Here is a 133,640-nt window from a genome sequence, read left to right as displayed (position 1 = left end):
GGCGGAGTTGAGGAACAGTCTGGGCCAGTGACTTCTTAGCTTTAGAAAGGCGGTCCTGGTATCTACAAATCCTGGGGGGTGAAGGGTGTGTGTTGTGTTTTGATTCTGTTTTACAGGGTTTTTTTTTTCTGTATTATGCTTATGAGTCTTCCATTTCAGGATTTTGGGGATAATAGGTCTGTTTTTTGACTTTTCACCCTTGAAAGCAGTACTTTTTTTTGTCCCTAATAAAGTAAAATCTTTAGACTCTCTTAAGTTTGTTTCTATCCAGAACATGTTTGTAAAAATCTAGTCAAGACAATATAAACAAGGACTACATGGGGGGGGAAAGGGGTCCTTAGAAAGGTTCATTTATACGTTTGAAGTTTTATTTGTGGTGGTCAGCAGCATAGATAAATGAAGCAACATCTTGGTTCTCTCAAAATAATCAACATTAAAGGAAAATGGTTTTTAAAAGTAAACATTGGAGTTATATATATAGATTTATTACCATCTGTGGTTCGGTTATACAATTAATATGTGCAGTTTTACAGCCTGTTCATTAACCTTCAATAAAGCTTTATTAAAAAAATCAAATAGAGGTCTTAGGTCCCCCCACTTTTTTTGCACAAAAGTCCATCGCCCCTCATTGTACGTCAGGGAAGGGATGCCCTGCATCACTGAGAATTCAAGATAATTTCGATCCTGGTGAGCAACATCCTGTTACCATTTTCTGGACTATAAAACTTAAGTCTGAGAACAGCCTCAGGTTCCTCAACTACAGATGTGGAGTGTTAGAAACTTGAACCACAGGCATGGTCACTGGAATATCTGTGGATGTAAGTTCCTGTATCATCCTACAGTCCTGTTTCTGTACAAGTCACCTGGCCCCTCTATGTCCTCTTACTACAAGCAGTGATACCCAGAAAAGTGAACCCACACATGAAGGCACATGATTCCTTTGCAGTACTTGGGACAACTTTCCCCCACCCTAGTGTTCCACAGTATGTGGTGACACAGAGATTATGCTGTTCTCATGGCACTCTAGGAGGCCTGGGAAGGTAAATAGTATTTTGAACTCCCCCCCCCCCCCACGCTTCATCAAAACTGGGTCAGAAACTTCGTGAGGAAGAAGGGAAACAGCTAGCCCTTCATTCAGAAAGTTCAAGAGAGAGCAGGGGAAGTCTTTGGGGGACTCTCTTACCCCTGGTTTATATAATATCCTAGTTGGTTCCCTCATAGTGAATGTTAGACCTTATAGGGAAGGCTTTCCCACTGCATTCATGAGGTTATCTGGTGTGCAGTTTTCGGTGTTGAATGATGTGGGAGCTTTGGCTGAAGGATTTCCCACACTCCCCACACTCGTAAGGCTTTTCTCCTGTGTGGACTCTCCGGTGCTGGATGAGGTTGGACTTTTGGCTAAAGGATTTGTCACACTCACTGCACTTATAAGGTCTGGCTCCAGTGTGAATTCTCTGGTGTTGATTGAGAGTGGACCTGTGGCTGAAAGATTTCCCACATTCGCCACACTCATAAGGCCTTTCTCCTGTGTGAATGCGCAGGTGCTGAACAAGTTTGCATTTGTAGCTGAAGGATTTTGCACATTCATTGCACTTGTAAGGCCTGGCTCCGCTGTGAATTTTCTGGTGTTGAATGAGGTTGGAGCTTTGGCTGAAGGAATTCCCACACTCCCCACACTTGTAAGGCTTTTCTCTCGTATGAACTCGCTGATGTTTAATGAGAGTAGAGCTGTAGCTGAAGGCTTTCCCGCATTCGCCACACGCATAAGGCCTCACTCTAGTGTGAATTTGCAGGTGCTGGACAAGTCTGAATTTGAAGCTGAAGGCTTTTCCACATTCACTGCATTTATAAGGCCTTGCGCCAGTGTGAATTCTGTGGTGTTGAATGAGATTGTAGCTTTGGCTAAAGGATTTCCCACATTCATTACACTCGTAAGTCCTTGGTCCTGGGTAAGCTCTCGGGCAATTAGTAAGGGTGGAGCTTTGGTTAAAAGGTTTCTCACAGTTATCCCAGTCCTGATAACCTTCTCTGGTGTGAACTTGCTGATGCTGGAAAAGTTTGTATTCACAGCTGAACGATTTCCCATAGTTGCTGCATGTGTGAGGACTTTCTCTACCCTGAAAGGACTCCTCAAGTTCCAAGCTGCTGTGTGGATTGGCCCCTTTGAGAGTGGCCTGATGCTGGAGAAGACTCAATATGGCCAGGAAGTCCTTCCCAATTTCCCCACAGGGGAAAGGCTTCCCTGACACATGCAGTTTGTAGCTTGTCACAAGCTCCATGTCCCATCTGAATGGCTTCTCTTCATTGTGCTGGTGGTGCTGGTGAAGATCTGCACTGGACCACAGTCGTTTCCCACATGCCTCGCAGGTGTAGGATTTCTGCCCAGGATGTGATCCTTGGTCCTCAGCCATGTACAAAATGTCTCTCCCAAGCAAGACACACTTCTCACAGGGCTGAGCTCTCCAAACAGAGGAATCTGGACTTGGAGTCTTGCTCAGTGCCATCTCTTGCACAGAAACGGCCTCCTCATCCTCCATTCCATACCAACAACCTGGAAGTACAGAAATGCTGGTGTGGAATGTGTGTTATCTTTGGTGGAAGCGGTCACAAATCTCTGTAGTGCAGTTGCATAAGGCCACCGGATATGTTTTCAAAAAGAGGGTGTTGGGATCAGGTTGATAAAAGGGGCTGGAGTCCCGGAACTGTAAAGTCACAGGTGTTAGGGAGGCCTCACAAGATGGGGGGGGGGGCGGTGAGGTGTGTGAAGCACAGGAAGCAGCAGCAGGGTCTCAAATTCACTCCTCTGCCCCGGGCCTGCAGCAGGGCTGGGAGTGCTGTGTGGAAGTTTAGGCCTAGGGCCAGGAACAGATGGTTGCAAGTGACTAGACTGCTAGGCAAAGACTAAGGAGGGGTGTATCCTAATGTTGAGAAACAGGTGTGAAGGTATGAAAGGTGGAAGCAGTGCAAGGGGTTGAAAACTGAGGAAGAGGGAAGGAAAGGGAGAGAGAGATGTGGGCACTTCCATCAAGGATCCTGGACTCCTCTAAACCCCAGCTGAAAACTGGGGCTTGGATGAGGCAATGACAGACCAGTGATGCTCCAGAGCAAATTCTATGCAGTACCAAAACCAGAACATACTCTAAGCAGACCCCACGGGAATAGCCCCTCGTCCTCAATGCAACTGGTGGCCTCAGACAAGAAGAAACATGAGCTTCTAAGAAGGAGGGAGAAAACCTGGGCAGGTGCCATGGGTGTGGACAAGAGTGGCCAATGCTAATCCATCAGGCTCCTGGGGGGGTTTGCAGGCAGCTCTACAAGAGGGTTGTTGTTGAGCCCACTCCTAGTGATGGCGGTACCCATGACCCAAACGTGAGAAAAAAAGCAGAATCTGGCTGGAGGAGGGGTGGGGTTCTTACCCAATGAGATCACAAGTGCAAAGTTCTCCAGCATCACATCATGATACAGGCATCTCTGAGTCTCATCCAGGAGCCCCCACTCCTCCCACGAGAAGTATACAACCACGTCTTCAAAGGTCACACTACCCTGCCATGATTGGGGAGAGATGAAACCACAAACAGCCGTCCTCCAAAGGACCCACACTCCAGTCCCGGCACCCGCCTGCCCCACTCATCCTCCTCCCAGGCCTCCCACCTTAGAGGACATGTCCAGCCCTCTAAACAACAGGCGTGGGGGCAGACAGAATCTTAAGCTCATGGCCAGGTGGCAAGGCCTCAACAACCTCCCCAGTGCATTCACCAGGCACAACCAAAGATAGCCTGAACTACTGCTCCTCAGGCCCTAATACCAAGGAGATGGGAGCCATGAGCTCACACACCTCTTTTATAGCTTTATGGCATCATGCGTGCTTGGCAAGTCAGAGCCCACGGCCTAGGGCAGCCTCAAGTCTACTATCAAGGATACTAGAGCAACCCCACTAAAATTTAAAATCCAATATCCCTATATCCAGATATGGGGAATGAGTATTTAAATAGAACACCAGGCCAAGTATTTAACCCTTAAATTAAGCTCATCTACCAGGCTCCAGGTAAGGATGCCTCAATAAGCAGTAGCCTGTTCATGTCTTCTCTTCCCCTCGAAGTCTTCTGTCCCTTACCTCTGTTTGAGAGACCACTTGCTGCAAAAAGCAGGTCTAGACTCTCAGTACCCATCCTCTTCTGCTGGGCCTTTTAATAATCTTCTCACCATCATTTGAATTTCCCTTCCTCCATGTGACACAAAGTTCCACCTATGTGTCTAAGGCTGAACCCCACCTCAAATCTGTAGACTTTTATATCCAGCTGCCCACCTACTGCCGGCATGGAGTAGTATTTTCTGAAACCTGTCAGGCTCTCTTAATATGGTTGCTGAGACAAAAAGCCCTGGGGTCGTCCCTGTCTCCTCCTGTTGTGTCTACCTTACTCTCTTAAAACCCACCCAACACTTTCTCTTACTTCCAGGGCCACGATTTACATCTCTGCAGTAACGTAAGATCCAAGCCGTCAGAAGGAAAGAACACGTGCATCTCCTTGACTACTCACAGCTCAGCCATACTGGTAGCTGTGTCCCATGACCACCTCATTTTGCTGACTTTTGCTAGACCTGCAAACACTTCCATCCATAGCACCTCTAGTTTGATGTCATTCCACCGTCCTGGACACCCTCCCCCTTACATGTCAGGCTCCAAAAGTGCTTCATCAGTAGAGGTGTGGGGCTCAATGAGCTCCCATCTCCACTGTTCCTGACTGTCCCTCAGCCTGTGAATCCAGGCCTTTCCCTGCTTATGGTGGAGACCAGGTTTGGCCTGGGCCGCAGCGATGCAAGCAGGTGTCTTGAGGGTCTTAGGCATTTACCTGAGGTGGGTCCCTGGGTGTGGCCGCCGCCATCGGACTCTGTGGGAAGAGCAGGGCCGGGAGCAGTGCAGTGCCGCAGGGATGCCTCCTCTCGTGCCTCCCCAGTCGTCACCTTGTCCTGACCCTGTGCTCTGGAACCTCTGAACAGGAAACAGACCTGAGAGCTGCCAAAACGACTGCCACAAGGACCCCGGAAGTCCTGCCCCGACGTGATGGCACACACGGAAACGCCCGTCTCCTGGACCTTCATTGGCTCCACGCGGGCGTCACTCGGTGCACGGTCCTCTGGGCAATGCCGTTCTTTGCCCTCCACAGGCCTCTGCAAAGGGTGCCACACATCAGAAAGTCCTGGGCCACTGGGAAGTGTTGTGAGGGCACTGTGTCCTGGGGAGTTGCCTGCAACTGATCACTTTAATGTTTTAAGCACACTCCCAAAGGTTACAAATCCAAATGGACGTACCATTCCATAGAGTTACTCATAACAGTGTGTCTGACCTTGGGGGGGACAAACTGGGAAGGACGTGACCTCACCTCCTACTTTTTTGCTTTTCTCAAGGTGCAGTGCCCATTCTGTGCTTTTGTCCAACATCAGAAAGCCACTGATTCTGGTATTTGGAGGAGTATGAGGGGGACTACAATAGCCTTAAAGCCACGAAAGTGATTCAAAGCTTTCAAAACCAAATTCTCAACGCACAGTGGTCTCCAGACTTTGCAAATGCTAGGAGTTGTTAAGTTCCAAACCAAATTCCATGTCCTATTAGGGATTCACTGACACCAGCTGTGCCTCCCTAGCTTACAGAGCTTTATGCAGAACCCACCGTAAAAGGGATACTCCCTTGCAAGGACTGAGAATACACGAGTACTCACTTCCGTAGAGGTAGTTCTATCTACCTAGGAGGTTTGAACAGATGAAGATATAGATCCATTAAGGACAGTGAGAGCTACTTACTCCTGAACTGAGGTGCCACAGAGCACATACCTAGTCTTATTTTGTCACAGTGATTTGGTAATCTGCATGTATATGAATGATATGGCATCACAGATGCTAAGAGTTTCTCACTGGAAATGCCATTAAATTGAAGCGCCTGGGAAGGAGAAGCCCTCCCACAAGTGTGTGCGTGAAGAACATTCCCAAAACAATTGCATGAAGAATTTTTTTGGCTCTTAAGTTAGAAAACACTCTAAAGCTCATAACTAACTCTCCTGTGGAACAATTTAGCAGGTTTGTCATTTCCAGGTAATGAAGCCCTAGTCAAAGGGCCATCTGGAATTGATAAATGGTGTGGTATCTGTTCTGACGGCTCCACCTTCAGGCTTCCTTATTTCCCTCCGACAAGACAATAGTGAAATTATGCCTATTAATAACATTAGAACACAAGTGAAAGGAAGGGCCTTGTACATCTTTCACTTTAAATCACAGAAATGATAGCCAAGTGTAGCCCAGTTGTGAATGCAAAATAACCACAGAAAGCCTTTGAAGGGAATAAATAAAAGTTAAAAGTGCTACTCCAGTGAACGCATAAATGGTAAGAAAGCAAAAAAGCCTTACTACTGATAAGAAAGTTGTAGTGCTCTGCAAAGAAGATCAAAGTGGCCCCAAAGTTCCCTTAAGCCAAAACCCTTAACTGTCTCCAATTCTAGGAAGGCTGAGGTGAGGAGTTGGCAGAAGGACAAGCTGAAAGTCAGCAGAGAGGCTGGTTCCTGAGGTTGAAGGAAAATACAAGGTGAAGCAGCTAGTGCTGATCTGGACGATTAGTTGAGATCAGTCGCGAAGGTGGCTACAGTAAACCACAAATTTTCAAGGTAGACAAAACAGCCTTCTATTGGAAGATGCCATCTAGCACTTTCAGAGCTAGAGATGTCAAGCCTGCCTGGCTTCAGAGGAGAGGACAACTGTCTTGTTAGGGGCCCAGTGCTCATTTAAGAATTAAGCTGAGGGCGCCTGGGTGGCTCAGTTGGTTGAGCGACTGCCTTCGGCTCAGGTCGTGATCCTGGAGTCCCGGGATCGAGTCCCGCATCGGGCTCCCTGCTCGGCGGGGAGTCTGCTTCTCCCTCTGACCCTCCCCCCTCTCGTGCTCTATCTCATTCTCTCTCTCAAATAAATAAATAAAAATCTTTAAAAAAAAAAAAAAAAGAATTAAGCTGAATCCACTCTGCCTGAGGTATAAATGGAACAACAAAGCCCAGATGACAGTACAAAGCCCAGACCCGACTGCTCACTGACAATGCACCTGGTCACCCAATCACCCAAGAGCTCTGATGGAGATGCTAACGCAACATCCATTCTGTAGCCCATGGATGAAGGAATAATTTTTGACTTTCAAGTCTTTGTAAGGCGAGAGAAGGGATTTAGGACTTCCATGGAAGAAATAACAGTAGATGTGGGGTGGAAACTGCAAGACAATTAGAAGTAAAGAAGATGTGACTGAATGGCTGTAAGGTACAATCTCATGATAAAACTTGAACGGATGAGGGGCACCTGGGTGTCTCAGTCGTTAAGCGTCTGCCTTTGGCTCAGGTCCCGATCCCAGGGTCCTGGGATTAGGAGGCCTGCTTCTCCCTCTCCCCCACTCACCCTGCTTGTGTTCTGTCTCTTGCTGTGGAATCTATTCCTGGTGAAGATGCTGAAATGACCACTGACAAAGAAGGTTTTTCTGAAAGGAAGAGTCAACTGCTATGGTAAACTTCATTGTCTTATTTTAAGAAATTGCCACAGCCACCCTGAGCCACAAACAAAAAGATTAGGACTCGCCGAAAGCTCAGATGAAGGGTGTGCAAGAAAATATTTTTCTTAAGTAAGGTCTGAATATTGGTTGTTTTTTTGACCTAGTGGTTTCTGTACACTTAAAAGACTACAGTGTAAAGTGTAAACCTAGCTTATTATTATATATGTACTGGGAAACCAAAAACTTCATTTGACTTGCTTTATTGCAGTGGTCTAGAACCAAATCTATGCCTGTAGTATTTGCTGGTGATGGCTCTAAAAATGTAAGCAGCAGCACAGGCAGAAAGGAGCCTTCCCTGGAGCGTCCATTATGTGACAAAAGCAAAAACTTTTTAGAAGAGGAGTGTCCTCCCTCAGAAGACAGAAAGTTGGAACTGAGATCAAACTACACAAAGCAACGTCCAGCTTTCTCCCATTTTTTAAACCTCTTGTGCTCAGAGTGTATAGGGAAAGAGGGAAAGAGGTCCCTACCCAAGAAATGTGCTCTTTTCCCTGTCATTCATAGCATTAGATTAAAAATGCTATTTAGACAGACATTTATTATTCATCACAGTCCACATGCATTGTCTCTTCACACAACATTTTTCATCCAATGTGTTCATAAAATAAATATGTTGGGTATTAGTTTAAAATTCAAATCAGCATAGGATTTCTACTGTCAAAAAGCCAAAATCATGAAATTCTCTCTGAATTAATTGCTTACACAATGGCTCCTTTTGTATCCTACAACTGTTACTCAACACTGAATTTAAAATTATTCCCAGCAGATTAACTGGCACAGTTTATGAGACTACAAATATTTTTTAAAGTGTTACTAAATACTACACAATTGCATATTCTGGAGGGAACTTAGAGCCCAAAGACTCTATGTGGAAAAAGTTTTCCTTGCCCCCAAAGCAGAACGGAGAAACATGTTTGTCACTGCTAATGAAGTAGAAAGGGCAGAAATGTTGAGAAAGATGAAGACACAAGGGAAGGGAGGTGGTCGTGAGCCGAGAGCTCAGATTCACAAACAGGGTCAAACATACTCACCAGGATCAGGATGGTGCATACGGCCCTCGCCTCACAAGAAGAAAGCTACTGCTGAGAAGGTAATGACCCCTCTGCTTGTATCTGGAAAGAACAAAGACAAGGTGGAGTCAAGCCCACCATGAGGCTCAAGCACATTATATCAATATCCCTGATGCTGTAAAGTTTCGATGCCTCCTAAACTGCTCAATCTGTCTGCAACAGCCCAGGGAAAATGTATCCATTTCCCTCAAGTACTTAATGTTCTGCTTCTCAACAAAACTGATACGAACTCATGTAGAAATGTCTGAAGTAAAGGAGTGAGGCATCTCCAAGGACCCCAACTCTAGTCTGAGTGAGAAAGACAATATTCTGATTTAAGTTAGTGGAAACCACCTTATCAATTTAGACAGCATGCTAAGGCTGACTTTAGTGATGAAGAAAGAAAGAATACTGGGCCAGCAGACTGGGTCATTATCATTATACCTACCAGAGAATTTCTTTGTTCACATAATGAAACAAATTGTTTCAATTTAAATTACATATTATAAATTATATAACAATTCAACAATAAGTAATAAATAGAAATATTTATATTATAAATGGAAAATCAGTCTGTGTGCTTAATAAAAATTCCTAAAAATAAAAAAATGAAGCCTATATCCATAAATCAATGTTCACAGTATCTTTACTCATCATATAGCACAGTACTAGGAACAAATGTCAACGGATGAATAACTGAAAAAATTCTTCAACATCCATACAACGGAACACTCTCAAGCGTGTTACATTTAGTAGGAAAAAATTTCATCAAACTACAGAGATGGAGAATAGATTAGTTAGTGCTTTTCAGAGGACAGGGAGGGGGGTGGAGTGTAAATTGGTGTGAATACAAACAGCATGAGGAAGTTTTTGCAGTCACAAAACCAGTTTTATATCTTGACTGCATTGGTGGTGATCTGAATCTCTGTATGGGGAAAATTTTGTAACAGTACATACACATGTGCAAGTTAGAAACTGAGTTAAGATCTATAGCTACCTAAGAGGTCATCATTTTGGGAGGCTGGGTGAAGGGAACATGGGACTTCTATACTATTTATGCTGTGAATCTATACTTATTTTAAAAAGAGAAGTTAAATTTATTCATTTGAGAGAGTGAGTGCACAAGTGGGGGGGGAGGGGCAGAGTGAGAGGAAGAAGCAGACTTCCCCATGGAGCAGTGAGCCAGGTGTGGGACTCAAGCCCAGGACCCGGACATCATGACCTAAGCTGAAGGCAGACACTTAACCATCTGAGTCACCCAGATACCCCAAGAGAAGTTAATTTTATTTTTTATTTTTATTTTTTTTAAAGATTTTATTTATTTATTTGAGAGAGAGAGAACGAGAGACAGAGAGCATGAGAGGGAGGAGGGCCGAGGGAGAAGCAGACTCCCTGCTGAGCAGGGAGCCCGATGCGGGACTCGATCCCGGGACTCCAGGATCATGACCTGAGCCGAAGGCAGTCGCTTAACCGACTGAGCCACCCAGGCGCCCTGAGAAGTTAATTTTAAATCAAGAATATAACTGTTGCAAACAGATGACAACAGCCATGGAGAGGACACCGCGCCCCTCTAAAACTGAAGTGTGGTTTGCGCACAAATCAAAAAGGAAAGATTTCCAAAAGCCTTTTAGCATTATGGATGTCAGATCAGAAATTATACATTTGGGAAAAGTACTTCTGTTTCACAAATGTATTCTCCTTAAAACCAAATAGGACTACTTTGACATTGCCTGAGCACACTTCAGATCTCCCTGCCTGAGTTGCTTTGTCCTCAAATAGCCACGTGAAATGCTTGCTGCCAAGTCCTTTCATGACAGCCCTATTTAAAACAATAGCTGAAAAATGCACTCTTAGTGTACAGTTCTACATGTTTTGACAGCATAATCACAAATTCATAAATTTACAGAATAGCCCCGTCGCTCCACAAGTCCTCCCTACCCCAGCCTTACGAAACCTTACAATGTGATGTCTGTCCCTCAGGTTTTAGGCACACACTTTTCCAGACAGGTATCCCTACAAAATGTTGATGTGAGTCCTCATGGATGTTCACATGTGCTTCTGCAGCAAGCGTGTCTGCCAGTGCAACCATCTGCATGCATGCGTGCATAGTCCTGTGTCTGTGTATTTGTGCGTAAGTAGGGAAGGGGATTGGTGACTTACTCCTAAAGCTGACCCAATTGTATATCCTAAAAGATTCGGTTATTCTGACTCAAACTAGTGCAATTGCATATAAATGCATCAAGGCCCCAGGATGTCTCCCAAGTCATTCACAAGGTTCTCCTAAGAGCCTGAAGCTAAGTGGACACTTACCTGTATACCAGTATTTTGTGTGCTTTCAGGTTTTATCCTACCAGCAGTCAGCTAAGTGATAAATGCCCGTTTCTTTTTATCCTTCTTTATTATAAAGAATAACCAGGATTGCAAAACATGCTCATAGTGCTTTCTAGTATACCTAGAGTACCCTGACAGAGCATAGGATATCCAGTTTAATGTGAGTTTCAGATGAATAATTTTATAAGGTATATTGCAGGGGACATACAGTAAAAAAAATATATTGTTTATCTGAAATTCACATTTAAGTGAGCGTCCTGTATTTTTATTTTCTAAATCTGGCAACCCTAAGTATGCTGGTTGGTAAAGCACTATTTCAACTGAGTGTAATTTTAAAATGTTAAACTGGCCTTTTTAGTTTCTTATTATTGCTTAAACAATACAAACTTATTATATCACAGTTCTGGAAGTCGGAGGTCCAAAATGGGTCTCACTGATGTCAGCACAGCTAACTTCCTTTCTGGAGGCTCTAGGAAAGAATTCATTCTTTTGCCTCCTTTAGAGGCCACCCACAGACCTGGGCTCATGGCCCCCTTCCATCTCAAAGCCAGCAACGGCCAGCTGAGTTGTCCTCACGCTGCATCACTCAGGCACTTTCCATTTTCTGCCTATCATTTCCCCATCCAAGAACCCATATGATTACACTGGGCAGGCTCAGGTAATCCAGCATCGTCTCTCTACTTTTAGGTCAGTTGATTAGCACTCTTTACCTACTACTACCTTAACTCTCCTTTGCTGTGTAAGTGGGACATTATTCTACTTATCCCATTGGCTTAGAAACTACTGTAACTCCCCAAATCCAGCACAAACCTTCCCTCTCATTAACAATAACACTGGGTCATATGAGTTTAGGAATATCTGGTGCTGGGTCCACCTTAGGCCCTCCTAATATGACAGTGACTCCAAGAACTCCATCTTTTTAGGGGGTTTCTGCTTTATCCTTAACTGCATATTGATACCACTGGGCAGAGAAAGAGAAAAAAGAAACAAATCGTTTCCCCTCTTCTTCAGGATTCTATGCTCCCCCTTACTGCTTTCATTCCAACCATCCTCCTCAGATACTTTACCTTGCTGGAAGTAAATGTATTTTTTATTTATCTGTATCTTTGTGGTTGTATTAAGCTGTGAATACATTGAAAGTGTACAGTGTGGCGAGTTTTAACACAGATATATACCACCGAAACCATCGCCACAATCAAGACAGGAAACATATTCGTCGCCATCCAAAATTTTCTCATAATCCTTTCCACTACGTCCCTCACTCATTCAACCACCATTCTTAGGAAACCACTGATCTGCTTCTGTGATAACGGATTACTCTGCATTTTCAAGAATCTTAAATAAATGGAACGATGCTGTGTGTTCATTTTGTCTAAATTCTTCCACTCAGCCTAATTGTTTAGAGACTCATCCATGTTGGTGCATATATCCCTATTACATTCCTATTAAGCAGTGGATATGTGCCCCCCCAAATTCATATGTTGAACCCCTAACCTCAATGTAATGGAATTAGAAGGTAGGGTATGGGGAGGTAATTATGTTAGATAAGGCCATCTGGTTGGGACTCTCATGATGCGATTACTGCCTTTATAAGAAACACCAGAGGGGAAGATGGCAGAGTAGGAAGAGGAGGGCTCACCACCCACAGATGAACCAAGGCAACAACTACATATAACACAACTCACTCTGACAACAGCCTCAAGACCAGAACACTTATTCGGCAGCTGAAGCAAAAAGCCAAACGGAGTAGGGTAGGAGGGGGTTAGAGATGTGGTGCAGAACCAAACGCCTCGCACAGCAAACCGCAAGTGGGAGGGATATCACAGGCACATAGGTAAGAGGATCAGTCCCCACATTGGGCACTCCTGACCCTGGGGACCTGCACAGGAAGATGAGCCCCATAAAGTCTGACTTTGAAAATGAGCAGAGCTTAACTCTGAGACATCCGAAAATCAGCAGGGCTTAACATGGTAATGGGAGAGCCAGAGGCTACAGGAAATGGAGATTCTGTTCTTAAAGGGCCAGCATACCATAACACTCAGTCTGAAACCTAGCACAAAAGGCCGCAGTTTGAAAAGCACCTAGGTCACAGGTGAAGATTTACTAATTCTGGAGTATGTGCCAGAGAAGCAAGGATCTGGAGAAACCTTCTCAAGGCAAAGAAGTGCTGGCAGAAGGAAAAAAAAAAAAAAAAGAAGTGCTGGCAGAGACCATTCTTCTGGCTCTCCTTCAGCCTAGCAGGCTGGATGCTTCTGGGAGCCAGTTCTGCTTCCCCGACCCTAGCATTCCCTTGCAAACCCACCCCACCTAAGCTACCCATCCCCTCCAAAGCAGCTCCTGTCTTGCCACAGCGCATGGGCAGCCCCAGCTGGGACAGGCACCTCTTCAAAGGGACTCCTGCCCCAGGAAGGAGGAATAGGCCCCATCCACCAGCATACCAGCAGCAGCTACAGCTTGGTCTCTCAGCCAGCCACTTGCAGTAGTATGGGCTGAGGGCCAGCCCCACGCACCAGCATGCCCACAGCAGTCCCTGGCCAGTTACAGAAGAGCTCAAAAAGCACACACAGGGGGCACACCCTACAGTGACTGGTTCTGGTGACTGGGGGGACTGCACTATTGAGACCCAGAGGATGCCGTCTACATAAAAGGTCACTACTTTCAAGACCAGGACCTGTAGCTGACCTAATACATGCAAACAAACAAGGAGTCAGACAAAACGTGGAGAGAGGAATATGTTTCAAATGAAACAAGACAAAACCTCAGAAAAAAAGAACGAAATGAAACAATCTACCTGAGAAAGAGTTCAAAGTAATGGTCCTAAAGATGCTCATTGGTCTTGACAGAAAAGTGGATGAGTTCAGTGAGAACCTCAATAAAGAGATACAAAATATAGGGACACCTGGGTGGCTCAGTCGGTTAAGCATCTGCCTTGGGCTGAGGTCATGATCCCAAGGTTCTGGGATTGAGTCCCGCATCAGGCTCCTTGCTCAGAGGGGAGCCTGCTTCTCCCTCTGCCTGCTGCTTCCCCTGCTTGTACACTCTCTGACAAACGAATAAATAAGATCTTTAAAAAAAGGCGGGGGGGGGGGAGAGAGAGAGAAAAGAAAAAAGAGAGATACAGAATATAAAAAAGAACCAGAGGGGCGCCTGGGTGGCTCAGTCGTTCAGCGTCTGCCTTCGGCTCAGGTCATGATCCCAGGGTCCTGGGATCAAGCCCCGCATCGGGCTCCCTGCTCGGCGGGAAGCCTGCTTCTCCCTCTCCCACTCCCCCTGCTTGTGTTCCCTCTCTCGCTGTGTCTCTCTCTGTCAAATAAATAAATAAAATCTTTAAAAAAAAAAGAACCAGAAATGAAGAATACAGTAACTAAAATGAAAACCACACTGGAGGGAATCAACAGATCAAAGGATGCAGAAGAATGGATCAGTGATCTGGAATATATGGCAGTGGAAAGCACCCAAGTCCAACAACAAAAAGAAAAAAGTACTTTTTTAAATTGGGATAAGTTAAGGAACCTCTGAGACAACATTTACATTACAGGAGTCTCAGAAGGAGAAGAGAGAAAGAATGGTGCTGAAAATTTTCTTAACCTGGGAAAAGAAAACATCCAATCCCAGGAAGCACAGACAGCCCCAAACAAGATGAAGCCAAGCAGGTCCACATAAAGACATGTAATAATTAAAATAGAAAAAAACCTCAGTCAAGAGATGATCTTAAAAGCAGGAAAAGAAAACCTAATAGTTACACACAAGGGAGACTCCATAAGGCTATTAGCAGAATTTTTTCAACAGAAATATTTCTGGCCCAAAGGGAGGGTCATGATATATCCAAAGTACTGAAAGGAAAAAACCCTACAACCAAGAACGCTTTGCCCAGCAAGATTATCATTCAGAATTGAAGGAGAAATAAAGATTTCCCAAACAAAAGTTAAAGTTCATCACCTCTAAACTGGCTTTACAAGTAATGTTAAAGGGATTTCTTTCAGCAGAAAAGACAAAAACATAACTAGAAGAAAATTATGAAAGGAAAAAAGTTCCAGTAATAAATATAAATATATAATAAAGGTAGTGGATCAATGACTTATAAAGCTAATATGAAGGCTAAATAGCAAAAGTAGTAAAATCGATTTTACCTACAAAAATAAGTTAAGCAATACACACAAAAAAGATGTAAAATATGGCATCCTATACATAAAACATAGAGGGGGGAGTAATAAATGTAGTGCTTTTAGAATGTGTGTGAATTTAAGTGACCATCAACTTAACAGAGACTACTATATATTTGGAATGTTATATATGAACTTCCAAGGTAACCACAAACCAGAAAACCGTAGTACTAATGAAAGTCATCAAATCACAAGATAAGAGCACAGAAGAAAGGAACAGAGAAAAATTACCAAAAAAAGGGGAAAAAAATCAAAATGCAGTAAGTACATACCTACCAATAATTACTTCAAATGTAAAAGGACTAAGTGCTCCAATCAAAAGACACAGGGTGACTGAATGGATTAAAAAACAAAAACAAGGCCCATCTATATGCTGCCTACAAGAGACTCACTTCAGACCTAATGACACATACACACTGAAAGTGAAGGAATGGAAAGACATATTCCATGCAAATAGAAGTGAAACACAAGCTGGGGTAGGAATACTTATAATAAACAAAGTAGAGTTTAAAACACGGATTGTAGGGCGCCTGGGTGGCTCAGTTGGTTAAGTGACTGCCTTTGGCTCAGGTCATGATCCTGGAGTCCCGGGATCGAGTCCCACATCGGGCTCCCTGCTGAGCGGGGGGTCTGCTTCTCCCTCTGCCCTCTTCCCTCTCGTGCTCTCTGTCTCTCATTCTCTCTCTCTCAAATAAATAAATAAAATCTTTAAAAAAAAAAAAAAGAGAAAACACGGATTGTATGAAAACAAAGAAAAGCACTGCATAATTATAAAGAAATTAATCCAACAAGAGGATATAACAATTGTAAATATCTATGCAACCAACACAGGAACACCTAAAAATATGAAGCAAAGATTAGCAGACATAAAGGGAGAAACTAACAGAATACAATAATAGAAGGGGACTTCAACACTCCACTTACATCGACGGATTGATTGTCTACACAGAAAATCAGTAAGAAACGGTGGTAATAGACCACAAAGACTTAACAGACATATGCAGAATAATTTCATCCCCAAAGAGAAGAATACACATTCTTTTCAAATGCACATGCAACATTCTCCAAGACAGATCACATGTTAGGTCACAAAACAAGTCTCAGTGAATTTAAGGAAGACTGAAATCGTATCAAGTTATCTTTTCCAGCCACAACAGTATGAAACTAGAAATCAATTACAAGGAAAAAAAATGGAAAAAACACAAACACATGGAGGCTTAACAACATGCTACTACACAGGAAGTCAAAGAAATCAAAGAGGAAATTGAAAAACAACTGGAGACAAATGAAAACAAATGTAACATTTCAAAATCTTTGGGATGAAGCAAAAGCAGTTCTCAGAAGGAAGTTTATAGCAATAGAGACCTACGTCAAGAAACAAGAAAAATCTCAATCTAACCTTATACCTAAAGTAACTAGAAAAAGAACAAACAAGATCCAAAGTTACTAGAATGAAAAAACAATAAAGATCAGAATGAAAATAAATGAAATAGAGATTTAAGAACACTAAAAAAAGATCAAGGAAACTAAGAGCTGGTTCTTTGAAAAGATAACATAGATAAACCTTTTAGACAGACCCATCAAGGCAAAAAGAGGACTCAAAATCAGAAATGAAAGAGAAGTTACAACTGACATCACAGAAATATAAAGAATTCATTATATACCAACAAATTCCTAGAAAAATACAACCTTCCAAGACTGGATCACAAAGAAATAGGAAATTTGTACAGATTGTTTACTAGTCACAAAACTAAATCAGTAATCAAAAACCTCCCAAAAAGGGCGCCTGGGTTGCTCAGTCAGTTAAGCATCCAACACTTGATTTTCGCTTAGGTCACGATCTCAAGGTCATGAGATTGAGCCCCACATTGGGCTCTGTGCTGGGCGTGAAGCCTGCTAAGATTCTCTCTCTCTCTCTCTCTCTCTCTCTCTCCCTTCCTCCTCCACTCCCCCCCACCCGCCCCCAAACAACCCACAACTCCCAACAAACAGAGGTCCAGGACCCAGTGGCTTCACAGGTGAATCCTACCAAACATTTAAAGTGTTACCACCTATCCTTCTCAAACTACTACCAAAAAAAAAAAAAAAAAAAAAAGGAATGCTTCCACATTCATTCCTCAAAGTTACCCTGATACCAAAACCAGATGAAGATACTACAAAAAAAGAAAATTACAGACCAATATCCCTAATGAACACAGATGCAAAAGTCTTCTACAAATTGCTAATTTAAACTAAATTAAATTCAACATACATTAAAAAGATCATTAACACCCACTCATAATAAAAACTCTCAACAAAGTGGGTTCAGAGGGAAAATACCTCAACATAATAAAGGCCATATATGAAAAAATGACAGCTAACATCAAACTCAATGGTGAAAAGCTTCAGCTTTTCTTCTAAGATCAAGAACAAGACAAGGATGCCCACTCTAACCAGCTTAATTCAACAAAGTACTGCAAGTCCTAGCCACAGCATTCAGACAAGAAAAAGAACTAAAAGGCATCCAAGTTGGAATAAAAAAAGTAGAACTGTCACTATTTATAGATGGCATGATACTATATATAGAAAACCCTAAAGACTCCTCCAACTAATAAATGAATTCATAAAGTTGCAGGATACAAAATTAATATACAGAAATCTGTTGTGTTTCCCCTCCCTCTGCCTCTCCAGCTCATGCTATCTAAAATAGCTGAACAAATCTTAAAAAAAAAAGAGGGGGGCGCCTGGGTGGCACTATGTCATGATCTCAGGGTTGTGAGATCTAGCCCTGCATCAAGCTCCATGCTCCTTCTCCCTCTGCCCTTCCAACTCATGATCTCTCTTTAAAATAGATGAATAAATCTTTTTAAAAAAGAGAGAGAGAGATCTGTCGTGTTTCTATACACTAATAACAACCCAGCAGAAAAATAGGTTAAAAAAAATCGTAAGAATAAATAAATAAATAAATAAATTATTGGGAAAACAATTCCATTTATGACTGCATCAAAAGGAATAAAGTACCTAGTTATAAATTTAGGCAAGGAGGGGCGCCTGTGTGGCTCAGTCGTTAAGCGTCTGCCTTCGGCTCAGGTCATGATCCCGGGGTCCTGGGATCGAGCCCCGCCTCGGGCTCTCTGCTCTGCTGGAAGCCTGCTTCTCCCTCTCCCACTCCCCCTGCTTGTGTTCCCTCTCTCGCTGTGTCTCTCTCTGTCAAATAAATAAATAAAATCTTAAAAAAAAAAAATTTAGGCAAGGAGGTGAAAGACTCATATTCTGAAAACTGTAAGGCACTGATGAAAGAATCTGAAGACAATACAAATAAATGGAAAGATATACCATATACCATGTTCACAGATATACCATATACCCCTTCACGGAATGGAAGAATTAATATTGTTACAATGTCCATACTACCCAAAGCAATCTACAGATTCAATGCAACCCCTATCAAAATATCAAGAGTATTTTTCACAGAAGTAGAACAAAGAATCCTAAAACTTGTATGGAACCACAAAAGACCACAAATAGCCAAAGCAAGCTTGAGAAAAAACAACAACACTGGAAGGATCACAACCAGATTTCAAATGATACTACAAAGCCACAGTAATCCAAACAGTATGGTACTGGCAAAAAAGACACACATAACTCAAGGGAACAGAATAGAGCCCAGAAATAAACCCATGCTTATATGGTCAAAAATCCATGACAAAGGAGGCAAGAATATACAATGGGGAAAAAGAGTCTCTTCAATAAATGGTGTTGGGAAAATTGGCCAACTACATACAAAAGAATGAACCTGGGCCACTTTCTTACACCATACACAAAAATAAGCTCAAAATGGATTAAAGACCTAGAGGTAAGTCCTGAAACCATATAACTAAAAGACATACGCAGTAATTTCTTTGACATCAGCCTTAGCAACATTTTTCTAGATATATCTCCTCAAAAAAGGGAAATAACAAAAATGAACAATTGGGACTACATCAAACTAAAAAACTTGCACACAGCAAACCAAACATCAACAAAACAAAGAGGCAACCTACTGAATTAGAAAAGATATTTGCTAATGATATATCCAATAAGGGGTTAATATCCAAAATATATAAAGAACTCACACACCTCAACACCAAAACCCCCCAAATAATCCAATTAAAAATTGGTAGAAGGCCTGAATGCACATTTTTCCAAAGAAACATACAGATGGCCAACACATATGAAAAGATGCTCAACATCACTAATCTTCAGGGAAATGCAAATCAAATCCACAATGATTTATCATCTCACACCAGTCAAAATGGCTAGTATCAGAAAGACAACTCTTGTGCATTGTGTGTGTTTCGGGGTGGCAGGGGGGATGTAAAGTGGTGCAGCCACTCGGAAAACCGTATGGAGGATCCTTAGAAAACTAAAAATAGAAATATATATGATCCAGTAATTCCAATTCTGGGTATCTGCCTGAAGAAAATAAAAACACTAATTCAAAAAGATATACGCATCCCTGTTTACCACAGCATTATTTGCAATAGATAAAATACTGACCCAACCTAAGTGTCCACTGATAGATAAATGAATAAAGATGTGGGGTGTGTGTGTGTATATGCATGCAAGGAAATATTATTCAGCCATTTAAAAAAATTAAATCAGGGGGCGCTTGGCTGGTTCAGTTGGTAGAGCATGTGACTCAATCTCCAGGTTGTGGGTTCAAGTCCACACTGTGCATGGAGATTATTTAAAAAAACAAAAAAACAAAAAAAAAGACAAGAGAAGACATCTTGCCATTCACAACAATATGGATGGACCTAAGGGGTATTATACTAAGTGAAATAAGTCAGAGAAAGACAAATACCATATGATTTCGGTTATGTGTGCAATCTACAAAACAAAACAATCAAACAACAGCACTAACAGAAGCGGACTTCTAAATACAGAGAACTGGTGGTCGCCAAAGGGGAGGAGTGTGGGGAGATGGGCAAAATAGGTGAGAGAGATTAAGAGGTACAAAATTCCAGCTCTAAAACAAGTCACAAGGATGAGAAGTACAGCACAGAGAATCACTGATAATACTGTAATAGCTTTGTTTAGTGATAGATGGTAAAGTATACTTATGATGAGCATTTTGTAATGTGTGTGTGTGTATAAAGATTTTATTTATTTGAGAGAAAGAGAGAGAGAGAGAGAGAAAGCACGAGCAAGGGGAGGGGCAGAGGGAGCCAAGCAGACTCCCTGCTGAGCAGGGAGCCCTACAGGGGTTCGATTCCAGGACCTTGAGATCATGACCTGAGCCGAAGGCCGACTCTTAACAGACTGAGCCACTCAGGCGCCCCTTTTGTAATGTAATAGTCAAATCATTATGTTGTACACCTGAAACTAATATTAATGTCAACTATACTTCAATTAAAAAAAGGGGGGGGACATCAGAGAACTTGCACTTCCTGTCTTTCCATCATGTGAAGACACAAAAAAGCCATCTGCAAACCAAGAAGAGTCCTCACCAGGAACCAAAGCAGTAAGCTCCTTGATCTGGACTGCCTTCCCAGCTTCCAGAACTGTGAACAATAAATTTCTGTTCTTCAAGCCACTCAGTCTATGGTATTTTGTTACAGCTGACTAAGACAATTCTTATTTATTTCTGAGTGGTATTCCATTATATGGAGGTACTATAATTTGTTTATTCATTCAACTGTTTTTGATGGACTTTGGGTTTTCCCCCCTTTACAATTAAAAATAAAGCTGCTTTAGGGCACCTGGGTGGCTCAGTCAGTTAAGCGACTGCCTTCGGCTCAGGTCACGATCCTGGAGTCCCGGGATCGAGTCCCACATCGGGCTCCCTGCTCGGCGGGGAGTCTGCTTCTCCCTCTGACCCTCCCCCCTCTCATGTGCTCTCTCTCATTCCCTCTCTCTCAAATAAATAAATAAAAAATCTTTAAAAAAAATAAAAAATAAAAAATAAAGCTGCTTTAAACATTTGTTCACAGGTCTTTGCATTAACATATGCTTTTATTTCCGTTGGATAAATACCTAGGAATGGGATGGCTGGGTTGTATAAAAGCTGTATGTTTAATTTTAAAGACACTGCCAAATTGCCTTCCAAAGTGCTTGTACAATTTCCATTCCTACCATCAGTGGATGAGAGTTCCAAATGCTCTACATGCTTGACAACACCTGGTACGGTCAGAGTTTTTAATTTTAATGATTTTAAAAGTGCACAGTGGTTAAGTCATTATGGGTTTAAGTTTTCATTTTCCTAATGACTCTTTCCAGCATCTTTTTATGTAATTTTTTGCCATAAGTTCCTTTGGAACTATCTGTTCACATTTTTGGCCTTTTTTTTTTAATTGTTTGTAACTATTGAGTTATAAATGTTCTTTATATATTTTAGCTCCTTGTCCTCTGTTGGATATGTTTTGCAAATAAAGTCCCTCTCTTCTCCTTCTGGGCCTGCCATAATGCATATATTGGTCAGCCTGCTGGTATCCCATAAGTCCCTTAAGAGTGACTCCTCTGACTTGACAATTTCAAATGACCTGTCTTCAAGTTTATAGATTCTTTATTCTACCTGATCGAGTCTGCTACTGAACCCCTCTAATAAATTTTCCAGTTAATTGTTGTATTGTTCAGCTCTAGAATTTCTGGTTGGTTCTCTTTTACAGTTTCTATATGTTGATATTCTCACATTGTCCATGAATTGTTTTCTGATATTGTTGTCTGTGTTCTCTTAAGTCACTGAGCATCTTTAGCACAGTTGTTTTAAAATTCTGTCAAGTAATTCAGAGGCCTACATTTTTATAGGGCCAGTTTCCAGACAATTTATTTTGTTCTTCTGACTGGGCCAAGTTTCCTTATTCCTTTGTATGCTCTGCCATCTTTTGCAAAATTTGGGCATCTGAAAAAACAGCCAACAGTTCCAGTCATTAAGAACTGGGCCTGTGCAGGTGAAGACCTTCACTAATCTCCCTAGCTTAGAGGTTCTGGCGTCACTCAAATCTCTTCTGAGAATGCATATTCCCAATGCTTGTGTGTGTTAACTACAGCATATAGGATTGCCTTTAAATATCTTAGTTTCCCAGAGAGGCTCTTCCTTGCTTCTGTTTAGAAGCCACAGCCACTTCCTGCCCCACAGGAAGGCACAGGCATCTCCCTGGGTCTCCCCATGTTACCTACTGCATGGTATCCAGAGAGGTTCTTATAAAGCCAATCAAGACCCAATTGATCCTCCTCTGATGATCCTCACTGTCAGAGGCAGCTCTGAAGCCTGCTATGTAGTCCTCCCTGCTTAAGTCTGTTTCTTGCTGGGGCGCCTGGGTGGCTCAGTTGTTAAATGTCTGCCTTAGGGGGGCGCCTGGGTGGCTCAGTCGTTAAGCGTCTGCCTTCGGCTCAGGTCATGATCCCAGGGTCCTGGGATCGAGCCCCACGTCGGGCTCCCTGCTCGGCGGAAAGCCTGCTTCTCCCTCTCCCACTCCCCCTGCTCGTGTTCCCTCTCTCGCTGTATCTCTCTCTGTCAAATAAATAAATAAAATCTTTAAAAAAAAAAAAAAAGTGTCTGCCTTCGGCTCAGGTCATGATCCCAGGGTCCTGGGATTGAGCCCCACGTCGGGCTCCCTGCTCCACGGAAAGTCTGGTTCTCCCTCTCCCACTCCCCCTGCTTGTGTTCCCTCTCTTGCTGTGTCTGTTTTAAAAAAAAAAAAAAAAAAAAGTCTGTTTCTTGCTCCAACCGTCACAGCCCAGAATGACCTGCAGATTTCAGATACCCATGGCCTCATTCCATTTCTGTGCTGCACTTGCTGATCATTCTGCAGTCAGAACTCTCCTCTTTTGACTTAACCCTCATTCAAAGCCCAGCCCCACTAGCCACCCATCTGAGTCCCAGTGGTTCTCACGGATTTGCCCCTCTAACCTTATCCTCCAGACTGAATGAAATATCCCAGGCCCCACCAAGGTTGCCACAAAATCCACGAAGTCCTTTGAATGGAATAAATACTAGCTCCAAGGACTGAGTATTAATGTGCCAACTCCTATGCCTCTGTACCATCTCATGTCCACTCTTCTACTGGTACCCTTCATTAGTTCTGAGTCTACCCTGTCCTTGACATTTTCTCCCTTCGTGCCATTTACTTCTCTAACTTAATTAAGTATGTGAAACTCAATGCCATCAACCAGATATCCAAGCAAGAGGCCCAGTTCCCAGCCACCACCTTTCCTTCCCTAGTCTGGAAATGGTTTTACCGTCATTACCTAGAGACTGCCCCTCCCAAATGTAACTCACCTACCCGGACATATACAGTAGCCACAATATGTTGGATGTCTCCATCCTGAACTCCCCCCCAGAATTCCAGAGACGCGTGTCCAGCTGCCTACCTGGTGCCTTCACTCAGTGGTCTCTGAAACACCTCAGATCTTAAAAGAGCCAACAGAAAGTTCCTGATATCCCCAGTTAAAATTACTCTATGGTGAACTTCCCCTTATCAGTTGAAATTTTCATCCTTCCTGCTGCTTAGATCAAAACCTTAGGGTCATCTCTGAATCCTGTGCTTCACTTTCTCACTGTTCTAGAAAAAAATGTTTATGTCCCCCCAGAATTCATATTTTGACACTCTACCCCCCACAAACTGATGGTATTAGGTGCTGGGGCCTTTGGGTGGAAATTAGGAAGGAGGCCCTTACTAGACACAGAACCTGACCATGCAGGCATCTTGATCTTGGACTTCTCGCTTCCAGAACTGTGAGAAATAAATTTCTGTGGTTTATAAGTCACCGAGTTTGTGGTATTTTCTAATATAGCGATACAAGCAGACCAATCATATGACTTCCCTTGCACATTAGGAAATCTAGTTGACTCTTAATAAAAACAGATCCAGAATCCAGCCACTTCTAAGCCACCACTCTGTCCCATGAACCCTCAACTGGCCCACTGCAGTGGACTCCACCCTGGTTTACCTTCCTCTTCCCTCACCCTCACAATCTGTTCTCTACGGTGCAGCCAGATTAAAGCCTGTTGAGAGCTGGCTAAGGTCATCCCCCTCCTCTAATCCAAAGTTCCCACCACCTCCAGTACAGATAACCAACTTCTCAGGCAGCCATTCCAGTCCTGAATCCCATCTTACTGCTCCCACCTGAAGGAAAGGGAATCTATGGTTTCCTTAATGCTCCCAGCTCACCTCTCCAAACATTTTTACACCCCTGTATTGAGATAACCTTTTCACACCTGTTTACATCAGCTGCCAAAAATGGAAATACCTCCATATAATTCCTCCTACAGACCCAGGGCGAAGGCTAGGGGTTTCTCCAGGGTTCCTAGACCCAAGGTCTGGAAGAATGGCATGTAGAGTCCCGGGACACTACAACGGAGAATATATGAGTGGGAGTAGGAGCCAGTGAGGGACTAGGACACCCTACACATTCCTGCGTAGGTTCCGTAAGTGTGTCTGTAGCCATGTTTTAACGGGCGGGTTATAGATGAATACAATGTAGGGTTTCAACGGGCTCAGGCTCCTCTGTGTACCTATGCCTGGCCGGTAAGCCATGAATTTATAACTGGATGTCTACCTTTTATGCCTCAGTGTTTCATCTTACTAGCTCTGGGTCCTCGAAGATTCAACCTCCTAATGTCTCCACGTCTCCATGACCCTCCTTCAGTCTGTTTTTCCAATCAACCACCTTTGGGAAGCTTTTAAAACCCTAATGTAACTCGTGTCGCTCCTTTCTTTAAAATTATCCACAGCTTCCAGAGTCCTGAGAATGCAGGCAAAACCCTCGGCCTGCTATTCCAGGTGCGACTCCGCCTCAAACACTGTTCCCCGCAGGCACAACAGCCCCCAGCTCTCCCGAATACTCCCAGCTCGGTGGCACCTCCACGCCTTTGCACAGGTCGGTTCCTCTGCCGGTAACACTACCCCACACCGACTCACAACAGTAAAACTGAACACGCCCCCACACCGAATCACGTCGGTAAACAGGGAAGCTGAGATGTCAGGTTTATTCAGGGCCATTGTCAGAAACGGGACCCCACCTACCAGTGCCTCGTTATCCTAGACAGTAAGACCCGGGACGTGAGCACGTGAGCAGGCGCCCCTCAAGCGGAGCTTTAGGATCTGGGTGGCGGCGAGGGGCGGAAAACGCAGTATTTACCTGAGCCGGGTCCCTCAGCGTGGCTGCCGCCATCCGGGCCTGTGGGCGGAGCGGGGCCGGGAGCGGGCAGAAGGTTCTTACACCGGCCCCGGTGCGGGGCACCCCGGGCGGCGTCGCCTAGCTTCAGACCCGCCTCTGTATGGCTGGGTCAACGACTCCTCTGAGTCCTTCTCCTGCAAGTCACCTCGCGCACACCCTGCGCTCCGGAACTTCTGCCCGGATGAACACAGGGGAGAAGCCAAAATGACCGCCCGGAGGAGGACGCCGGAAGTCCCGCCCCGCGCTCGGCGTCACACACGGAAGGCCCCTGTTCTGAACCTTTATTGGCTCAGCGAGGCGGCCGTTAGGCGCGGAGCCTACAGGTTAATGTAGTTCGCGTGGATTCAGATGCGGCGGGTAAGGGCGCTGGGCAGCCGACCCACAATTTTAGACCCGCAAGCTGCGCTGGGAGATGGTGTCCACAAGTCCAAGAGGTTAAAAGGGTCTTTGTCCCTTCTTAAAGAAGCAGAACTCAAGTTTTGGGGGTAGTGTTGTGTGTTGCCTGTAGCTATTCACCCAATCGTGTGCGGACGTGTTATTTCGGACTCCGTGAAGTTCAGCTTGCTCCCAGAGGCTAAACATATTTCAGATGCTCCCAAAGGCTACAGACCCAAATACACTTATCATCGTGGTCATGCAGGCTCAAAATGTGTCCACTGGTAGCAGAAGCTAACACGTCACGTTGCATTTCAAATCCATACGCTATGAAGTGTTAGAGTTGGTTTTATCAGTCGCTCTATGTTTGATCAGGGACGAGAGAATAAACAGATCGGGTCATGACAGGAAATATTGTAGAGGGATGTTGGATACAATGAAGCAGGAATTCAAAGGTGAGCTCTGTAATGACCACAGAAAGTATCTCCCTTGACTGCATAGTAAATTACTGTGTTCAACTCAGCAACACGTTTATCTATTTAATATCTTCTCCGATTGCCTGATAGTCACTTCCTTTTGGAAATCTGACATCAGTTCAACAACATGACTGTGAGAGACGTGCTATTTTGTTTTGTTTTTTAAAGATTTTTATTTATTTATTCATGAGAGACAGACAGAGAGAGAGGCAGAGGGAGAAGCAGGCTCCCAAGGAGCAGAGAGCCCGATGCGGGACGACCCTGGGATCATGACCTGAGCCGAAGGCAGACGCTTAACCATCTGAGCCACCCAGGCGCCCGAGAGATGTGCTATTTTGATACTGGACAGTGGGTTCGGTGTTTACAGGTGTTAGCATGTATGAAAAGGGTGCTCTGATTTCCAAAATGCTGAGGGTAACTTAAATCTACGACCTCATCTCATTACTGGAAAGTGGTTATCATTTCCCCGTGATTACAGGGAGTATTCTGCATGAGGAATTGGCATTATCTGAGAAAAAACAGCTGTAAAATGCAAATTACACAGCTATTAATAATGGCTATATAATGATTCAGAGATTGTGTCAGAAATGTCTTAGTGGAAATACCAGTGGATGGTAAAAATGTGAAGATCTTAAGAGAAATTGTTGTTTGTTTTTTTTTTTAAGAGAAATTGTATCAGTGGTGTCTGAGAAAAGATAGTTAAGCTGAGCATGTGACTAAAATAATCATTCTGAAGACTTTGTCTCCCAAATTTGATTCTTATTCATTCTTGAAATTGAGTGATACCAGCATTCAGGGAAAGCTAACGGGGACGTTAGGAATAGGTAGAATTGTAAAAATATAAAGGGAAGCTAAAGTGTCCTGTTTATTCACTGTTCTAACAAATAATCAATGAGTGTTTGGCTTCAAGAACTTATTGTAGATGCATAGGAGACATTTGGACACAAAGGGACAAAAGACTCCTGCCCTCCTGGGGGCTATATTATATACAAGGAGGTCACAGAAATCATGAAAGAAGAAATGCTAAATCATACAGCATCTTGGAATGTGCTAGGCACAATGGAAGAACATAAGGTGAATGTGCTTAGAAGAGGGAGGCCTCTTTGCTAATAGGGTCATTAAGCAAAAACTTGAAGGATATGAGGGATAACTATGTGAGTATTTTTGGAATAAGTTCTAGGCAAAATGTGCAGGTGGCTAGATAGCTTTGGTAGGTGGAGCCTTCACAGGGCTCCTCAGCAGTTGAGGACTCCAGCCAGTTGGCCATTAGCCGACTTGCTCACTGCAGGGGATGTATGTGAGAAACTTTGGCTCTGCCTCTAGGAGTCTGCAATTTTTCACTGTGGTAGACTACAAGGCCTGGAACTAGGCAGCCTCGTTTTTCATCGAATCCTGGTTTTCAAGTTTGATTCCTAGACCTTTACCATTCATGTCACCTGGTGATTTGTTAGAAATGCTCATTCTCCTCTGGTAAGTGCTGTGAATTGTGCAAGACTGTTGAATCTCAGATCTGTACCTCTGAAACAAATAATGCAATATATGTTAAGGAAAAAAAAAAGAAGAAGAAGAAGAAGGTAGCGGGAGGGGAAGAATGAAGCGGGGGAAATCGGAGGGGGAGACGAACCATGAGAGACGATGGACTCTGAAAAACAAACTGAGGGTTTTAGAGGGGAGGGGGTGGGAGGATGGGTTAGCCTGGTGGTGGGTATTGAGGAGGGCACATTCTGCATGGAGCACTGGGTGTTATGCACAAACAATGAATCATGGAACACTACATCTAAAACGAATGATGTAATGTATGGTGATTAACATAACAATAAAAAATTTTTTAAAAAAGAAATGCTCATTCTCATTTCAGAAACTAGCCTAGTGAAACAGAGATTCTGTGGTCAAGGCCTAGAATCTGTGTTTTAACAATTTTCCAGGTGATTCTGATATAACATTCCATTGTTCTGTTGTGGTTTCTGTAGACCAGGTCACAGTGTTTCTCACAAAAGGAGTCACCTCTAAATCTGCAGGATTTCTGAACTGATATTAAAAAAGAAGGGATCAGTATATACAATTATAAAATAGAACGTGAAAGGTGCCTGGGTGGCTCAGTCATTTGAGTGTCCAACCTTTGGTTTTGGCTCAGGTCATGATCTCAGGGTCATGAGATCGAGCCACCTGTCACATTCCATGCTCAGAGAGGAGTCTGCTCAAGATTCTCTCTCCCTCTCCCTCTGTCCTTCACCTACTCTCTCTCTCAAAAATAAATAAAATCTTTGGGGCGCCTGGGTGGCTCAGTCGTTAAGCGTCTGCCTTCGGCTCAGGTCATGGTCCCAGGGTCCTGGGATCGAGTCCCATATCGGGCTCCCTGCTCATCGGGAAGCCTGCTTCTCCCTCTCCCACTCCCCCTGCTTGTGTTCCCTCTCTTGCTGTCTCTCTGTCAAATGAATAACTGCAATCTTTAAAAAAAGAAGAACATGTTAAGTAATAGGTTGTATCTGCCTGACTATATAAAAAAGTGAGATTTCTTACTGACTTCACAATCTCTTTATTGGATTGCCTGTGATGCACATCACATCTGTTTTAATGCTTATTAATAATAAAACTGTTTTGTTTTCTTTCCTTCTACTTGTGTGCAAAGGTTTTCTGGGTTAGCAGGATATTTTGTTTATGTTTCCCCAAGAGATCCTCCTACCTCAGAACTCCAAAATGCTGGGCGCCTGGGTGGCTCAGTTGGTTGAGCGACTGCCTTCGGCTCAGGTCATGATCCTGGAGTCCTGGGATCGAGTCCCACATCAGGCTCCCCTCAGCAGGGAGTCTGCTTCTCCCTCTGACCCTCCCCCCTCTCATGTGCTCTCTCTCTCTCTCTCATTCTCTCTCTCAAATAAATAAATAAAATCTTTAAAAAAAAATTATAAAAAAGAACTCCAAAATGCTGAAGGTACAACACCAAAAGTGAACTCTATGAACTTTGGGTGATAATGATGTGTCAATTTAGGTAATGAACCACTCTAATATAGGGAGGCTGTGCATCTGGGGACAGGCAGGCAGTATATAGGAACTCCCTGTAATTTCTGCTCTACTTTCTATGAACCTAAAACTGCTCTAAGTTTTTTTCAAAAATTAAAATTTATTAGTGAAAAACACTTAATGTTTTAGAAACCCATCTTTGAGTAATTATTATTTTAATATTTTTTATTATGATAAAATATACATAATGAAAAATTTACCATTTTAACCATTTTAATTGTACAATTCAGTGGCAGTAAGTACATTCACACTATAGTGCAACTGTCAAGACTATCCATCTCCAGAATTCTTACATCACTCAATGAGGTCCTTCTGTTCTCATGGAGCTTAGGGCCTGGCTTGGTGGCACATGGAAACGTCCTGGTTCTCCAAGTGTGAAACCTCTCCAAAAGGACCAAAAGACTGTCCTCTTGGGTCTTTATGAAGGCTTTATTACAAAGTCATGATTGCCTAAGTCACGGGCCATTGGATGATGCAACCTCCAGCTTCTCTCCTTCCCTGAAGGTAGGGTGTTGGGAATAGGGACTGAAAGTTCTAATCCTTTATCACATGATTGCTCCTCCTGGCACCTTGCCTCTGAACCTTGGGTGGGTTTGAAAAGGAAAAATCACCTTCATTAATAACAAGACACTCATTTTACCTTTATAGCTCTGAAGCATTTTCAGGAATTATGGATGAAGACCAATATATCTAAGAAATGATATAATATATAACAATATAACATTCCTTAAAAATCACTGTATCACACCAGCAATGAACAAATGGAATTGGATATTTACATTATTAGTACCGTCAAAATAAATTACTTAGGCATCAATCTAACAAAACATGTACAAGATATATATAGGGAAAATTATAAAATTCTGATTAAAGATATCAAAGAAGAACTAAATAAATGGATGTACCATGTTCATGAACAGGAAGACTCAATATTGTCTAAATGTCAGTTTTCTTCAAATTTGCCTATGTATTCAACACAATCTTAAAAATCCCAGCAAATTATTTTGTGGATATTGACAAACTGATTCTAAAGTTTGTATGGACAGGCAAAAGAGCCAAAAGAGCTAACTAATTCAATATTGAAGAAGAAGAACAGAGTCGAAGACTGACACTACCCAACTTCAAGATTACTGTAAAGCTACAGTGATGAAGACAGTGTGTTACTGGCTAAAGGGTAAAAAGATTAATGGAACAGAATAGTGAGCTCAGAAATAGACCCACAAACTCAACTGATCTTTGACAATGTAACAAAAGCAATGCAATGGAGCACAAATAATATTTTCAACAAATATGCTGGAACAACTGGACATCTACATACAAAAAAAAAAAAAAAGAATCTAGACATAGCCTTTATTCCCTTACAAAAATGAACTCAAAGTGCATGATAGACCTAAATGCACAGCAAAAAAACTTATAAAATTCCTAGAAGATAACATAGGAGAAAACTTAGATAATTTTGGGTATGATGCTAACTTTTTCAATACAAAACCAAAGGCACAATTCATTACAGAAATAAGTGGGGGCGCCTGGGTGGCTCAGTCATTAAGCGTCTGCCTTCGGCTCAGGTCATGATCCCAGGGTCCTGGGATCAAGCCCCACATCGGGCTCCCTCCTCCGCGGGAGGCCTGCTTCTCCCTCTCCCACTCCCCCTGCTTGTGTTCCTTCTCTCACTGTGACTCTCTGTCAAGTAAATAAATAAAATCTTCAAAAAAAAAAAAAGAAGTGATAAAGCTGGACTTCATTAAAATTCAGAACTTCTGCTCAGCAAAAGACAATGTCAATAGAATAAGAAGAAAAGTCACAAATGAGAAGAAAACATTTACAAAAGACAAATCTGATGAAAGGTTGTTATCAAAAATGTACAAAGAACTCTTAAAACCCAACAGTAACAAAACACTTTTATAAAAAATGGGCAAAAAATACAAAAAAAAAAAAAAAAGGACTAAAGACCTTAACAGACACCTCACCAAATAAGATACACATATCACCACTGAACATATGAAATTATGTTCAACATCATATGTTATTAAGAAATTACAAATTCAAATGAGATACTACTACATACCTAACAGAATCACCAATATCCAAAACACTGACAATATCAAATGCTGGTGAGAAGGTGAACAACAGGAATTCTCATTCATTTCTGGTAGGAATGCACACTTGCATAACCACTTTGGAATGTAGTCTGACAGTGTCTAACAAAACTAAACATTACTACACAATCCAGTTATCACATTCCTTGGTATTTACCCAAATGGGTTGAAAACATGTCCACACAAAAACCGGCACACAGATGTTACAGCAGCTTTATTCATAGTTCCCAAACTGGGAAGCAACCAAGATTCACTTTAATAGATAAATGCGTACATAAACCCTAGTATATTCAACAATGGAATATTATTCAGAACTAAAAAGAAATTAACTTTCAAGCCAGAAAAGACACAAAAGAACCAAAAATGCATACTGCTAAGTGAAAGAAGATAATCTGAAAAGGCTACATATTTGTCATTCCAATTATTTAACACTTAGGAAAAGGCAAAACTTTGGAGACAGTAAAAAGATCAGTGGTTGCCAGGGCTTACAGTAAGGAGTGGATGAATATGCAGAGCATGAAGGACTTTTAGGGTAGCAAAATTATTCTGTATGATATTATGATACATATCATTATACATTTGTCAAATCCATAGAATATACAACACCAAAAGCAAATTCTAATTTCAGCTATGAACTTTGGGTGATAATGATGTGTCAGTTTAGGTTCATTGATTGTAACAAATACACCACTCTAATATAGGATGTTCATAGTCAGGGAGGCTCTGTGTCAGGGGACAGGCAGGCACTATACAGGAACTCCCTATACTTACTGCTCTATTTTGCTATGAATCTAAAATTCCTCTAAAATAAGTTTCTTTTAAAAACTAAAAATAGGTGGGGTGCCTGGGTGGCTCAGTCGGTTAAACATCTGCCTTCAGCTCAGGTCATGATCCCAGGGTCCTGGGATCGAGTCCTGTGTCGGGCTCTGCATCTCCCTCTCCCTCTGCCCCCTGGCGTGTGTTCTCCCTCTTTCTCAAATAAATAAAATCTTTTAAAAAATAAAATTAAATTAATATTAAAAAATAAAAATTTAAAAAAAATTTAAAAATAGGGGTGCCTGGATGGCTCAGTCGGTTAAGTGTCTGCCTTCAGCTCAGGTCATGACCCCGGAGTCTGGAGAGGGAGCCCGGCATAGGGCTCCCAGGAGCCTGCTTCTCGCTCTGCCCCTCCCCCCACACTCGTGCTCACTCTCTTTCTCAACTAAAATCTTTTTTTTTTTTTAAAGATTTTATTTATTTATTTGAGAGAGAGAGAATGAGAGAGAACACCTGAGAGGGGATAGGGTTAGAGGGAGAAGCAGACTCCCTGCCGAGCAGGGAGCCTGATGCGGGACTCGATCCAGGGACTCCAGGATCATGACCTGAGCCGAAGGCAGTCGCTTAACCAACTGAGCCACCCAGCCGCCCTTAAATAAAATCTTTTTAAAATAGATTAATTAACTGGGGCGCCTGGGTGGCTCAGTTGTTAAGCATCTGCCTTCAGCTTGGGTCATGATCCCGGGGTCCTGGGATCAAGCCCTGCATCGGGCTCCCTGCTCAGCAGGAAGCCTGCTTCTCCCTCTCCCACCTCTCTCACTGTTTCTCTGTCAGATAAATAAAAAATAAAATCGTAAAAAATAATAAATAAAATAGATTAATTAATTAAAAATTAAAAATAGAGGGGCACCTGGCTGGCTCAGTCGGTAGAGCATGCAACTCTTGATCTCAAGGCCCTGAGTTTGAGCCCTACACTGGGTGTGGAACCTAATTAAAATTAAATAAATAAAATTAAAAATAGAAATTATCACACTTTTAATTAAAAGCTTTTATATAATTAAATGGGAAAATGTACACATTTAGGGGCATGGAATGTACATGAGTTTGAGTAGCTCTTCTTTCCCCTTTGATCTCTGGGTGAAAGTTGATGTCAAAATAGGTTTATAGGGTGCTCACTTGGGCAGCACATACACTAAAATTGGAACGATACAGAGATTAGCATGACCCTTGAGAAAGGATACACGCAAATTCGTGAAGCATTCCATATTTTTATAAGTGAAATCTTTTTTTTTTAAAGATTTTATTTATTTGACAGAGACACAGCGAAAGAGGGAACACAAGCAGGGGGAGTGGGAGAGGGAGAAGCAGGCTTCCCGCCGAGCAGGGAGCCCGATGCAGGGCTCGGTCCCAGGATCCTGAGATCATGACCTGAGCCAAAGGCAGACGCTTAACGACTGAGCCACCCAGGTGCCCCTATAAGTAAAATCTTAAAAAAATAAATAAATTTGACTTTCTCCTGTTTAAAAAAAAAAAAAATACTAGGTTTATAGGGGCACCTGAGTGTCTCAGTCAGTTAAGTGTCTGCCTTCGGCTCAGGTCATGATCCCAGAGTCCTGCAATCGAGCCCCGCATGAGCCCCTGCATCCGTTCCCTGCTCAGCAGGGAATGTGCTTCTCCCTCTGTCCCTCCACCGACTTGTTTTCTCTCTTTCTTTCTCCCTCCCTCTTTCTCTTTCTCTCTCTCTCTCTCTCTCTCTCTCTCTCTCTTGTGCGGCGCACGCGATCAAAAATAAATAAATAAAATCTTTAAAAAAATAAATAGGTTTGGGGGCGCCTGGGTGGCTCTGTTGGTTAAGCGACTGCCTCTGGCTCAGGTCATGATCCTGGAGTCCTGGGATCGAGTCCCACATCCGGCTCCCTGCTCAGCGGGGAGTCTGCTTCTCCCTCTGACCCTCCCCACTCTCATGCTCTATCTCATTCTCTCTCTCAAATAAATAAATAAAATCTTTAAAAAAAATAAATAGATAAATAAATAAATAAATAAATAGGTTTGTAATAAAAATTTCTTGCACCTAGTTACTTGAGAAAAAATTGGGGGGCACTATCTACATACTCTGTTTGATTGTAGGGTACAAGGGCAAAGTCTTCACTGCTTATTCTTAGCCCCTCGTTATTATTCAGAACCTTTAAGATAATTCTATATTCTAGAAACTGATCAGTGACTAATTATCACCCAAGTGTATTTTGACTAATTATCATCCAAGTGTAGTCTCAATCTGAGTTTTAGGATATTAGCACATGATTCTAGAAGAAATATGGGGAGGGGGCGCCTGAGTGGCTCAGTCCTTGGGCGTCTGCCTTTGGCTCAGGTCATGATCCCAGGGTCCTGGGATCGAGCCCCATATCAGGCTCCCTGCTCAGCGGGAAGCCTGCTTCTCCCTCTCCCACTCCCCCTGCTTGTGTTCCCTCTCTCGCTGTGTCTCTCTCTGTCAAATAAATAAATACAATCTTTAAAAAAAGTAAATAAAATTTAAAAAAAAGAAGATGGGGGAGGGTCCTAGTCACATACATAAAGATCCTCAATGCATAGCCATGCCGTCTGTTCTGTCTAACAATGGAACTATGGATGCTATCCTGATGAGAGGGGGAGTACCAGGTGTAGAACCCAACAGAGACTGGGATTCAGAGAGAAATAGCCCAACATGGAGCACAGCACACCAGGCCATTCCTGTAACTGCTGTTTCTGTGTTTTCTTTGTGAATCCATTCTGCTTCCCAAAACCATTCCTACCAATTCTTTTACATCAGGGCACAGAGACACTTTGTTGGCTTAGCAAAGTAAACCTTTATTAGAATTCTGTATTGATTATTCTCCTCTTAAGTCCATTTCATTTGTGTCAGAAAATGTATTTTAGTTCAGTTCCTGACATGCAGTTTTAAGCAGTCCTTTTTCTCATTACTGAAGACTTTTACTGTCCCATCTGTCTTAGAATCTGGGTTTTCATCAGTCTAGATTGTAGCTTCACTACAGCTTGCCCCCTATTTTTCTAATGAACAGTTGCTTATTCTCTATACCTTAAGGAAACAACTGACTTAAATATGATTTTCACCAGAAAACATCTCACGTTTTCCACAAAAAAATCATGTCTCTCATTTTCTAGAATTGTGCCACACTCTGAATGTTTTTTTTATCTGTGATTTCTAACATGATTCATCTCTTATTCCTTCTCTCTCTCCCTCTTCTCTCCTTCTCTCACCTCTGTTTGCTGTATCACTCTCTTGCTTTACCCTATGTGTTTACTCTCTCTCTCTGATACGAGATCACACCTGGCCACAGATAATTTACTAAATGTATGCAGTGACTGTGTACTAAGCTTCCATGAAAGGGGGACACAGGAAAATGAAGACCATCTAGAGTGGCTTCCTAGACTTGGAATATTCTTCATAGATTTATTCATGGTAAATGAAGAGGAAATGGGACTGAGTTGAATTTAGGACAGGTCCTAGATGTCAGACATTTTCTCTGTTTTTCATACTGTTTAGTGGAATCCTCAAGAGTGGAGTTGTATGAGCTTTGATGTAGTTATGAAACCAAATCTTTATAGTACAATTAGATTGTATTTGTCTTCTATCTGCTGTTCCATCTGCCTTTTGAAATCCTCATGTTGCCTCTTCACACTGCAGAGCCATGAATTTTTTTTTTTTTTTAAGATTTTTGTTTATTTATTTGACAGAGAGAGACAGTGAGAGAGGGAATACAAGTAGGGGGAGTGAGAGAGAGAGAGAGAGAAGCAGGCTTCCCGCGGAGCAGGGAGCCCGATGTGGGGCTCTATCCCAGGACCCTGGGATCACGACCTGAGCCGAAGGCAGACGCTTAACGACTGAGCCACCCAGGCGCCCCAGAGCCATGAATATTTTCATAATACACTCTTGTAGATGAGGTAAGATAACACAGTATGTAGGAAGCTCCCAATTCAGAGAGACTCCAAATCTCACAACACCATCTGGAGTATGATAATGTTTCTCTAACTGGGTGAGTACATGCTTAAGAAATCAAGACTCTACTTCCATAGGAAAAAATTCTGTGAACTGCAAAAGAAAAAAAAATCTTCCCTCCCCTCTTAAATGGAGAAAATACGAATTTAAGAAACGGAGTTACTTCAGGTAGCAAAGGTTGTGATTTTATCAGTTTCAAAATTCAAATGTTTTCCTAAGATGTTTTTTCCTAACTTAAGCAGCTTTCACCTAATCTCATCCTTTCTCTTGACCACTTTGCTCTTTCCATTCCTCCTACTCACAAATATCTTTTTTTTTTTTTTAAAGATTTTATTTATTTATTTGACAGAGAGAGAGAAAGCACAAGTAGGCAGAGAGGCAGGCAGAGAGAGAGGGAGAAGCAGGCTCTCCACTGAGCAGGGAGCCGGACGTGGGGCTCGATCCCAGGACCCTGGGATCATGACCTGAGCCGAAGGCAGCCGCTTAACCGACTGAGCCACCTAGGCGCCCCCTCACAAATATCTTTTTAAACCTTTTAGTTCTATTTGGATCTGAGTGACTGGATTCCAGGGATGAGGCAACTGATGTTTGCTATGAGTTCATTTGTTTTACAAATGGTGTCAGTGCTCATATACTATACATTTAAAATCTGGTAGGAAACTTTAAGTGTTTGAGAGAAGAAATACTATTTCAAATGAAACAAAACCACCTAACATCTAAGGGACCACGGAATTCTGTCTTGATAGAATGTGCATGTGCAAGAAGACACAAATGTCCTTTGTGATGTGGAAAGCTGTCTTCCCAACTTTTGAAAAATATGTGAATGTGTTTGGTTTTCTCCATATAAGCAGGATTTCAACAACTCTCATCTAGAGCACAAGGGCAGCTTCTTCTCAGTCACTGCGGTCAATAGATGGACCTCAAAACACCAAACCTTCCTGCTTTACAGTCTTACTCAGCGCTCTGTGCTTTTTCACAGAGGTCTCTTGTGATCCTTTTATTTCTGTGGTATCAGCTGTAAAGCCTCCACTTTTTTTTTTTTTTAAGATTTTATTTATTTATCTGACAGAGAGCACACAAGCAGGGGGAGCATCAGGCAGAGAGAGAGGGAGAAGTAGGCTCCCCAGTGAGCAGGGAGCCCGATGTGGGACTCGATCCCAGGACCGTGGGATCATGACCTAAGCCGAAGGCAGATGCTTAACCGACTAGGCCACCCAGGTGCTCCAAGGCTTCACTTGTTATATAATTTTAATGGGATCCTTTCTCTTTTTTACATTGGTTAATCTAGCTAGTTTTGTCAATTTTGCTTTTCTTTGCAAAAAAACAATTCTTGGTTTCATTGATAATTTCCATTGTTTTTCTAGTATCTATTTCATTTATTTCTGTTCTAATCTTTATCGTTTATTTTCTTCTGCTAACTTTGGGCTTAATTTATTGTTTTTCTAGTTCCTAGAAGTGTAAAGCAAAGGTTGCTTATTTGAGATCTTTTATTTTAACGTAGATATTTATATCTATAACCTTTTCTTATAACTGCTTTCCCTACATCCTATAAGTTTTGGTATGTTGTATTTTTATTTTCATTTGTTTCAAGATAATTTTTTATTTCCCTTTTGATTTCTTCTTTGACCCACTGGTCCTTCAGGAGTGTGTTGTTTAATTTCCATTTATTTGTGAGTTTTCCCATTTTCCTCATGTTATTTACTTCTACTTTAATACCACTATGGTGAGAAAAGATACTAGATATTATTTCAATCTTCTTAAATTTGTTGACTTGTTTTGTGGCACAACACGTGATCTTTCTTTGTTTTTTCACTCTTATTTGCCAAAATTCATTTTTAAAAAGCAGGTAAAAGGGGCACCTGGTGTATCAGTCGTTAAGCATCTGCCCTCGGCTCAGGTCATGATCCCAGGGTCCTGGGATCGAGCCCCACATCGGGCTCCCTGCTCCGCAGGAGGCCTGCTTCTCCCTCTCCCTCTGTCCCTGCTTGTGTTCCCTCTCTTGCTGTCTCTCTCTCTGTCAAATAAATGAATAAAATCTTAAAAAAAAAAAAAAAAGCAGGTAAAAGATAACCAACATTCTACCAAAGAAGACAAACATCTGGCAAATAAACAAATGAAACAATGCTAAACATCAGGGAAATACACCTAAAACCACAGTTGAGATAAAATTGCTAAATATTCATTAAAAGGGTCAAAATTTTAAAAGATTAACTGTATCTACTATTGGCAAAGATAAGGAAGAAGGGGAACTCTTACACACTGCTAGTAGAAAGAACCGTTTTAGATCAGTTTGACATTTCTTAAAAAGTTAATACATTCACCCAGCTTGTGATTCCAGCTGAAGTATTAACACAAGAGAAATGAAACACAGCCACGTAAAGAACTGTATTAAAACGTCTGTAGTAATTTTATTTGTAACCACCAACACCGTAAAGCAGTCAATATCCATAAACAGATGAATGGATACATAAACCGTGGTATTTCATAGAAAATCATACCTGTCAGTCATATAAAACTAATGGACTACTCATGTAAGTGCCATTGCTGAATCTGAAAATGAACGTTCTGCAGCGGGCACCCATGGGAGGAAAACAAGGGTAAACAATTTACTATTTCAATCATATAAAAATCCAGACAATGCAAACTACTCTGTTACAAAGATCAATGGTTGCCTGAAGGGCAGAGAGAGAGAGACATCATTAAAGTGCTGCACACAAATACGGGAGTGACGGATAGGTCCACTTTCATGATTGTGATGAGTTTCCTGGGTTAAGTGAATTTCAACTTACTGAGCTGTACAGCTTAAATATGTACAGTTTATTGCATGTCACCTACATCTTATCACAGCTTTAGAAACATGGTTCAAAATAAAACCTGGATTTCCTACTGGTTTGTAAAATCTCCCTCTATTGACTCCACCATCTCTCCTCATGCCCCAGGAGAGGATGCCTTGCCTCAGTGATAACCAATAAAGGTAAACAATGAAAGCCATTTCCACGTGATTCAATAAAAGGAATGCAGGCTGCGCATGAAGGCCACAATCACTGACCAAGACGCCTCCTTTCTCTAGACACCCCGGTTTTCCTCCCTACACAGCAACGGCCTTGAGACAGAGCGCCCAAAAAAGCTGCAAGAGTCACAAAAACTTTACACTACTTTTTCTGACAGGCCCTCAAGCTACACAAAACACACCCTTCTGGAAATCCTGAGAATTTCTGTACCTGCTCACCCTTCACAGCCATAGTGACTAAACCTTGTGGACACCCTTTGAAAAGAGGCCCATTCCAACTAGTTTGTTGTAGTCTCCTCACTCCCTATAACTCCAGTGGGGTTTTGTGTGTTTGTAACAATCATGATTCCCCCTTATAATCCTTCAACTAGTGGCACCACCCTAAAGAATTCTGGACACCAGAGCACATGGCCCCTTTGCAGGACACGAGGAACAGACTTCCCTTACCAGCGCTGAGCACAATGCCACATCCCCTGTGAATAAGAGAACAATTCTCACAAACACCAGAGGTTGTCACAGCTGTCTCCTCCTCAGGTTGACCCCTGAACCTACAAAATATCCTGACATCCAAGCTATAAATAAGGACCATAAAGCCCTGCAGTCTTTCCTGGGAGGCTGTGGGCAGCAATGCAAACTAGGCCAAAATGAGAGAGCTATATATATTCTGCCGTAATACTGTCCTATCTGAGGCACACAAAGTTTGGTCCCAACAAAAGCTGGTCACACGTTCATGCTAGCAGAACTCAGTTGTTCTCAGCAGAACAACTTAAATAGTTGTTTTCAAACTGCCACATACACAGTGAATAGAGCCCCCAAGATTAAAGGTGCCTTAAATAAGGCCTTCATTATCACACAAACCAGAACAATGGAAGGCAGGCTGTTCCTAGGTTTGTGATTTGGAGGCTGGAAAATTCCATCACAAGAGTCATGTGAGACCAGTAACATCCCTGGGAAGTCTATGTTTTCAGATCATGAGCATTGTCTTCTGGGCCCAAACTGGGTCAGGTCCATGGCCTAACTCATCAGAGAGAAAGAAATGAGAAAGGAATGAATGATCAGGCTTCTCACATATCCTTTCACAAACAGGAGAACAGGGAAGTTTTACTTCCCTAAACACAATGTAGTTAGTGAATGAGACACACCTTGGGTACCTTCCAAGGGGCAGAAATAGAAAAGCTTCTGCAACAGAACGGAGGGACATAAATCTGGCAATGGCCCGGGCAGTTTAAAAACATACCTCTCACATACCTGGAATTTAGTGGCTGTTCTGATGTAGGAGATTAAATTCGGGTAGATGGCACCCTCATAAGGGACCACCTCCAGTGTTATAAAGAATATAGAACTAGCACACTCCCTGCACATCTACGTAAATTCCCTAAGTTTGCTATGTGAATTTTCTGGCATTCAATGAGACAGGGCCTCCACCTGAGCAGTCAGCACATTCATGAGGCCTTCATCCAGTGTGAACTTTCCAACACTGAAGGAGCAACAGAGCTTTTTTCCTCATACTCAAAAGGCCTTTCTCCAGTGTGAATTCTGATGCTGAAAGAGCACAGAACTTTAGCTAAAAGATTTCCCACATTCCCCACACTCATAAGGCCTTGATTCACTGTGAACCTCAGGTAATTAAAGTGACTGGATCCGTAAGGAAAGAAGTTCCCACATTCCCTGCACACATAAGGCCTCCCCCCAGTGTGAACTCTGTGGTGCTGAATGCGATTCGCCTTGTTGCTAAATAATTTACCACATTCCACACACTCATTAAGGCCCTTTTCCAGTGTGAACTCTCCAATGGTGATTGAGGTGGTACCTTTTGCTAAAAGACTTCCCACACACACCACATACATAATATCTTGTTCTAGAGAGGTCTCTCTAGTATTAAATAAATGTGTATTTGTTCTCACAAGTTTTCATGCATCTTCCCCATTTATAATGAATTTTTATATCATGTAAGCCCACTACACACTCGGTACTGTTCTTTGACTTCTCCACAGTATAAGTTGACTTATTGTTGGAGAGATCCTGAGCTGGTCAAGAAGTCCTTCCCAACCTCCCTGCAGGTAAAGGGCTTCCTTGACACACAGAACTTGCAGCTCTTTACATGTGAAGCTCTGCTTCTGAAGTGTTTCTCTCCAGTGTCCTGCTTCCGGTGCTGTGGAAGGTTTCCAATAAAACATAATCATTTCCCACATGCCCCACAGGTGTATGGTTTCTGCCTGGTATGTGTTCCTTGGCGCAGCCAAGTAAAAAATCTCTCTCAAGACTAGGCTACATATCTCACAGGAGCAGGCCTTCTGGGCAGACACACACCTGCCTTGGAGTCCTGACCCGTGACACTCCTACAGAAATGCTCTGCTCAAAAGGTGCCTCCTCGTTATCTGCTCCACACCAACAACCTGAAAGAAATAAAATGCTGGAGGAGTCCATGTTGACTCTGGTTGGAGGGGACCACCCATACACAAGAATGTTTTTCCCAAACCCAGGACAAGTCCATGCGATTGTCGGCAGAACCAGAACTGTTTCAGGTTGAGGACAGAGAGCCTCTGCTCCAGGGAAATAAAGAGCATAAAACGGGGAAGGTCTCAAATGGTGAAGGACGCAACTATGACGTGTGACACGTGGAGGAGAGCAGGGTCTATAACCTGTTTTTCTGCAAATAACTTCCAGCCAGCTCTTGTTTCCTGGTGACATATGACCACTATGTGGAAGGGTATGTCCAGAACCAAGAAAATCCAAACGCAACAGAGTTGCTCATGTTCAAGGACTATTTGAAGACATATGCACACCTCATGACAAAATATGTAGAGGTCACTGCTGGGAAGCACTGCAGATGGAGCAGTGAGAAAAGCAGGTAAGACGTGGAGTCCGGACAGGTAGGGACTGGTCCCGCAAAGGGTTTAAGAGCAGAAGTGACATGTAGAGTTGACAAGTAGGCCAAGTGTCAAGACTGGTGAAGAAACAGCCGAAGTGTGCCCATTGTGAATCCACAGAGACATGAATAAGCAAGAGCTTTGGCCTGAATGACATCTTGCCTCAATTACCCCTTGTCTCTGCATCTCTCTCATGTCCATTCTTATCTTAAGCCTTGGCCACCTCCTAGACTAGTCTGTCTGATACACCCTACCTTTAAGCACACATACCTCCCTCACCAGCATTTATGAATTACAATACCGTCACTCAGGTACTCAAGTGAGAGACCCAGTGCTCAGCCCCTACCCTCTATTTCCTGGCCTATGAACATCTTCACGCCAGTTAACAAGAAGATTATACCTCCTAAATGTAACGACAGGTTACTTACGTGGGTCCACACAGTAAATACCACATTTTGAATGTCTCCAATTTGAACCGCTCTTTTGATTTCTCAACTTGTGTTTCCAGCTGCCAATCTGATGCCTCCACTCAGCGGTCTCTGAAATACCTCAGAATCTAAACATGGCCCAAACAAAGCTCCTAATATCCCCGGTGAGTATTAGTCCTACTACCAACTTCCCCCCTCTCAGTTGGAACTTCCATTCCTACAGCTGCAAAGATCAAACACCCTGGGGGTATCCCTGATATCTCCGTTTCTCTCCCTCACCACCCACATTAGAAAATCTAGTTTCCCAGGGCGCCTGGGTGGCTCAGTCGTTAAGCGTCTGCCTTCAGCTCGGGTCATGATCCCAGGGTCCTGGGATCGAGCCCCGCATCAGGCTCCCTGCTCGCTGGGAGGCCTGCTTCTCCCTCTCCCACTCCCCCTGCTTGTGTTCCCTCTCTCGCTATGTCTCTCTCTGTCAAATAAGTAAATAAAATCTTAAAAAAAAGAAAATCTAGTTTCCTGTTTTAAAACACGCATCCCACGGTTGCATCCAGAAATGCAACCACCCTAAATCACAGTCGTGGTCAACTAACCCTCGCTAGTCTATGGTAGTAGCCTCTGCCCTGATTTCCCTTGTGCTTCCCTCATTCCCATGGTCTGTTCTCTGCTTTAGTCAGGAGACTGTTTTGACTTTCCTAACTTTGTATCTCTTCTCTAACCCAAACCTCCCATTACGTCCAGAATAGACGCCCAATTTTTCAGGCAGTCATTCCTGTCCTGACACCTGTCCCCCTGCTCTTTGTTCTTTCATAAAAGGAGACCTGTGGTTCCTGAACACCCCTCGCTCAGATTTACCTCCATGTATTTGCACATCCTGGTACCCGCTCCTCGGTTAACCCTACACACTCATTTATGTTGGTCGACAGGAATGGGAACACCTTCATATAACCCCTGACATCAACTTAGGATTCTGAAAACAGCAGATAAGAGTCCCAGGGCACCACAATCCAGACAACATCTGGGTGTCAATCAGGGTCAATAAGGGACTAGGACACCCGCTACATACCCGTGTTGTTTCCCTCAGTGCTTCTGCAGTCCTGGGACTCTGCGGGGAAAAGGCAGGCAGGCCTTTAAAGAATGCGATCGTGGGGGAAAGGGAGGTTGATGGGCTCATGCCTCTCTGTACCCTTCCCTGGCCCTGGAGCCAAGTGACCTCGGGATGGCTGTCTAACCAGTGCGCCTCAGTGCTCAATGTTGCCTTTTACCAGTGGTGCGACCCTGAACAAAGACTCAACCTCCCAGTGCCTCAGTGCACTCATCTCCCTCCTCCAAACTGCTCTTCTTTAGAATTCCTTGGGGGAGTCTTGAAACCCTCCAGGAGATCGTGTCTCTCCTTCGGCCAAAGTCCCCTTGGCGCCTAGAGTCCTCACCTGAAGGTACGACACCTCGGCCCGCAGTCCAGGCGTGACTCCGCCTCACGCTCTCTGTCCCCCGAGGGCAGAATCCTCCCGCCTCGGCCCCGGCCGCCCTCGGCCCGGAGCCCGCTCCCGCACGGGGCCCCACCCGCCGCCGCCTCCCTGTCCCGGACACCGGGGCCTGGGCCTTCGGGGTCTGGGTGGGGGGACGAGCGCTCACCTGAGCCGGGTCCCTGCGCGCGGCCGCCGCCGTCGGACTCGGTGGGCGGAGCGGACACCCGAGCCGGCGATCGCTGTCCCGTCCCCCGCGCAGGGCAGCCCGGGCGGCGTCCCCAGCCGCGGATCCAAATCTCTGCCGTGAGGACGACTGTTTTCACGCCTACTCCCCCCTGTCACCTACGCCTCAGCCCTGCGGAAGGGACTCCCCAGAACGGCAAACCACCAAGGACCGGAACAGGAGGCCGGAAGTCCCGCCCCCACGCGATGCGCACGCACAGATATGCCTCGTCCTGATCCGTCATCGGCTCCTCTGAACGCATGGTCTTCGGGGTAATGTAGTCCTAGAGCTCCGGAGGTGACAGGAAAGGGGGTTCTCCGCCCTTGATAAACCAGAACATCGAGCATCGGCTAGGAGGGAAGCTAGGAAAATGGTACTCCTACCCCAAGGGAGGAAAAGGCTTTGCCCATGTCAAAGGCGGAGAAAAGACATTGTTTCAGACTCCATAAAATCACCCTACTCGAAGAGGATAAAAATCTTATTTGAGATGATCCCAGATCTACTTAACATAAATGGCTTAATCATCCCATAATCAATCATAAAATGACTCCTTCAATAGCTGGAAACGTTACGTTATTGCTCTTCGAATGCTGTGGCCTGAAGCTCTAGTCAGTGTTTCATTATGTTTGGTCAGGAAGAATAGAAAAGACTCCAAAGTGGGGCGCCTGGGTGACTCAGTCGTTAAGCGTCTGCCTTCGGCTCAGGTCGTGATCCCAGAGTCCTGGGATCGAGCCCCGCATCGGGCTCCCTGCTCAGCGGGAGGCCTGCTTCTCCCTCTCCCGCTCCCCCTGCTTGTGTTCCCTCTCTCGCTGTGTCTCTCTCTCTGTCAAATAAATAAAATCTTTAAAAAAAAAAAAAGACTCCAAAGAGCGCCATATGTGGGAAGAAAGAAGAGGAATGTTAGACTGTCCTGAAGCCGGAGGACAACTAGGAGCTCTGCTTCTGAATGCCACAGGAAATTTCTCCCTTGCTTATATCATCAGGGATTGTAATCATCGGGGATTGTGTCCTACACACTGAAAAACACTTTTTATCCACATTGTTTACTCCATATACTAAGATATACTCAATTTCTTTTAGCAATCTGAGGAGCAGCTCAATCAGAGAGCAACTTAACTAATGCTATCTTTTTTTTTTGTAATAGACTATATTTTATAGCAGTTTTAGGATCACAGCAAAACTGAACAAAAGGTAAAGAGATTTCCCCTATATCTCTGCCCCCCGCAAAGCTCCCGCATTACCTGTATACCTCCACCAGAGCAGTAATTTGTTAAAATTTATGAACCTTGGGCGCCTGGGTGGCTCAGGTGGTTAAGCGACTGCCTTCGGCGCAGGTCATGATCCTGGAGTCCCGGGATCGAGTCCCGCATCGGGCTCCCTGCTCGGCGGGGAGTCTGCTTCTCCCTCTGACCCTCCTCCCTCTCATGCTCTCTGTATCTCATTCTGTCTCAAATAAATAAATAAAATCTTTAAAAAAAAATTTATGAACCTTCACTGAGATACCATTATCACCCAAAGCCCATAGTTGTATAAGGATTCACTCACGGTGTTGTACCATACATGGATTTGGACAAATGTATAATGACAAGTATCCACCATTATAATGTCATATAGAGAAGTTTCACTGATCTAAAAATTCTCTGTGCTCCACCTGTTCATCCCTCCCTGTAGTGCAAGGGCCTGACAATAAACTTTTGATTGCCAAGACATCAATTTCAAAGACATCCATGTGGAAAAACGCATATTGCCAGCTACATATCGCAGCTACTAGTAAAATGACTAGTATAAAGCCCCAGGTAGGCTAAATAACCAATCACTTAAGTGATCCCTGTTGTTCCCTTCGTTCCCCAATTCCTACTTCTGTATCTTAAATTCTCCAATAGAGAGGGAACCTGTGAAACCCCAGGCAGCCCACTCATGACCATAATCAAGGCAGAGCCCCAGGTTCACACTCCCTCCCTCTCTCTAGTGGTGACTTTCTTGTGTGGCCCTTAGTTTTTCAAAGTTCTTGATAGTTTTCCCTGAGGTGTGTCCTGCAATCATAATAAAAACCATGAGGGGCGGTCCAGCCACATTAGCTCCAGGGAAGTACCTCTGAGGGCTCACCACAAGTGGTATCGAACCTCAGGCATTCTTAGCTGTTGCATCATTATCGATAAGCTGAGACCAATACAAAACCCTCTCTCTCTTACCCTAACTATTGCTATTTTGTAAAGGTCAAGGTAGAAAGGGAGCACTGAGCACTGAACTCTGAGATGAGGCATCTGAATCCCATGATCTCCTCTCTTTGCTGCAAAGTGATTATCAGAAATACAGCAATGCGGGACGCCTGGGTGGCTCAGTCGTTAAGCATCTGCCTTCGGCTCAGGTCATGATCCCAAGGTCCTGGGATCGAGCCCCACATCAGGCTCCCTGCTCAGCGGGAAGCCTGCTTCTCCCTCTCCCACTCCCCCTGCTTGTGTTCCCTCTCTCCCTGTGTCTCTCTCTGTCAAGTAAATAAATAAAATATTAAAAAAAAAAAAAAGAATGGGCTTACAAATGTGGGAAATTCTTTTTCAGAACATTTCTGCTCCTAGAACATCAGAGAGTTCACGATGGTAGGACTCATGAGTGCAGTAAATGTGGGAAATTCTATAGCTAGAACTCTAACCTCATTCAACAGCAGAGCATTCACACTGGAGAAAGACCATCTGAGTGCAACAAGTGTGGGAAATCCTACAACTGGGATGGCTACAACTCTAGTTTCCTAAGACATCAGATTGTTCACATGAAGTGAAGGCCTTTACCTAAGATAGTACATTGTGGTTTTTTTTATAATTTTTTTTTAAGATTTTATTTATTTATTTATTTGAGAGAGAGAGAGAGAAACAGCATGAGAGGGGATAGGGTCAGAGGGAGAAGCAGGCTCCCTGCCGAGCAGGGAGCCCGATGCGGGACTCGATCCCGGGACTCCAGGATCATGACCTGAGCCGAAGGCAGTGGCTTAACCAACTGAGCCACCCAGGCGCCCGATAGTACATTGTTATAGACTAAATTATCTTGCTCTTCTCCCTACCCACCATTCTTGTTTAAAGCCTAATACCCAATTTGGCTACATTTGGATATAGAATCCTTAAGAAAGTAATTAAGGTTAAATGAAGTCTGATCCGGTAGGACTACTTTAGCATAAAGAAATCTGGATCTGGATCTAGAGCTGGAAGCTAGGAGACCAAGATCAAGGTGCCAGCAAGTTGGTTTATCCTGAGGCCTCTCTCCTTGGTTTGCAGATGGCCACCTTCTTGCTGTGTCACATGGCATTTTCTCTGTGCATGCACCTTCCTGGTGTCTTTCCCTTTAAATTAAGAAAAAAACCCAAACAAACAGTAATTATATCATATTAAAGCCCCACCATTATGATCTCAGTTAACCTTAATTACTTCTTTTAATGTCCCAACTCCAAATAGTTACATTAGGCTTAAGGCTTCACATGTTAATGGGGGGCACACAAATGAGTCTACAACAATTGTTTTTAAGTACTGAAGAATATATTCACAATGTTTTGTGCTATTCATAGTGTAACAGTCGGGGCACCTGGGTGGCTCAGTCAGTTAAGCGTCTGCCTTCGGCTCAGGTCATGATCCCAGGGTCTTGGGATGGAGCCCCACATCAGGCTCCCAGCTCAACAGGTAGTCTGCTTCTCCCTCTCCCACTGCTGCTTCCCTTGCTTGTAATCTCTTTCTCTCAAATGAATAAATAAAATCTTTTTTAAAAATAGTGTAACAGGGGGCGCCTGAGTGGCTCAGTTGGTTAAGCGGCTGCCTTCAGCTCGGGTCATGATCCCAGGGTCCTGGGATCGAGTCCCATGTCAGGCTCCCCGCTCAGCGAGGAACCTGCTTCTCCCTCTGTCTCCTGGCTTGTGCTCTCACTCTCTCTCTGTCAAATAAATAAATAAATTAAATATTTTAAAAAAAATAGTGTAACAGGGTGCCTGGGTGGCTCAGTTGGTTAAGCGACTGCCTTCGGCTCAGGTCATGATCCTGGAGTCCCAGGATTGAGTCCCGCATCGGGCTCCCTGCTCAGCAGGGGGTCTGCTTCTCCCTCTGACCCTCCCCCCTCTCATGTGCTCTCTCTCTCTCATTCTCTCTCTCTCTCTCAAATAAATAAATAAAATCTTTAAAAAAAAATAGTGTAACAGTCATAGACACTTCTTAGTATAATCTGCTTTGTTAACATTGTTCACCCCTCTCTATAGTCTAAACATTCAGTAAAAAGCAAGCCCTGGTTTATACTGTTTGTCAATTTCCCTGGTATAAATATTGCCTCTTCTGCCAACTTCAAGCTGCCATAGTGTCACAGAATATGGAGCTGGGAAGAGATGTGTCCTAGAGAAACACTGTTTTCTGTTCCTAACATACTCATTTGGTAGTCATAAATAACCTCAAGAACATACATAATGGTAAAACATAGTAAAATAACTAGGAAGTGACAAACGCTGACAATCTTTGTTTTTAACAGCTTTATTAAAGTAAGTCACTTCTTGTTTCTCACAGTAGCTCTTTTCTAAAGCCATGGTTATTCACAGTAGTTATGTTCTCTAATGGTTCTGTGTTCCCAGTACTGAATTGCTGCATGTAAAACCATTGTTCCTAGAGAAAATACAGATTTGGGTTCCTGAGAGCTTCTAGTCACAACATTTTTGTCAAGTGATCAAAGCATAACATTGTTTTAACTGTGTTTCTGTTTAAAGACATCTTGCTTGCTGTGTGTTGATTTATTAACACAGGACTTATGGCCAACAGCACTGCTACTCATGCCTGAACAAAGCGCATCTAACACACGTATTTTCTTTCTGAGGCACATCCTAGCCTTGTGCTTAGAAATACTAGACAGCAAGTAAGCATCATATTTGGGGGCCATTTGAAACAGTGAAATCATCAACAAAAAGCAAACATGACATAAGCTGACCACACAAGGACACCTGTTTATAGTATGCAAGCTGAACGGAGAAAGGAACCTTAGCTGTGACAACTGCTACTACTTTTTTTTTTTTAAGATTTTTATTTATTTATTGAGAGAGATAGTGATAGAGAGAGAGCATGAGAGGGGGAGAGTCAGAGGGAGAGGCAGACTCCCCGCTGAGCAGGGAGCCCGATGCGGGACTCGATCCCGGGACTTCAGGATCATGACCTGAGCCGAAGGCAGTCGCTTAAACAACTGAGCCACCCAGGCGCCCCACAACTGCTACTACTTTTATCTTGAAACTGATGTTCTGTCTTAAACAGATTGTATTCTTTTTTTAAAAAAATATTTTACTTATTTATTTGACAGAGAGAGACACAGTGAGAGAGGAAACACAAGCAGGGGGAGTGGGAGAGGGAGAAGCAGGCTTCCCGCCGAGCAAGGAGCCTGATGCAGGGCTCGAACCCAGGACCCTGGGATCATGACCCGAGCCAAAGGCAGATGCTTAATGATTGAGCCACCCAGGCGCCCCTAAACAGATTGTATTCTAAAAGGCATATTTGCCTCTCTGATAATTAGTAAAACCAGTTTGACTTGCCACAAATGGAAGTCTACCATGAAATCAAAATAATGCTCTTAAGTCCCAGGGAACTTGTGAGGCTTACTTAGGCCTGCTCCCTCTGTTTTTTTGTGTTTTTTTTTTTTTTAAAGATTTTATTTATTTATTTGAGAGAGAGAGAATGAAAGACAGGGAGCATGAGAGGGAGGAGGGTCAGAGGGAGAAGTAGACTCCCCGCTGAGCAGGGAGCCCGATGCGGGACTCGATCCCGGGACTCCAGGATCGTGACCTGAGCCGAAGGCAGTTGCTTAACCAACGGAGCCACCCAGGCGCCCCTTGGTTTTTTTTTTAAAGATTTTATTTATTTATTTGAGAGAGAGAATGAGAGAGAGAGAGAGAGCATGAGAAGGGGGAGGGTCAGAGGGAGAAGCAGACTCCCTGCTGAGCAGGGAGTCGGATGCGGGACTCGATCCTGGGACTCCAGGATCATGACCTGAGCCGAAGGCAGTGGCTTAACCAACTGAGCCACCCAGGTGCCCGTGTTTTTTTTTTTTAATAAAGATTTTTTTTTTAAGATTTTATTTATTTGAGAGAGAGAATGAGATAGAGAGAGAGCATGAGAGGGGGGAGGGTCAGAGGGAGAAGCAGACTCCCCGCTGAGCAGGGAGCCTGATGCGGGACTTGATCCTAGGACTCCAGGATCATGACCTGAGCTGAAGGCAGTCGCTTAACCAACTGAGCCACCCAGGTGCCCTGAGAGCAAGTGAGTGGGGAATGGGGGTAGAGGGAGAGGAAGAGAGAGAATCTCAAGCAGACTCCATGCTGAGCATGGAGCCTGACATGCAGCTCGAGCTCATGACCCTGATCTGACCTGAACTGAAACTAAGAGTTGGATACTTAACTGACTGAGCCACCCAGGCGCCCCTGCTCCCTCTGTTGAAAAGGGAAATCAGTAAAAAGGGGTATTAGAGATTCAGCATGCCACCAAGACTCTCTCCAGACAACAATAAGAAGGAAAAAGGATCAGCTTTTTCAAGGTGTCCACACGTGCCCCCTGATGTTGTGTTTGTGTGTCCTCTGAAAGCATCTCCTGAACCAGGGCAGGAGTGTGGCTCAGTCCTCAGGAAGCAAGGGACGGTGGTACAGCCCTTAGGGGCATTTTTACTGAGACTGTATTGTTTTGGAAGATACCTGAGGAACATTGATGGTGCACACACCACCTCCGCAGCCCCTGTTGCAGAAGTATTTGTGGGTGCACTTTTAGAAGAGGCACATTCCATCTGGTTGGCTGTGGTCTCCTCCACTCCCTATGAAGCCAATGTTTCTGTAGCAGTTGTGGTTTCCCCTGAACCTTATGGCCTTACAACCAATGACCATCACCTACAGAAATGTGGACATCAGGGCATATGGCTCTTTCCCGGACCTGGGGAAGGGGCTCCCCTCAACAGTGCTGACATCCCCCATGATATCCTCTGTGAACAAGGGAAAGAATTCATGCTGCTCCCAGAAGCACCTGAGGTTCTCACACCTGATCCTCCTCGGGGTGACCTCTGAGACTCCCCAACCTCATAGCATCCAGTCTCAAATGAGGACCAGAAAGCCATCCCTGCAGACTTTCCTAGGAGGTCAGTGGCAGCTGTGCACATCTGGCCAAAAGGGACAAGCTCTTTTTGCCATCATACTGTCCCTACCGAGGCAGAGAGTTTGAGACTCCCACAAAGATTGTTCATCCTTCACGCTTGTGGAGCACAAATCTATTTATAAAACACACCATACAACAAACAGAACACCTGAAATTAAGAGGACTCAAACAATAAGGCTTTCATATTATACAAAACAAAGCAATATGTGGCACACAGCTCAGGCTGTTGCCTTAGAAGCTGGAAAAATTCATCATCTGAGAACAACGTGTCCCTGAAAAAGGTTGTCCTCTGCAAGTTGCCAGCCAAACTCATATGAAATTCCTTTGGGCAAACACTGAGTCAGGTTCTTGCCCAAGCCAGGCAGAGAGAGGGGAACACAGACCCAGAGGGGCTCAGGCTACTCCTCATCTGCTCCAGCACGAGAGAAGAGAGGTCGGCTTCCCTGAGCACAGTGGGGTGGTGACTGATGCACACCGTGGGGACCTGCCATGTGGTAGAGGTGAAATGGCTTCACCCTGGAAATGGCATTGACATAACCCTAGAAAGAGCCCTGAGCAGGTTAGGTGTAACATAGCCACACCTGCTTCCCACAGAAGTGAAGCTTAGGGGAATTCTCCCCACTGTGGACAACTGGATGCAGGAGACCAAATTCAGACACATGGCTCCTCAGGCTTTCCTCCAGTGATCTTAAACTGAACAAGGAAATACCACACTCCATTGCACATCTAAGGCCTTTCTCCAGTGTGAACTCTATGAGTGTAATGAGGTGAATTCTCTGGGGAAAACATTTCCCACATTCACCACACACAAAGGACTTTCCTCCTGTGTGAACTCTGACGTCAAATGAGTGCCGAGCTCTTGGTAAAAGATTTCGCACATTCACTATATCATAAGGTCTTGACGCAGTGTGAACGCTCCAGTATTCAGGGAGATAATTTCCTCGACAGAATTTTCCATACTCGGTGCATTCATAAGACCTTTCACCAGTGTGACCTCCCAAATGATACAGGAGTTTCCTCCTACGGATAAAGATTTGCCACATTCATGGTACTTGTTAAGGCCTTCCTCCTGTGTCAACTCTTTGATAACAGAGCAGGTAGCCAGAGATAAAACAATTCCTGTGGTTACTTGCACTGGTAAGGCCTATCTCCCGCATGGACTCTCTGGTGATACCAAAGGTAGAGCTAGAGGTAAAAGATTTCCCACCTTGGCTGCACCTATAAGGCCTTTGTTCTCTGTGAATACTCGTGTTGAGAGAGCTAAGATTGATGGCTAAAGGATTTCCCGCATTTAATGTACCCAAGAGGCCTTTTTCCTTTATGTATTCTCTAGTGTAGAATGAGTACCAAACTACTAGTAAAAGATCTCCACATTTACTGCGTTCATAAGGCCCTTCTCCAGTGTGAACTTGCCAGTGCACAATGAGGGCAGATTTTCATCAAAAGCATTTCCCACATTCAATGCATTCATAATGCCTTTCTCCAGTATGTACTATCTGTAGTTGAATAAGGATGGAGCTATGGCTAAAAGACTACACACATTCACTGCATAAGTAAAAATCTTCTCCAGTAGGACTTCTCTGGGGATGAATGAGGACAAACTTTTGGTTGAAGGGTTTCCCACATTTGTTGCACTTGTACTGACTTGCCCCAGTATGAACTCCTCCAAGGTGACTGAGGGTTGAGTTTTGCCTAAAAGACGTACCACATTCACCACACACACAAAGCCTGTCACCACTGTGGACTCTCTGGTGAATAACCAGTGAAGATTTATACAGGAATGTTTTCCCACATTCACGGCACATGAAACAGTCTTCCTATGTCAACACACTGGTCCTGAACAAGTGTGTATGTGGGGCTAAAGGTGTTCTTATATTTTCCCCAGGTGACATAACTTTTTCTGCTTTGAAAAGTTGCCCCACACTGAGTGATTCTGTTTGGCTTCTCTCTGGTGTGAGTGGCCTGCAGTTGGTGTTCTGAGGTGACCAGGAAGGCTTTCTCAACCTCTCCACAGGTGAAGGGCTTGTCTGACACATGTAATTTGCAGCTCTTCACAAACAAGTCCCTGTCCACACGGCTTCTGAAGGGTTTCTCTCCCATGTGCTGTTTCTCATGTTTTCTGAAGTCAGTAATGAAATAAAATCATTTCATACCTACCCCACACCTGAACACTTTCTGGCTGTTTTCTTTTCCCTGGTGCGCAGCCAAGTGGAAAATGTCTCTCAAGACTGGACCACACATCTCACAGGGGTGGGTCTTCCGGCAAGACTGAGCTGCCTTGGGCGTCCTGGTCTGTGACACGCCTACAGAAGTGCTCTGGGCAAAGGGTGCCTCCTCATCCTCTGCTCCACAGCAGCAACCTGAAGGCAAAGAAGCGCTGGTGAAATTTGTGTTGCCTATAGCGAGGGGGTGAGCCCGTCACATACATGCACCTGACTCATCTAGGCATGAATGTATGGCATGCATTTCTAGGTAAGGGAGTTTGAATCTGGTCAGAGAAGTTGGGCATTTCTGGGCTCCTAAGGCAAAAGAATGGTAGAGACCTCATCATGGGAAGGACACAAGGACAGTCTGTAACACAAAGAAGAGAGCCATATTCTAAAACTTGTTCCTCTGCTAAAGGATTCCTGCAGGACCTTTTCTGCTGGTGACATGAGGGTGTGTAAACTGTATGTCCAAACCGAGGAAAAACTAATTGCAACAGAGCTTCTGCTATTCAAAGCCAATTTAAGGATGTGTGCATGCCTTGTGGCAAGTGTGGGCCAGTGTTGCAGAGCAACAGAGGAAGACTTATGAGAGAAATGAGATACAAAGTCCAGAGAGGTAGAGATTATCCCTGGCTGGAAGTCAGGGTAGAAATGACGGAGTAGAATTGACTAGTCAGTAAAGTATCAACAAAGGGAAGGAAAAGTAGAAATGGAGTATGGTACTGGCAATAACAACAAAACACTGGTTAAATGGGAAACATTCCTGGTATAACTTGAACACAGTCCTGAGGTCACACTCTCCCCAGTTTCACCAGGGGCAGGCACCTGTAACCTCATCTGCAGCCTTGGCTACTGAGAATCCCTACAATCTTTGCTGCACCTGACCTCTGCTGATGGTGCTGCACTGTGATCACATGGCTGGTCCCTCCCTAGAGCCAAAATGGCCACAGGCCCTTCAGCTGGTGACCTTGCAACCAACCCAAGGTGAAGGTCTTTCCCCACCAAAACCAGCCTGTAAAAGCTGGAAGAGGTGACTGATCCATCACATGTGGGGACATCAACAAAAGGCTATCAGGAACACACAAAAAAATCAAGGAAATGGGACATAACCAGAGGAGCACAGTAAGTTTTCAACACGTGAACCCAAAGAAACACAGATCTACAAGCTGTAGGACAATTTAAAATTGTTTAAGGGGGTGCCTGGGTGGCTCAGATGGTTAAGCGTCTGCCTTCGGCTCAGGTCATGATCCCAGGGTCCTGGGATTGAGCCCAGCGTCGGACTCCCTGCTCGGCGGGGAGTCTGCTTCTCCCTCTGCCTCTGCCTCTGCCCTTGCCCCTGCTTGTGTTCTCTCTCCCTCTCTCTCAAATGAATAAATAAAATCTTTAAAAAAGCTTTAAAAAATAAAATAAAATTGTGTAAGGCAGCTCAGCCAAGGCACCTGGGTGGCTCAGTCATTAAGCGTCTGCCTTCGGCTCAGGTCTTGATCCCAGGGTCCTGGGATCGAGCCCTGCATCGGGCTCCCTGCTCTGCGGGAAGCCTGCTTCTCCGTCTCCCACTCCCCCGGCTTGTGTTCCCTCTCTCTCTGTCAAATAAATAAATAAATCTTAAAAAAAAAAGAAAGAAACTGTTAGAAAATATGTTTTCCACATGGGATATAACTTCCCTAATTTCCAGTGATCAAGACACCCACTTCACTGGGCAAATCATACAAGCCTTAACGAATAGCTCGCAAACTTCTTGGAATTATCACTGTCCCTATCACTCTCAATCATCAATCAAGGTTGAGAGAACTAATGGGATCCTAAAACTTAAAATCTCTAAGCTTGCTGAAACTACCGTACTCCCTTGGCCTACGGAATTGCCTCTGACTCTGTCGACTATTTGCAGTATCCCCTCCAGAAAACATAAACTCACTCCTTATGAGATAGTCACCAGTAAACCAATGTCTATTGGCTGATCCCACTTTCTGCTGATCCCTTGTTATCCCATACTAATATAACCAGTGATTGTAAGTCTTTAATGTCTTATGTTAAAGCCTATCATCAGGTTAGCAGCTTTCCCTGTTCCCAATTCAAATGATCCTGTTAATCATAGTCTGGAGCCTGGTGACTGGGTATTTTGGAAACATCACAAGAGAAAAACAGCTCTTGAGCCCCACTGCAAAGGACCTTCTCAAGTGTTCCTGACCACTGATACTAATGGAAAACTAGAGGGCACTGAGTCTTAAACACACATCTCACAGCTAAAGTCACCAGCTGACTTCTGGTCCTGTACTGATGCTGGAGACCTTCAAATAAAACCAACAAATAAGAGAAGCAGCTGACATTGAGGTAGACTGCTTCCACCCAAATGCCAGATCAAGACTTCAGATTTTAAGCATGAAATCCTTTTTTCATTTTCTTTCCTTTACTGTGGCATTGACCTGGAAAGATAACGCTTTCGGTATCTCCCAGGCCATTGCTAAGGGGGTAACCTTTAAGACTGCTGGATTCATCACCAAAGATCCCAATCTTCCCATGACGCTAGAGACTCCCTGGTACTCCTTGTGACCAACTACTCTTCTATTCCCCATGTAAATGGGGAATAACTAACTACAACTAACTACAATCAATACCCCCACCCCCACCGCCACCGCCCCTGAAGAAGTCTCTTACCAAGTTTCACTTTTTTTTTTTTTTTAAGATTTTATTTATTTTTTTGACAGAGAGAGACATAGCGAGAGCAGGAACACAAGCAGGGGGAGTGGGAGAGGGAGAAGCAGGCTTCCCGCAGAGCAGGGAGCCCGATGTGGGACTCGATCCCAGGACTCCGGGATCATGACCTGAGCCGAAGGCAGACGCTTAACGACTGAGCCACCCAGGAGCCCCCAAGTTTCACTTTTATGACCAGAACAACTTGTGCCTTGTATTTACCCTTCTTCAATTATAATCATATATACCAAGTTAGTAAATTAATGTAAATCTTAGTAAATACTTAACGTAAATCTTAGTACATGTGCACCATCACCTTCCCATAGGGGGTTCAGATCTGCCCCTACTCACTAAGAGATCTCACCAGCAGTAAACATCTTTGCAAGGTATTTAGAACACCTTTACAAGGTTCTTTTAGGCTAGGAGATTTTCTTCCCATATGCGCTAAAAACTTAAATTATTCCTAGCTTGAATGGGTAGAACCAGCAATCTCTACAAATGAATCCATGAACAGTAACACTTCAATAAGAAGTTTGGGCTCTGACATGGTCTATCTTTCCCTGTGGTTGTTATCATTCTCCTCGGGCCTGTGAATGCCTACATAGTTAGCACACAACTGGTCAATGCCTCTTAGGTTACCTAATGGTGTCCCTAACTTTTCACAAGCAAACTAAGACATCTTATTGATCAACTCCCCTGGATTTATATTGTCCAGACATACCTACCCAGAGGCATTCATGGCTCAGGATTTGCTTCCTTTGGCAAGGCCATAGTTTCCTGCTTATAGGAGTAAATGTAAAGGTGATTATGATCAGAAACCCATCCTTAACTTTGGAAGATATTACATAATTTATTGCTAAGACAATTGCTTCCAAAAAAGACCTTTAGACTCTGGCCAAAGTTGTTGTTGTTGCTTTTAAAGATTTTTATTTACTTATTTAGACAGAGCGCACAGGGAGCTTGATCTCACAACCCTGAGATCATGACCTGAGCTGAAATCAAGAGTCAGATGCTTAACTTGACTGAGCCTCCCAGGCGTACCCAAAGTTGTTCTTTTTCTTTTTTTTTTTTTTAAGATTTTATTTATTTATTTGAGAGAGAGAGAATGAGACAGAGCACATGAGAGGGGGGAGGGTCAGAGGGAGAAGCAGACTCCCTGCCGAGCAGGGAGCCGGATGTGGGACTCGATCCAGGGACTCCAGGACTCCAGGATCATGACCTGAGCCGAAGGCAGTCGCTTAACCAACTGAGTCACCCAGGCGCCCCCAAAGTTGTTCTTTATAATAGAAGAGCTCTTAAATATCTTTTAGCTGTGACCAACACCACCTACTGTACCTGGATTAACACCTGCATAAGTTGAAACTCAAATTACGTAAGATCACAGAACAAGCCAGTTGGTGGCATAAGAGGTGATTCCTTCCACAAGGCATTTCTTTGACTTATTGGATTGGGTCTTAGGGACCATGGCTCCAAAATGCACTCCAAACATCAGGAATTATCCTGTTTATAATAATCTCCCTGCCATGTATTCTCAAAATTATGCCTCTTGGCAGCACTTCACAAGAAGCAAATCCCCTCCCTCCCTCTAGGTTTTCAGCATTCTTTCGGGAGGCGCCTAGCCATGCTCTGATTGGTCAGGATGGAGAAAACCCTTCCACTGGCCTCGAGCGGGCCGCCAACTACATTACCCAGATCAGGCGCGCAGTTGACCCAATGGAAGCATTTCCGTGGTGATTTATCGCTGAGGGGCGGGACTTCCGGCCTCGTCCTTGTGGCGTTCTTCCTGCAGCTCTGGGGCGTGCGGGGGCGATACCGAAGTGACGGAACTGTCAGGGCGCAGAAGTCGTTGTCGCCACGGCAAAGAGGCGGGTCCGCGGCTCGGCGACGCCTTCCAGGCTGCCCCGCGCCGGGGCCGGGACGGGGACCGCCGGCCTGGGTGTCCGCTCCGCGCACAGAGTTCGACGACGGCGGCCGCGCGCAGGGACCCGGCTCAGGTAAGCGCTCGTCCCCCGGGCCCTCCCGCCGTCCCCCCACCCAGACCCCGAAGGCCCAGGCCCCGGTGTCCGGGACAGGGAAGCGGCGGCGGGCGGGGCCCCGTGCGGGAGCGGGCTCCGGGCCGAGGGCGGCTGCGGCAGAGGCTGGAGGGGGGGCTGAGGCGGGAGGATTCTGCCCTCGGGGGACAGAGAGCGTGAGGGGGGTCACGCCTGCACTGGCGGGCCGAGGTGTGGTTCCTCTTTCCCGAGGGCCCTGGGAGCCGTGGGAAGATCGTGAACGGGAAGATACAAGTCCAGCCTTCCCAAACTGCTGAGAGAACATGGATCCATAAATAACCCCGCTGACATGTTCTCCGGGTTGTGGTTTCCTATTAGTCTAAATTCCATTTCTTCAGTCCCTGAGTTTGGAGATCATGGAGAAACCCAAAGCCCAGGGTGTGAGGTCCGTGTCAGGTTTTATATGTTACCATTTCTTGCAACCAATGTAAACAGGTGTGGAGGGTTCTATCAGGAACTGGTTCTGAGATGTGTAAAAGCTCTGGTAAAACTGTTAGGAAACCACCAGGCTGTCTTTTATGTGGGAACAAAAAGCAGGTGTGCAGAAGTTACGACTGGGATGGCTACCGGAGAAGCTGTGTGTCTATTCTGGAAGTCCTAAGAGATAACGGATCAGAGGATAGATGATATATGTCTGGAATATTCAATGCTCTAAGACTTGGGACATAGTTATGAATTATACTTAGAACAAATGAAGTACTCAAAGTTGACATTTCTGTAGCTGAGAATCCTTTTAAAATCATATGAAATATTAAACAAGGTAATTATGGAAATGCAATAAAAGTAAAAAAAATTCATGGTAATCCTGTACGAAGCTTTCTATTTAAACATTTAGAGAAAATATCTTAATGAAATAAAAATTTGAAACACAAATTAATACTAAGAAATATGACAAGAATTGAAAGAAATCCAAAAACATCAGGAATTGTGAAAAGCAGACCCAAATAAATATAGATGCAAGCCATTTTTTTACATAGAAAGATTAGATATTATAAATACAACTACTACAAAAAGACAATTTGTGTATTTCACACAAAAATGCTAATATTCCTGAGGTTATTAATTCAAATTGAGAGCCCAAAAATAAACACACACTTATCATTTAATCTATGACAAAGGAGGCCGTGGGGAAAAGACAGGTCTCTCCAATCAATGGTATTGGGAGAACTGGACAGCTACATGGCAAAAAAATGAAACTGAACCACTTTCTTACACCATTCAGAAAAAAACAAACTGAAAATGGATTAAAGACCTAAATATAAGACCTGAAACCATGAAACTAAAAGGAAAACAGGCAGTAATGGCATGGATAGCAACCTTAGCAATATTCTTCTGAATCTGTCTCCTCAGACAAGGGAAACAAAAGCAAAACTAAACAAATGGGACTAAATCAAACTAAAAGCTTTTGCATGGCAAAGCAAGCCATCAACAAAACAAAAAGGCAAAGATATTTCCTAATGATCTATCCAATTAGGGACTAATATCCAAAATATATAAAGAACTCCCATACCTCAACACCAAAAATCCCTAAAAACTCCAGTTAAAAATTGGCAGAAGACCTGAATGGACATTTTTCCAAAGAGGACATGTAGATTGCCAAAAGACCCATGAAAGAATGCTCAATATGACTGATTATCAAGGAAATGCAAATCAAAACCACAATGAGGTATCACCAGTCAGAGTGGCTAGTATCAAAAAGACAATAAATAGGGGCGCCTGGGTGGCTCAGATGGTTAAGCGTCTGCCTTCATCTCAAGGTCATGATCCCAGGGTCCTGGGATCAAGCCCCACATCGGGTTCCTGGCTCAGCGAGGAGCCTGCTTCTCCCTCTCCCTCTGCCTCTCTCCCTGCTCATGCTTTCTCTCTCTCTGTATCTCTGTGTCTCAAATGAATAAATAAAATATTAAAAAAAAAAAAGACAATAAATAAGCGTTGGCAAGGATATGGAGAAAAGGGAACACTCATGCCCTGTTAGTGGGAACGTAAATTGGTGCAGCTATTCTGGAAGGCAATATTGAAGTTCCTAAAAAAAACCTAAAAATAGGGGCACCTGGGTGGCTCAGTCATTAAGCATCTGTCTTCGGCTCAGGTTATGATCCCAGGGTCCTGGGGTCCAGCCCCGCATTGGGCCCCTGCTCAGCGGGAAGCCTGCTTCTCCCTCTCCCACTCCCCCTGCTTGTGTTCCCTCTCTGTCAAATAAATAAATAAAATCTTAAAAAAAAAAAAAACCTAAAAAATAGAATGATACAGTCCAATAGCTCCACCTGCGGATATCTACCTGAAGAAAACAAAACACTAATTCAAAAAGATAAGTGTACCCCTTTATTTATTGCATTATTTACAGTAGACAAGATATTGAACCAAAGTGTCCATCGATAGATGAATGGATAAAGATGTGATATATATATATATATATATATATATACATACACAATGGACTATTACTCAGCCATTAAAAAAAAAAAAATCTTGCCATTCCGATGGAGAAAGATACCGTATGATTTCACTTACATGTGGAATCTAAAAAAAAAAAACCACCACCAAGGAGAGAAATTGACTCATAGAAAACTAGTCGTTGCCAGGGAGGAAGGGTTAGGGGGATAGGCAAAATAAGTGAAAGGTATTAATTAGTACAAACTTCCCATTATAAAATAAGGAAGTCACAGAGATGAAGAGTACAGCATAGGGAATATAGTCAATATTGCAATGACTCTGTATGGTGACAGATGGTAACTACACATACGGTGAGCATTTCATGATGTATGTGTCAAATCATGTTATACATCTGAAATATATTACATGTCAGCTATACCTCAATTAAAAATTTTTTAAAAAAGAAATGTATTCTAAAGGGTAATAAATGTAAGTTTATTGAGAAATCTTACATTTATATCTAACAACTTATTCTGGAAAGGAAACCAGAATGGGTTAGTGGTACACAGGAGACAGCCTGGGAACACCCCTGACATCTATATATTGGTAAACTTTTATAAACATATATGTATTAAATTTGATTATCAACATGTGGAGAAAATAGATAACGGAATAAAATATTAAGATGGATTGCAAATGAGAAAGAAAAAGAAAATCTCAATTTATATCTCAGGTCAAATAGAAAATTAACTGCATCAAGCTGAACATGGAAACAAAAAGCCTAAGGTTATTTAAGAAAAAAAAAATTTTTTTTAACAAACCTGCACTTGAAATGCGCGAGTCATTACAAAACAAGACCCCAATTTAAAACCACAAAATACGCTTTTCACTTTTTAAAAATAAAAATATATGCAGAATACAAAACTAAAAAATTTAATCACAAAAATGACATATAATGTAAAAAGAACTATATTTTCAGTATCCATACAAGCCATATTAGGAAAAGTTTTAAAACAGGCAATTTTTGTGAAAACTACTCAGTATATGGAGATACACAGAACTATACAATATATTAATTTGTGAAAATTTCATTTTGATTTCAAAATTTACCTTCAACACATTCAAAACTAAAGTGGACTGAAATTTTTAAATGTTTAAAAAGCATTCTAATTGTAGAAAACATAGTTACATATTTATTACTTTATCATTTCTACTTTATATCAGCCACATTTCACTGAATGTTTTAAAAATGTATTTGGAAGCTTTCCAGTGCACTCTAACAAAATTCATTAAAATAAGAATGCTTGTTTTTCCAAGTGGTCATCTGTTGTATACATCATGTTAAACAGTTTAGGTTTTAAGTAAGTAAAACTTGCATTGAATTTTTAGGAAAGAAAAAAAAAATGACTCTTAATGAACCAAAACATAGCTATGTGAAAAGAATCTCAAAAAAAAAAAAAAAAAAAAATCTCTGGTGTGTGGCATAACATACTTTAATGGTGTTGATCATTTTGCATTTAAGCATCACAAATCAAATATGTCTAAAGAGGGTCTGAAGAGAATAAATCTGGCAGGGCAAGCAGAGATCCATAAGAATAGCTCTCTCAGTACCTATGAAAATGAATCAGGGCACCTGGGTGGCTCAGTTAGTTAAGCATCTGACTTCAGCTCAGGTCATCATCTCAGGGACTTGGAATCAAGCCCTGCATGGGGCTCTCTGCTCAGCGGGATGCCTGCTTGTCCCTCTCCTCCTCCCCCCACTGGGGTGCGCTCTCAATTAGAAAAAAAAAAAAGAATGAATGCATCAAAGTATTTCTGTGATAATTCACCAATTGGTGAGCATGCTCTTGGTCTCACAGTGATTCAGAAGAGAAAATAAGCTAGGTCACACACAGATGGATTAGACAAAATTTCACAGTAAATATATTGATTTATGTGGCACTCTATAGAATGAACAAAACTTAGGATATTACTAATGCAATATAAATGCCAATAACTGAGAGCTAAGCACAGTAAGAACTGTGAAAAGGAAAGTTATGTTAATATTTATATTAAAAACTTGATATAAAAACATTATATACAAGATCAAAATGCCATAGAATTCTGTCATGAGTAAGTGATCAGTGTTTTGTTAGTTTTATTGATGCTCCCAGGGGCCAAGGTAAACACCATCATCACTTCTTTGTCATACTCAGCAAACTGAGGTTCAAGGGGCTCTGGGGAGTTGTCCAGATATTCCCAGGAATCCACAGAGACCTCAGTACTGTGCAGACCCTCCTCCCTGCAGGTGGGTTTTGGAGACTGACTTGGATCAGGGGCTCCTGAGAAGCTCAATTCCTGACACACCTGGGGGCACAGTGGTCTGGTGGTGGTAACAGGGAGAGCTGTAGGTGCTGGGCTCTAGGATGCTCCTCCCCACAGGTAGAACTATATAGGAATGGACACCTCTTCACAATTTCCAGTGGACCAGGGATAGGGCAGCTCCTAATTCCCATTTTACATAGGATGAGACTGAGGCCCTGGATGGGGGCATGTGCCTGTGGGTCTAATTAATGACCTCTACATCACCCCCTAGCCAGGCTTTGGGGCTCAAAGTAAAGCCCAGACCATACTGATGCAACCTTGTCCCACATCTGCTCCAACCCACCAACCCCAGTGGTGATAAACCAGGAAAATGGGTAACCACTACTAGGCAAGGCTTTATTGTATTCTTCAATGACTGGACTTAAGGAGAATGTGATGGAGAGGGGCTCCGGGTGGCTCAGTTGGTTGTGACTGCCTTTGGCTCAGGTCATGATCCCAGGATCCTGGGATTGAGCCTCAAGTCGGGCTCCCTGCTCAGCCGGGAGTCTGCTTCTCCCTCTCTCTGTGCCCCACCTGCCCCCCACTAGTTCTTGCTCTCTCCCTCAAATAAATAAAATCTTTAAAAAAAGAATGTGATAGAGGCATGTGGGTGGCTCAGTTGGTTAAGCATCTGCCTTCGGCTCAGGTCATGATCTCTGGTTCCTGGGATCCAGTCCCACATCTGGCTTCCTGCTCAGCAGGGAGTCTGCTTCTCTTTCTCTCTCCCTCTGTCCCTCCCCACTGCTCGTTCTAATAAATAAATAAAATCTTAAAAAAAAATAAAGAATGTGATGGAGAACATATTAATAATGCAGAAAAAATTTAAAAGGCTACAGCTGTTCAATCCATTGTGAATAGCGCATGCGCACGCACACACACTTGTTTCATTGTCCTGTTAAAGGAAAATAGCCGAAGCTCAAAGAATAAGAAAAAGATATGCGCAGGCATTTTACCAAAGTTGTAGATAGCAAATTTGCATTTGAAAAAATGCCCATAGTGAATCCTTACAGAAATGCAATTAAAACAAAATGAGAGAACATTAAACACTTACTAAAAAGGCTAAAATTAAAATGGCCAAACCAAGTATTCAGAATATGGAGGAAATGGAACTCTCATACACTGCTGGGAAGATGAAAAAGGTATAATCAAAAGTAAAACATTACCTGTCCTGTAACCCAGACATTTTACTTGTAAGTTCCTGACAGAAGATCAAAGAAACATACATTCACATAAAGAACACAAATATTTATACTAGCTTTATCTTCAATAGTCAAAGTCTAGAAAAAACCCAAATCCTCATACACAGGTAAGTGGATAAACTGGTATATCCAAAGATACTACTCAGCAAAAAAACAAAAAACCCGACTACTCATATAGTATCACTGATGAATCTCAAAGTAATTGTGACACATAAGGAAAAACAAAATACTCAATTCCAAACATAAATTCAAAAAATTCAAAGGTATCCATCCATCTATTGTAAGAGAAAGTAAATCAGTGGTTACCTGAAGGGTGGGAGGGGCAAGGGAGATTATAAAAGGACATGAGGTAAGCATAATGTGACAGATAAGGTCATTATCAGGACTATGATAATGGTTTCAGAAGTTTGTAACTATGTCAAAACTCACCAAATTATACTGTAAATATATGCAAGTTAGTACATATAAACCATACCTCAATAAAGCTTTAAAAATGGCTCAAGATAGAATGTCTTTGTCCCACTTTTTGGAATATAGGTTTGACAACCCCACACTGACTCCATCTCTCTTTCTCATGCCTACGGGGATATTACCTCAGTGGCAGCAAATGTGGAGAACAATGAATATTTCCAAACAAGTCACCAGGAATGCTTCCTGGGTTACAAGGGCCATATCGCAGAAATACAGAACCCCCTTTACCTTTTTTCCCCGCATCTGTGGTAGTGGCTTTGAGGCAAACATCACTGAGAGGAAACCACAGAACCTTTTGATTATTTTAGTTTTTATTTTTTTCTCCAACAATGACTACCTACACAAGATAAATATGCCTAGAGGTCCTGAGATTTGTATACACACTGATTCTACAGTCACTGTCACAGAAACTTGTCTGGATCCATTTTTAGAAGAGGCACATTCTATCTACTTGGATGCAGTCTCCTCCACATCCTATTAAGCCAGTGTTTCTGTACCAATTATGGCTTCCCCTGCACACTATGGTCTTAAAACCAGTGACCCTAGCCCAATAGATTGTGGACATCAGGGCACATAGCTGTTTGTAAAGCTGAAGAAGATAACCCCTCAACAGTGCTGACATCCCCTGTGATGTCTCCTTTGAGTAAGGGGAAGAAATTCCTGCTCCTTTCAGAAGCATCTGAGGATCTCCCAACTGCCCCCTCCTTGGGGTCATCACTGAAACTCGTAAAACACAAAGCATCCAGATCTCAAATGAAAACCAGAAAGCCCTGCAGTTTTTCAGAGGTTGTGGGGCAGCAATGCAAATTTGGTCAAAACTGGCAAGCTATTTTCTGCCATCCTCCTTAAGCACAGACAATTTGAGACTCCTAAAAAGTTCACCCAGTGATGCTTGTTGAGCCCAAATCCGTATATAAACTACCCCATAGAGTAAGTAGAAATCTAAGCTTAAAGAGGACTTAAAGAGTAAGGCCTTGATAATCACATAAGCCAAAGCAATGTGCGGCAGACATTTACCGTTTCTGACTTGGAAGCTGAAAAAACTCATCACAAGTGTCACATGAGACTAACATGTCCCTGAAAAAGGTAGTCATTCTCTGTAAGCTACCAGCCAAACCCATATTTCCTGGGTCATCAATGATTCAGGTCCATGCCCAAGGTACTTAAGGAGATGGGGAAACTAACCCTAAGGGCTCAGGTTACAACTAATTTATTCTAATTCATGAGAGAACAAAGGTCAGCTTCACTGAATACATTGTGGAGGTGACGGATGCGTACTTTGTGGACCTGCCAGGCAGGAGAGTTGTGAAAAGGCTTTGGTCACAAAATCTAGCAGTGAGCCAAATCTAGAAAGCGCCCTGGACAGCTTAGAAAGTGCAACATATTTACACAAGCTTATTACAGTACTGAAACTTCCAAGGGATATCCCACTGTACATGTTTAAATGTCTTGAGATTCAGTTCAGATGGCTCCTCAGAGTTCCCTCCAGTGTTGTTAACAGTGAATAGGAAATTACACATTCCCTGCACACCTAAGGCCTTTCTCTAGTGTGAACTCTTTGATGTTGAGAGAGGGTAGATTTTCGTGTAAAAAACTTCCCACATTCACTACACTCGTAAGGCCTTTCTCCAGTATGACCTCTCCGGTGTTGACTGAATTGGGAACTATCCCTGAAGGATTTTCCACATTCACTGCACTCATAAGGCCTTTCTCCAGTGTGAACTCTCTGGTGATAACGTAGTTTGGAGCTAGAGATAAAAGATTTTCCACATTCACTACACCCGAAAGGCCTATCTCCTGCATGAACTCTCTGATGATAACGAAGGGTGGAACTGGAGGTAAATGATTTCCCACATTCACTGCATTCATAAGGCCTTTTACCTGCATGAACTCTCTGATGATAAGAGAGGGTAGCGCTGCTGGTAAAAGATTTTCCACATTCGCTGCACACATAAGGTCTTTCTCCTGTGTGAACTCTCTGGTGTCGAATCAGTATTGAGCTATTGGTGAAAGATTTCCCACATTCACTGCACTGATAAGGTTTTTCTCCCCTATGAACTCTATGATGATAACCAAGGCCAGAGACAGATGTAAAAGATTTCCCACAAGCACTACACTCATAAGACCGTTCGCTATTATGAATTCTCTGGTGTATTGACAGGGAAGATTTTTGGCTAAATGTCTTCCCACATTCACTGCATTCGTAAGGCCTTTCTCCCGTGTGAGTTCTCCGGTGTTTATTGAATTGTGATCTATCCTTAAAGGATTTCCCACATTCAGTGCACTCATAAGGCCTTTCTCCACTGTGAACTCTGTGATGATAACGAAGGCTGGCACTAAAAGTAAAAGATTTCCCACATTCACTGCACTTGTAAGGCCTTTCTCCTGTGTGAACTCTCTGATGGTAACGGAGAGTGGAACTGGAGGTAAAAGATTTCCCACATTCATTGCATTCATAAGGCCTTTTACCTTCATGAACTCTTTGGTGGTAACAGAGTGTGGAGCTACAGGTAAAAGATTTCCCACATTCACTGCACACATATGGTTTTTCTCCTGTGTGAACTCTCTGGTGTTGAATGAGCGTCCACCTATTGTTAAAAGATTTCCCACATTCACTACACTTGTAAGGCCTTTCTCCTGTGTGAACTCTCTGATGTAAAATGAGGTTATTTCTTCGGATAAAGGATTTCCCACATTCACTACACTCATAAGGCCTTTCTCCAGAATGAACTCTATGATGATAATGGAGGTCAGACCTAGAAATAAAAGATTTCCCACATTCACTGCACTCATAAGGCCTTTCTCCAGTATGAACTCTCTGGTGATAACGGAGAGCAGAACTAGTGGTAAAAGATCTCCCACATTCACTACACTCATAAGGTCTTTCTCCAAGGTGACCTCGATGATGATACTGGAGAGTGGAGCTACAGGTAAAAGATTTCCCACATTTACTGCACACATAAGGCTTTTCTCCTGTGTGAATTCTCCGGTGTCGAATGAGTGTCCACCTATTGTTAAAAGATTTCCCACATTCACTACACTCATAAGGCCTTTCTCCAGTGTGAACTCTGTGGTGGTAACGCAGGCTGGAGCTAAAGGTAAAAGATTTCCCACATTCACTACACTCATAAGGTCTTTCACCTGAGTGAACTCTTAGGTGTATAATGAGGTTATTTCTTCGAGTAAAGGATTTGCCACATTCACTGCACTCGTAAGGCCTTTCTCCAGTGTGAACTCTGTGATGATAACGGAGAGCAGTACGAGTGATGAAAGATTTCCCACATTCACTGCACTCATAAGGCCTTTCTCCAGAATGAACTCTCTGATGATAACGGAGGTCAGACCTAGAGATAAAAGATTTCCCACATTCAGTGCATTCATAAGGCCTTTCTCCTGTATGAGATCTCTGATGATAACTGAGGGCAGAGATAGAGGTAAAAGATTTTGCACAGTCACTACACTTGTAAGGCCTTTCTCCAGTTTGACCTCTACATGGAATCAACACTGAGCTATGGCTAAAAGATTTTGCACATTCACTGCACACATAACTGTTTTCTCCATTGTGCCATTTCTGGGGATGAATGAGGACAGATTTGTGGCTTAAGGATTTCCCACATTTGCTGCACTTGTATTGCCTGGACCCAGTGTGAGTCTTTCCATGTTGACTGAGGGTTGAGCTCTGCCTAAGGGATTTTCCGCATTCACCAAACTCATGGTGTCTTTTTCCAGTATGGAATCTCTGGTGTATAGCAAATGAAGATTTGTACCTGAATGTTTTCCCACATTCACTGCACACAAAACAGTGGTCCTGAACAAGCGTGTGTTTGGGACCAAAGGCTTTCTTGAATTCTCCCCAGGTGTAATGACTTTTTCTGATTTGTAAAGTTGCCCTGCACTGGGTGATCGTGTGTGGCTTCTCCCCAGTATGTGTGGCCTCTTGCTGCAGATGCCCCAAGCCAGACAGGACGTCCTTCTCAACCTTTCCACAGGTAAGGGGCTTTCCTGAATCATGGATTCTGCAGCTCTTCACAAAAGAGGCCTTGTCCACAGCGCATCTAAACGGTTTCTCTCCCACGTGCTGCTCCTGCTGCTGAGAGTTTATGTTGAAATAAAATCGTTTCGCACATGCCCCACACCTCATCAGTTTCTGGCTGTTTTCTTTTCCCTGGTGCGCAGCCAAGTGGAAAATGTCTCTCAAGACTGGACCACACATCTCACAGGGGTGGGTCTTCCGGGAAGACTGAGCTGCCTTGGGCGTCGTGGTCTGTGACACACCTATAGAAGTGCTCTGTTCAAAAGATGCCTCCGTATCCTCTGCTCCACAGCAACAACCTGAACGCAAAGAAATGCTGGTGAAATATGTGTTGACTATAGTGAGGGGGTGAGCCCATCAAATATATGCATCCATCTCATCTAGGCAGGAGTGTATGACCTGCTTTTCCAGACACAGCAGTTGGAATTCAGTTGAAGGAACAGCCACTGTGCATTATTTGACCCCTAAGGTCACAGAATGGTGGAGACCTCACCAGAGGAAGGATACAAAGACAGGATATGAGACAAGAAAAAGAGGCAAGGACTACAACTCATTTCTCTGCCAAGAGTCTCTGGCAGGACCTTTGCAACTGCTGATGTGAGGCTGGGTAAAAGCATGCATGCAAGCCCATTAAAACCCAACTGTAACAGATTAGCTGCTGTTCAGTGTCAAGTTACGGATGTGTGAACATCTCATGGCCAATGCTGGAGTACAGAAACAGTGAGAGAAATGGGTGAGATGTGGAGTCCAGAGAGGTGGAGATTATCCCTGTGCTGGAAATCATAGTAGAAATGATGAGAGAACTGACAAATTGGCAAAATGTCAAAATAGAAATGAGAAGGTAGAAATGAAGTGTGGCCACTGAAAACAGCATGAAAGTGTGGGTGAATAAAGACAGGTTCACCATGGGGGACCTGGTGTGATCTGAACACTCTCTCCATCCATTGACCAGGACCATGACCCTCTGAGTCCACTCTGTCATGTCTGGAGTCCTGCCCATCCTCTGATACACAAAGGATTCTTCCGTGTAAGCCCTGAGCAACTACATGGGACATGGACGATACAAGTCCTAAGGGAAAAACAGGACAAATGAATAGCCAGCACTATCCTGGGCTATTCAGCACAAAAGACAGCAAGGTGATGTCAGCGTAATACAAGAGGAAACCAGCCTTTGTCTTTGGCAGGCTTAAGAGTCAATTAAGATACTACAGGGGCACCTGGGTTAGTTAAGCATCTGCCTTCGGCTCAGGTCATGATCCCAATGTCTTGGGATTGAGCCCCGCATCAGGCTCCCTGCTCAGCGGGGAGTGTGCTTCTCCCTCTCCTTCTGCCACTCCCCCTGCTTGTATATATGCCTCTCTCTCTCAAATAAATAAATAAAATCATTAAAAAAAAAACCAAACTACTACAGTGACACAATGGAGCACACAAAAAGGAGAATAACCACACAGGAAGGATTGATGGGGACACTGGCTTAGTGAAGACAGCTGGATATAGGCAGAAAATAAGAAGGGTGGGGCTATGTCAGCCAAAGGACTGATGCCACTCCATTCCCCTACTCTGCAGGGCACCTCAGCAGCCTCTGCTGCAGAGAACATCAACAAGTCCTGCTATAGTGGCAGAACATCACAGATTACCCAGCAGACGTGTCCAAGTGTTTGCAAGCATGGACCCCATATGCCTGCTCTGCAGAAGACCCCAGCAGCTTTTGCACTAAGGTAACCAATAGCTATCACCATGGGGGACCTGCCAGAGGAGAATATACTGAGCAGCCCCCTCCACCAAAAAAGGAGTTATTGCTCCATTCCAGGAGCAGAGCTGCCACTCACACCAACCCTGCATACACCCTGACCCCAGCCGCGCAACTGCTCAATGGCTATCACCTGAGTGCCCAGGTCTCAGGCACGAGACAAAACATTTTCTGTGGGACAAAGAGATCAGGAGGTTCCCAGTAGCACTGTCTACTACTGTGGACACACACAGCCTTGGCTACTGAGGACTCCTACAGTCTTTGATGACACTGATCTCAGGTAACAGAGCTGCACAGACACTAAGCCTCTTGACCAAACTGTAGTCAGAACTGCCACACCCCACCAAGCCGGTGCACTCACATCCACACACAGGTAAAGATCTTGCCCACCAAAACCTTTCTGTAAAGTCTGGAAGAAGGGACTAACTACTTCATGAAATGCACAGACAAAAATGCAGGCTAGGGCGCCTGGGTGGCTCAGTTGGTTAAGCGACTGCCTTCAGCTCAGGTCATGATCCTGGAGTCCCTGGATCGAGTCCTGCATCGGGCTACCTGCTCAGCAGGGAGTCTGCTTCTCCCTCTCCTGCTCCCCCTTCTTGTGCGCTCTCTCTCTCAAATAAATAAAATGTAAAAAAAAAAAAAAAAATGCAAGGCCGTAAGAAACACACACAAAAAAATCAAGGAAACAGGACACCCCCAAAGGAACACAGTAATTGATCAGTCACCCCAAAGAAATGCAGATCTAAGAATTGTCAAAGATTTCAAAATAATTCTTTTAAGGGAGCTCAATGAGTACAAGAAAACACAGACAATTCAATGAAATAAGGAGAACAATTATAAACAATACATGCTTTTTCAACATAAGAAAATATAAAAAGACCAAATAAATTATGGTATACTATACTATACACCTTAAACAGATAAAACACTGTATGTTAATTATACTGGAAAAAAGTTATGGTAAAGAATACGATGAATGAAATGAAAAATGGTGGCGCCTGGGTGGCTCAGTCGTTAAGCATCTGCCTTCGGCTGAGGTCATGGTCCCAGGGTCCTGGGATTGAGCCCCGCATCAGGCTCCCTGCTCTGCGGGAAGCCTGCTTCTCCTTCTGCCACTCCCCCTGCTTGTGCTCCCTCTCTCGCTGTGTCTCTCTTTGTCAAATAAATAAATAAAATCTTAAAAAAAAAAAAAAAAAGAAATGAAAAATGCAGGGGGCACCTGGGTGGCTCAGTCAGTTAAGCGTCTGACTCTTGATTTCGGCAAAGATCATGATCTCAGGGTTGTGAGATCGAGCCCTGTATCAGGCTCTGCACTCAGCACACAGTCTGCTTGAGATCCTCTCCCTGCCCCCAACTTGAATGAATGAAAGGGAAGAAAAGGAGAGAAAGGAAAAGGGAAAGGAAAGGGAAGGAAGGAAGGAAAAATGCAATAGAGAGCATCAACAGCCAGCCTGATCAATCAAAATCTGAATCGGAAACTGAAAATATATCTTTTTCTTTTTTTAATAGTGCTCTGCACATTTTAAAAAAAGATTTTATTTCAGAGAGAGAAAGAGAGAGGTTCCCAGAAAGCACAAGCAGGGAGAGAGGCAGAGGGAAAGGGAGAAGTAGGCTCCCCACTGAGCAGGGAGCCTGATGCAAGGCTCGATCCCAGAACCCTGGGATCATGACCTGAGCCAAAGGCAGATGATTAACCAACTGAGCCACCTAGGTGCCCCTGAAGATACGTCTTTTGAAATCATTCAGTCAAATTAGAGAAAAGACAACTAAAAAGAGTGAATAAAGAGTCTATGTGGATTATAGGACATCATGAAAACAGAATAATATTTGCATTATGGGGGCCCTGAAGAAGACAGGCAGGGACAGAAATCTTATTTAAACAATAATGGATTAAAAAATAATGGATGGGGCTCCTGGGTGGCTCAGTCGTTAAGTGTCTGCCTTTGGCTCTGGTCATGGTCCCAGGGTCCTGGGATCGAGCCCCGCATCAGGCTCCCTGCTCTTCGGGAAGCCTGCTTCTCCCTCCCCCACTCCCCCTGCTTGTGTTGCCTCTCTCACTGTGTCTCTCTGTCAAATAAACAAATAAAATCTTTAAAAAATAAATAAACAATGGATGAAAATTTCCCAAATCTGGGGAAAGACATGGAAATCTGGGTACATGATGCTCATAAGTACCCCAAAAGATTCAAACCAAAGAGGACTTCACCAACACATTACAGTTGACCCTTTTGAACAACATGGGTTTGAACTGTGCGGATTCATTCATAAGCAAACTTTTTCCAATAAATACACTAAAATACTATAAATGTATTTACTCTTAAGATTTAAACATTTTCTTTTCTCTAGCTTAGTTTAATATAAGAATACAGTATACATATACAAAATATGGGTTAATTGACTTTATGTTATTAGTAAGGCTTTGGTGGAGAATAGGCTATTAGTGGCTAAGTTTTGGGGATAGTCAAAAGTTATATACGGTTTTTTGGCTGCATGGGGGTTGGCACCCCTAAACCTCATGTTGTTCAAAGGTCAACTCATGATAAAAGTCAAAATGTAATGACAAAGAGAATTTGAAAGCCCTGAGAAAAACTCATACAGGGGAACTCCCCTCCCCCTCATAAGGATATGAGCAGTTTTCTCAGCTATAACACGGAATACTAAGAGAAAGTGGGATGATGTGTTCTAAATGCTGCAACAAAGAAACTGCAAACCAAAAGTACTTTACCAGCAATGCTGTCCTTCAGAAATGAAGGAGAAAGACTTTCCCAAACAGAAGCTGAGGGAGTTCATCACTACTTGACCTACCCTACAAAAGATGCTAAACACAGTTCTTCAAACTAAAATAAAAGTATGCTAATTAGTAACATGAAAATATAGAACACACTGATAAATGCAATTGTATAGTCATATTCAAAATATAGGAGTCCGTCCTTATCTATTTCACTTTCCATGGTTTCAGTTACCCACGGTCAACTATGGTCCAAAAGCAAATGATCCTCCTTCGTTATAACATATTGTCAGAAGGTTAATAGTAGCCTAATGCTATGTCATAAAGCCTAAGTCATTCACCTCACTTCATCTCATCATTTAGGTATTGTATCATCTCACACCATCACAAGAAGGGTGAGTATGGTATAATAAGATATTTGGAGAGAAACAGAACACATTTACATAACTTTTATTGTACTATTAATATTATTATATTTTATTATGGTTGTTAATCTCTTACTGTATCTAATTTATAAATTAAACTTTATCATAGGTATGTATGTATAAGAGAAAACATACTATGTATAGGGTTCAGTACTATCTGAAGTTTCAGGCATCCACTGGGAGTCCTGGAACATATTCCCTCCCCGCCCCCCATGCATAACAAGGGACTACTATACTCTAATAGTGTGTTAATCACTCAACACCAGTAAGGAGGACAAAAGACTATTAAAAATAACTATCTACAACAATCTGTGAATGGTTACAAAATATAAAAACATGTGGGGCACCTCGGTGGCTGGGTGGGTTAAGCGTCTGCCTTCTGCTCAGGTCATGATCTCGGGGTCCTGGGATCGAGCCCCCAGTCCCACTCCCTCTGTTGGGCTCCCTGCTCAGTGGGGAGTCTGCTTCTCCCTCTGGCCCTCCCCGCTGCTCGTGCTCTCTCTCAAATAAATAAATAAAATCTTAAAAAAAAAATGTAAATGGTGACATTAAAAACAAAAAATGTGAAGGAGGTGAGTAAAGGAGTTTTTGTATGCAATTAAAGTTATCAGCTTCAAACAGAATGTTATAAGATGACTTAAAGAAGTATGGTAACCACAAAGCAAAAACCTACAGTAGAAACAAAAGATAAACGAATGAAAGCATAACACCATGGGAAATCCTCAAATCACAAAGGAAGACAGTGAGAGAGGAAGAAAGGTGCTACAAAACACTCAGACAATAATTAACAAGATGGCAAAAGAGATACCATGGCTGAACTCAAAACAAACAAAAGGCTGAAAGTGAAGGAACTGAAAAAGATATTCCACACAAATGGAAACCAAAACAGAATATGGGTAGCTATACTTATAGGTGATACGACAGACTTTAAGTCAACAACTGTCACAAGAGACAAGGTCATTATATAATGATAAAGGAATGAATTCACCAAGAAGATGTAAAAATTGTGAGTATGTATGCATCACACATCAGAGCATATAATTTTTTTTTTTTTTCATGAGAGACAGAGAGAGAGAGAGAAGCAGAGGGAGAAGCAGGCTCCCAAGGAGCAGGGAGCCCGATGCGGGACTCGATCGCAGGACCCTGGGATCATGACCTGAGCCAAAGGCAGACGCTTAACCGTCTGAGCCACCCAGGAGCCCCAGAGCATATAAGTTAAGTCTTGAGCAAATTCAACTAGATCTGAAGGCAAAAAAGACAGCAATTGAATATTAATATCAATATCCCCCTTTCAACAATGGGTGGATATCCAGACAGAAAATTAGTAAGGATATATCTGAATTGAACATTCTGGTCCAAATGGATCAAACAGACATATATTGAACATTCCATCCACTATAGCAGCATACACATTCTCAAGTGCACACAGAATATTCTCTGGAATAAATCATATGTTATGTCAAACAAGTCTTAACAAATTTCAGAAGACTGAAATTCTATCATGTACCTTTTCCTAACATAATGAATAAAACTAGAAATCAGTAACATGAGGAGGGGGTGACTGGCCAGCTCAGTCAGTGGAGCCTGCAACCTGGTCTCGGGGTTGTGAGTTCGACCCCTCATGGGTGTGGAGATTACCTAAAAAAATAATATTTCTTTTTTTAAAATAAAATCTTTAAAAAAAAAACACACACAAAAGGGGCACCTGGGTGGCTCATCCGTTAAGCGTCTGCCTTCAGCTCAGGTCATGATCCCAGGATCCTGGGATCAAGCCCCGCATCGGGCTCCCTGCTCCACGGGAAGCCTGCTTCTCCCTCTCCTGCTCCCCCTGCTTGTGTTCCCTCTCTTGCTGTGTCTCTCTCAGTCAAATAAATAAATAAAATCTTAAAAAAAAATGAATAAATAAAAATAAAAATAACACAAAAAACCATGAGGAAACTTAATAATTCAAATATGTGGGTATTAAACAACACATGCCTATCCAATCAATTGGCCAAAGGAAAAGTCAAAAGCAAAATAAAAAAATACCTTGAGAAAAACAAAAGTGGAAACAAAACATGGAATGTGAAAAAGCAATTCTAAGAAAAAAGTTTAGAGCACTAAATGCCAGCACTAAAAAAAAAAAAATAATAAAGCTCTCAAACAGCCTAACTTTACACCTTAAGGAACTAGGAAAAAAACAAACTAAGACCAAAGTTAGTGAAACAAAGGAAAAGACAAAGATCAGAACAGAAGTAAAATAAAAACTAGAAATACAATAAAAAGAGCTGCTTTTCTGAAAAGATAAAATTGAAAAACCTTTAGCTGGACTAACTTAGAATAAAGGCAAGACTCAAATTAATTCAGAAATAAAAGAGGAGAAATTACAACTGATAGCAGAGAAGCACAAAGGATCATAAAAAAGACTACTATGAACTATTACACACCAACAAATTAGATAACCTAGAATAAATTCCTAGAAACATACGACCTATCAACACTGAATCCTTTTTTTAAAAGATTTTTTAAAAATTTATTTATTTGACAGAGAGCAGGAGAGCACAGGCTGGGGAGCGGCAGAGGGAGAGGGAGAAGCAGGCCCCCCCACTGAGCAGGGAGCCCAATGTGGGGCTTGATTCCAGGACACTGGCATCATGACCTAAGCTGAAAGCAGACGCTTAACCGACTGAGCCACCCAGGCGCCCCCCAACACTGAATCATAATAGAAAATCCAAATAGACAAGGAAATTGAATCAGTAAACAAAAATATCCCAACAAAGAAAAGGTCATGACCAGATAGATTCAGTGATGATTTCTATCCACATTTTAAATATTAAACTCTCAAGTTCTTCCAAAAATCTTGGAATTTTCAAACTCATTTTAGGAGACTAATATTAGGACACCAAAGCCAGGGAAGGACATTAGAAGAAAACAAAATTACAGGCCAACATCCCTAATGAACACAGATGTAAAAAAGCTCAACAAAGTACTAGCAAACCAAATTCAACAGTATATGAAAAGAATCATAAACTGTGATCAAGTGAGATTTATCCCTGGGATACAAGGGTGGTCTCCTCATAAGTAAATCAATAAATGTGCCATATCTTATTAATACAAAGAAGGCAACTCATATGATCATCTGAATAGATGTGGAAAAAGCATTTGGCAAAATTCAGAATCCTTTCACAATAAAAACTCCCCCAGGGGCGCCTGGGTGGCTCAGTCGTTAAGCGTCTGCCTTCAGCTCAGGTCATGATCCCAGTGTCCTGGGATCGAGCCCCGCATCGGGCTCCCTGCTCCGCGGGAAGCCTGCTTCTCCCTCTCCCACTCCCCCTGCTTGTGTTCCCTCTCTCACTGTGTCTCTCTCTGTCAAATAAATAAAATAAAATCTTTAAAAAAAAAAAAAAACTCCCCCAAAATTAGGTATAGAAGATATACACCACAATATCACAAAGGCCATATATAAGCCCACAGCTAAGAACACATTAAACAGTGAAAAGGTAAAAACTTTCCCTCTACTATCAGGAACAAGACAAAGATGCCTATGCTCATAACTGCTATTCAAAATAGTACTGGAAGTCCTATCCAGAGCAATCAGACAAGAAATAGAAAGGTCTCCAAATCAGAAAAGAAACAAAACTGTTTGCAGAGGACATGGATTTTATATAAAGAAAACCCTAAAAAGTCCACCAAAAAAAGCAAAATGAATAAACTCAGTAAATTTGCAGGATATAAAATCTACATACAAAAATCAGATGTGCCTATTACTAACAATGGAACATCTCAATGAGAAATTAAGAAACCAATCCCATTTGGAAGAGTATTAAAAAATATATAATACTTAGGAATAAATTAGCCAAGGAAATGAAAGATGTGTACAATGAAAACTGTAAGACACCAATGAAAGAAATTGAAGACAAATAAATGGAAAGATATCCCATGTCTGTGGACTGAAAGAATTATTATTAAAATGCTTCTACTATATAGGGGTTCCTGGATGGCTCAGTCGTTGTCTGCCTTCGGCTCGGGTCATGATCCCAGGATCCTGGGATTGAGCTCCGCATTATCGGGCTCCCTGCTCAGCAGGAAGCCTGCTTCTCCCTCTCCCACTCCTCCTGCTTGTATTCCCTCTCTTGCTGTTTCTGTGTCAAATAAATAAATAAAATCTTAAAAAAAAAAAAAATGCTTCTACTACATAAAGGAACCTAAAATTCAATGCAATATCTACCAAAATTCCAGTGACATTTTTACCAGAGACAGAAAAAGAATCCTAAAATTTGCACCACAAATGACCTCAAATAAGCCAAAGAAATCTTGATCATGAATATCCAAAATTAGAGGGACCACACTTTGTGATTTCAAGCTATACTACAAAACACTACGGTACTGGAATAAAAACAGACATCCAGACCCATGAAATATGATAGAAAGCCCAGAAATAAACCCCCACATATATAGTTAACTACTCTTTCTTTGACAAGGGTGCCAAGAACATGCATGGGAAAAGGAACGTCTCTTCGGTAAATGGTGCTGGGAAAACTGGATATGCACATGCCAAACAAAACAAAACAAAACAAAAAAAAAGAAACTGGGACCCTACCTTATACCACTCACAAAAATTACCTTGAAATGGATTAAAGACTTCAATGTAGACCTGAAAATGTAAAACTTCTTGGGGGGGAAAAAAAAACAGAGAAAAAGTTCCTTGACAATGGTTTTAACAATGAGTTTTCAGATAGGAAACAAAAAGCACAGGCAACAAAGGCAAAAATAAAGTCAAGTCGGGCGCCTGGGTGGCTCAGTTGGTTAAGCGACTGCCTTCGGCTCAGGTCATGATCCTGGAGTACCGGGATCGAGTCCCGCATCGGGCTCCCTGCTCGGCAGGGAGCCTGCTTCTCCCTCTGACCCCCCCCCTCATGTGCTCTCTCTCTCTCATTCTCTCTGTCTCAAATAAATAAATAAAATCTTTAAAAAAAAAAAAAAAAGTCAAGCTACATCCAACTAAAAATCTGCAAAGCAAAGGAAACAATCAACAAAATATAAAAGGAGAAAGTATTTGCAAATGCTTTACCTCATAATGGTTAACATCTAAAATATATAAGGTACTCATACAACTCAATAACAAAGAAACAATCGGATTAATACATTGGCAAAGAACCCAAATAGACATTTTTTTTTTTTTAAAGATTTTATTTATTTATTTGACAGAGAGAGAGAGACAGCGAGAGAGAGGGAACACAAGCAGGGGGAGTGGGAGAGGGAGAAGCAGGCCTCCCATGGAGCAGGGAGCCCAATGTGGGACTTGATCCCAGGACCTGGGACCATGACCTGAGCCGAAGGCAAACGCTTAACGACTGAGCCACCCAGGCACCCCCAAATAGACATTTTATTAAAGAAAATCTACAAATATCCAACAGGTATATTAAAAAATGCTCTTCCCCACTAATCATCAGGAAAATGCAAATCAAAACCACAATGATGTATCACCCACATTTGGTAAGATCGTTACCTTCAAAAAGAGCAGAGATAAGTGTTGGAAAGGGTGAAGGTAGAAGGAACCCTTGTACACCGTGCTTGGAATGCTTAGGAAAAATAAAAGCCAACATCACAGAAACAGAGAGTATAGGCATATTTATTTATTTTCTAGTTTTACGACATTTTGCTTTATGATGCTTCACAGATACTGTGTTTCTTACAAAGTGAAGGTCTGTGGCAAGGCTGCAATGAGCAAGTCTGTTGGCACCATCTTTCTAACAGCATTTGCTCACTTCATGTCTGTATCAAATTTTGGTAATTGTAATATTTCAAATGTTTCCAGTATTAGTGTATTCGTTATGGTGATCTGTGATCAGAGCCCTTTGTTACTATTGTAATTGTTCTGGAGCACCACGAACCACACCCATATGACATTTAACATAATCAAAAAATGACAAATGTGTTTCTTCTAACTGTTCCATGACCAGTCATTGCCCTATCTTTCTCTTGGGCCACTCTATTTCCTGAGACACAACAGTATTGAAATTATGCCAATTAATAATTCTACAATAGCTTCTAGGTGTTCAAGTGAAAAGAAGAGTGACACATCTTTCACTTTAAATCAAAAGCTAGAAATGATTACACTTAGTGAGGAAGGTATGTTGAAAACCGAGATAGGCCAAAAGCGAGCTAAGCCTCTTGAGCCCAACAGCTGGCCAAGTGTAGCCAAGTTGTGAATGCAAAAAACCACAAAAAAGTCTTTGAAGGAAATTAAAAGTGCTACTCCAGGGGCGCCTGGGTGGCTCAGTCGGTTAAGCGGCCGCCTTCGGCTTGGGTCATGATCCCAAGGTCCTGGAATCGAGCCTCACATCGGGCTCCTTGCTCAGTGGGGAGCCTGCGAGAATTCTCCCCTGCCTGCCATTCCCCCTGCTTGTGCTTGCTCGCTCTCTGTCAAATAAATAAATAAAATCTTAAAAAAGTAAAAATAAAATAAAAGTGCTACTCCAGTGAACACACAAATGGTAAGAAAGCAAAACAGCCTTACTACTGATAGAAAGTTGTAGTGGTCTGCATAGAAGATCAAAGTGGCCCCAAAGTTCCCTTAAGCCAAAACCTAATCCAGAGCAAGGGCCTAACTGTCTCCAATTCTAGGAAGGCTGAGAGAGGTGAGGAATCCGCAAAGACAAGTTGAAAGTTAGCAGAGATTGGTTCCTGAGGCTGAAGGAAAGAAGCCATCTCCATACCATCAAAATACAAAGTGCTGATGCAAAAGCTGTAGCTAGTGATCCAGAAGATCTAGCTAAGATCATTCAGGAAGATGACTACACTAAACAACAAATTTTCAATGCAGACAAAACACCCTTCTATTGGAAGATGCCATCTAGCACTTTCCAAGCTAGAGACATCAAGCCTGGCTTCAAAGGACAGGCCAACTCTCTTGTTAGGGGCCAGTGCTCATTTATCATTCTGAAAATCCTAGGACCATTAAGAATTATGCTGAATCTACTCTGCCTGAGCTATAAATCGGAAAAACAAAGCCTGGATGACAGCACCCTGTTTATAATATGGTTTACTGACTATTTTAAGCACACTGTTGATACGTACTGCTCAGAAAAAAAGATTTCTTTCAAAATATTACTGCTCATTGACAAAGCACCTGGTCACCCAAGAACTCTGATGGAGATGTACAACATTAATGTTTTCATGCCTGCTAACACAATATCCATTCTGTAGCCCATGTAGCCCAAATAATTTTGACTTTTTTTTTTTTAAGATTTATTTATTTGAGAGAGAGAGTATGCACATGCACATGAGCAGGAGGAGTAGAGGGAGAAAGAATCTCAAGCAGACTCCCAGGTGAGCTTGGAGCCTGAAGTGGGGCTCAATCTCACAACCCTGAGATCATGACCTGAGCTGAAACCAAGAGTCAGACACAACCAACTGTGCCATTCAGGCCCCCCAATTTTGACTTTCAAGTCTTATTTAAGAAATACAATTTGTTGAGAACAACCTTGTGTCGAGCTCCACACTCAGCAGGGAGTCTACTTAATAAGACCTTCTCCCTATACTCCTGCCACCCCCATACGCACATGCGCTCTCCCACGCTCTCAAATAAATAAATAAATCCTAAAAAAAAAAGAAGAAAGAAAGAAAGAAAGAAATACAACTTGTAAGGCCAGGGCTGCCATAGTGGTTTTTCTGATAGATCTAGGCAAAGGAAATCGAACCCTTCTGGAAAGGATTGAACATTCTAGCTGCCATTCATGGGTGGCAGAGGTCAGAGTATCAAAAAGAGTTTGGAAGTTGATGCCAACCCTCATAGATGACTTTGAAGGGTTTAAGACTTCCGTGGAGAAAGTAAATGCAGATATGATAGAAATGGCAAGAGAATTAGAATTAGAAGTGGAGCCTGGGGGGCATCAGATGGCTCAGTTGGTTGAGCATCCGACTCTTGATTTCAGCTCAGGTCATGGTCTCAGGGTCCTGGGATCGAGCCCTCCACTCAGCATGGAGTCTGCTTGTCCCTCTCCCTCTGTTCCTCATCCCGCGCTCTTGCTCACTCTCTCACAAATAAATAAAATCCTTAAAAAAAGAAAAAAAAATGGAGCCTGATGATATGACTGAATTATTGCAAGTTCATGATAAAATCTGAATGGATATAAGACTGATGAATCACAGACCTGTATCCCTGAAACAAATAATACATTATATGTTAATTAACTGAATTTAAATTAAAAAAATTTTTTAAATGGATGAGAAGTTGCTTTGTATGGATGAGCAAAGAAAGTTTATTCAGATGGAATCTAAAATTTAAAAACATGTTTTAAAAAACAGTATTTAGGGCGCCTGGGTGGCTCAGTTGGTTAAGCGACTGCCTTCGGCTCAGGTCATGATCCTGGAGTCACAGGATCGAGTCCCGCATCGGGCTCCCTGCTCAGCAGGGGGTCTGCTTCTCCCTCTGACCCTCTTCCCTCTCGTGCTGTCTCTCATTCTCTCTCTCAAATAAATAAATAAAATCTTTAAAAAAAAAAAAATAAATAAAAATAAAAATAAAAAACAGTATTTAATTATACTGGAATTAAATTTTTTTAAAAATTCAAGAAAAAGAGATGGAATCTACTCCTGGTGAAAATGCTGTCAAGATTGTGGAAATGACAACAAAGAATTAAGAATATTGCATAACATGGTTTGCGAGGACTGGCTGTAATTCTCAAAGAAGTTCTACTGTGGGTAAAATGTTATAAAACAGCATCACATGCTACAGAGAAATCACTTATGAAAGAAAGAGTCAATCAACAGAGCAAGCTTCATTGTCTTATTTTAAGAAATCGCCACAGCTGCCCTAACCTTGCAAGGTACCACCGTGACCAGTCAGCAGCTATCAATATCAAGGCAAGACCCTTCACCAGCAAAAAAGATACTTGCAGGAATTTCAGGTGATGGTAGCATTTTTCAGCAGTATTTTTAAATGTACATTTTTTTTAGACATAATGCTCTGGGACACTTAGTAGACTACAGTATAAACAGGAGCACCAGGTAGTTCAGTCGGTTAAGAGTCCAACTCTTTTTTCTTTTTAAAGATTTTATTTATTTGACAGAGAGAGACACAGCGAGAGAGGGAACACAAGCAGGGGGAGTGGGAGAGGGAGAAGCAGGCTTCCCGCGGAGCAGGAAGCCCGATGCGGGGCTCGATCCCAGGACCCTGGGATCATGACCTGAGCCGAAGGCAGGCACTTAATGACTGAGCCACCCAGGCGCCCCAAGAGTCCAACTCTTGATTTCAGCTCAGGTCATGATCTCAGGGTCGTGAGATTGAGCCCCGCATCAGGCTCTGTGCTGAGTGTGAAGCGTGCTTAAGATTCTCCCTCTCTCGGGCGCCTGGGTGGCTCAGTTGGTTGAGCGACTGCCTTCGGCTCAGGTCATGATCCTGGAGTCCCGGGATCAAGTCCCATGTCGGGCTCCCTGCTCGGCAGGGAGTCTGCTTCTCCCTCTGACCCTCCCCCCTCTCATGCTCTCTCTATCTCATTCTCTCTCTCAAATAAATAAATAAAATCTTTAAAAAAAAAAAAAAAGATTCTCCCCCTCTCTCTACCCCTCCCTGCCCACTTGCGCTCTAAAACCAAGCAAAAAAAGACTACAGTGTAATAAACGTAACTTTTATATGTCTGGAATAACAAAAAATTCATTTGACTTGCTTTATTGTGATGTTTGCTGTATTGTGGTGGTCGGGAATCAAACCCAAAATATCTCTGGGGTATGCCTGTAGAATACAAGGAGCCGGGGTGTGAGGGAAATGGGGAGATATTGGTCAAAAAGCACAAATGTTCAGTTATAAGATGAAAAAGTTTGGGTGCCTGGGTGGCTCAGTCGGTTAAGCATCAGCCTTTGGCTCAGGTCATGATCTCACAGTCCTGGGATTGAGCCCTGCATTGGGCTCCCTGCTCAGTGGGGAGTCTCCTTCTCCCTTCCCTGCCCCACCGCTCATGCCCTCTCTCTCATTCACTCTCTGAAATAAAATCTTTAAAAAATAGGAAAAATTAAAAAGATTAAAAAGTTAGGAAGATGTAACATACAGCATGGTGACTATAGTTAATAATGGTGTTGTATATGTGAAATTTACTGAGTAGATTTGAGCATTTCTACAAAAAATTAATGTAATTTTATGAGGTGGTAGATATTTAATGAACTTCACTTGTGGAAATTATATTACAATGTATGCATATATCAAATCATCACACTGTGCACTTAATTTTTTTTAGTATATATATTTTTAAAGATCTTTTATATTTATTTGAGAGAGAGAGAGAGCGAGCATGGGGAGGATGAAAGAGGGACAAGCAGATGCCATGCTGATTTCAGCTGCAGCCGGACTCAGGGCTTAATCCCAAAACCCTGAGATCATGACCTAGCCGAAACCAAGAGTTGGATGCTCAACTGACTGAGCCACCCAGGCACGCCCTGTGCACTTTTATATAATTTTATATCTCCAGAAAGCTGGGGGAAAAAAAAGAAAATGCACCTAAACTACAAACCTTACAGGAGTGTGTTGAAAAGTAGCCTATGGTTCAAGTAAGTAGTGACTATGACAATGCATGCAAACCTGGCACAAGCAGACACAAGGAAAAGTCAGTTAGAAGAAGAAATCAAAAACTGGAAAACAGAGGCTGGCTCAGTCAGTAGAGCACGCAATTTGGTTTTTTTTAAGATTTTATTTGTTTATTTGACAGAGAGAGACACAGCGAGAGAGGGAACACCAGCAGGGGGAATGGGAGAGGGAGAAGCAGGCTTCCCGCAGAGCAGGGAGCCCGACGTGGGTCTTGATCCCAGGACCCTGGGATCATGACCTGAGCCAAAGGCAGACGCTTAACCACTGAGCCACCCAGGCGCCCCTAGAGCACGTAATTCTTGATCACAGCGTTATGAGTTCAAGCCCCAAGGGTATAGAGCTTACTTTAAAAACAAACAAACAAACAAACAAACGCTGGGATACAGAAGTGACATGAAGCTGTACACACTGATCCAAACAAAGGACAAGCATGGCGGAATCCATTAAGCTCACTAAAAATCTACTAACCTTGAATCCTTTCCTAAGAGGGTTCAGTATAGCAGTTATTGAGGCTTCAGGGGAAGAGGAGAGGGCAGTGCAAATAAACCAGCCCTATCAACACAGCAATTACCCAGTAAGCTGAGAAGCAAGCAGTGCCCATGGTCCACATGTGACAGACACTGAGAAATGGTGGGTGGGGAGGGAAGAGAGCCTACTTCAGGCCACTGTGGAGGGTGAGGGCCTTACCCAGTGAGGATATAAGTGTAAAGTTCTCCAGCATCACATCGTGGTACAGGCATCTCTGAGCCTCATCAAGGAGCCTCCACTCCTCCCAGGAGAAGTACACAGCAATGTCCTCAAAGGTCACACTATCCTGTTATGATGGGGACAGATGAAACCATGAACATTCTCTGAGTCCCACAATCCATCTCACCACACATCTATCCCACACTCATCCTCTTTCAGAGGTCCCCACTTCAGAAATGCCATACCTAGGTGCCACTAATGTCCACCCTATCTTCAGGTTCTCTTTATTCACTGTGTTCTGCCCTCAGCAACATCAGGCAAGGGAAACAAGAGATGTCATCCAAATTCCTCCTGGCCTGTATGGTCCATACTGTCAATTCCCCCAAGGTCTCTATTTTGAGACTCCCAAAACGCAATGAAATGGCTCATGCTTTACCCTTCAGCTCCAATACCCTGAGGCCCTTGGCTCACACTTCCTCTTGTTGTGCACATTGTTCTGTAAACTGTACCTCTCTCACATCTTCAGTCCCCACAGCTGCACTCCCATAGCTCTACTTTGGCCAAAGCCCTGAATTCTGCTTTGAAGGCCTTCTCTGTACCTCTGATCCTTGCTTCAATACTAGCCACCCAGAGGCACTATGAATTATAGATGCCCATGACCCACTTCCACTTCTGTGCTGGACTTGCTGTCCCCTCAGCAGTCACACTCCCCACTCTCCACTCAACCTTCCCTAAAACCCCAATCCTTATAGTCTCCCTGCCAGGCATAATGATTCTCACAAACGACTACATTTACCCCAGATCTTATCCACCAGCAAGACCGAAACACCCCAGACCCCATCAAAACTCACCACAAAATTCTGGTAAATCCATACAGTAGTGAATTAGCAGGAGCCCTGCCTTTGGTTTCATCTTGCCTCAATTACTCTCTTGCCTCTGAAGCCATCTTGCACCCATACATCCCATGGAAGCGTTAGCCACCTCCCAGATCATCCTCTCTCCCTCCCTTGTGTTTCTCATTCTTAGGATCTCAACCAGGTACTAAGCAAGAGACCCACTTCTCAGCATGCACCCTAGTCTTTCTAACCTGCAAACTGCATTACCACTATAACGTACATTACACTTCCTAAATGTGATCCACAGTTCCATCCTGGTCCTCACAATAGCCACCACTTTTGAAAGTCTGCCCCAGACCTATCCACCATCAAGATTGAACACTGCAGACCCCACCAAAGCTCATCACAAAATTCCAGTGAAACTACAGTAGTGAATTAGCAGGAGCCTGGCCTCAGTGTCATCTTGTCTCAATTACTCCCATGCCTCCATAGCCATCTCATATCCACTCATCCCATGGAAGCCTTGATCATGTTCCAAACCATTCTCTCCCCCATATGGTTACCTTGATCATTTCCCCCCTTCACCTGCATTCGTGTGCCCAGCAACACTGATCAGGTGCCCAGCAAGACAATCATTCCTCATCATGCACCCTCCTCTATCTGACCAGCTAAGGCATTGTCATGATGACCTGCATTCCCCAATCTAAATGCAATCCACAGCTCCGCCCTGGTCGACACAATAGTCACCACTTTTGGATTTCTTCATCCAAAACCTCCTCCCAAGATACCCAGACCTGTGAATCCAGATACCCACTTGCTGTCTCCACTCACAATTCTCTGAAACATCTGAGACTCTTAACAGGACCAAACAAAACTCAAAGTCTCCAAGAAAATTAACCTATCATCAATTACCCCATCCCACATGATGGCACTTCCATCCCTTCAGCTTCGAGGACCAAAAACCCTGGGGTCATCCTGGACTCCTCCCTTTCTCTCCCTCAACTACAACATCAAAAAATCCACCCCTCTTCAAAAAATGGACAGAGAGTCCAACTTTTCACCCACCTCTATGGCCACCACTCTGGTCCATCAATCTGGATTATAGCAGCTGCCTCCTCCTGGACTCCTGCCTCCTCCTTTACCCCCATAGTCTGTTATCTTTTCTGCAACCAGATGGACCTATTAAGACTTAGGTAAGACCACCAGCCCCCTTATCCAAACCTCTCATTACCTACGTAACAGATGCCCAAATTCTCAATAGCCACATTAGAGGCCTGATTCTTGACCCCTCAGCTCTTTGTTCCTAGCAGGGAGAATGAAAACAGGTTCAAGCGTTTGCACACTTTGGTATTTATTTCTGGGATAACGTCTCACACCTGTTTATACTGGCTGACAGCAACAAGAACACCTGCATGTAACCCTTGGCCTGCACTCAGGACCCCGGGCTTGGGGTATTCTTGGGATGCCCACACCCAACAGCTGGAAAAACAGCAAGGGAAGAGCCTCAACACACCACAATCCTGGACACCATACTGGCGCTGTCAAGACCAGTAAAGGACTGAGGCAACCTCTCCTTACTTGTATAGGTTCTCTAAGTGCTTTCACAACCTTCAGAACTTGTGGTTGAAGGGAGGAAACCAGGGTTGGGCTCCACGAGATCAGGCCTCCCCTGCATCCCGCCAAGCCCCGGAACCCAGTGACCTCAGGCTAACTAAACTCTATGCTTCAGTCCGCAGTTACTTCTCCCAGCAGCTCAGTGACCTCCGACAAGAACTCCATTCCCGGTGCTCGCTTGTCTTCATCACCCCCATTCCAACCTTTCCTCCCTTGAGCAGCTTTTGGAAAGCTGTTAACACCCTAACACTGACTGTGTCTCTCTTCTGTTGACGATCCTCCAGGCCCTAGGAACGAAGGGACGGCACCTCGGTCCGCCAGTCCGGGCGTGACTCCGCCTCACGCTCTCTGTCCCCCGAGGGCAGAATCCTCCCGCCTCAGCCCCCCTCCAGCCTCTGCCGCAGCCGCCCCTCGGCCCGGAGCCCGCTCCCGCACGGGGCTCCCGCACGGGGCCCCCGCCCGCCGCCGCCTCCCTGTCCCGGACACCGGGGCCTGGGCCGCAGGGACGCGAGCGGCGCCCCGCGCTCGGGCCTTTCGGGTCTGGGTCGGGGGGACGGCGGAAGGGCCCGGGGGACGAGCGTTTACCTGAGCCGGGTTCCTGGGCGCGGCCGCCGCCATCGGACTCTGTGGGTGGGGCAAACACCCGGGCCGGTGGTCCCCGTCCCGGCCCCGACGTGGGGCAGCCCGGGCGGCGTCGCCAGCCGCGGACCCGCCTCTCTGCCGCGGGGCAACGACTTCTGCGCCTTGACAGTTCCGTCACTTCAGTCCCGCCCCGGCACGCCCGAGAACAGCAAAATGGCCGCCACAAGGAGGAGGCCGGAAGTCCCACCCCTACGCGATGTATTCCCGCGGAAATGCTTCCATTGGCTCAACTCCGCGCACGACTTTCTGGGTATTGTAGTTGGCAACGCTCTAGTGCGCGAGGCAAGGGTTTTTCTCCAGCCTGACCAATCAGATTATTGGCCATGCGGCTTCTCGAGGGATGCTGGAAGCCGAGGCAAGGGGCGAGAGGATTTGCTCTTTGTGAACTGCAGTGAAGAGGCATAATTTCATACTCGGTAAAAGTCAACCAGCTCCCAGAGGATAATACTGTTACTGAGATGCTCCGCAATCCACTGATCTAAATGGTCATATTATTACACAGAGTCATTCAGACATAAAATAGTCCACGCATAGCTGAAGGCATTTTGTTATTACTATGAAATGCATGTAACCTGATGCATTTGTCAATGTTGTGAGCTCTCTTATGATTGGCTCGGGGCAGGGGAAAAACTTTATACAGGGCCTTGACTGGGAATAAAGAAGAAAGATGTTAGGCCGCCCTTAAGCCCGCAAACAAGCAGGATCTCTGCCTCTGGCTCCCACAGAAAATCTGTGCCTTACCTGTAGGGTTAGTGATTGTGTCCTACCCATTTTTATCTATATAGTATTTCTTACTCAATGTTCTAAGATACACTTGAGGGAACAGAAGGCAAACTGAAGACCCCACCATGGGATACATATGGCATTTCCTCAGGCACTCCTGGCTGCCCTAAAACAAAGGAAAGGAAAAACAAATAGTTAACTTACAGAGATCACAATCCTCCAAGACGTGAGTCTCCCTCAGTTTACAAAAGTCTTAGCAATTTACATTTCTATCAATGGCCTAGCTTGAGAAGGAAATGTAGATACAATTAAATGTCCTTATAACCTGGAGCCCATTGACAGATACTTGAACAGGGCAGAATATACTGTTCCTCCAGGAAGCTCCCAACTATCTTAATGTTAATACCTTGCTAGAGGGAAAAACAACCCTAACTTGACAATGGCAAGGCCTCTTAAGAGCAGCCTAACATGTTTCCCGTGAGTCTCCTTGAACATGAAAATCCTTTGAAACCTCCCTCTTCCTTACCTCTCCCAACCCCATAGCATATAACCAGCCACCCCTAACAACCCCGGTGCAGCAGCTCTTTCGGCCCCCACGCTTTAATAAAACCACCATTTTGCACCAAAGACATCTCAAGAATTCTTTCTTGGTCATCGCTCCAGACCTTACACCACTGAACCTCCCCTATATTCCAAAACCCAATACACTCAATTCTGTTGAGAAAACTGACACATTTTAGCACCTTTTAATACAAATTTTTTTGTTTTAAGTACTTGGAAATAATGCATTTACAGTTAAATACTATAGATATCACTGAATGCACCTTTTGGAAATTATGTTTCTTTGTCACTTTTAGAAGCTATTGTGAGCCACTGGCATTTGGAAGATACTTTCAAATAGCTGAATGGTCTTTGTGTATTTATCATGTAACTTAAGTAACTCCTTTGCCTTTTATTACCACTGAAACAGTAATATAATCCTTTTCTATGTTGAAGCCCTAACCCCCAAGTGACTTTTTTAAGAGCTAGGGCTTTTAAAGAGGTAATTAAGGTTAAATGAGGTCATTAGGGTGGGTCCTACTCTATTAGAACTGGCTTCTTTTTAAGAGGAATAGACACCAACACCAGGAGGAAAAGGCCATGTGAGGACACAGCTAGAAGGTGGCTATCCACAAGCCAAGGAGACAGACCATGTATCACCAAAGCTGTTGACACCTTCGTCTTCAACTTCCAGCATATAGAACTGTGAGAAAGTAAATTTCTGTTATTTAAGCAAACCAATCTATGGTAGTTTGTTATGTTGTTATGGTGGTGGTGCTAACAGCTCTCATTTAATGTGCTCTCTTCACCAAATACATAAATAACAAGGCTCAAAATATAAAGAGAGTTAAGGGGACACAATTGATACAATTCTAAAAATGCTACAAAATTATAAATCAGCTTTTTCTTTTTTAAAGATATTATTTCTTTATTTATTTGACAGAGAGATAGCACAAGTAGGCAGAGCGGCAGGCAGAGGGAAAGGGAGAAGCAGGCTCTCCGATGACCAGGGAACCCGATGCGGGGCTCGATCCCAGGACTCTGGGATCATGACTTGAGCCAAAGGCAGCCGCTTAACCAACTGAGCCACCCAGGCACCCCTAAATTAGCTTTTTTAAAAATTGGAGGGATTGGGGCGCCTGGGTGGCTCAGTCGTTGGGCGTCTGCCTTCGGCTCAGGTCATGGTCCTGGGGTGGGATCGAGTCCCGCATCGGGCTCCCTGCTCAGCGGGAGGCCTGCCTCTCCCTCTCCCACTCCCCCTGCTTGTGTTCCCTTTCTCGCTGTGTCTCTGTCAAAAAAAAAAAAAAATTGGAGGGATTTAGTTTGGCGGTTCTACATTTATTAAATGTAGAGTTTAATAAAATAAAATGCATTTATTTCCATTGAGGCTTAGTATTTTGTATCATGAGCAATGCTGATTATTTATCCAGCCTGATTAAACCCTCATAGACACATCATCTGGCCTAAAAAAAGTTCTGATCGGGGTGCCTGGGTGGCTCAGTCATTAAGTGTCTGCCTTCGGCTCAGGTCATGGTCTCAGGTCATGGTCTCAGGGTCCTGGGATCGAGCCCTGCATCGGACTTCCTGCTTGGCAGGAAGCCTGCTTCTCCCTCCCCCACACCCCCTGCTTGTGTTCCCTCTCTCGCCGTGTCTGTCAAGTAAATAAAATCTTAAAAAAAAAAAAAAAATTCTCTCTCCCTCTGTCCCTTCCTGCCGCTACTCTCTCTCTCTAAAATAAGTAAAATTATCAAGGATGTTCATGTTTTCCATACACTATAAGCAATCCAAAGCAGAGTTATTATCATTATTATTCAATTTTGAATCAAAATGTCCTGGAAGATTAAATGGTATAAAATGAGAGCCTACAAATATATAAATTTGACTAAATAAATGATAGGATGTTCTACAGGGGACTTATAGCCCACAAACGACATTTGGAACATTTGTTTTTTTGCCCAGCAGGCAAAACAAAACGGAGACCTGGGCGTCACTGCTAAAGCATGAAGGGATGGAATGTCAGGGAGCCTGAAGACACCAGTGCAGAGGTGTTCATCAGACCATGGTGTGGCTTTATAATCAGGGTTATGTAAAAATATAAAGTAGAAGACAGAGTAACAGGAGATAAACATCCACCACGATGAGAATTGTGCTCAGGGCTCTGGCCTCATGGGAAGGTCTAGGGAAAGGTGGTTGCTGGGAATTTGATGGCCTTGCTGCCTGTGCCACTGCAGGTCAGAAATCATGGAGCCACTTGGCAGGCCACGAAGTTGGGATGCGTGTTAATGAAGACCAACATGAATGTGTATACTGGAACAGTGCATTTTTCTGGAATGTCTGAAAGTCAGTATCTATGAATATTTTTGTGTAGTTGTTTTTCCTCTTTCTTGGTCTAGTTCATTCATAGCAATAAAGGAATTTAGCAGGATTTACAGGACCCAGCAGAGGAAACAGCAAAACCCAGTGCACTTTGGGGACATCATTCTTAGCTCCACCCACCTCAAAATACTGGGGCAAAGCTTACTGGCCTGGAAGCCATCTGAGAGCAGGTAGTGCTGAGACAGATCCTTCTGGCCCTCTGTGAAAATAAAGGACAAGTTTATGTCCAACATCACCTAGAAAATATTTCCTTCCAAAGCTGTCATGGTCTTAAGGAACTCCTTAGAGAGAAGCGCTAAGGAGTTGGCAAAGACAAATTGTTTAACCAAATCTCTTGACAAATAATCTCCCCATCATTGCTACTCAGTCTCTCGGAGTCTCTTTTATAAAGTATCTTTATAAAAAGTATCTTTATAAATATCTTTATAAAAATAATCTTTATAAATCAAATAAAATTGGACACATTGAAACAATTACACTTTCACTCTTCCAACCGGTACACTTCTTCTACCTTTTAGTTCATAATTTGGGGAGCTTCCTGGTATGATCTGAAACTGGCCCCCATACACGGAGGACAGAGGTAGACCACTCCACATTGATAGATGGCAGGTTTAAGCATGGGAACTTAACATGTGAAGCTTATCTTGGGTGACTGAAAGATGAATAGATCGCTGCCACTGCCCGCCAGAATCTTGAAGTTTATATAGAAGCCTTAACTGGGTTCAGTTGCATAAACCATCCAGATGGTATCAACAACACCTTACTATCTCAAGGCTGTGTCCTTGGGCAGCTTCTAGTGTAGGGAAGGCAAGCAAAATGGACATTCCAAGGACAGGGTAAGGGTTAAGAAGCCTCTGATTGCCCAGGTCCATTTCTTGCATCAACCAGTGGTCATGTCTTCCTGATGACTTCCTCCAATACTACCACCTCATTCATACCTGAAATACACACACACACACACACACATGTACATATATACATATGTAACACACGTATTTATGTATATGTGTATATATGTATACATCTATGCATATATATTTTTTATATTATTTCAGGGTTGGTGTGGGAACACCCTCTTTTGTTGGAACTACTGGTGCAGAATGTAGTTGGTGTCATGAAGTGGGATTTGCTAGACCAGTGCTTGCTCATGGAAACATGTGGTTTGGGAAGAGAAAGGAGGAGAGGGTCGTAGATAAATAACCTTTGATTTCTGAGTGGCCGCATGATCATGGTGGTGACTGTGATATGGAGCAGTAGCTGTGCTGTAATCGGTTACTAAAGATAAAACTTACCAATAGAATTCAGAGATGGATCCAACTCCTGGGGAGTTGGTTCACTGGATGCATAAGTGCAAACCAATGAGAAACAGGCTAAATATTCACAACTAAACTAAAAGTAAAGGAGAATGCTGGGTCAAACTTCGTTGCTAGACCAAGCTCATATTTCAGTGAGTCTGAGCTCTGCCCACAGGCCTCAAACCAGTCTCCCAAGGAATAAACTGTGCAGGGATAACAAAGTAATTCTAAGATCTCTGGTCACCAAGATGTTTGTCATCATGGTTGAGGGGCAAACCAAGAAACTTGAAACGAGGGGGCGTAATATGAAGTTCTTTAACTTTATAGATTGATATTATCAGAACCTTTACTGAAATGTATTATGAGAGTAAATAATTTGGGGGCTATGTCTTTGGCTTTAAATGCTGCAGAATGGAAGAGATGTTTATGTTGATACATGATCCATGGCTCACTGAAATAATCACAGATGGCTGTATGTGATTGAGACACACAGAAGGTAGTCCTTAGGGGAAAGCCAACTGGTAGACTGGAATAAAAGTTACTGAAAGGTGTGTTAATCCTGAGAAGGGGTCTGTTTCCCCCTACAAATGCCAAATGGAGCAACCCAGATGAAGCAGCTGATATGCTTGGTATGCAAGCCATGTGGGCCTGACTCTATGACTGGGGTATTCACACACTGAATATGCCTGTTACCCAGGTCATGGCAATTGCTGTGGTTAAGGGACCCCTTTCACATGGGCACTCCATACAGCCTACTGCTGTAAAACCAAAGGACAGTTCAGGAAGCCTAATCAGAGTGCTGTTTCCGGGACGCCCGGGTGGCTCAGTCGGTTAAGCGTCTGCCTTCGTCTAAGGTCATGATCCCAGAGTCCTGGGATCGAGTCCAACATCGGGCTCCTTGTTCAGCAGGGAGCCTACTGTTCTGTTTGTGTGCTCTCTCTCTCTCGTTCACTCTCTCAAATAAATAAAATCTTAAAAACAAAGAAAACCAAAATGCTATTTCAGCTTCCCCTCATGGGTCCAGAGCCTGATGGATTCCCTGGGGAATTCTACCAAATATTCAAGAAGAAATAATACCTATTTTCCTGAAGCTTTTTCAAAAAATAGAAACAGAAGGAAAGCTTCCAGACTCATTCTATGAGGCCAGCATTACCTTAATCCCCAAACCAGGCAAAGACCCCATCAAAAAGAATTTCAGACCAATATCCCTGATGAACAAAATCCTAGCTAATAAGATCCAACAATACATTAAAAGGATCATCCACCACGACCAAGTGGGATTTATCCCCTGGATGCAAGGGTGGCTCAACATTCCCAAATCAATGTGACAGAACAGATTAATAAGAGGAGAGAGAGGAACCATATGGTCCTCTCAATTGATACAACTTTGGCCTCTAACTCTGATGTTGGCATTGCAGGCTCCAAGGGGCAAGTGAATAACTGACAGTGGAACCTCAGAAGCAGCTGCTCAGGGGCACCTGGGTGGCTCAGTTGGTTAAGCGACTGCCTTCGGCTCAGGTCATGATCCTGGAGTCCCGGGATCGAGTCCCACATCGGGCTCCCTGCTCAGCGGGGGGTCTGCTTCTCCCTCTGACCCGCTTCCCTCGTGCTCTCTGTCTCTCATTCTCTCTCTCAAATAAATAAATAAAATCTTTAAAAAAAAAAAAAAAAAAAAAGCAGCTGCTCAGTCCTTCATCGGACCGGTGTGTGTGTGTCAAGGTCACACAGCTATGGAAAGAGAGGCTGCACTGGGACCTGGCATATTTGACTTCCGACCTGGCTCTTTCCAGAGCTCGGTGCTGCCTCCTATGGGAAAAGAAATGGAGCAGGGAGAGAGATGCCACTTGGAGAGGTGAGCCCTTACCTAGCAAGACCAGGAGCCCAAAGGTCTCTGGCACACATCCAGGTACTGGATCCTCTGGGCTGTGTGCAGCCGACCAGAGCTGAAGTCATAAACACCTGAAAAAGTAAAACTAAGGCATCATATTGACCTTCGGGTTGGCTGTCACTCCACTGCTAATGAAGATGCAGAGATCCAACTCTGAATCACCCAGGCTTCTTCAGGTTCCAGCTCTGTGCTGGGCACAAGGAGGCTGATGCAGCCCCTGTACATAATGCTACTGTGGCTGAGAGAAAAGGGGAGGCACTGGAGACAAAAATGGCTTTCCATGAGGACTGTGGGGGCAGAGGGCAAGTGGGAAAATGGTCATGATGGTAATTCCAATGAGAATAGCAGCAACAGTACCTCCTCTGTCCTTGCTATACCCTCCCCTGTGCTGAGGGCTTCAGGAGCTGTGCTAAAGGGATTAAACATACCCAGGTCTGGAGCTAGTCATTCAGGTTTGAATGCAGTTTCTGGAATCCAATGCTTGTCTCTTATATGACCTTGGGGAACCAACTGCATCTTTCTGACCCTGGACTTCCCTAGAAATACAGTAATCATTCCCATTCCCACCTCCTCAGGTTGCTGTGAGAATTAGAAAAGATGCTCACAACGCAAACCCTGGAGTCCTGACACTGGTAAGTGCTCAGGGTGTGAGTCTTAGTAATCCTCACAGGGGCCAAGGTAAGCACCATCATCACCTCCATATCAGTCAGGGAGCTGAGGCTTAAGGAGCAATGGCAAGTTGCCCAGATTCTGAGGTGGAGAAGCCCCACCTCCCCCACAGGTGGGTCAGCAGGTTCTAAGCAGCCCCATTTCTTTCTCAAACACACCCAGGGGTAGAGAGCCTTTCGGGCATTGGGGAAACAAAACTGCTTGGCCCAGGGATGTTGTTGCTGGCAGAGGCTGGAGTTGCCCAGGCCTAAGAGGCCACAGGGGCAGCCACTGCAAAGTGAATGGGTACCTCAGCTCTTAATCTCTTCCAAACGCTATGGAGCAGCCTGCACCTTACAACCCTTTTACACAGGAGGAACCTGAGGCCCACAGAGGGTGGGTGGTTTCCCTGCATGTCCTGGGGATCTGGGATTCCAGTGCAGGCTGCCTGATCAGTGCCTTATTTTTCCTCTCTGTTGGGCTTTGGGAATCAAAAAACACCTTCTCCATCCTGAGTCTATCTGGTGCCCCCAGAGCCCTGCTTCAACCCACCAACCTCCATAATGATAGACCAGGAAAATGGGTGAACACTACAAATCAAGGATTTATTGTATTATTAAATGTCTGGACTTTAGAAAGCAAAGAAGACATCAATAATGTAGATTAAAAGTGTGTATGTGTCCATTACATTATGCATAGCATAAAAAACACTGAAAACAATGAAAACATACACTTCCAGTATTAAAAATGATTCCACAAGGAAAAGAAGCCACAAAATGAGTGAAATTCCAACATATATCTTTGTTGTTTCACATCCTTTTGTAAAAGGAGAATAATCAAAATTCACAGAATAGGCAGAAGATATGAACAGACATTTTAGCAAAAATATAGATAGCAAATGCACATGTGAAAAAAATGCTCATTGTGACTCCTTAGGGAAATGCAGTTAAAATACTAAGACAGCACTACACAGTTTTTTAAAAAGAGTTAAAATTAAGAACAACTGACCAAACTAAACCATTCACTAGGATGTGGAGGAAATGCAACTCTCACACACTGCTGGTAAGAATACAAAAAGATATAATAATTTAGATCACAATTTGCTAATTTCTTTAAGTTAAAACATTTATCTACCCTACGAATCAGACTTTCCACTGAGTTATTGACAAAAGGTAAGTGAAACACATATCCATATAATTACACACAAATGTTTGAACCAACTTTATTTTCCATAGGCAAAAATTAGAAATACCCACATGTCCATAAACAAATTAATGAGTAGTGCTATCAAAGATAAGAATATTTCTCAGCCAAAAAACAGAAACAAAAACGAGCTACTTCTATACCACTGATGCATCTACAATTATTTATGCAACATAAAAGTAGGAGAAAAAAACCTTTGACTCCTACTATATAAATTATAGAAAATACAGTTTTCTATTATAATGGAAAGTAAATCAATAGTGACTTGGAGGGCTGGGAAGGCAGGTAGAGAAATTATTAAAGGACATGAGGTAAATATGCAGTGACACATGATCACTATCATGACTATGATGTTCCAGGTTCATAAGTATGTCAAAACTTACAGAAGACTACATTTCCAGTATGTACAGTTTATTACATGTAAATTATAACTTAATAAAGCTTTTCAAAATGATTCAAAATAAGAAACCTCTGTCCAACTCTTTTTGGAAAATAGGTTTTGCAACCCTACATTCACCACACATTCTCGCCCTATGGAGGCCAGTTTTGCTCAGTGAAAGCAAAGATAGTGATCAGTGAAGGACTTTCCGCCAGAGTCAAAAGGACTGCTGGCTGGGTCACAAAAGCCACATCCCTGGACTTCAGATCCCCCTTTTCTCCATCTGTTTTCCTGCCCGTGCAGCAATGGTCTTGAGGTGATCACCACTGAGAGGATACAGGAATCCAAAAAAACCTTTCCATTATTTGCAATGACAGTGACATAAGCTATACAAGATAACCATACCTGGAAGTCCACAGATTGGTGTACACACCAGCTCCACAGCCCCTGTTGCAGAAGTATTTGTGGGTGCACTTTTAGAAGAGGCACATTCCATCTGGTTGGCTGTGGTCTCCTCCACTCCCTATGAAGCCAATGTTTCTGTAGCAGTTGTGGTTTCCCCTGAACCTTATGGCCTTACAACCAATGACCATCACCTACAGAAATGTGGACATCAGGGCATATGGCTCTTTCCCGGACCTGGGGAAGGGGTTCCCCTCAACAGTGCTGACATCCCCCATGATATCCTCTGTGAACAAGGGAAAAAACTCATGCTGCTCCCAGAAGCACCTGAGGTTCTCACACCTGTTCCTCCTCAGGGTGACCTCTGAGACTCCCCAAACTCATAGCATCCAGTCTCAAATGAGGACCAGAAAACCCTGCAGTCTTTCCTAGGAGGCCATGGGCAGTACAAATTTGGCAAAAACTGGTAAGCTACTTTCTGCCACTGTACTGTCCCCTCGAGGCACAGAAAGTTGGAGACCCACCCCAATGAATGTTGTTCACCCCTTCATGCTTGTAGACCTCAAAATATTTATAAAGCACCATACATGGTAAATAGAACACCCAAGATTAAAGAGGACTTAAACAATAAGGACTTGTTATCATACAAACCAAACCAATAGGAGCTAGCAGTTGTTGAGTTAGTGACTTGGAAGCTGGAAAAATTAATCACAAATATCTCCAGACCATGTCCCTGCAAATGGTGGTCCTTCTCTGTCAGCTGAACTCGTATGTTCTTTAGGACTACATGGGTCAGGTCCATGCCAATTAGTCAGAAAAAAGTAAATTTGGGTCCCCCTAAGGACTCAGGTTACTCCTAATTTCCTCCAACAAATGAGAATAGAAGTCAGCTTCCCTGAGCACAGTGGGGTGATGACTGAAGCATGTTGTGGAGACTTGCCAGGTGGTAGAAGTACAAAGCTCTGGCCACAGACTGGCAGTGACATAAATCTGGAAAGAGCCCTGGGCAGTTTAGAAAATGCAACATAGCCACACATGCTTCCACATAACTGAAACTTAAGGGAAATCATTCTACTATTGGCATTTGGATGTAGTATACTGAATTCAGACAAATGGTGCCTCACAAAGTTTCCTCTGGTGTCATTACATTGAACAAGGAAACTACATTTCCTACCCACCTAAGGCCTTTCTCCAGTGTGAACTCTCCGATGCTGAGAAAGATTAGATTTTCGGCTAAAAGATTTCCCACATTCACTGCAGTCGTAAGGCCTCTCTCCTGTGTGAACTCTCTGATGATAATGTAGGGTAGAACGAGAGGTAAAAGATTTCCCACACTCACTGCACTCAAAAGGCCTTTCTCCTGTGTGAACTCTCCGGTGAATAATGAGGTGAATTCTTTGGGTAAAGGATTTCCCACATTCGCTGCACTCATGTGGCCTTTCACCTGTGTGAACTCTGCGATGTCGAATCAGTATGGAGCTATTGGTAAAAGATTTCCCACACTCACTACACTCATAAGGCCTTTCTCCAGTGTGAACTCTCTGATGATAACCAAGGGCAGAGACAGAAGTAAAAGATTTCCCACATTCACTGCACTCATAAGGCCTTTCTCCAGTGTGAACTCTCCGGTGTTTAGAGAGGTATGAATTCTGACTAAAGGATCTCCCACAATCACTACATTCATAAGGCTTTTCTCCAGTGTGAACTCTCTGGTGTTGATTCAACTGGGAACTATCCCTAAAAGATTTCCCACATTCACTGCAGTCAAAAGGCCTTTCTCCTGTGTGAACTCTCTGATGACAACGGAGGGCGGAGGTAGAGGTAAAAGACTTCTCACATTCTCTGCACTCGTAAGGTCTTTCTCCAACGTGAACTTTCTGATGATAACGGAGAGCAGAGCCAGACGTAAATGATTTTCCACATTCATTGCACTCATAAGGCCTTTCTCCTGTGTGAACTCTCTGGTGTATATTGAGGTGATTTCTTTGGGTAAATGATTTCCCACACTCACTGCACTCATAAGGCCTTTCTCCTGTGTGAACTCTACGGTGTCGAATAAGTATCGGTCCATTGGTAAAAGATTTCCCACATTCGCTACACTCATAAGGTTTTTCTCCAGTGTGAACTCTCTGATGATAACAGAGGGCAGAGCCAGAGGTAAAAGATTTTCCACATTCACTACATTCATAAGGCCTTTCTCCTGTGTGAACTCTCTGGTGTTGAGAGAGGTAAGATTTGTGGCTAAAAGATTTCCCACATTCACTGCATTCATAAGGCCTTTCTCCTGTGTGAACTCTTCGGTGTATAATAAGGTGATTTATTTGGGTAAAAGATTTCCCACAATCATTACACTCATATGGTCTTTCTCCTGTGTGAATTCTCTGATGATAACGGAGGCCAGAGCTAGAGGTAAAAGACTTCCCACATTCACTACATTTATAAGGTTTTTCTCCAGTGTGAATTCTCTGATGATAACGGAGTGCAGAGCTAGAAGTAAAAGATTTCCCACATTCACTACATTCATAAGGCCTTTCTCCTGTGTGTACTCTCCAGTGTTCAATGAGATCAGATTTTCGTCTAAAAGATTTCCCACATTCAGTGCACTCGTAACTCATTTCTCCAGCGTGAACTGTACATTGTTGAATAAGGATGGAGCTCTGGCTAAAAGACTGAGCACATACACGGCACACGTAACAATTTTCTCCAGTGTGACTTCTCTGAGGATGAATGAGGACAAATTTTTGGCTAAAGGATTTCCCACATTTGCTGCATTTGTACTGCCTTGGCCCAGTATGAATTCTTCGATGCTGACTGAGGGTTGAGCTTCCCCTAAAGGATTTTCCACAGTCACTACACACATGAAGCCTGTCACCATTGTGGACTCTCTGATGAATCATAAGTGAGGACTTGTACCTGAATGTTTTTCCACATTCAGGGCACACAAAACACTGTCTTCCAGTGTGGACACCCTGGTCTTGAACAAGTGTGTGTTTGGGACCAACGGCTTTCTTGCATTCTTCCCAGGTGCGATGACTTTTTATGCTTTGAAAAGTCATCCCAGACTCAGTGATTTTATTCTCCCCAGTATGAGTGGCCTGTTGTTGATGTTCTGAGGTGGCCAGGAAATCCTTCTCAACCTCACAGGTTAAGGGCTTTCCTGAATCATGGAAATTGCTGCTCTTCACAAATGAAGCCCTGTCCACACTGCTTCTGAAGGGTTTTTCTCCCATGTGCCGCTTCTCATGCTGTTGAAGGTTTGCACTAGAATAAATCTGTTTCACACATGCCCCATACTTGAACAGCTTCTGGCTGTTTTGTTTTCCCTGGTGCCCAACCAAGTTAAAAACCTCTCTTAAGACTGAACCACACATCTCACAGGGGTGGGTCTTCTGGGAAGACCAAGGTTCCTTTGGAGTCCTGGCCTGAGACACACCTACAGAAATGCTCTGTTCAAAGGGTACCTCCGCAGCCTCTGTTTGACAGGAGCAACCTGAACACAAAGAAACACTTGTGAAGTACACAATGATTTTACTGGACCCAATTACGACTATACAAATGAAAACCAAAAATGAACAGGGTAACTATTCTTATGTCAAACAAAGTAGACTTTAAAGTCAAAAACTATCATAAGAGACAAAAAAGGCCTCTATAAAATGATAAAGAAGTCAATTCATCAAGATGCTATAACAATAACAAGTATATATGTACCCAATATCCAAGCACCAAAATATATTAAGCAAATACTAACAGAAACAGACAGCAATGCAACAACAGTAGAAGACTTCAATAACCCATTATCAACAATGGACAGATTATCCAGACAGAAAATCAATAAGGAGATGTTGGATTTGAGCTGCACTTATACCAAAGGCACCTAACAGACATATACCAAGGATGCCATCCAACTGCAGCAGAATATACATTCTTCTCAAGTACACATGGAACATTCTCTAGGACTCTCTCACATGTTAGGTCATGAAACTTTTTTTTTATTTTTAAGATTCTATCCATTTATTTGAGAGAGAGTGAGAGCATGAGAGGAGAGAGGATCAGAGGGAAAAGCAGACTCCCTGCTAAGTGGGGAGCCCGATGCAGGACTCAATCCTGGGACTCCGGGATCATGACCCAAGCCAAAGGCAGATGTTTAACTGACTGAGCCACCCAGCCACCCCCCCCCTTTTTTTAAGCTTTTAATTATTTATTTGGGGTGCCTGGCTGACTCAGTCAGGTAAGTGTCTGACTTCAGCTCAGGTCATGATCCCAGGGTCCTGCAATCGAGTCCCGCATCGGGCTCCCTGCTCATTGGGGAAGTCTGCTTCTCCCTCTATCCTTCCCCCCCTGCTCATGATCTCTCTCTCTCTCTCAGATAAATTAAGACTTTATTTATTTATTTGAGAAAGAGAGGGAAAGAAAGCACGGGCAGAGGGAGGGGCAGAGGGAGAAGCAGGCTCCCAGCCAAGCAGGGGTTTGATCCCAGGACTCTGGGATCATGACCTGAGCTGAAGGCAGATGCTTAACCAACTGAGCCACCCAGGCACACCATGAAACAATTCTTAATATTTAAGAAGACTAACATCATATCAAGTATCTTTTCCAAGTACATGGCACGAAACTAGAAATCATTAACAGAAGGAAAGCTGGAAAATATCACAAACATGTGGAATCTAAACAGCATTCTTCTGAACAAACAATGGGTCAAAGAAGAAATTGAAAAATCTATGTAGGCAAATGAAAATAGAAACGTAACACATTAAAACTTACGGGATGCAAGAAAATAAGTTATAAGAGGGAAGTTTATACCAATAAATGTCTACATTAAGAAAAAAGAAAAATCTCAAATAAAGAACTTAATACCTCAACGTATGAGAAAAAGAACAAAATAAGGTCAAAACAGAAAGAAGCAAATAAGAAAGACCAGAGCAGAAACAAATGAAATAGACACAAGAAAAACAACAGAAAAAGATCCATGAAACTAAGAGTTGGGTTTTTGAGAAGATAAACAAATTGACAAACCTTTAGTTAGACTAAGAAAAAAAGAAAGACTCAACCTCAGAAATGAAAGAGGAAACATCACAATTGATACTGCAGGGATACAAGCTATCAAGAGACTACAACGAACAATTATATGCCAACAAATTGGATAACCTAGAATGGATAAATTCACAGAAACATACAAACTACCAAACCAAAAAAAGCAAGCAAGCAAGCAAGCGGGTGCCTGGGTGGCTCAGTCGTTAAGCGTCTGCCTTCGGCTCAGGCCATGGTCCCAGGGTCCTGGGATGAGCCCCATGTCGGGCTCCCTGCTCGGCGGGAAGCCTGCTTCTCCCTCTCCCACTCCCCCCTGCTTGTGTTCCCTCTCTCGTTGTGTCTCTCTGTCAAATAAATAAATAAAATCTTTAAAAAAAAAAAAAAGAAAGAAAGAAACATACAACCTGACAATACTGAATAATGAAATAGAAAATGTGATTAGACTCATAACTGGTAAGGAGAAAATCTCCCACAAAGAAAAGCCCAGGACCAGACAGAATCACAAGGAATCCAACTACATATTTAAAGAGTTAACACCATCCTTTTTTTTTTTTAAAAAAATGTATTTATTTTAAAGAGAGACAGAGCATGAGCAGGGGGAGGGGCAGAGGGAGAGGGAAAGAGAGAATCTCAAGCTGACTCTTCACTGAGCATGGAGCCCCAGGCCAAGCTGAATCTCACCACCCTGAGATCATGACCTGAGCTGAAATTAACAGTCAGATGCTCAACAGACTGAGATGCACAGGCATCCCCACTATCCTTCTTAAAGTCTTCCAAACAACTGAAGGGGGAACACTTACAAACTCACTTTGTAAGGCCAGCATTACCCTGATATCAGAGGCATTTAAGGTCAACGCAAGAGAAGAAAATTACAGGCCAATATCCCTGATGAACATAAATGCAAAACTCTTAAAAAAAAAAAAATCCTTGCAAACCAAATCCCAAAGCACATTACAAGCATCATATACTACAATCAATCAGGATTTATCCCTGAGATGCAAGGACAGTTCAACATGTGTAAATCAATACACATGATACACCACCATAACTGAATAACAGTTTAAAGGGTAAAAATCATATAGCCATATCAATAGATGCAGAAAGGGCGCCTGGGTGGCTCAGTTGGTTAAGCGACTGCCTTCGGCTCAGGTCATGATCCTGGAGTCCCGGGATCGAGTCCCACATCGGGCTCCCTGCTCGGCAGGGAGTCTGCTTCGTCCTCTGACCCTATCCCCTCTCATGTGTTCTCTCTCTCTCATTCTCTCTCTCTCAAATAAATAAATAAAATCTTAAAAAAAAAAAAAAATAGATGCAGAAAAAGCATCTGGCAAAATTCAATATGCTTTCATGATAAAAAATCACCAACAAATTAGATATATAAGCAAACAACCTCAATATATCTGACAGCCCCACAGCTAACATCATATTCAATGATCAAAAGCTAAAAGTTTCCCTCTCCCTGCCACCCTCGCCCCCAGCCTGTGGCATCAGGAACAAGACAAGGTGCCCACTCTCTCCACTTTTATTCAACATAGCACTGGAAATCCTAGCCCTGAGTAATTAAGGAAGAAAAATAAATAAAAGGCATCCAAATCAGATTGGAAGAAGTAAAATTATCTGTTTGCAGGTGACATAATCTTACATATAGAAAACTATAAAGAATCCACCAAAACACTGGGACGCCTGGGTGACTCATTTGGTTAAGTGTCTGCCTTCAGCTCAAGTCATGATCCCAGGGTCCTGGGTTGGAGTCCCACACTGGGCTCCTTGCTCAGCAGGGAGCCTGCTTCTCCTTCTGCCTGCCATTCTCCCTGCTTATGCTCTCTCTGTCTCTGGCACACAAATAAAATCTTAAAAAAAAAAAAAAAAAAAATCTATAAAAAAATATTTAATCTTAAAAAAAAAAAAATCTACCAAAACACTATTAAATAAATGAATTCAGTAAAGTTGCAGGATTTAAAAAAATTAATATACAGAACTAAGCTGCATTTATATACATCAATAATAAATTATCTGAAAAAAAAATTGAGAAAACAATCCCACTTAAGATAACATCAAAAAGAATAAAATACTCAAAGAAATTTAACCTAGAAGGTGAAAGATCTATATCCTAAAAATTATAAGAAACTGATGAAAGAAAGTGAATACAGATGGAAAGATATCCAATGTTCTTGGATTGGAAGAATATTGCTAAAATGTCCATTTTACTCACAGCAATCTGCCCAGAGCAATCTACAGATTCAATGCAATCCATAACAAAATTCCACTGACGTTTTTCACAGAAATAGAAAACACAGTCCTAAAATTTGTATGGAACCACAGAGAACTCCAAACAGCCAAAGAAATCTTGAAAAAGAACAAAGCTGGAGACATCACACTTCTTGATTTCAAAATATTCCAAAGCTATAATAATCAAAACAGTATGGTACTAGCATAAAAACAGACCAATGGAACAGAATAGAGAGCCCAGAAATAAACCCAGGCACACATGGTCAACCAATCTTTGACAAGGACACCAAAAACATACAGCGAAGAAAGGACAGTCTCTTCAATAAATAGGGATGGGAAAACTGGATATCCGCATGGAAAAAGAAAAAAAGGGGACCTCCACCCTGGGTCTTACAATAAGAGGGAAGGTGTGGGGAAAACTTGGCCAAGCCCGCCAGCTAGTTTGGGAAGCTAGACCAGCTGCCGGTGAGTGTGGACATTCTGGGCTTACATCCACTCCCCGCCCCAAGTTTTCCATATGTATTTTGGGGGACCAGCAGCACTGTGATGAGGCCAAGGCTGCGGATATTCTCCATATAGACACTGAGGCGCTGAAGAAACTCAACAAGAATTTAAAAAATTATTCAAGAAGCTGGCCAAGAAATATGATGCATTTTTGCCTTCAGAATCTCTGATCAAGCAGATCCCAGAAACCCTGGGCTGAGGCCTGCATAAGGCTGACAAGTTCCCTTCCTTGCTGACTCATAATGAGAACAGGTGGCCAAAGTGAATGAAGTTAAGTCCACCAGCAAACTCCAGACGAAGAAGGTCCTGTGTCTGGCAGCGGCTACTGGCCATATGAAGATGACAGATGATGAGCTTGTGTACAACATCCACTTAACTATCAATTTCCTGGTGTCAAGGCTCAAGAAGAACTGGCAGAACATCTGAGCTTTATACATTAAGAGCACCATGGGCAAGCCCCAGAGCCTTTACTAAGACACAGCTTAATAAATCCTAGTGCTACCAATAAAAAAAAGAAGAAGAAAGGAAACTGGACCCTTATCTTACACCACTCACAAAAATTAACTTGAATTGGAGTAAGAACTTAAACATAAGGCCTGAAACTATAAAACTTTTATTTTTTTTTAAAGATTTATTTGAGAGCCAGCAGTGCACACACATGCTGAAGTGAGGGGGGGAGGGGGAGAGGGAAAGAAAATTCAGACTCCCTGCCAAGCACGGAGCCCAACACAGGGCTCAATTCCACAACCCATAAGATCACGACCTGAGCCAAAACCAAGAGGCAGACGCCCAACCAACTGAGCCGCCCAGGTGCCCCTGAAATTATAAACTTTTAGAAGAAAACACGGAAAAAAGCTCCTTGACACTGGTGTTGCCAATGATTTTTTGGATATGGCAGCAACAGCAAAGGCAACAAGAGCGAAAATAAACCAGTGGAACTGTATCAAACCAAAAACCTCTGCATGGCAAGGAGATGACAAAATGAAAAGGCAACCTAAGGAATAGGAGAAAGTATCTGCAAAAGATCTGACAGGAGGTTAACATCCAGAATATATAAAGAACTCATAAAACTCAACAACAGGGGCACCTGGGTGGCTCAGTCGGTTAAGCATCTGCCTTCGGCTCAGGTCATGATCCCAGGGTCCTTTGACTGAGCCCCACGTCTGGCTCCCTGCTCAGCGGAGAGCCTGCTTCTCTCTCTGCCCCTCCCCCGCTTGTGTTTTCTCTCACTCTCTGTCAAGTAAACAAAATCTTAAAACATCCTCAACAATAACAACAAAACCAAATAATCCAATTAAAAATAGGCAAAGGACCTCAATAAACATTTATCCAAAGACACACAAATGGCCAACATGTACATGAAAAGATGCTCAACATCACTAATATCAGAAAAATGCAAATCTATTTTTTTTTTTAAAGATTTTATTTATTTGAGAGAGAGAGAATGAGAGAGAGCAAGCACATGAGAGGGGGGAGGGTCAGAGGGAGAAGCAGACTCCCCGCCGAGCAGGGAGCCTGATGCGGGACTCGATCCAGGGACTCCAGGATCATTACCTGAGCCGAAGGCAGTCGCTTAACCAACTGAGCCACCCAGGCGCCCGCAAATCTATTTTTTTAAAGATTTTATTTACTTGAGAGAGAGAGAGAACACAAGCAGGGGGAGGGGCAGAGGGAGAGGGAAAAGCAGACACCCCCGCTGAGCAGGAAGCCCCACGCCAGGCTCGATCCCAGGACCCTGAGATCATGACCCGAGCCAAAGGCAGATACTTAACCACTTAACCGAATGAGCCACCGAGGCGCCCCAGAAAAATGCAAATCTAAATCACAGTATCACCTCACACCTATTAGGACGGCTATTATCAAAAAGCAAGAGATAACTGCTGGTGAAGAATGTGAAGAAAAGAAACCCTTATATACACTTGGTAAGCTACATTGGTATAGACAGGGGCACCTGGGTGGCTCAGTTGGTTAAGCGGCTGCCTTCGGCTCGGGTCATGATCCTGGAGTCCCGGGATCGAGTCCCGCATCGGGCTCCCTGCTCGGCGGGGAGTCTGCTTCTCCCTCTGACCCTCCCCCCTCTCATTCTCTCTGTTTCTCATTCTCTCTCTCTCAAATATATAAAATCTTAAAAAAAAAAAAAAAAAAGATTATTTTAAAAAATAATAAATTGGTATAGACAGTGGTACAGAATGGAAAATCTTTTTTTTTTCCCTAAAGATTTTTATTTATTTATTTAAGAGAGAGAGAGAGAGAGAGAGAGAAAGAGCACAAACAGGGGGAGCAGCAGGCAGAGGGAGAATCAGGCTCCCCGCAGAGCAGGGAGCCCGATGCGGGGCTCCATCCCAGGACTCTGGAATCATGACCTGAGCTGAAGGCAGCGGTTTAACCAACCGAGCCACCCAGGCGCCCCCAGAATGGAAGATCTTTAAAAAATTAAAAATAGGGGTGCCTGGCTGGCTCAGTCCAAAGAACATGCGACTCTTTATCTCTGGATTGTGTTTGAGCCCCATGTGGGCTATAGAGATTACTTAAAAATAATTAAAAAATCTTAAAAAAAATTAAAAATGAACTACAATATGGTTCAACAATTCCACTTCTCTGTACATGTCCAAAGGAAATGAAATCAGTATGTCGCAGAGATATTTGCACCCCTGTGTTTACTGCATTATTCACAATAGCCAAGGAATGAAAACAACCTAAGTATCTTTCTATGGATGAATGACAAATAAAGCCTGGTATATATACACAATGGAGTATTATTCAGCTATAAAAAAGGAAATCATGCATTTATGACAACATGGATAAACTTGGAGGACAAAATGCAAAATGAAGTAAGTCAGCAAGACAAAATACCATATGGTATCACTTCTATGTGAAATTAAAAAAAAAAAAAAAAAGGCTGTCTCCACCGCCAGAGTGGCCAGGGTCACTCGCCTCCCTCCCACACACCTGGGGCCAGCCAGATGGTACCTGCAAGGCCGCTCCCACTGCGGACCCAGCGAGGGAGCAGGCTCTGTGCGCTCTGTGCCAAGGAGAGGCGGGATGCAGGCCAGGCCACCACCACCGGGCTTCCGGCCCTTGGAGGCGGCGCCCAGGCCGGCTCCATTTTGTGAGGGGAGCCGGATGGGGGCACTGGCCCGGGCCCTGTCCCCGGCGTCCCCGACCCTGCGCTCTTGGCCAGGCTGCCTCACGGAGTCCCCAGGGGTGCCCCCCTCCCGCGGCTCTCCGGCCCACTGGCCTGCTCGAGGGGGCGTGGCAGGGTAGCTTCGTCTGCCCCGGTGCCCCAGGTGGGTGGGTGGCCAGCAGGCGTTGGGCGTGGGCCCAACGGTGGGTGAGTCAGGGCATGCGCGCCAGGGGTGGCCGCCCTGCACTGGCAGTACTGACCGCCGGCTGGCGCGGGCGGCGGGGCCGGGGCCAGGGCCAGCCCAAGCACCTTCGTGGGGAGGAAGCGAGGTGCCCAGGAGGAAGGAGTGGATTTGGTTTCCCCGCAGTCTGGCTTGCACATAAAGAATGCACCCATCTGGCGGCTTGCAGTCCCTGGACTTGCAAGGTTGAAATTGGGCAAAGATTAGACCCCTTTTTAGAAAGGTGTTCCTGAACACCACTGACAACACAGTTCTGACAGTACTTCATGACCACGGATGGCGACAGTGCTCCAACTAGGCATCTCTGCGGACTACATGGGAGGAAGCCACCATGTGATACAGCCTCGTGGTGATACTGAGGACGGCATGAATGATCATGAAGACACAAATGGTTCAAAAGAAAGTTTCAGAGAACAAGATATCTATCTTCCAATTGCAAATGTAGCAAGGATAATGAAAAATGCCATACCTCAAACGGGAAAGATTGTAAAAGATGTCAAAGACTATGTTCAACAATGTGAGTTCATCAGCTTTATAACATCTGAAGCAAGTGAAAAATGCCATCAAGAGAAACGGAGGACAATCAAGAGAGAAGATACTCTCTTTGCCATGCTGACCTTATGCTCTGACAGTTACGTGGAACCTCTAAAATTATACCTTCAGAAATTCAGAGAGGCTAGGAAAGAAGAGAAAGGAATTGGTGCAACAGTCACAGCTACAGATGGACTAAGTGAAGAACTTACAGAGGAGGCATTTACTAACCAGTTACCAGCTGGCTTAATAATTGCAGAGGGTCAACAACAAAATGTTATGGTTTATACAATGTCATATCAACAGATTTCTGGTGTTCAACAGATTCAGTTTTCATGATCTGAAGATAACAGTGGCATGGGGAGTGGAGAGAAGCAAAAGAGTCTGTACAATTAATTCTGGGGCGCCTGGGTGGCTCAGTTGTTAAGCGTCTGCCTTCGGCTCAGGTCATGATCCCAGGGTCCTGGGATCGAGCCCCACATCGGGCTCCCTGCTCCGCGGGAAGCCTGCTTCTCCCTCTCCCACTCCCCCTGCTTGTGTTCCCTCTCTCGCTGTCTCTCTCTCTGTCAAATAAATAAAATCTTAAAAAAAAAAAAAAAGAGTCTGTACAATTCTGGAAACAGAGACATTAGAAGGAAGTGACTGGGGAAGAGATGCCTCTTTGTATATTAAATAGCTGTACTGTAGCTTCCTGATGCTTGACTAATGGAGCTGTTAATTCTGACTTGAGAATCTTTTTCCTGAATGATTTTAAAGAAAAATTTGAATTTTAAAGGTATTAAAATATTTTTTTGTACAAAAAAAAAGTTCAACCCACAGAAACAGAGAGTAGAATGGCAGGGGCTGGGGACTACAGGAAACAGGGAGATACTGGTCAGTTACAAGCTGATTAAGTTCTGTGAACCTAATGTACAGCATAGTGATTACAGTTAATAATGCTGAGTTGTATACTTGAATTGCTAAGAGAATAGATTTTAAGTGTTTTTACACACCCAAAAAAGGTAAATACGTAAAGTGATCGATGTTAAGTTGTTTGAATGTATGAATGTAATACATTCATAATGTATATCAATATCAAGTCATAACACTGTATACTTTAAAAATAAATATATACAATATTATTTGTCAATTACATCTCAATAAAGCTGATAAAAAGAAAAAAGGAAAGAAATCAGAACACTATACACACAACAGTACAGGATAGTCTTAAAAAAACAGTCCATGGTCCAGGTAGGTAATGACCATGATAATACCTGCAATTCCCAGCACAGGGAAGCACAATGAAATGTTAGATAAAAAAAGGAAACAAAACCAGGGACACAAAACTAACACAGACCTAGAGAGATGACCTGGCCAGGGAGAGGACAAACAAGATGCCATCCACCAGCCTCACTGCAAGACTACTGAACTCAAATTCTTCCTCTGAGGGTTCAGTACAGACAGTACTGGGCCTCTGGGGAGAAAAGAGGGAGGTGCAGAAACACAGCCCTACCAAAGACAGCAACTACCCAAGAAACTGTTGAAGCAAGCAGTACTTACGGTCCACATGTTAAAAAGGACAGAGCACCCCCTGGGAAAAGAGGAGCATGGGGTAATACAAAACCTAGTTTACACCACTGGGGAGGGGGAGGGTCTTACCCAGTGAGGATATAAGTGCAAAGTTCTCCAGCATCACATTCAGGTACAGGCATCTCTGAGCCTCATTAAGGAGACCCCATTCCTCCTGGGAGAAGTACACAGCAACATCCTCAAAGGTCACGCCACCCTATCAAGAATGGGATGGATAAAACCATGAACATTCTCTGAGAACCCACACTCCATCTCCCATACATCTACTCCACATTTATCCTCTTCCGGAGCTCCCCACCCCAGAGGAGGTACCAGGCCTTAGAGCCACTGATGGCTGTTCTCTCCTCATGATCCCATTCATCACTATATTCAGCCCTCAGCAACAACAGGCAGGGGGGGCAGATAAATGTCATGTAAGCTTTGGGCCTGGTCTGCAGGGCCCCATCTCTCCTACCAAGCAATTCCCCTACAGCTCACAGATTGTACATACAAGAAATGGCCACGTGGGCTCATGCTTCACCCTGAGGTTCCCAATACCAGGGCCCCAGGGCCCTCAGCTCATACTTACTCTCCCTGTGTGCATATCATTCAGTAGACCAAACCTCTCTCACATCTTCAGATCCCTCAAACGCATTCCCAAAGCTTTGTCATCTCCGTGCCCCACACCACAGGCATGTTCCTGGACTCACCCATGCACTGGGCACATGGCATCCAGAGTGCATGAAAATTTCAAACATGATCTAGTACAGCCCCTGTCCTCTGATGGATCCCACTGACAAAGCAAGGCCCAAATGCTGCTTTGAAGGCCTGCCCATCTACCTGTGGTCTTTGCTTCAATATTGTCACCCAGAACCACAAGTAAATTTCAGATACCCGTGACCCTCTGATACTTCTGTGCTTCCCTTCCTGTCCCACAGCAGCACTAACCTTCCTTTCTCCACTTAACCTTCATTAAAAGCACATCAAAACCCCATTGGTCTCCGTGCCAGGCACAGTGACCCTCACAAATGAACAAATTTCCCCAGACCTTATCCACCAGCAAGACTGAAACACCACAGATGCCATAAAAGCTCACCACAAAATTCTGGTGAATCTGTACAGCAGTGAATAAACAACAGGCCTGGCCTCACTATCATCTTGATTCACTTACTACTCTGCCTACATAGCCATCTCATGTCCACTCATCCCAGGGAAGTCTTGGCCACCTGCCAGATCATCCTCTCTCCCATGTGGCTTCCACTTTCAGAGTTCTCCCTTGGCGTGCACCCTCTTCTTTCTAACCCACTAACAGCATTACCACCACGACACCACAACCTGCACAACCCCTCCTCTATGTGATCCAAATCTCCACCTTGGTCCACACAATAGCCATCACTTTTGGATGTCTCTATCCTGGACTTTTCCCCAGATTCCAGACCTGTGTGTCCAGCGGCCTATTTGATGCTTTTACTCAGTTCTCTGAAACTTCTCCAATTCTTAATAGGGCCAAAAACCTTAAGAAAATTCTCAGTGTAAATTAACCTACCACCGACTTTCCCATTCCAGTTGATGGACCTTCCATAGCTTCAGCTGCTAGGACCAAAAAACCTGAGATCCTCCCTGACTCCTCCTTTCTCTCCCTCACCTACAACATCCAAAAGTCTACACGGCCCTTCTTAAAAAATGGACAAAAGTCCAACCCCTTCTTCTACCTCCACAGCCACCACTCCTACCCATTAACACTCATCTGGATTGTAGCAATTGCCTCCTCCTGGGCTCCCTGTCTCCTCCCTTAACCCCATAATCTGTTCTCCACTGTGAAGCCAGATGGAGCCTGTTAAGCCTGAGTATCTCCAACTCTCTCCTCCTATCCAAACTTCCCATTACGTCCCTAACAGATGCCCAAGTTCTCAGGCAGCCCACATTACAGGCCTGATTCTTGACCTCCTGCTCTTTGTTCTTAATAGAAAGAATGAAGACCTGCTATACCCTGTTTCTAACTCAGGCACGCCTCCAAGCATTTACACAAACTGGTAACTGTTCCTGAGATAACCTTCCACACCTGTTTACATTGGTTGACAAAACCGAGAACACCTCCATGTAACCCCTGGCCTGCATTCAGGACCCTGAACTTGGTGTATCTCGAAGGTCCCAGACCCAACAGCTGGGAAAATACGTCAAAGTTTCAGGTTACCAAAATCCCATACACCACAGAGGTGGTGCCAGCGCAAGCGAGGGACTGGGAGACCCTCTCCCTCCTTGTGTAGGTGCCGTAAGCGCTTTTTCAGCCTCGAGAAACTGTGGGAAGAAGGTGGTAACCGAGTGAGCTGTTAACGGACAAACCTCTGTGCCTCAGTGCTCCTCCTTCCAGCTCTATGACCTTGGACAAGAATTCAACTACCAGTGCCTGCTTGTCTTCATCACCCCCATTCCAACCTTTTCTCCCTCGAGCCGCTTTTGGAAAGCTGTTAACACCCTAACACTGACTGTGTCCCTCTTCTGTACCCGACCCCCCAGGGCCCCAGGAACGAAGGTACGGCACCTTGGCCCGCCATTCCAGGCGCGACTCCGCCTCACGCGCTGTCCCCCGAGGGCAGAATGCTCCCGCCTCAGCCCCCCTCCAGCCTCTGCCCCAGCCGCCCTCGGCCCGGAGCCCGCTCCCGCACGGGGCCCCCGCCCGCCGCCGCCTCCCTGTCCCGGACACCCGGCCGTGGCTCGAGCCTTTAGGATCTGGGTGGGGGGACGGCGGGGAGGGCCCGGGGGACGAGCGTTTACCTGAGCCCGGTCCCTGGGCGCGGCCGCCGCCATCGGACTCTGTGGGCGGAGCGGACCGGCGGTCCCCGTCCCGGTCCCGGTCCCGGCGCGGGGCAGCCCGGGCGGCGTCGCTGAGCAGCGGACCCAAGTCTGTGCGGCGGGGACAGCGCCTCCTCCCGCCCGTTCTCTGGTCGCGTCACCACAACCCACACCCGGAGCTCCGGAACCTCCGACCGGGTGAAAGAACCAGCGAGAAGCACAAACGACCAGGACGACGAGGACCGGAAGTCCCGCCCCGAGGCGATGCGCACGGTCGGAAATCGCTCATGTTGGTCCCTCGTTGGCTCATGACTGCGCCCTCCCATCGCAGGGTCTTCTGGGAAATGTAGTAGCTGCAAAGGGTGTTCACAGCGTTCAACCAGAGGATGGTCCAGGCGGCAGCCGGGAATGCTACTGGTGCTCCTGCGTCAAAGCGGGGAGGGGTTTTGGTCGTTGTTAAACGCGGCTTACAGACGTTATTTCAACTCTAAAGCTCAGCCAGCTCCATGAGGATAAAAGTATTATTTGAGATGTCCCGAAATCCTCTATCTACATGACATCTCATTCCACAGTGTCGTTCAGACATAAAAGAGTTCACACACAGCTGGAAACGTTGTGGTATTGTTCTTCAAATGTATATGGCCTGAAGCGTTACTCGGTTTTGTATTAATGTGTCTATCAGGAAGAAGAAAAAAGACTCCACACAGGGCCTTAACAGAAGAGCAAGAAAAAGCATGTTAGGCTGCCCTGAAGTGGGCGGACAAACAGGATTTGTTTCTGGTTCCCACAGAAAACTTCTCCGTTACCTGTGTCATCAATAATTTTGACAACTGGAAGCAAAAATCAACAGAAGTGGAAGTAAAATTGGAAGCGCTATACTAAATCCTCTAAATTTTATAAAAAGCTAATTTATAACTGTGAGGTCCACCCTCAGTATGCAGTCTGCTGGGGATTCTCCCTCTTTCTCTGCCCCTCTTGCTCATGCTCTCTCTCTAAAGTAGATAAATACATCTTTTTAAATAAGATTTTATTTTTAAGTAATCTCTACACCCAAGGTAAGACTGGAATCCACAATCCTGAGGTCAAAAGTCACATGCTTCACTGACTAGGCCAGCTAGGTGCCCTTGTATCCTTTTTAAAATAGTATCAATTGTGTCTCCTAACTGTATGTTTCTGGATGTCCAGCTTATTTATTTGGTGAGAACACACTGAATGACAATTTTGGTAGTCTACTGGGGCAGCTGTAACAAAATATTATGGACTGAAGAAGCTTAAACAACAGAAATTGATTTTCTCACTGTTCTGGAAGCTGGAAGTTGAAGACGAAGGTGTCAACAGGTTTGGTTTCTCCTGAGGCCTCTCTCCTTGGCTTGTGGAGGGCCATCTTCTTGTACCCTCACAGGACCTTTTCTTCCCTATGAACATACTCATAGGGTATGTTCTATTCTTCTTAGAAGGAAATCAGTCCTAATGAAGTAGTGCCCCACCCTTATGACTTCCTTGAACTTTAATTGCCTCTATGAATGCTCTTTCTCCTAATTCTGGCTTAGGACTTCAACATACTAATATTACGCTAATAAATGTTTTAGTGGCAATGAACAGCAAATGACTTACTAAAGACGTGTAATAAAGAGGAAAAAGAGGAACTTTTTGAAAGTATCATCCAGGTGCCAATGGCTCACAATAATTACTAAAACTGACTTTGATAAAAACAATTTCCAAAAGCTTCCCACTAAATACTATAAATGCTTTTATTAAGATTTAAAACAAACAAAAACCTTCCAATTTAAAAAGTGGTAAAATGGAAAGTTTAATAAATTTATTCAAATACTTAAATTTTTATCATTAACAATACTATTTAAGGGGCACCTGGGTGGCTCAATCGGTTAAGGGTCTGCCTTCAGCTCAGGTCATGATCCCAGGGTCCTGGGATTGAGCCCCGCATTGGGCTCCCTGCTCAGCAGAGAGGCTGCTTCTCCCTCTTCCTCTGCCTGACACTCCCCCTGCTTGTGCTCTCTGTCAAATAAATAAATAAAATCTTAAAACAAAAAAAACCCTACTTATCCCACCTGATTAAGCCCTCACAAACCCATCATCTCCCTTACTAAAAGTTATGATCATTCTGATAGTTCAGGTGTCCTCTGATACTTGGTAGAAAAAGCCTCACCCACTATGCTTCTTTTCTCACCACTGTCCTCATCATACATTATACTATAAATACATCAATCTTCCTTCATTTCTTTGAATTCCACATGTGCCCTTCCAACTCAGAATAATATTCTCAGGTCTTTTTTTCTCCAAATGAAGCCTCCCCCCCCCCCCAACTATGCTTTGGTAATTAGAATGAATCTTTTAAGTGTCAGCATCAATTTCTAACCAGAAGTAGTTTTAATTTTTAATTTTTTTAGTTTTAATTTTTAAAAGATTTTATTTATTTATTTGACAGAGACACAGCCAGAGAGGGAACACAAGCAGAGAACACAAGCAGGGGGAGTGGGAGAGGCAGAAGCAGGCTTCCTGCAGAGCAGAGAGCCTGATGTGGGGCTCGATCCCAGCACCCTGGGATCATGACCTGAGCCGAAGGCAGACGCTTAAGGACTGAGCCACCCAGGCGCCCCCAGAAGTAGTTTTATACTCTCAACTCCTATATTCTGAATATTCCCAATGTTATGTCATAAAATTACCTGAATTCTAGTGAATAACATTATACAATTTTAGAAAATTACTTTTGAATGAGTAGCATTCCTGTTTTGAACACTATAAGCAATATGGAGCAGAGTTATGATCTTTGTTATTCACCTTTGAATCAAAATATCCCAGAATATTTTTTTAAAGATTTTACTTATTTGTCAGAGAGAGAGCGAGCGAGAGAGCACAAGCAGGGGGAGGGCAGGCAGAGGGAGAAGCTGGCTCCCTGTTGAGCAGGGAGCCCAATGTGGGGCTCGATCCCAGAACCCTGGGATCATGACCTGAGTTGGAGACAGCCACTTAACCAACTGAGCCACCCAGGCGCCAAAATGTTCCAGAATATTAAACGACATAAACTCTGAGCCTACAAATATATAAAGTTTTTTGAAAAACTGGTGGGATGTCCTAAAGATAAGTACAGGAACTACACTTGGAGCATTTGTTTTTGTTGCCCAGCAGGCAAAGTATAACTGAGACCTGGGTGTCACTGCCAAAGAGCATAAAGGGATGAATGTCAGGGATCCTGAAGAGACCAGTGTAGGTCATCAGACCATGGTGCAGGTTCATAATGAAGGTTATTCAAAAAGATAAAACAGGAGAGAGTAAAAAGCAACAAACATATTCACCAGGATGAGAATGGTGAATGTGACTTTTGCTCACCACGATAAGAATGCTGCTTATGGGAAAGTCTAGGGGAAAGGCTGTTGCTGTGAATGTGTTGGGTTCTCCACTTGTGTCTGTACCGAAGTACTTTGGAGCCACTTGGTAGACCATGAGGTAAGAACACGTAATGTTAATGAAGAACAAAATGAATGCATGTACTGGGATAATACGTCTTTCTAGAATGCCTGAAAAACAATATCCATGAATTTTTTTTTTTTGTAGTTGTTTTTCCTTTTTATTGGTCCAGTCTATTCATAGCAATAAAGGAATTTAGCAGGAGTTACAGGACACAGTAGAGGAAAGAGCAAAATCCAGTGCACTTTAGGGACATCGTTCTTAGCTCCACCCACCTCAAAATACTGGGGCAAAGCTTACTGGCCTGGAAGCCACTTGAGAAGCAGGTAGTGCTGAGACAGATCCTTCTGGCCCTCTGTGAAAATAAAGGACAAGTTTATGTCCAACATCACTCAGAAAATATTTCCCTCCAAAGCTGCCATGGTCTTAAGGAACTCTTGAGAGAGAAGCCCTAAGGAGTTGGCAAAGACAAATTGTTTAACCAAATCTCTTAACAAGTATCGTTGCAACTCAGTCTCTTTGAATCTTTTTTTTTTTAAGATTTTATTTATTTACTTGACAGAGAGAAAGAGCACAAGCAGGGGGAGCAGCAGGCAGAGGGAGAGGGAGAAGCAGGCTCCCCGCAGAGAAGGGGGAACCCGATGTGGGACTTGATCCCAGGACCCTGGGATCATGACCTGAGCCAAAGGCAGTCGCTTAACTAACTGAGCCACCCAGGCGCCCCTCTCTTTGAATCTCTTAAAATAACTTTATGTTGGGGTTACCTGGCTGGCTCAGTTGAGAGCATGCAACTCTTGACTTTGGAGTCATGAGTTCGAACCCCATGTTGGGTGTAAAGATTACTTAAATAAAAACAAAACAAAACAAAAAAACATTTTATGTTGGACACCCTTTTTTAAAAATTATTTTTAAGATTTTATTTGCTCATCTGAGAGAGAGAGAGCATGAGCAGGTGGGAGGGACAGAGGGAGAGGGAGAAGAAGGCTCCCCGCTGAGCAGGGAGCCTGCCTCCAGACTGGATCCCAGGATCTCAGGATCCAAACCTGAGAAGAAGGTAGATTCCCAACCAGCTGAGCCACCCCCGTGCCCCTATGTTGGACACTCTGAAGCAATTACACTTCACTATTCCATCCAGTACATTTCCTGCTTCTACCACTTCTCACTCACACCCTTACAACTTTTATTTAACAATTCAACTTTTTAAGAGTGTTTTTTCTTTTTCTGTTATCTCAATTCCTATGTAATTCTCATTCTATTTACACCTTTATCTTCACAGATCCAATGTTATGAGCAAACTTCTAAAGAGAACAATCACGTTTAAGATTTTGGTTAAAACTCCTCTCACCAGGTCTCGACTCCCTTAATAATTTTTCTCTTTCTAACTTACTTTTGCTGATTCTTCATTATCTCCCAATCAGTAGATTTTTAGTCATCTCTGTCTTCATAATCTACACACGTTTTATTGGCGATCTCCACCAATGTCATACCATAAATACCATAAGCCAAAAACTTTCAAATTCCTATTCTTGAACATGCACAAAGAGAGCATTTTATCCCTTGAATAAAGTTTTGGGACAACAGGAGGTCATCTCCTTTCTGGAAGAGATTATTATTTCACATGTAAATGCTGTGGCAGTGTTTATTGGGACTTGAGATGATCTCAGAGACACTTGTAAAATAATCACATTATTGAGAACTATTAGAAATGATTAAGTAATTTATTGATAGAGAAACTGCCAGGCCATAACACATCTAAAATGTCTGGAGGGGCATCTGGATGCCTCAGTCGGTTAAGCATCTGCCAACAGCTCAGGTCATGATCCCAGGGTCCTGGGATGGAGCCCCACGTCAGGCTCCCTGCTCAGCGGGGAGCCTGCTTCTCCGTCTCCTCCCCACTCGTGCTCTCTGTCACTATCTCTGTCTCTCTCTCTCAAATGAATACAATCTTTTAAAAAAAATTTAAAAAGAAAATGCCTGGAAAACATCAGGTAAAAATGATAGGCAAGACAAAGTCTAACTATTGAGAGAAGACAGCTAAGACAAAAGATGGGTTTACTGGGGTGTGTTTCTGGTCAACCCAAGTGTTTTACCTAAAAAATAATATTCTAAATTTCTGATATTTGTGCACGATTGCAGCCTGGATGAAGATGAAAATGAAGCAGGGGAGACTTCAGTTTTAAAAATGAACATGGAGTGAACACTTCATCTAAAACTAATGATGTAATGTATGGGGATTAACATAAGAATAAAAAAAAAATAAATAAATAAAAAATAAAAATGAACATGGAGTGGGGCGCCTGGGTGGCTTAATTGGTTAAGCGATTGCCTTCAGCTCAGGTCATGATCCCAGGGTCCTGGGATTGAGCCCCGCATAGGGCTCCCTACTCAGCAGGAAGCCTGCTTCTCCCTCTCCCACTCCCCCTGCTTGTGTTCCCTCTCTTGCTGTCTCTGTCTCTCTGTCAAATAAATAAAATCTAAAAAAAAAAAAAAAGAAGTATCAGAAGGAAAAATATCTGGCAAAGAACCTGCCTCAATTAAGCCAATGTTATCATCAGGAAAGATAAACTTCAGGCAAAACAAATAATAGATAAAATATGCAATATATTTTCAGATGACAAGGGCACAGACAGCAATTCCAGAGAGAGAATCCTGTCTGTAGACTGTCTTCAGACTACAGCTGAACATCTGCTATTCCCTGGATCTCCAGATTGCCAGTTTTCCCCCAAAGATCTTGGACTTTCCAGCCTCCACATTTTTGCAAGCCAGTTTCTTAAAAATCTCTCTCCTTCTCTCCTGTCTCTGTTAAGCCAGTATTATCGAGGAACAAAAATGAATATAAATTTTCTCTCTCTCTCTCTCCGTGTCTGTATATTGGTTCTGTTCCTCTGGAGAACCCTGATGATTAGTCTTTGAAAACTTTCTGTGGGGCGCCTGGGTGGCTCAGTTGGTTAAGCAACTGCCTTCGGCTCAGGTCATGATCCTGGAGTCTCTGGATCGAGTCCCACATCGGGCTCCCTGCTCGGCAGGGAGCCTGCTTCTCCCTCTGACCCTCCCCCCTTTCATGTGCTCTCTCTCTCTCATTCTCTCTGTCTCAAATAAATAAAATCTTAAAAAAAAAAAAAAAACTTTCTGTGATCAGTACAAAACTGTACACTCTCTGTATTTCCGTAATGGTCCTGGGCAGCAGGCTGCACTTTATTTCATCAGTCATTTTATGTCTGTAGCAAATTTCTGGGATCAGTACAAAGAAAGTGTTACTGAGCCCAAGTTCAGCTGCCAGTCACCTGAAAGATTACTCAAGAGACAAGTTTTGATTGGAAAGATATTTGAGTTTTATTCAGGAGGCTGGCAACCTGGGGAGAGAAGGTGGACTCTTGTCCAAAATCCAATTCTGAGGTTTCTGCCCGGCCCAGGGTTTTTCTTAAAGGGGTTTAGGGTAGTTATTCAGCAAAGGGAGTGCTGTGGCCTGCAACATTTCTTGGTCACAGGCAGACTTGATGGTGCCAGTTACAAACGTTATCTCAGTGCTCGGGAGTTGTGTGGGGGGCCCAGATCCTATTTTATGATGCGCAGAAGTACTCTGTTCTTTCTGCAAAGGAAGGCAAGTTCTATAGATACACAAAAGGAGGTCAGTAAAATCATTTCTGTGACCTAAAAGAAAACATTTTGCTAAAAAAAAAAAAGTGCTAGGCTAATCAGACTGCCGAGGTGGCTTAAAACAGACTTGCTGGCCTCTGTGGCCTAGGAAAGTTCTGGCTCTTCACTCCTCAAGGCTAGTGGTCTGCAAATCTCAAAGTAAATTAGTTCTGTTACAGATCAAGGGCCTCAAGTCAGCAAATGAGTGTATCAACTTGAAGAAACTTAACCCTTAAGACCCGCTGGAGTGCTGTTACAAATGTGGTTCTCAGAATAATAAACACTTCATTTGAGGGGCACCTGGGTGGCTCAGTTGGTTAAGTGTCCGACTCTTGATTTTGGCTCAAGTTATTATCTCGGGGTCTTGAGATCAAGCCCCATGCCAAGCTCTATGCTAAGCAGGGAGTCTGCTTGAGATTCTCTTTCCCTTTCCCTCTGCCCACTCCCTCACCCTGCTCTCTCTCAAATAAATAAATATATATATATTTTTAAATAAACACCTCATTTGATAAAAGAAAGGATGAGTGAAAGATTGCCAAGCTTAGAGGGACGCCTGGGTGGCTCAGTCAGTTAAGCATCAACCTTCGGCTCAGGTCCTAGGATCGAGTCCTGCATCAGGCTCCTTGCTCAGTGGGGAGCCTGCTTCTCCCTCTGCCTGCCACTCCTGCTGCTTGTGCTCACTCTCTCTCTCTCTGACAAATAAATAAATAAAATCTTAAAAAAAAAAAAAAAGATTGCCAAGCTAAGAGGGCAGAAACAATGAAGGTGTATAATGGTGTTGGGATCTAAGTGTTTCTCTGGTACATATAAAAGTGCTTTTTTGGTGATCCCTGAACATCAGCATCTGTTCCACATTTGTTAGGATTTCTAAAGTAATTGCCCCACTCATTCTTTGAGCAGTGACAACTTGGGTCTGATCTGACCTCCAAAATCTAAACCACAGAGCTGTGAGATGGGGATTTTCCCATCACTCCCACTGAAAGTAAGATGTACCAATTTAGTCCCTAAATGTTCTTCCACAGAAACTGCGATAAAAGACAATAAACAGTCTTGATTTTTTTCACAAATGACTTCAGTTCTTAATGGGGGTGAGACATGTAACCACAACAGGTCCAGGAATCAAAGATCTTTTGTGATCTCTATGATTTACCCAAATTTTGTGGTTCTGACTCCCATTTTATTTATTTTTATTTATTTTTTAAAATATTTTTTATTTATTTGACAGAGAGAGAGAGATAGAGAGAGCAGGAACACAAGCAGGGGGAGTGGGAGAGGGAGAAGCAGGCTTCCCGCCGAGCAGGGAGCCCGATGTGGGACTCGATCCCGGTCCCGGGATCATGACCTGAGCCGAAGGCAGACGCTTAACGACTGAGCCACCCAGGCGCCCCTGACTCCCGTTTAAAAAAAAAAAATTTTCAAGATTTTATTTATTTGAGAGAGAGCAGAGTAAGAGAGAGCATGTGAGCATGAGCAGGGGAAGGGGCAGAGGGAGAGGCAGCCTCCCTGCTCAGAGGGGAGCCCAACATAGGGCTGGATCCCAGGACCTCGAGGTCATGACCTGAGCTGAAGGCAGCCGCTTAATCCACTGAGCCACCCAGGCACCCCCTGACTCCCATTTAAATGATATATCTGATTATTTAAATTCATTTTGTAATTTCTCATTATTATAATTCCCCTATAATTTTTTATTATTTGTATGTATTGATTAATTTTATACACACACTTTTTATCAATGTTTTCCTTATTATTTCTTCAATATGTATAAAATATTTTTGTTTAGAAAATTTTGAGATTTATGTGCATATTCATACAATAAATGGTATTTCCTCTTTCTCCTCTTCCACTCCCCATCCTCTATAATGCAAGAGTTAAGTTCTGTCATCAATTGTTGGGCATGCCTCCAGAAATATTTTTTATTTGTTAGCATATATTCGCAGGAACTAATCTGTAATTTACCAAATGTCTGATGGTCCCTAAGTCTAATTCCAGCTAATAATTTATTGTTATTTAATGATTTATTGACTATTAATTGAAACAAGTATATTATTATTATGGATTTCAAGTAAGTGATGCTATGATGAATCCTAATTTGAATTCTCTGAGAGCATCTAAATTTTAGGTTGTTAAATTTTAGGCGATTTAGGTACTATTAACTTAAATGTGGCTAATAAAACTATGTTGTTGTTTTTGTTTTAACATAACCATGAAGAGATACCTCACCAAAGATGATATATGGATGGCAAACAAACATATGAAAAGATGCTCGGGGTGCCTGGGTGGCTCAGCCATTAAGCATCTGCGTTCAGCTCAGGTCATGATCCCAGGGTCCTGGGATCGAGCCCCGCATCGGGCTCCCTGCTCTGCGGGAAGCTTGCTTCTCCCTCTTCCGCTCCCCCTGCTTGTGTTCCCTCTCTTGCTGTGTCTCTCTGTCAAATAAATAAAGAAAATCTTTAAAAAATAAATAAATAGGGGGCGCGTGAGTGGCTCAGTCGTTGGCCTTCTGCCTTCGGCTCGGGTCATGGTCCCAGGGTCCTGGGATCGAGCCCGACATTGGTCTCCCTGCTCGGCGCGAAGCCCGCTTCTCCCTCTCCCACTCCCCCTGCTTGTGTTCCCTCTCTCGCTGTGTCTCTCTCTGTCAAATAAATAAATAAAATCTTTTAAATAAATAAATTAATTAAATTAAATAAAAATAAAAAAGATGCTCAACATCATTTGTTATTAGGAATTTCAAAATAAAACAATGAGATATCACTACATAACTATCAGAAATAGCCAAAATCCAGAACACTGATACGACAAATGCTGGAAAGGATATGGAGCAACAGAAACTCTCATTCGTTGCTGGTAGGAATGCAAAACGGTACAGCCACTTTGGATGACAGTTTGGTTGTTTCTTACAAAACTAATCATAATCTTATCATACAATCTGGCACTGTGCCCCTTGGTATTTACTTAAAGCAGTTGAAAATGTATGTCCACGTAAAAGCCTGGTATTTATTTATAGCTGTTTTATTCATAATTGCCAAAACTAGGAAGCAACCAAGATGTCCTTCAGTAGGTAAATGAATAAATAAACTATGGTCCGTCCAGACAATGGGATATTATTCAGCACTGAAAAGTTCTCAAATCATGAAGAGGCATGGAGGAAACCTGAATGCATATTACTGAGTGAAAGAAGCCAATCTGAAAAGAGTACATGCTATATGGACTGCAAGTATATGACATTCTGGAAAAGGTCGAACTATGGAGACAGTAAAAGTATTCGTGTTTGCTAGGGGCTAGTGGGAAGAGAGAGCTGAATAGGCAGAGCACAGATATTAGGGTCAGTGAAACTATGTATGCTACGGTAATGGTGGATACATGTCATTATACACTTGTCAAAACCCACAGAATGCATAAGACCAAAAGTGAACCCCAATGTTAACTGTGGACTTTGGGTGAAAATGATGTCAGTGCAGATTCGTTGATTGTAACAAAATATACCACTCTGATGTAGGATGTTGAGAGTAGAGGGGTCTGTGTTTATGTGGGGGAAAAGGAATATACAGGAAACCTCTACAGCTTCCACACAATTTTGCTGTGAACCTAAAGCTGTCCTAAAAAAAATAAAGTCTAATTTAAAAAATAATAATCTGGATTTGATGACCTGCTTAACAAAGTAAAAAATTGATCATAAATACAAAATAATGGCCAACATAGTTGGGTCTTCTCTTCTTCAGCATGCAAGCTCTACCCACATTGCTGACTTTACTCCTTTCACTGCCCTCTCCTCCCAGTGTGGAAGGCATTTAAATTGTTGATCCTTGCTTAGGAAAAATGATGAGAAACAGAGTAAGAGAAAGAGACTTCAGGGGCGGGGCACCTGAGTGGCTCAGTTGTTAAGCATCTGCCTTCGGCTCAGGTCATGATCCCAGGGTCCTGGGATCGAGCCCCGCATCGGGCTCCCTGTTCCGCGGGAAGCCTGTTTCTCCCTCTCCTGCTCCCCCTGCTTGTGTTCCTGCTCTCGCTCTCTCTCTGTCAAATAAATAAATAATTTTAGGGGCGCCTGGGTGGCTCAGTTAGTTAAGCGACTGCCTTCGGCTCAGGTCATGATCCTGGAGTCCCGGGATCGAGTCCCGCATCGGGCTCCCTGCTCGGCAGGGAGTCTGCTTCTCCCTCTGACTCTCCTCCCTCTCATGCTCTCTGTCTCTCATTCTCTCTGTCTCAAATAAATAAATAAAATCTTTTAAAAATAAATAAATAAATAAATAAATAAGTAATTTTTAAAATCTTAAAAAAAAGAGACTTCAATGTAATACTCTCTCAAAATTGAAGGCTAAAACAATGCAACATAAAGAAGAATGGTGCCCTAGAAAATAAAAGAATTGTTTTAGCAAATAGAGGAAAAATATTTATCTGAATTTGTTAATTATTGAAATAATGACATTTTAATAACTTCCAATTTTCAGACATCTACAAAACAGAAAGGGTTAATAAATGAATCATATGGACCCATAACATAGTTTCACAGGACCCACCCACTGCCAAACTCATTTCATGTATAAACCCACCCAAGTTCCCTCCAAAGCCAATTCACGTTAAGGATAATTTAAGAAGCCATGTAATTGTGCCTCTAAACGCTTCAGTGAATGTTCATAAAGGAATATTTTTTATAAAAGAATATTTTATTTAATATACAATATCTTTATTACATATAAATTAAGTTGCTTAAAATCATCAAATACCAAGTCATTATTCAAATTCTGATATGTTGATTAAATATTCAGAGTTGTTTGTTGGAATCAGCATTCAAATATTTTTCTGACCATTGTATCATATTTATATATTCTCTAGACTTTATTATATCCTGTTCCTTTTATCTTAACATATCACATTTTATGAAAAGGTTCATATATCTTATAGAATTTCACATATACTAATGGGGCTTACTGCTTCCTCATAATGTATTTTAATATAATCCTCAATGCCCCATTGTTCCTTTAAACACTCACTTAATCAACGGATGGGATCAAAATTTGATTTGGTATTTGGGTAGAATTATTCATATGGAGCCACTGCTACTTTTTTCTATATGACATTCCAAAGGAACATAGTATCTCCTTATCTCTATTTTTGTCAAGTTAACATCAATATATTCAGTAGGTTCTTGTAGTATCAGCCAATCAAGCCATAATGACACTGAAGAGAAACAAAAAAAAATAAATTTCCCTTCCATTCTTAGGAAAATAAAGCTACCTGCACAAAATATTGTGACACCTGCTTCCTCTTCTTTTTCACCAAACAGTATGTTCTGGATTGTAGCAGTTAAGAGAACTTCCTTATCATCTCCACACTGTCTAATGCTCCATCTTGGTATGCATCATGATTTATTCAATTTTCCACTGATAGACATCAGATAGGTTTCAATCTTTTTGTTATTATAAAAAAATACTCCAAAAAATAAATTTATTTAATTTAATTAATCAATATATTTTTTAAGTAAGCCCTACACCCAACATGGGGCTCAAATTCATGACCCTGAGATCAAGAGTCCCATGCTCCAGCGACGGAGCCAGCCAGGCGCCCCAAGCCAATTTTATTTTAAAGTTTGCATATTTCTCTGATTCAAGAAAAATTCAAGTCCTCTAAATTGATAAAATTGTTTCTAACTTAAATTTGGATATTACCTTTCTCAACCATACTGGATCTGGGATCCTTGGAAATGCTTTACCTCATTTATCTTTATAATTTTACTTTGCTCACTGCATAGAAGGTACTATTGACAGACTTGAATTTCAACCAACTTATCTTTAAGCTTATCCGTAAAGCTTCTCTCTAATGAGATTTGTCAGCCAATGGCAGCTTTTGAATGGAATTTATTTTCTGGAATGATGTGGGATATTAACTGTCTTTATTTTCACAAAAAGGGCAGAAGGTTCTTCTTAGCATTACCTGCTTTCTGAGTGGCTTTCAGAACCTTAAGCTTTGCCACAATACTTTGCAGTGGATGGAGCTTAGAATGATGTTCCCAAAGTGTCACTGGCTTCTGCTGTTTCCTCTCCTATACCTTGCATCTCCCTTAAATAAATTTACTGCTATGAAAGTAAATGGCTCCAAAATAAACAACAAAAAAGACTACTGAAAAAATATATAGTACTGTTTATTGGATATTCCAGAAATATTATCTCACTGCATGTATGCATCTTGTCCTTCATTGGCATTATGTGCTCTGGCCTCATCTACCAAGTGGTGCCACGTCCTTGTTCTGCTCACGCACAAGCAGCACATCCAACACATTCATGGCCACGGCCTTTCCCCCAGACCTTTCTGTGAAACCAAAGCCCCAAGCTCCATTCTCATCTTGATGGGACAAAAGCCAATCTCATCCTGATGAATATGTTGGTCTCCTTTTACTTTCTTCCATTTTATCTTTTTGAGTAACCCTGACTATGAACCTACAACATGGTCTGATGAACACCTCTATACCGGTCTCTTCAGGCTCCCTGACCTTCATCCCTTCATGCTCTTTGACAGTGACATGTGGGTCTCTCAGTTCTGCTTTACCTGCTGGGCAAGAAAAACAAATGTTCCAAGTACAGTTTCTAGGGTTTTAGTTCCCTTTAGAACATCCCACTATTTATTTAATCAACTTTATATATTTGTAGGCTCACATTTCATGTCATTTAGTATTCCAGGATATTTTGATTCAAAATTCAGTAACAGTGATAGTAAATCTGCTTCTCTTGCTTATAGTGTAGACAACTATAAGCTACATCTTGAAAGGTCACACTGCCCTGCTATGATGATGATGGATGAAACCACAAACAGTCTACTTCCGAGGAGCCACAGTCCCTTCCCCCACACATCTACCCTATGACCATCTATAGCTCAAGCCTCCCAACTTAGAGGAGAAATCAGGGCCTGGTATCATCGGTGTTGTTGTCTCCTCATGGTCCCATTGACCACTGGGTTCAACCACTAGCAAGAGACAGGTGGACAAATACATATCTAAGCTGTGGGCCTAGCATACCGGGATCCACGACTCCTGACAAGCAATTCCCCTGGTATGGTCATTGCCATGTAATTATAAATTGAGGGCCCTGGGACCATCTAACAATGCTCCCTCTCCAAGGACACATCATTCTTTAGACTACACATCCCTCAGTCTCCATGTCCCACAGCTGCATGACCATGACTGCCACTACCTCACTGTCCTGCTCCATATGCATCTGCCTGACCTACCCAGATGTTACTGCTTCCTCTTAATCCCACTCTTAGACTATGGTGATGGCCAAACACGTGACACCTGAGACTGGACAGATGAGCCTGACAGCAGTTTATTTACCACATACATTCACACCTCTGAGAACAGGATACCACTCACCATAAAGGCCCACAAGGGAGTTGCATTCTGAAAAGGAGTGAACAAACAGGGGCTGTGAGATGCTATGCTTGTAGAATGAAAAGGTTGGGAGCACTCTGAATCCCACAGGAGGATGTGACTGGCTTGTTTGTGTAAGTCTGTGGGCTGGTAGGGAACTGAACCCTGCTACAAAGAGAGGAGCAGGAACTGCGCCATGTTCCCTTTATGAAGAGCGCTGCTGGGCTACGAGCTATTATCCCATGAAGCAGTGCGGGGAGGAGAACTTCCACGCAGGCCATTTGAGCGCTTGGTCTCGCCAAACGTCAAGGAAGCACATCATATCGGGTTTGGGCCTTACGCCACAATTTGGCAGATAGCATCCACAGTATTCTTAGCAAATTCACACAGGATCCCATAAGACCACCGACTTCCCACGGGTTCCAACAGCAGTGTTACTCCAAATCATTTTATGAAGGCCTCACCCTGTGGCTCTGATCCTTGCCTCAGACTTAGAACACAGAACCATGTGTGGATCTCAGATATCCATAGCTCCATTCTATTTCCTTGATGCACTTGCTGGCGCCTCAGCAAACAAAAATTTTTTCTCTCCCCCTGTCATTCCAAGACCACTCCCATTAATTGCCCATCCCAGACCTAGTGATTCCCACAGGTGACCCTATTTTCCCCTGATCAGGCTGAATGAAACACCTCAGGCCCCACCAAAGTCCTCACAAAATCTTGCTAAGTCTAAAAAGTGACGAATAAGTACCAGCTCTGGCCTGAGTGTCATCTTCCATCCATTACCCCTTGTCTCTGCATCCATTGGAAAGCCACTCTTCCCCTGGAAGCTTTGGCCACCTACCAGATATCCTGTCTGATACACCAAACCTTCATGTCCACTTACCTACATTTGTGAAGCCTAATACCATCACCCAGGTATCCAAGCAAAAGACCCAGTCCTGGGCCCCGACTCTCCACACCTGGCCCCCAGACAGTTTTGCCACCACAACCTCAAGTTTGCCTCAATGTGACCCACTGCTTACTCATCTTGGCCCACACTGTAACCACACTTTGGATGTCTCTAACCTGAATCCCTCTCCAGATTTCCCGACCTGCATGTTAGTTGCTCTTTGATGCCTCCTTCAGTGATTTGTGAAACACCTCAGACTCTTTTTTTTTTTTTTTAAAGATTTTATTTATTTTTTAGAGAGTGAGCGGGGAGCCCGATGTGGGACTCGATCCCAGGACCCTGGGATCATGACCTGAGCCGAAGGCAGACGCTTAACCATCTGAGCCACCCAGGCGCCCAACACCTCAGACTCTTAAAATGGTCAGAACAAAGCTCCTGATAATCTCAGTGAACACCAACTTGCTCATCTGAATTTCCCACCAGCTAGATCCCAAGACCTGACCTTTACTTCTCACCTGCTTGTATCCACCAGCATTTGTTCCACATTCTTCCTTAGGTTCCTCTTTCTAGCTTATCTCCTAACTCAAGCAAAAGACCCAAAGGGCATAGCATCCCAGGATGGAAACGAAAACTACCCCTCAAACAATAACGACTGCAGGACAAAGAGTTCTGGCCTCTAGTGGGTGAAACCACCCAGACCAGTTTGAGCTTAACCCCCGACTCACGGACTCACGCCTGTGCAGATGGGCCAGGGAGTGACCAGCAGTTACCTTTACCTCATTACAATGCTATAAATCACTCCCAGAGGTGGAGACAACTGGAAATGAAACACCCAACACATGAAGAGCAGGTTTCGTCAGCGGCGCCTGCGCGCCCAGCTCCTTGTATTACCTCACCCCTACATGCTTAGAAGTCACTCTTCTGGGCGCCTGGGTGGCTCAGTCGTTAAGCGTCTGCCTTCGGGGCGCCTGGGTGGCTCAGTTGGTTAAGCGACTGCCTTCGGCTCAGGTCATGATCCTGGAGTCCCGGGATCGAGTCTCGCATCGGGCTCCCTGCTCAGCAGGGAGTCTGCTTCTCCCTCTGACCCTCTTCCCTCTCGTGCTCTCTGTCTCTCATTCTCTCTCTCTCAAATAAATAAATAAAATCTTTAAAAAAAAAAAAAGCGTCTGCCTTCAGCTCAGGTCATGATCCCGGGGTCCTGGGATCGAGCCCCACATCGGGCTCCCTGCTCGGCAGGAAGCCTGCTTCTCCCTCTTCCGCTCCCCCTGCTTGTGTTCCTGCTCTCGCTATCTGTCTCTCTGTCAAATAAATAAATAAAATCTTAAAAAAAAAAAAAGAAGTCACTCTTCTTCCGCCCTAGGTCCTTTAAAACTTTCCCTGGCGGGCGCCTGGGTAACTCACTTGGTTAAGCGACTGCCTTCGGCTCAGGTCATGATCCTGGAGTCTCTGGATCGAGTCCCACATCGGGCTCCCTGCTCAGCGGGGGGTCTGCTTCTCCCTCTTCCCTCTCGTGCTCTCTGTCTTTCATTCTCTCTCTCTCAAATAAATAAATAAAATCTTTAAAAATAAAAAATAAAAAAAATAAAAAATAAAACTTTCCCTGGCTATTGTTTGGAGAGCCAGTCTGACACCTTTGTTGTGACTGTGTCTCTCTTCCATTGCAGCTGTTGCCCCAATGAAGCCTTGTCTGTTTTTAAATTGTAGGTCCAGCCTCGTTTCTACTATTGCTGTGTCCAAGGACCGGAGTCTGGTGGTAAAACACTGAAGCAGCTTCCATTCCTACAGCTACTAAGACCAAAAGCTCTGAGATCACTGATTATCTCTTTCATTCTCTCATTGTCCACATCACAAAGTCTAACTGCCCCTTTTAAAAACACACAGCCAGAATATAACCATTTCCTAAGCAACAACCCTGGTCCATTAACCCTCACCTGGACTATAGCAGTAGCCTGCACAATGACTGTCCTTTGTGCTCTCTCAAGTCCATAGTCTGTTTTCCACTGTGAAGCCAGATGAAGCCTCTTAAGACCCTGGTAACATCACCTCCTTCCTGTGATCGAAAACTTCTACTACTTCTAGAATACACACCCAACATCTCAGGCAGTCACTTGACAGGACACCTACCCATTTGCTATTTATTCCTACCTGAAAGAAAGGAGACCTGTGGTTTTTGAACATTCCCGACTTCAGTTTTACCTTGAGGCACTTGCACATCCTGGTACCCACTCCTGGGTTAACCTTCCACACCTGTTTACAAATGGTTACCAGAAAAGGGAATGCCTGCATATAATCCCTGACCTGGACTTCGGACCCTGGGCTTAGGGGTTGTCCAGGATCACCAGACTCAAGGACGGAAGAATGGCATGAAGAGCGTCGGGACACCAGGACCCAGAGAACGCGGGGATGAGGGTTTGGGGCCAGTGAGGGACTGAGACACCCTCCACTTCCCTGTGCAGGTTCCAAGCACTTCTCCAGCCATAAGAATCTGTGCTGAAGAGGCAGGCCTTTAAGAAATGTGTCCATGGTGGGATTCGATGGGCTCACTGTACCGCTGCCTGACCCTGGAGCCAGGTGACCTCAGGCTGGCTTCTACTCTCTGTGCCTGAGTACTCAGTTTTGCCTTTTACCAGCTGTGCGACCTTGAACAAAAACTAAACCTCTCAGGGCCTCAATGTCCTCATCACCCCTCATGTCCCTCCTTTGGCCAAGAGTCCCCTTGGCGCCTAGAGTCCTCACCTGAAGGTACGGCACCTCGGCCCGCAGTCCAGGCGTGACCCCGCTCACGCTCTCTGTCCCCCGAGGGCAGAATCCTCCCGCCTCGGCCCCCCTCCAGCCTCGGCCCCGGCCGCCCTCGGCCCGGAGCCCGCTCCCGCACGGGGCCCCCGCCCGCCGCCGCCTCCCTGTCCCGGACACCGGGGCCTGGGCCTTCGGGGTCTGGGTGGGGGGACGAGCGCTCACCTGAACCGGGTCCCTGCGCGCGGCCGCCGCCATCGGAGCCTCTGGGCGGAGTGAAGTGATGACAGCTGAGCGACCCGGGCAGTCGCGGGCACCGAGGTCTCCAGGCGGTCCTCGCAGGCGGCGATACCCCCGACCCTAGACCCGCCTCCCTACAGCTGGGACAAAGCCTCCTTTCGCCCCCGGCCCCGCTCTCCGGAACCTCCCACAAGCTGCCGACACCAGCAAGCAGCCAAGATGATGGCCACGGACTGGGGGCCGCAAGTCCCGCCCCGACGCTTTGTGCTCAATCGGAAACGCCCCTTTTCTAAGCCTTCATTGGCTCAGCTACGCCGTCTTCAACGCAAGGCGTTCTGGGAAATGTAGTTCCCACAGCTCCCAAGGTCTAGGTAAGCGGGTTCCCCACCTGACTCCAGGAGAAAAGGCCAACAAATATTTACTGCGAGGCGCTCTGGAAATGGAAGGCCCCAGCTCAAGGGTAGAGGATCGGCTGCCCCTCTTTAAGGGGGCCATATGCGGTTATCTGGAGACTAATCACCCAGGCATCCATGCCGTTGATGAGCGTGACGAATCTTTACCATAAAGCGGCCATAGGCAGCAATACAAATTTGCCCAAAACTGAGGTGCCATTTTCTGCCATACTGACAAAAATTGTAATGTGTGCAGGGCCCAAATCTATTATAAACCACTGCATAGTAACTAGAACCCCCAAATTTAGAGAGGATTGAAACAATAAGGCCTTTCTTATTGTACAAACCAAAGCAACGTGTGGTAGGCAGTTCTCAGGTTGGAGACTTGGGAGCTTGAAAAAGTATCACAAATATCACGTGAGACAAACGTGCCTGAAAAAAGTAGTTCTTGGCAAGCTGCCAGTAGAATTCATTTGGTTTCCTCTGGGCCAAAACTGGGTGAGGTCCTTGCTAACTAGTCAGAGAGAAGGGAATGTGGACCTACGAAAGGCTCAGGTTACTCCTACTTTGGTCGAATACATTACAGAACAGATGTCAGCTTCCCTGAGCACATTGGGGTGGTGACTGATGCACACTGCGGGGACCTGCCATGTGGTAGAGATGAAGTGGCTCTGGCCACAGAAACTGGCAGTGACATAAATCTGGAGAGAGCCCTGGGCAAGTTAGAAAGTGCATCATAGCCACACATGCTTCCTACATAAATGAAATTTATGGGGAAACTTCCCTCTATGAAAGTTTAGATGTATGAGATTCAAATGAGGCAGATGGCTACTCACAGAGGCTTTGATCCATTTTTGTTACACTGAACAAGGAGATTGCACTTTCCCTCCACAACTAAGGTCTTTCTCTAGTGTGAACTCTCCATTAATAATCGAAGGTGGAACTATAGCTAAAAGATTTCCTATATTCACTACACTCTAAGGCTTTTCTCCAGTGTAGACACCTGGTTCTGAGCAAGTGTGTCTGTGTAGCTGAAGGCTTTCTTGCATTTTCCCCAGTTGTGATGACTTTTTCTGCCAACCCACATGTGATGGTTTTGTTTGGCCTCTCCTTCCTGTAGAAATAGCTTGGGGTGGCCGGCAAGTCCTTCCTAACCTCCCCACAGGTAAAGGGCTTCCTTAACACCTGGAACTTGCAGCTCTTCACACATGAGGCCCTTTCCATGTTGCTTCTAAAGTTTTTCACCAATATGCTGATCCTGGTGACACTGAGGGTTTGCACGGAAATAAAATTGTTTGGTACGTGCTGCTCTCTTGTATACAGTTTCTGTCCATTTTCCATGGTGCTCAGCCAACTGTAAAATGTACTTCAAGATATGAATACACATATCACAAGGGTGGATTTTCTAGATGAAGAGACCTGCCTTGGGAGTCCTGATCTGTGCTACTTCTAAAGAAACACTGTTCAGAAGGTACCTCTTTGTTCTCGGTTCCACACCAATAACCTGAAAGCAAAGAAGTGACAGTGAAGTATGTGTTGATGTTACTGGAGGAATGTGTCTACGCTGATTCACTGAATTACAACCAATTGAATTACTCAATTGAAATGCAACCAGAAATAAGTCCAGGGGATGCTTTTCAAGAAATGGGAGTGGGGGGGGCGCCTCGGTGGCTCAGTCGTTAGGTGTCTGCCTTCGGCTCAGGTCACGATCCCGGGGTCCTGGGATCGAGCCCCGCAGCGGGCTCCCTGCTCAGTGGGAAGCCTGCTTCTCCCTCTCCCACTCCT

The 133,640-nt window shown here is 43.6% G+C and overlaps 2 protein-coding genes, 1 long non-coding RNA gene, 1 other non-coding gene and 2 pseudogenes across 5 annotated transcripts; 3 read left to right on the top strand and 3 right to left on the bottom strand.

Moving 5' to 3' along the window:
- Positions 1 to 365: 365 nt before the first annotated feature.
- LOC110573720 (zinc finger protein 501-like) lies at positions 366 to 25,240 on the bottom strand. The gene is made up of 5 exons (XM_021682330.2): positions 25,224 to 25,240; positions 8,608 to 8,688; positions 4,851 to 5,169; positions 3,417 to 3,543; positions 366 to 2,551 (listed from the first exon to the last, which is right to left on the bottom strand). The coding sequence occupies exons 3-5, from the start codon at positions 4,881 to 4,883 to the stop codon at positions 1,269 to 1,271; spliced, it is 1,443 nt and encodes a 480-aa protein (XP_021538005.1). The 5' UTR covers positions 4,884 to 5,169; positions 8,608 to 8,688; positions 25,224 to 25,240; the 3' UTR covers positions 366 to 1,268.
- Positions 25,241 to 29,346: 4,106 nt separating this feature from the next.
- Positions 29,347 to 44,155, bottom strand: LOC110573726. 2 transcript variants are annotated; one of them, XR_002479921.1, is made up of 3 exons: positions 43,918 to 44,155; positions 43,349 to 43,387; positions 29,347 to 29,713 (listed from the first exon to the last, which is right to left on the bottom strand). It is a non-coding gene; the product is annotated as an uncharacterized LOC110573726 (long non-coding RNA). The 2 variants fall into 2 exon arrangements; XR_002479922.2 differs by lacking the exon at positions 29,347 to 29,713 and adding an exon at positions 42,381 to 42,413.
- Positions 33,152 to 33,254, top strand: LOC123323346. Its single transcript, XR_006539348.1, has one exon. It is a non-coding gene; the product is annotated as a U6 spliceosomal RNA (small nuclear RNA).
- A 20,421-nt stretch (positions 44,156 to 64,576) lies between the features above and the next one.
- LOC110573715 (zinc finger protein 850-like) lies at positions 64,577 to 100,600 on the bottom strand. Its single transcript, XM_044911488.1, has 4 exons — positions 99,957 to 100,600; positions 98,364 to 99,788; positions 66,575 to 67,918; positions 64,577 to 66,508 (listed from the first exon to the last, which is right to left on the bottom strand). Exons 1-4 carry the CDS (start codon positions 100,547 to 100,549, stop codon positions 65,980 to 65,982), a joined length of 3,891 nt encoding a protein of 1,296 aa, XP_044767423.1. The 5' UTR covers positions 100,550 to 100,600; the 3' UTR covers positions 64,577 to 65,979.
- A 4,188-nt stretch (positions 100,601 to 104,788) lies between these two features.
- LOC110573594 lies at positions 104,789 to 105,413 on the top strand (annotated as a pseudogene).
- A 3,157-nt stretch (positions 105,414 to 108,570) lies between these two features.
- On the top strand, positions 108,571 to 109,174 carry LOC110573714 (annotated as a pseudogene).
- The last annotated feature ends 24,466 nt before the right edge of the window (positions 109,175 to 133,640 follow it).

This window comes from Neomonachus schauinslandi, chromosome 16 (genome assembly GCF_002201575.2).
Source record: "Neomonachus schauinslandi chromosome 16, ASM220157v2, whole genome shotgun sequence".
NCBI classification, from domain to species: domain Eukaryota; kingdom Metazoa; phylum Chordata; class Mammalia; order Carnivora; family Phocidae; genus Neomonachus; species Neomonachus schauinslandi.
This window is presented reverse-complemented; position numbering and strand designations above follow the sequence as displayed.

Excerpts from the sequence above, each read along its gene's own strand:
- LOC110573720 (XM_021682330.2), bottom strand. The coding sequence starts at position 4,883 with ATGGCGGCGGCCACACCCAGGGACCCACCTCAG. Across the intron at positions 3,544-4,850 it reads CACCCAGGGACCCACCTCAG|GGTAGTGTGACCTTTGAAGA; the intron begins GTAAATGCCTAA and ends CAATCATGGCAG. Across the intron at positions 2,552-3,416 it reads TGCACTTGTGATCTCATTGG|GTTGTTGGTATGGAATGGAG; the intron begins GTAAGAACCCCA and ends CTGTACTTCCAG.
- LOC110573715 (XM_044911488.1), bottom strand. The coding sequence starts at position 100,549 with ATGTGTGGTTCAGTCTTAAGAGAGGTTTTTAACTTGGTTGGGCACCAG. Across the intron at positions 67,919-98,363 it reads AGAGTTCACACTGGAGAAAG|GCCTTACAAGTGTAGTGACT; the intron begins GCCTTAGGTGGG and ends AACTGGAGAAAG. Across the intron at positions 66,509-66,574 it reads AGAATTCATAATAGCGAACG|AGTTCATAGGGGAGAAAAAC; the intron begins GTCTTATGAGTG and ends TTATCATCATAG.